This window comes from Taurulus bubalis (assembly GCF_910589615.1).
Source record: "Taurulus bubalis genome assembly, chromosome: 5".
Lineage (NCBI taxonomy): Eukaryota > Metazoa > Chordata > Actinopteri > Perciformes > Cottidae > Taurulus > Taurulus bubalis.
Window position 1 is genome coordinate 26,364,837 of NC_136593.1, and position 144,179 is coordinate 26,509,015.

Consider the following 144,179-nt stretch of genomic DNA (forward strand, 5'->3'; position numbering starts at 1 on the left):
ATAGCAACAAACACATCATGTGAATAGTTGGGCAGAGCCACTGGAGAGGAGATATTAACTTATATTAACTGAACTGTGGTCACATATGAATTTGACAATGACATTTAGGATAGAAGGTAAATGTTTCATTGAAAAGTATTGTCTGTCCAGTGGAATTCAGGTCTCTCCAAGTATGGTTATTCTTGTGTTTTCCATCAACTTGGAGGATTACATGGTCTTTTATGTTATAAGAAATTCCCCTATGACTCAGGCTCGTAGAAATCCTTTCAAAACACAATGGATTATCAAAAAAATGCATTATCTAGTTTGAAACAAGCTTGTTTTCTTAGTTCTTAAAAAGTTGGTGTGTGATGTCAAGGGTTTCCAGCCTCTTTCACATAAACAGGGTCTCGATCAAATGTGTCCTTTATTTGCAATAATAATTTGCAATGTGAGGTTGATAATGTCAAGAACATTTCAAGAGAGTTTTATTTTAATCATGGATAGTACATGAAACCATCCGAGTCTTTCAAAATAAATCCTCAAAAGGTTATTTGTATGTATTGTTAGGGTATGGACGTGTGATAAAGTACCACTCCTATGAACTATGAGATACTTGAGTGGCTCTGAAATTGTGTATCATGTTAAGATAAAATCATCAGCATGGAACATGATTTATTTCCTTATGAGAAACATTTGAATCAATAGTTTTGATTCAGTTGCAAGAATGTTTGTTATGCAGTTATCCAATACATTTCTCAAGGTCATGTTGTCAATTCAATCTTGACAGAAATGGATGTCAAAGGAAGTTTCATTGGTGGGTGTATTTTATTCATATCTCTAAGTGAATTAGACATTCTTAGAATTCAACTTAAAAAAAGCTGTATCTTTGCATATAAGCTGTTTTGAAACTTATTTAATTTGAATAGATGGTTCTGCTGAAAGATGTGGTGGCAGAGTTAACACTCAAAAGCAGGTGCATACTTGGCATCACACACACACACACACACACACACACACTAGCTGTGTGTTTATATGGAGTTTCAAGAAACCTTGGTTGCTCTGACAAAAAGCACTGGGTAAAATGAGGAATTCAAGACAATGCACTAAATGGCGTCCATCTCATCATCCGCCTCTTAACTACACGCACACGCAGCAGTCCGCGGCCGATCACTGACGAGGACTGATATAGTGAACGGAGACAGGGACAGAGGAGTCAAACAAAGGAGTGAAATATGAAGACAGGAGGAAACAGAGAACCAAAATAAGAAAGGAGGAAGCAGAGGGATGGAGCACAGGATGAAGCTGACAGATATTAAAACAGCCAAAACACACCGAGAGAGCTTTCCCTTCCTGAGAGCTAATATACAGAGATTAGTGGGGGGAGGGGGAGAGACAGACGCAGAGAGAACGCCTCTCTTAAGTCTCGGAAAAAAATCTTAAAATTGCACAAAAAAAGAAAAACTTCTTTAAACCCTAAACCTGCCTTATCAGCCAGCCTTCGTCTCTCTCTCTCTCTTTTAAATTTGAAAAATAATTTCTAATTCTGATATTAAAAACTTATTCTGCCTTTTAAAGTGGCATTCAACAGTGAAAACATATGATTTACTTACTGTTAAGAACATTTCAGGATGATACTGCTGCCATTAAAATATGCAAACATATAAATCATTGCACTGCTATTGCAGTAAAATCCCTCTTTAAGCTGCAGTGAAAATAAGGCCTCTTTCCCCCGGCCTGCAGCCAACAAATAAAGGTGTAATTGATGTGCATTGAGTCGCCAGTTAGAGGTTGTTTTATGTCTCGGCGGGACGGTCATGGCAGTGGAGTCTCACTGACGACTTTCGCCAGTTGTGTTAACCTGGCAGGGGACTCAAGGTACTTTTGAGACAAGCTGAAAATGTATCTTTTTTTTTACACTGTCTAGCTCACTGCACACACACACACACACACACACACACACACACACACACACACACACACACACACACACAAACACATACGCAACCCCAGCCTCCTCCAGTATGTGTGGGTGGGAGGAAGAAAGGTGGGGGAAACTAATATTTCTCTTGAGAGAGATTGATGTGATCTGTTCAGCACTTCATTGTTTGAAGACGATTTGAGCGAACAGCCTGTTCTCAACAGACCTGGCCGTCTGTGTGTGTGTATGTGTGTGTGAGTGTGTACGCTTGAGTGTCTGTGTGAGTCAACAGCAGACCATGAGCATTAAGGAAAGAAATTGCTCTATTATTTTAGCGACTGCAACAAATCAGTCGGTTCACCTTTGTCCCTCTCAATTGTTGGAGCGAACATGGACAAACTCAGCCAGCACACGCGGGACTGGCTGCTTGTTCGTGCACTGCATAAGCCCAGTCGAGTGAATAGACCCTTTCACATCCACAGATAAAGGGATGAAGGGTAATAAAATGTGTATACTTTATTCACTAATACACTTGAGCTGTCCTTTCATGCGATTCACCCGAGCCGCCTCCGAGGGAAACGGCAATATGCTGACGCTCACCATGTATTATCAGACTGACGGCATAAATACGACAGAAAACTTAACTCAGAGTGTTGCTTGAAATGTTTACCTAGAGTGCTGCCATTATATAATAACAGACTTCCTCTGTCTAATCAGAATCGGTCACTCACCCAAGCAATGGTTTGAGGACATCATCATAGAGCAGAGCATGTACATGATTACATTTGTCCTGACACTGCCTCTTTGACTCTGTTGCAATGTACTCTTTAACAGCAACAAACAAAAAACAAAACACACATTAGTAAAAAGCAGCGATGTCTAGAGGTCTGGTGCAATGATGTTGTAGTGAGTGTATACAAACAAGTGGTCTGAATTATGATGAATTATCGCATACATTATTACTGAAGCTCAGGGAGCAGAGCCTAGTGTTAATCACATTGCAATGTTTGGTACTGCAGGCAAATGCTTTTGCAATAAATATAGTGCAACAACAGCAACCGAAGATGAGCGGTCTGAAGAAGAAACAGAGCACATTTTTTAAAGCCAATGAGCAAAGTGTCGGTTGCAATCTTGTCATTTGCTCTGAATGGAATATTTGTAATAGCCACCAGAGAGCCAAGATCAGCTCATGAGTGTGAATAACAAGAGCAAAGCTAGACTGTGATGGACACTGCAACTATTGATCTGTAGACGTGAATCAGGAATGGGTTTAAATCGTTGAGCTTTCCCAGAGACTACAAGAGGAAATACACAGGAGAGGTTCCCATTCAGGGCCGACTGGCTCCGGTGGCAGGTTCAGCTTTTAATTTCTGACAGAAAACTCTCTGCCGTGTCATTCAGGTGGCACGATTCAAAAATGAAAGCAGCTTGATGAATAGGTGTCATGGCAGAGACAGAGAGGCCGAGCTGCATCCCTGTGGTGTATCTGCAAAGAGAGGTTGGGGGGTCATTGAGTCATATGTGCAAACTAGGACTCACTTCTGAGTCCCTTTCCTGCATTGCACTTTGAGAACAATGGAAACATTTTGAATTGATTCCCAGTAACACATTTTTCCATTTTGTCTCAAGAAAGCAGCTCGGATTTGACACGTGTTGAACATATATTGTCAAGAATAAATGCTTCTTAATGAGCAACTTTGTGTTATTACAGCATTGCCCCATCATCCTATGTTATTCTATAATACTGTGGGATATGCAGGATAGAAGCCCAGCTGTCTGCTTAGTTAGGAAACCATATTTAAAATCACATGACAAATTATTGAGTCTTATAAAATGGTCAGCTTACTTGCTGTATCATTCAACAGCTTTGGCAAATGCTTCAAACACATCACATCTGTTTTGCTTTGAATGAAGTTGGACGGTATTTGATTGAGACAGATGTTCAGCCAGAGTCAAACATGATTCTAGCTCTGCAATCAAGAGTGTTTAGATGTTCAGAGATAAGTGGAGATAAAGTGTAAGGCTGTGCTTATGCACGCTGCATAACCCATTAGTAGATTGCAACTGCATGACGTTGTGTGAGACACATTTTAAGATAGCACCTTTGCCTGTTGATTTTATGTGCTAGTCAAAGAGATATCTGAAATTATTTCAAATGGCATGATGTAAAAAATGCAAGGAGATAATACAAAATTCTAACAACTTAGACGACCCTCTCCCCAGAAACAAACATCCCCAGGATACAAATGAGCACTACTTTGCATCAAGGATGTATTTAGTTTGTTGTTTCTTTTGTTTTCCACCTTTTATTTCTTCTCTTCGTATATAAAAAAAAGGATGTCTTTATCTTTGTCTCTTATTTGATCACTTCTCATTGTGGAGTGATCACAGTGGCACAGCAGTGAAATCTGGGATTCTTGGGTCTCATGGCACAACAACCGCAGGATGGGACAACAACAACAACGATGTATTCATTAATAACAAAGAATACAAAAGAGCATTGTGGTTTTTACAAATCAGTAATGAAGACATGTGAACTGAATAAAGAGTTGTCATCAAGCTGGTATGCAACAAAAAAAGGAGCTTGCAAGTCAAAGCTGCTGATATAGCAGAAATATGGCAAATAAGTTTGTGTGTGAATGTGTTTGAGACCAATCAGCCATAACAACAGGCCTGGCTGAATAGACATGAGTGTGTACTGTTGTGTGTCATTGTAAGGTGGTGTTGTCTGCTGTTGTATGCATTATTGTCTGATGTGTACAGTGCTGTGAAACGTCTCTTTGGGGACAGTAGAGTGTAAAGTCTAAGTGTTAAATGGTTTTTGAGTGATACTGTTTAAAGTACCTGGTGTCACTGTTTTGAAATATCAAATATGTCAAATGTCAAATATATGTATTATTCTGTCATTATATTTTCACTCTCTGCTTAAATACTTTAACATCCTCAGTCCAAATTGCAACAGAAATGTAATTTAACTGCACTAAATAGAACTGACGTGAGATGTGTTAGCCCTTTGAAAGGGTTTTAAAATGTGATGTGTCACTTTCCGTCAATGCCTTCATGAAAAGTGCTTATGATGCTTCATAATGCCTTATGAGCAGCCCGTCAGGAAAAGGGCTTGTACTTTGTTCTTTTCTCAGACGTGCCACGATAATGAGAAGCGTCAGATTCCATCAAGCAGAAGAGGACAGGTCCACATTACAGATGCATACATCACTGCTCTCATTTCAATGTAATAACACCTGTCGGGCCTGATGAGGGGGGAGCTGTGAGGGCTTAGTCTGAGAGCAACACACACAGACACACACACACACACACACGCGCACACACACACACACACACACACACACACACACACACACACACACACACACACACACACACACACACACACATGTTTAGTACACACACATACACAGACACAAATTAGTCAAATCAACAAAACATATGTAACAAGCGACAGGATCCACTGTAAAGCAAACCTACGTTTTTTTCCAAACTGCATGACAATAAAGACACACATTAGAACGAGAGAATGAGCGTCGTCCATCTCCATTATACTTGTGCATGTGCTGCGTACGGTTGCTCCGTCTGTAGAGACGTTGATATTATGTATGTGATGCCTCTTCTTTATCAGGAGGAAACTTACTCGCTAAAGTAATTGGTCCAATTTTATACTGTGACATCCAGTTTATTAGTTAGAGCAAGGCAAAAAAAATGCAGACTAATGTCAAAATAAATCCAGCCTTCACACTATAACCTTCAGTTTTTGTTTAAACTGATACCATTAGCTGTTGGTTCAACTTTCTGGTCATTTTGGAGCCTGTAGTTTGACTTGACTTTTATGTATTTGATGTGGACATCACAGTTATTAGAATTCATAGCATACATCTATACACACAAAAATAGATGCACTGTTAAGTGTATATAGTGAAATGCTAATTTCCATCACCTGTCCACAGGAGGCTTTTTTTTGTTTTTATAGAATTAAATGTGATACAATAGAACAGATACATACATAGATACATAAACAAAGTAAAAGTGTGTGTTACAGGGGTGTTACATGTGTGAACAATGTTGTTTTTCTCTTCACCATAATTTAAGACGTAAAGGTTATTTTAAATGGCAGCTTTCATTAAACAAGAGCACAAAGCGCTTCACAGGAATACAAAATATTTAAAAAATATATATTACCATAAAACAGTAAAAGAGGCACAGGAATTAATCAGTACTTAAAATGTAAAAGACCGAAAAGTAAAAACAATATCGGCCCTTCAGGTATATATCAATTGCATCCATCAAATAATGACTTACACACTCTGATCAGTATGGATCACATGGGACAAATCAGCTTATAAAGCCTACAACAGGATTACTTTAAGCTCACTGTTGAAATATACAGCCAGCTTAATGACAAGCAAGAAAGAAGAGATGCTCAGAAGAAACAGCGGCCGTTTCTGTGACTCAACAAACAATACATGCAGAAGTATTCACAGGCCTGCAGGCTCCGCCTCCGTCTGTGTGCCAATGTCACGGCAAACAATATGCTACATAATATGACCTCAGGTGTTTCCTACGGAGTTAAATACGTATTCAAAGCCACGAAGAGGCATTTAAAAAGCAGACAGGCAGAGGCGGCGTCTTTCCTTTGATTCACGTTACTTGACGTCGTCCTGTCTTTCATTGAGATGAAGTATCGATAATGTCCCAATGCATATTTAACGTGTTTTGACACTGGAACATAAGTTAATGTTTCCGATTGTTTTACAGTAAGGACATTTTTAACGTATACTGTTTGTTTAAGGCCACTTCACAGTTCCCCTCAGTTTCTTTTCCCGGGACTATATCTCTTCCAACATTGTCACAACAGTGATCGCGTTTGACGGTTTGTTACTTCACTACTTTCAAGAAAGTCTAGAAAGTTGCAGTATTATGTCTGACATTTGGACATTGGCCTGACATTTATCAACCATGACCAACCAGAGGTGCGCTGTTTCACTCCTTGAGGAAGCTATGAGTGCGTTCGTTGATACTCACTCCAAGTGCCGGAGGGCACTCTGGCACAAACTGAACCGTTCAGAAATTCGGAACGCTGTTGAAATGTCCGGTTCGGTTATTCATTGTGCCGCATTCTCAATGCTGCAGAGGCCTAATCACAGTGAATGTGTGAGAGTTAATTGTTTGCCATAGTACTTAATAAAACGTCTAGCTAAGGGAAATAGTAACTGTTTTCACGGAGTAAAGCCACGGAGATAAGCCACGCCCCCTTTTTGCTGCGAAAAAGCGAATTAACCACATAAAGTTGAGCGACTACAGTCAGGCGAAAAAGTGTTGCGAAAATTCGCAACCTTTTTGGTGTGAACGCGGCATAATGTTAGCAAAAGACTACGTTTTCAAACTTATATTCAGAGGCATATTGTTAATTGTTAATCATTGTCATCCTCACTGGTGACATAGCTCTTGCAAGATGTGCTTTTTTGCACCATAACTTGGAAAAGTGTATGATGGATATGATACGATGTTTCAATCATTTTAACATAACGTACCGGTTGGTTGATTTATATAAAAAGAGAACGCTCTGTTTCTTCTAACAACAGTTCTCTCATTTAATGTAGAGCATCAGATTGGATTTACGAACGCAGATAAGGCCATTGGGTGCCCAAAGGAAATCATCAGTCTATAATTTTTTATTTTACCATTGGCAATAAATTGACTTTGGGGGTGAAACAAGACAATAGACATAATGTATGTCATTTAGCCACTTGTTAGCAACCACCTTTCTTAAGACATGTAAAAACTTCAAAATTCACAAGTGGGTTATTTACTGATGTATTTTATGTTGAACATGTTGAAATCTCTTACGCTTGTGTTAACCATGGACCTAACCTATTTCACGCACCAAACCAAAAATCCATTCAGAAAACACATTGACTTCCAGATGAGAGAACCTGGAAGTGCAAACATTCCAGGTTTAGGACTCGTTCCTGCAGCACTATATTGGGGTTAGATTGTGTAAATTAGAAAGGATGACCAATGGACCCTGGCCCTTTCTCCTCAATGCTCCAATCACAGCAGAGCGAGCATGTGGACAACCTCACTCCACTTTCTTGGTACATAGGCCAGGCATGAATGTTTCATTGGGTGGAGGCCTGCATGACTTGAGAGAGATAGTCATTCAAATCATTCCTATGTTGCCATAATCCCAGGGTTCTTGATATAGTTTTTTTCCATGTTTATTTTAAAGTTCACTCCTTGTATGACATGTTTGGTTTGACTTCCAGTTTCTGACAATTACATTCTAAAAAAAATTCTGTGCTGTTTAGGCCAGCATAGGAGGCTTAGCAGGCCCTGACGGCCCGCCGCTGGTTTCACCTGTCCCCCATGAGTCCTGAACTCCTTGCGCCACCTGCTCACCTGTTCTTACTTCCCGTGTTAGTTAGTCACCATTTATACCACCTCAGTTCCTTTGTTCTTTGTGAGTTTGTCGCCACATGTTTTTTACCTGCTATTTGGACCGTTGGCTTGTGCCTAATTATTATTAATCAAAAATATATGTATTTATTTTGTAAAGTTATTATTTGGGTCTTTCCTGTCTGTGCTGCTCTCTAGAATGTGACCAGTGTACAAAATACACGGTGGCAATCGAACACTCGCCTCTCTCTCGCTAACCGAACACACATGCACATGCTGAAACATACAGACCTCGGCTCAGCTTTCTGTAGACGGCGTTTTGTTTTCCGAGAAGGGGAGAGGCAATGTCCTGCTTTGACCCAGTTCCTCATGAAAGTCACTGGTGTGATTTGTCCAAAGGGGGTCCGTTTAGGTCCACAAGAAGAGGTGAAGACAGGCTCGCTTCGTGCAACTTGGCCGGCTGTGTGATTGACAGCAGAAAATGGTCTCTCGTACTCACTATTCATATTTGTGAATACATGTTTGCCAGTTTGAATAATGAAAACTGCTGGACATTGGTACGGTTTAAAATACATTTTAGTGACAATTGCAAGTGACAAATAATTGTCTTGTGATTTTAGAGACTCCCGAAATTGCGCAATTGAGGCTCTGAGGGAGTCTCAAATGTCAATCAAAGGGCCTCAGACCCCCAGTATTTCATACACTGAGTGTGTCAGTATGAACCGACAAAGACATGTACCCAGCAGCGTATGGCACGCAGATAGGTGAGCAAAAAGACATGTATGAGAAACTATACCTGACTGGCAGAAGGATTTTCTTCACACCCCATAATCTCATCCTGCTGCCCAATCTCTCTCACAGCCTGCGTCCGTCCCAACATGGTATTCTCCCATCGGCTAGCCTCCCCCAGAATTAAGTGTGGGTCGAGAAGAAGTTTTTTTGTATAATCAGACAATCTTGGTCAAAATTGGAGGACCCACTACTCGGAGACGTCAAAGCTAAAATATGTCCAAACCGTTAACATCAAAACATCGGACAAAAACGCTAGTTTAAGATGGGACACATCAATTGCATATCAAAACGTAACACAACAGACAGATTCACATTGTGAAATAGGCAAATAAATAGCAGGCCAGTCAGCAACACATATCCAATGAGTGATACTTTGGTTAGCCCTTCAACGTATTGTCTGGAAATGATGTCTCTTTTTTCTCACAAACAAGGAAATGTGGTGAAAAAAGAACTGCCAACAAGTTAATGGCGAGTCTAATAATGTGCATACATTTCCACTGGCAGCAGCTGTCACTGCCGTGTGTTTAAAACATCATCAAAGTCAAAATCGATGGCACAAACTCCTACAAAGTGTAACTTCATTATGAAGAGATTGGATCTTGCTGTGATGAGTTGAATAGAATAAAACACAGTTGGCTTGCTAATGGACTTCGTACTGCGGCACGTTGGTTCATATCACTCACTCGCTGCTTGCTGCTGTCACAGGTTTTAAGCTTTTAACCAGGCTTTAGATAGCGGGAAATGCCTTTTTTTGTTTTAAAAAGCCTTCAAAAACATCAGAATCCAGTAAAATGTGTGCAGTACTCTGTAGTTATACATGCACGCTCACACCTTACACACACACACGCGTTCACAGACACACACTCTCATGTACACAGCAGAAGCAGTAGAACAAGGCATTACCATAAATTCATTAGAGTGGTTGGGCAGTATTTATAAACATGTAGAGATGTTGTTTACAATGTCTGACTGGATGGATTACACTTCTACACAGACAAGTAAAGGAAACGCTCCCAATATACACACTGTTTACACTGAGAGAGGAGAGAGAGAAAGGAGTTTGAGTACGTTGCTCCACAAGGTCCCTGAGTGGCATGTTTTACAGAGCGAAATAAACATCTAATAAAATAAACACCACTCGGCTGAGTTCTTCCTCCACGTTCTGGGACAGCACTAAGAGACATCCGTGTGCATCTGCCAACATTACATGTATGCATGCGTGTCCACAGGTGTGAGAGGAGAGGATGCTTTTTCCTGCAGATACAAGCCTGATACCAATGCATGACGCGAAACACACATGCTCCAGAAATGTCGTCCAGTAGAAATGATGAAACTGAAAAGGAGTTTTTGTTGCCTCTGAATCTACGGCAGCAGAAAAAAAATAATGTTTATTGTCAGATTTGTTAAAGGGGATTGCAATACATATCCCTGTGGATATGGATGTACTTTTGGATCAATCCTGTCTGAAACCAAATTAAAAGGGTAACACGCGGGGGATTGAGCGATTGTAATATATAAAACTGTAAATCATAGCTTGTTTGATGAAAAAAAGCCCAAAACTTCTGGATTTGGATGTATTGAACACCATAAGTAATACAATACAAGTGAAATATATGGTTTGGTATATAAAATAATTTAAATGTCATAGATGGTTGCAAATGTGCCCCACATTTTGGAGACTCTCTGTAACTTTGTTCTGCTTCACTTTATCAAAGTCAACCTTTGCAGAGAGAATGTTCACATATTGAGCTATGATTTGGGTTAGAGTTGGACCTTACAGCTGCATCATTTCAAAGAAATAATCATCCGGAAAGTGCTTTTTTTTCTAGGCGGACCTGAAACCTTTAAATTGTTTTCTGTGTTTCATCTTCATTTACTCTTAACCAGTAACATATAGACATATTTACACATCTGAACAAAATCTCACATGTGTACCTTTTATGACAACACCCACATTATTAAAATAGCCCTCGTGGTTGCAGAGATACACCCTTTTTAGTTTGGGTATGCAATTTTCGAGGAAAGGGCCTAAAAATAGGTTGGTGTTTATTGTTGGATCAAAGATCATTACCGGTCTCATATCTGCACCTTGATGAAGCATAAAGACTGGAAACAGGGGGAAACAGCAACTACCTGGAAACTCCGCTGGTTGGCTCACAACCTCACGGTGCAACAGACTCCAAGAGGTTACTGTTCAGCCCACAGAACCACAATGTACCATTTCAAATGTTAACGCGCTTTAGACGTAACAGTCGGCCGATTTGTTTTTTTTTGAGGCATGCGAGTGGTATTGATACTGACAAGAAAGTGAACATGCACATTTCCTCATTTAGAGGTCAGCTTTCCTTATCAACTGCTTTATTTATTCACCCAGAATTATTTGTAATGATTATTAGAAGGCTTACATATTTTCATATCTTATATATGCCGACCGATAAATCCATTCAAGGCTACATCACTATGCAACTTCTTCTATGGCTGGTATTTCCCATATAAGCCCCAGTGTTTTGCCAAACACAACCGTTTTATTTGAATTACTGGTGGCCCTGGCCTTGACACAGGGTTTAATAAACCATATGAGTGCAAAGGGAGGCAGAAATGATCTGCAGAAAAAAAGTGATAAGACTGTTGATGGAGCAAAAAAGACAAAGAGATTTGGAGATTTGGAGATGAGGGGATGAATTTATTGCTCTGCGGAGAAGCGTATATAGAGGAGATGTGAGGAGGAGGAAGAAGGGGGGAAGGATGGAGGAGAGGGAAATCAGACAGGTTGGACTTTGAGAGCACACACAGACGCACTCTGTTTAATGTCTCGCTGACATTTCTGCTCTCCATCTCCTCCCCACCGACCCGCTCTCGCTGGAGACGAATGGCCAGAGAGGAAAAGCCAGGGGAGAGAGAGCGGAGGAAGAACACAGATGAGAATCTGGGAGGAGACGCAACACTCTGCCTGTACTTCACTCAAGGTCACAAGCCCCAGACAAAGTCAAGGGTCAGGGTTCATGGGAGGGCCATCCAATCAGGGGCTGAGCCAGACTGGGAGGGATCAGGTTTCCCTGCCAAGGAGAGTCTTCCCTGACGGTCCTGCTCTGCCCAGTGCAACTTGCTCAACTGTCTTTTTGGCTTCTGTGTCTTCCTCACTGACCATCTTTTTCACAATGCTCTCTCACATCCTGTCCTTCGATTTCTATGGACAGAGCTTATTTTTGTGTAAATCCTTGTATATGTCTTGCCCTTGTTATGAAGCTGTGGGTGCATCACAAAGTGAGGAAACTGAGCAGTGCTGTTGGAGTCTGCAGGGCAGTTTAGAGGCTACCTAATAGTTCACTCCCTGAGTCCTTGAGTAAATTCCTTCTGGATTCCGTCACTCCATTAACTTGTGCAGTCGGGGCTACACACACGTGTGTGCGTGTGTGTGTGTGTGTGTGTGTGTGTGTGTGTGTGCATCATTGAGGCTTTCGTTCACTGTCACTGCTCTGTGTCTGGTGCTCATTTCATTGCTCTAAACCAAACCATCTGTGTGTTCAACGGCAGGAATGTTCTTCACACACACACACACACACACACACACACACACACACACACACACACACACACACACACACACACACACACACACACACACACACACACACACATACACACACACACACACACACACACACAAACAGACACTGCTGCCTCTACACCTCCCATCCATTGACCCAGCCCTAAATGGCGGTGTCCATATCAACAGATGAAAGATGTTAGCTACCAGCTTTCCATGCTGACCCTCATAGTTATACATTAGCCCAGTCAGCTACTTAGCTGTGCAGTAGGTAGAAATCTGGTGTTCAACTGGGACCCACATCAAACATCCACTATGAGACAGCAACAGACAGCAATCATTATCTCATTGCCCCTTTATTGGTGATAGTGCATTCACTGTACTGCTGTTAAGACAGTCCCAAAGCAGCCAGACTAGGCCAGTTGGCTGGAGCCGTACAGTGCAGTGAGCTGCAGGACAACAGGCAGCAGTGTGTAGACTCCTGGCCAGGGTTGAGAACACTTCACTAACCTGATCAGCACCAAGACAAATAGAGGGGTGATTGCTTCCCCGTGGCCCATCTGGCTTCTCTTAAAGCGGCGGGAGGGGAGAAACAGGGGTGGGCGTATGTGTGTGTGTGCGTGTGTGTGTGTGTGTGTGTGTGTGTGTGTGTGTGTGTGTGTGTGTGTGTGTGTGTGTGTGTGTGTGCGCTTTTAAAGGCTGCCACTTTACATAGTTCAAACACACCACTGACTTGCCGACCAATTACAGCCAATCGGTGCTGTCGGCCCGACTGCTTTCGCCCGTCAATAAAAACATTTGGGTTGGGACTCGCTCAGGCCTCTCTGGGCCGCGGCCCGGCCCAAACAAAACGGCTAACTCAGAGTTTTGACATGACAAAACGGAAGCGGCAGAATTCCTGCGTCGGGAAATAAAGATTTCTGTGATTTAACAACGGAAACCGAGGGGTGAGTTTAGTTCTGGCGGAGGTGAAGAGGGAAATGGGCTGACCACGTAGGTGTGAGTGGGTCTGTATGGTCACAGGTGGGAATGGTTTCCATACAGTAGGTGTTTGGCTCCCTTATGTCCTCTGAGCTATTTTAAGTGTTGGGCCCTTAAGTGATAACCCGCAGCAGCCACCTCAAACTTAAAACGGAACCACTCAGGACCACCGCTCAGGACCACCGCTAAGGGCAGACTGACAATGAACTGATGAACCGAAATGCTTTAAGCTCATGGCCGACTAGTTGAAAGTTGGAGCTGCTCCGTAATTGACTGCTGCCCACACCCCCCACCTGCTGGCCACCAAAAGAACAACAGCCACATACAGTTACCATCTCAAACAGTTCAAGACCATTAGCTAAAACATATGGTTATACTAATATCAGTCGCCATTTGTATCCTCTCAGCCATGCTGCTCGCTTCTCCCCCTCTCTGCTTTCTGTCTCCTTCTTTCTGTTTCTTTTTCTTTAAGCCAATAGTAAACAGGGATGCTGCAAGCTGAGAGCTGTCCAAACAGCAGGACAATACAACTGCTTGTCACCAAGGATACACACTTTTGTTACTGCCAACTCACACTAAAGCATCTGGCTCGTATGATGAACATGTGTGTGGGGTACACTCGCACATACACACCCAGGTTTATATATGGAAATGAATGGATTCATACCCTATATAAGAGAGAGGCAGACCTTCACACTCTTACCACCTGCAAATTACATTACAGCACTTAAAGAGTTAACATTGTGTTCTTTTAGTTCAGTGTGTGTGTGTGTGTGTGTGTGTGTGTGTGTGTGTGTGTGTGTGTGTGTGTGTGTGTGTGTGTGTGTGTGTGTGTGTGCGAGTGAGTTTTCGTATGCACACACGTGTGCATAGGCTGAGGAATGCCCTTCCCAGTTAGGGGGCAGGGGCCCAGGCAAGGGGCTTTAGAGAGGGGCCCAGTGTGTGTGTGTGTGTGTGTGTGTGTGTGTGTGTGTGTGTGTGTGTGTGTGTGTGTGTGTGTGTGTGTGTGTATGTGTGTACGTGCGTGCAAGTGTGTGTGAGCCAGTGGGAGCTTAGCAAGGGGCCCTGTGTTTTGTTCTGTTCCACATCAATGGGACGTCAAGCCGGGTTTGGGCCTGACAGCACCCGGATTAAAGGTTTTCTACCAGACTCTCTCTACCCCTCCCCCGACACACACACACACACACACACACACACACACACACTTACAAACACACAAACACACACACACACACAATGGGCTGAAAGAACACAGCCTTAACTCTTGGAGTACTAAATTGTAATTTGCAGGTGGCTACAGGCAGTAGGACAGGCCCTCCCAATAATGAGAAAAGGGGTTAAGAAAAGCATGTGTCTGCGAGTGTGCACCCCACAACAAATGAGCACATCTAAATCTTAGACATCGCTACACTCATAAAAAACACAGCAACGTTTTGTTTAAACTGCTGTGATTAATCTCCCAGCTGACTTCTTTCTGCTCCAGAAGCTGCTCATTCATACATAATTTGATTTAGGATGCACAAAGAATACGTCTTGAATAAGTCTCATTAATAAAACAAACACTTGGGAATAAAATAAAATAAACAGGGTCGAAAGAAAGATACCAGCATTACATGTGTGTATGTTTAAATATTCATTGTTCATGCAGGAGCTGATGTCGTTCGGGCTGACAGGTGACGCTTTCACAGAACGCCGTATTAGTTAACAGATGTACAAACTGTGCAGGGCTGGAGATAAGGCAGGCAGACTTTAGAGTTTAGCAATATAGAGGAAATGTCTAAGAATGATACATTTAAGAAATATAAAAGCACATAAAGTCTAACACAAGGACAAATAACAAAACCAACACCATCAAAAGAAAAGGAAAGAGAGGCCAAACACTCAATGTGTGTGTGTGCGGTGTGTGTGCGGTGTGTGTGTGTGTGTGTGTGTGTGTGTGTGTGTGTGTGTGTGTGTGTGTGTGTATGAGTGAGTCTGATCATTGACTGTCGTCAGTGACATGACATCATGCATATTCCTTTAAGATGTACTAATGCAAAGACATGATCAGAAGATCACATACCCGCATACACAGTCGCATACAGCACCCTTAAATCTCACACACATACACGATTACTTACAAATAAAAATGTTCAGTCTCTTCGTGTCTACGGAGTTCCTAGAGCTGACACAAGTGATGATGCTTCAGCAGGAGCTATTCAGAGCTTTGGTAATGAAATATGAAACTTCTTCTCCTAAGCATAGCTAATATCAGTTCTATTAAATTACCATTGGTTTGTATTTTAAAATACACTGACCTGAAAGACAGGTTCATAGTTCCACAATTTGTCAGATTTTACAGTTGATATTACAAGTGTAAAGCTCCTGTTTAATTCTCATTGCACCAAGAAAAATAAAAGCTAAATCAATGGAATTCTGATTCAGTTTTCATGGTTAAATAAGGTTAAATGAAAGGTTAAAATATAGCAGATGTTCTCTTTCATCATGTTAACGTGCTTACATTTGTAAAAAAACAAGACACTTTCTGCTTTGATACAGAGCCGGTGGCTGTGTTTGCTTCATACAAAGATGGCACTTGAAGCAACTTCCTAAGCTCTGCTATGGGCAGTGAGATGGAGGGAAGAAAATAGAAGAATAGTCAAGCCTATCAGTACTCAGGCTAAGAAGCTGCAGCTTTTGCTTTTTTTTTCCCAGGTGGCTTTGCAGATCCAGCAGTTCATGCCTCAACCGGACATTCAGCTGACAATAAACACGTTTGATGCTGCTGCTGTTGGGCTATAAAGTTCCCACTAAACCCCCATGGTATGGGCGTTGGGGAACACATCCATGCCGACCGGCTCTGATCCCCCATGACTTAATTAGCGCTCTCTGATTCTCCACATTAGTTTACTATATGGGAACAACTTTTATCCTTAACTGTAATCAGCTTGCCCAGAAGAATAGAACACAATAAAAAGCCTGTTTGAAGTTTTTCTTTGTGTTATCTCGAGCACTTCAACAAAAGCCCAGTGCAGTTTGCCTCAGAGTATATTTCTGGGCCAGTAGGCAGCCCAGTTGTTGAAAACCTGCACTGATGCGTATGGCACCTGCAGATCTGTTTCCCCAGACTATGCATGGAAAAGCAATTGTTTTTATTATCCCTTAATAATAAAGCTAATGTTCTTAAGATCTTGGGCTCATTAGCTCCTAGAGGATATGTTGTTTTTTTGTGGTTAAGCGATCATATTACATTTTAGATAGATTTAGTAGAATTATTTAAGAATGCGTGCAGTGTGGCCAGCAGTCTCATGAAAGTTTCCTCACTTGATTAAAGGGATTATTCCCAAAGTGAATAAATTCATCCATTTATTACCATTTGCCCTCGTCACCCACTGAAAAAAGGTTTTTGTGATGAATTCTTGAGGTGTCATTAATATGCATAATCAGGCAAAGTTGGACATTAGCCTAGCCTTTTAGGTCTATTATCAGGAGATGACCACGACAGACTGCAGAGTCTTTTATGAACCTCCTTATATTTCTTATAAGATATTCTGTTCCCTCTGATGATCAAGGTGACCGCTAATTTGATGGCAATCCACTTCATCTGTCCGAGCAAGTATAATAATGACATCTACTTGGAGTATTTAAATGCAAAATTATTTATGTAAAAAGCAAAGTAGTTCAATCTTCTTGAAATGACTAGTCTCTTTATAAGATTAGCTGGAATGAGATGTTTTTTTTTTTGTGCTGAAGGAAATATTTTAATAAGAAATGTACAGACCACACAACTGGTCTTCATCAATATCCATATTTTATTGATGTTACATTTTAGTCCCTAATAAGAAATAAATGTGTCCTTTAGGGCTGTTATTATAGAGAAAGAATAGTCACGTGGAAATTATAAATATACATTTCTTTCAGGGTAAATTAGCTGTCTTTATTCGGGTATGTTTCTTTGACACTGAGGTTGTATCTGCTGCTGCTCTCTCCAGACCGTCTCTCTGTCGTCTCCATTAATGGTACAGCTGCACCATCTAGTGTCAACGGCAAGGTGATGTTGGCTGTGCACTGTCCCTGACCTCAAAGAAAGAATTAAGAAAACAAAGTAAGTAACATTGTTCAAGGTAAACCAGCTGTTTTCATCATGCAATACAATAACCACACCAGAACATTTCTGAATTTGCTTAATGACACTTAAAAGTGCAATCCCTTGTACAAATTTAGACAAAAAATGCATTCATGTCTTTGTTAACACCAGACAACAACTAAACAAAATATCGGCTATTAATGTTTTCTGTTATAATATATAACCTATATAATAGGTTTACTTGATTGTATAATGTTGTAAAAACTGCAGGAAAACAGACACACATTTTCAATTGTGATCAACTGGAAGACATGCAAAAGGATTTTAAAAATGTTTTATCTATGAAGAAAATATGCATTCTCACATAAATGTGTAATTTATTTATATGAGAATTGTAATATTGCTCATTAAATGCTATTATATTTCATTCTGACTTTCGGTTGTTGAAGCGTCAGCAGTGCTTATTTAATCAACATCACTCATAACTTGACTGAAGTATCATAACTAATAAATCAAGTAGATTTTAAAGGTTTATTTTCGAAATCAACATTTGACAGCAGCTGCATTTTTGCTATACGTCATAGCTAAATCATTTCATAATTCTATTTGATATAATCTCATCATTCTTTTACATGCTTATTTTTGCCTGAGGGACAGCTATGGTTTCCTGTAGTTTACTTGTGTTTAGTTCTATATTCATCAGCATTAGTTTTATTAATGGCATGTCCTTCCTAAACTCTTGAGCATCTTGAGCAGGACCAAGATGGTTGGACTTGTGTAACTATGACAACCAGAGTTTCACTGTGCCCTGGATTACAAGCATCCTTACAGATCCCCATAGTGACGGGAACCTGTACAAACTAAATGTGTGGCATTTAAAACCAGCTGTGTTTACAAGGTTCTCCTTTGATTAATGGATCATACATTTACCCAAATATATTTAACAAGTGTTAATTAAAAAACAAAATAATGAGGAACAGAAGTGTCGATGTAATGTAATGAGAAGGAAGAACAGCAGTTTCTCAATATACTCGTGTTTTAAATATAATACATAGATCGATGTATTAATAATATCATTACACCTCTTGTCCAACAGAGTGCGCCAGAGTGTTGTCTATGAGACTTTCCACCAAAGCATCAGAGGGGTTTACTGTAGGTCTGAGTTTGAAATTAACCAGTTTCTCCAGTTACTGTAGTTTAAGTTTACTAGATAATTTCCCTTATTTTTGCCATGATTCTCAGGACTGTGTTCATGTTCATTGTTTGCCGTCTTCCTCACTCTCCTGTTAGTTGTGTTTCACCTGCAGGTCAAATCACATCTTTAGCTTTCCAACTTCAATCTGAGGGGGGGGTCTAATCAGCCAGTATTGAAAACACCTGTGACAGATGTGCAGAGCCTTGAAGAATGTTTGAATGAAACTAAAGTCATTTAAATGTTTGTCTTTACTTGTGACTTTCATTTGGTTGAAACGGATCCATTTCACATCATCTTGGTCATTTTGTTGTAACTCAGTCTCCCCAGAAGTGAAGGGTTTATTATTTGCAAGGACCGGACAAAATTGGTTATTTTCCCTTTGTGGAAAGATCTTGAATTATGTTCATTTAATCAAGTTTTAGTTTTTTTTTTCATCAAGCAATATGCTCTCTTTGTTTTACTTATTCCTGAGGCACTGACTCCTTGAGTGTTTTAGAGGCTTTTTTTCTCAACAGAAAAAGCCCAGGTGCAATAAATAACATTAATTGAATTCCATGCTGGCTCAATGCCATGGCTAACAAGGACATTTAAATGAAACAGGGCTGTCATTAGCATTATTGGTTGCACCTGGGCTTCCTGACAAGTCACAACTCAGCCGGGGGAAAAAGGTCAATTTCCATGTTTGCTTAAGAAGATAATGAGTCCATTCTGCCATTTTAAAGAATAATGCTGCGTAGAAACCTGCATCTTATACTCATTCTGTGTCTACTCACCTGGCAGCTGCTTGTGTAAAACAGTTGCACACCTGCCAGCTTGTAGCTGCTATACGTCCCACACACCTGTCTGCCATTTACACACAGCAGCTGCTCCATACCTGTCCGCCTGGTTTCCGGCTCAGCTTAAAGCTGATCTGCGTGACTACCAGCGTAATTCATTAAAGCCATTGTTTTAATCATGGAAAATGCAATCAGGCAATACTCAGCCTTAAAAAAACAGAACAGGTGAAGAAAACAGGTTCACCCTGTGATTCATACTGTGAAATAACAGTCATTCACATCCTTCTGGCTGAAGACACGAGTCTAAAGGATCTTATTATCACAGGCTGCATCATGTCTATGCATTGCAAGCAGCAGTTTGTGTGTTTGTGATCTGATAGAGCGTGATGCGTCAGACTTGTATTAGCATGTTGCTCATTCGGCCTGATTAACCAGCTTGGCTGTCACTGGGGCCGTGAGGTGGCACTTTGGATTCAAGAAGGCAACCATGCTCTGAGTGCCATGCTCACCTTTTAATTCAGCAACACCCTGCTACACTCTATTCAATGTCTTGCAAACATATCTTTTGTGTTTCTCCTCTGGGTTCCAGGAATCTGGTTCCTTTTTTAGAGGGAACCCATGTTGAAGAAGAGTGTGACTTGAAGTGAAAGATCACAGTTTTCCTGGCTCTGACCTTTGGATCTCTTTAGGGAAGCGTTGAGGAAGTTATTGAGTTGCACTGAAAACAGAGGGGCTTTATAGCTCATGAGTTGGTGTCAGATAAAACACAAACATAAAGCTGATGTTGTCGGTAGGTTGTTTGTAAGTGGAGCAGATGCTACAATTACTTGTGAAAACAGGGCAAACCACAACTATTTGTTTTAAGATTTGTCTCGCCATCACTAGCTAAATTGCCCTGTACATGTCCCAACAGCAGCAGAGCATTCTTGAATAGCAGGCATGCAAAAACAAATTACCAGACTTCAGTTGGATCCTTCTGGGGAAAAACAGGACTAGATTTTGTTGGGGCACATGAACCTCATAACGCACAGAACAAGAAATCTGAAGAAAAAAAAAAACAGATCTTTTTTCCCTCCCCCCTCACGCCTGACTAAATGTTTTTATGGTTGAAGAATTTGTATTTCTTGGACTAATGAATTCAATATACCCACAGCTATTCTGCCCTTACATTATCAACCTCTTTACAGAACAAAAGCATCGTATAAGATGTGTATAAATGCAGGAGAGCTCGATGAATATTATAAATGTGCATAAAAGTGCATGACTGAAAATAACCCAAGCCATCATAATGAGACTTGTCTTATCTCATTCAATCTAAGGATGGTGGGTGACCTGTTTGTAACTCGTGGCTAGAAATAAAACCAACTTGACTTTGATAAATTAATTCAGACTTTTAGTAAGTTAGAAAGAACTCAGGGTCATGTGTCAAGTTCAATATATTACTTCACAACAGAAGGTTTTTCTCTTAATGACAACAGGCTCTTTTGTGTATCAGTGTAATAATGATGACCTAAAACAATGACAAGGTATTTAAGATATTTTGAAAAAAAACGAAGTTTATTAATTTAACAAGCATACAAAACAACAATTCATTTTTTTTCAAACTACCGTACCAATGCAGTTTCAGTGCAATTCCAAAATATACATTTTTTTCCAGCAGGACATGTTAATCAAAGTTATTCACGTCAGAAACAGCCACTTAAATATATATATATATATTTTTTATTATCATGACAATTGTCCTAGCCAGAGGAAGCTCGCAAGTACCTTCTTGAGGTAAAACTGTACACATCCAAAACAAAGCACTACATCACAAATGAAATATTAAATACCTGAACAAAAACATAAGTACTGCAGCACAATACAAACCAATGCATTTGTAAACAAAGCTTGTAAACAAAAAAGGAAGTATGTGGTTATAGGTATTTGGTTTGTGGATTTAATAAATACCTAGCTAATAAACTGTCCTAACGGTTTACCATATTAACAGTATTCGGTGTGCAAGTGCAGCAGACGGTCAGTTATAACTTAAAGGTGAAGGACGTGAAATATTTCCTATGTCTGAATGCTATAGCATCGATAAACAGAGGCCAATTCAAGTCAACAAAGGTTCATTGTCAGCAATCACAGCATCAGTAAGACCAATAGAAAACCGAGGGTTTGTGAGTTTCGTGATCAGCTCCACTGACTTAAAATTGTGAAACGCTATTCAATAAGCTGGCCTCAAATTACGCAACTATCTTTTTTAGAAGGGTAGCCCGTCTGCAAGTATAATATCAATCAATATTTGATAAGTTTCATGATTCTTTGGAGTAGTCTTCTTTTCAGCTGCTACAATTACGCTGCTACATGAAACTGAACAGCAACACAAACAGAGCATGGACACGGGCATCCATTTAGAACTTGTGTTTTCATAATTTTGCTTAATGAGCCACATCAAAAGTTAATCAGTTTTGCAGTGCACCGTTGTTAGCTCCCATTCTAGCTTTCCTATATCATCATCATCGGTATTAAACTGGCAACGCATTACTTGAGATGAGCTCTTAACAAAAACTAAAAACTTTAAAATTCTGTTTCTCCAAGCCTTTGTGGAAGCACACCCTGTGCATAAATTAGTATCAGATACTGCTACAGTCATATTCATATGGGTGTCAAGCACATACTGCTGCTGTCAAGTGTGTAACACTGGATTAGCATATAAAAACATATCTCTGGTAGAACGTCAGATCGTAAGGTAACCTAAATCAAATATGTCCTTCAAAAGCAAAGAGTATGTATGTATGTATGTATGTATGTCTCATTGTGCTATTTCTCTAATAGATGGGATTTTTAAAAAGCACTCCAACTTTCAGTCCAGCCCTATCCCCTATAAATGATGTTCCCATACAACACAACAGAATTTGACAAACATTTTGATGAAACATACTTTGCTGTGGATTACGTTTGCCAAATACATCTCAAATAAGAATAAGTACTTTTGTTGCCTAAACATAACAAAAGTACTTTTATTTTTGCTTTGTTTAAATTTCATATTCTTTTTAATTCAAACCATGAGGTTTTTTGCTTAACCTAACCCAGTAGTTTTGTGGCCTAAAACCTTTGTTTTTGTTAACCACAGGTCAAAACTGCAACTGGAAGAAGCTAGGTTTCCCTCAAAATGTAATTAAGAGGGCAGTTTAGCTGCATGGGTACATACATGTGTACGAGACTGTGTTGTTCAGTCAGCACTCAGCCACACAGAGAAAAATATAAGCTTTGAAGACATAACTCTTAGGGAGATTTTGCTTATTACAGCATATTCAGTGTACAGAACATAATTGCCATTACAAATAAAAGGTAGGCAAATTGTGGTTATCTTATCAGAAAATTGGACTGAACGTAAACAGCGTGAAAAAGCACAGCATCCGTTGAGAAGTTCCATTGACTTCTCATGCCACACCAACTTTTCATGAGGTCGATCAAAACATAAGCTCAATGAAGACCACATGATGAGACGTAGAACACACTAGATTTAGTGGTTTGGTTGTTTGTTATTTTCCGCCTACGTCAGCCACGTTTCTTTGTGACCCATGCAATTTAATAAGAAAAGAATAATAGTAAAGAATGTGTGTGACAGTGTGCATCTGTGCTTTTAACAGTAGAAAGTGATGAAGAAAGGCATGGTCACAGGTTCAAGTGTAATTCAACACAAAATTACACGGAGCCAACAACTTTGGAGCATGCTGTGTTTCTGGCCACACCCCAATCAGTGATGATCCAGCAGGTGTTCTCCATCAGCTGTCAAGGGCAAAACACCTGCTGTGACATCACTGATTGGAGTGTGGCCAGATGTGCGCCATGGTTTCAATTTTCAACCCATATAGAGCAGCACAGCAGAACTTTTCTGCCCCATTTGATTCCGTATTAAATCCTTTGAAGAGTCTCTTTTCGCTCTTATCTCAAGCATGGTTTGTACACTCTTCTTACTCCACCTTTAAATGGTAGCTTTCCAGTTATCTCACATTGTCCCCTTCCCACGCCTACCTAATACACTCCTCCTCTGATGGGCTTTCCGATTCTTCATTCTCACTGTCATCCAGTTCAGGAAGATCTCCCCACAGGAGCAGATTCAGACCTGTATACACATTGGAGGGTGACCGCTTATGAAACATTCAACAGAGCAAAACGGCAAAGAATTCCAATGTTATCCAGAGGGGCTCCGCCTGACCTGTCGCATCCAGTCTGTTGAGAGTAGAGACCGCCTCGCTGTTGAACATCCAGAAATGGCCATTGTTACAGGAGAGCAGGCAGGGTTTACAAGGGGCCACAACATGATAGCCCACAACATTACCACTGGGAGAGGGCGATAGATAAAGAAGAAACTTGTGTCAGCATTTTTCTGGTGGCACTTTTCAAAAGTGCAAATCGCGGCTATCTATTATCTAACAGATGTTTGTTTGCCCTGTGTACAACAACAACAAAGGCCTGGGAAAACAAAAGAGGTTCCATAAAGCCTCACTGTGGCACCAAACTCTTCTTTAGATGTAGAATGGCTGAAAGTCATTTTTATTAAACAATTAGTCTGCAGTTGTTTCACAGAAAATGTATAGACAACTATTTTCATAATTCATTCTTTAAGACACTTTTAAAGTAGACACATTAACAATTATCTGGTTTCAGCTTCTTAAATATGACAATTTGCTGCATTTCTCAGTTATATATATATATATATATATATATATATATATATATATATATATATATATATATATATATATATCATGGGCAATGTAATATCTTTGGATTTTATCTTATATTTCAATGGACATTTTACACTATTCCTGAATAATCAATTGGTCTATTAAACATCAATGAAAACAATCAGTAGCTGCAGCTCTACAGGTGCATACTATGAAAAGCTACATGAGGAAGACCTAGTTACTTGATCACTGTTTGAGTAGTCTTTACGACCACTCAAAGCACTTTAACTCTGCTCCTCCAAAAGCAAAGCCTGCAGGCTGTGGAAGACTTTACATACCACTTGAGACATGCGATGTCTCTCAGTTTGCATTTGCAGCTTTCAGTCGAGTAGCAGCTGGCCACAAAGTCAACAGTTCTTGGGGGATGGTGCGTGTAATGAGAAACAAACATAGGAATAAAAGAGTTAAAACCCACATTAATTTCACATTTTCATGTTAGTCACAGCATATGTGTGTTTGTGTGTCCCTATTCCCACCAAATGACCAGTTAGAAGTCAGCTAGCTGCGGGTTGTTTGAGGTACATGTCACACTGGCAACAACAGACATAAACAAAGGCTCGCAGCATTGCTAAGTACTTACCTATTGGGAGGTATATCAGTCGAAAACAGCTCAACCTCGGTGTCTGCAAGAAGAACCGCTTTCATGCCCCTCGTGCAGAGCAGACTGTCACAAAATATGCAATTCACCTGAGTCACACACTTGTTTTTGAAATTAGCGTTCGATGTAGACATTGTTGTCCTGCTAAAATGGACGTGCTCTCTGGCTCTTTCTGCTCCCAGACAGCAAATACAACAGAACAACAAGGCTCGTGGACTGATGTTACTTACTATCCGTTCAATTCCGGATAATAAAACCTCAAATTGCTCTTAACTTCGCAAGCGTTAACGCTAACGATTAATGTCCTTGTGCAAACGTTAGCCTTTCCTAACGACACAACGGAAGGCTAACGTCAGCTTATAGGAAAAACACACGAGCTGTATCTATTTCCACGAAAGGATTTATATAGAGAATAAACGTGTTAGCCGTATTGTTGATAGATACGCGATATCGGCGAATAGCTAGCCTGTTTTACGCGACTGGCTCAGCATCCATTCGGATGTGGTTAACAGCTAACTAAACCGCTGTCAGCTTTGTTTACAACTTCCTGGTATTTAACACTACTTCCTGAAAATATCTTTAAAAGACTCTATGCTTGACTCTGATTGGATACTCTCCATTGTAAGCAACGCCATTGGCCACCTTCATTACAAAGTCGGAATTTAATTGGCTAGAAATTATCGTTGAAAAGCCCACGTTCAAAAACCCTGGAGGTCGATTGGCTGGCTTGCGTGTCATTCAAATTTGGTTTGACCAATCATCACGTAAGGCGGTGCCGTGATTCAGTTGGTGCATGGGGAGGTGGGCTGTCTGCTAAATAGACAGCAACTGAAATATTACGTTAGGTATTGTTGTTGCGGATTTAAAAGCAACGCAAATGCTTGTCCATCATGTCAAACAACATCACCAGTGGGCACAGATAGAGTAGCCGGAGTTAGAGAATTGCTTGGCTTAGGTTTGAGCCAATTTGGGACTAAACGTAGCTCGCTATGTTCCTAGAAAACTTTAGGATAATGATAATGATACGGTTTCGTTGAGCAAATACTATGCTATGTAGTCACATGCATTCACCATAAATACACGTCAGACACATCTCCTATCCTATCAAAGGTCGTAACGTTATTGAAAGCATATATGAAGTGGCAATTAAATTGCTCATTTTGCCCATCCCCTGCATGCTCAAATTGCAACTGATCGGCCATAGCAATATTGCCTTATAACTATTCAGTTATTTGGTTGAAACAAGACGCACACATGGGACTTCTTCCATGCAGTTGGGGGGCTTGTCTGCAACAAATGAAACCAAAATAAATGCTCTCCATGTGTGCATCCCTGCCTGTCCTGCGCACTGGGTCAGCCTCCCCTCCATGTCCACTCGGGGTTTCCTCCTCTTCCTCACTTCAGGAGGGCCGTTGAGTTCAGACAGGCGGGAGAGAACCGAACCCGCTCAGAGAACATCTATATATCTACGGGAAAACTTTTGGAAGTGCCTACAGACATGCTATCGCTGTTGATTTCTTACAAAAGGCAATTAATCTCCTTCCCACTTGAAGTTGTTTGCACATAACCGGTTTGCAGGAGGCGGTGCGGCGGATGGGAGCGCAGCGCAGCAGCAGCGCCAAACTCACAATGCAGCCGGAGTGAAGGAGGCAGGAGACACACCGAGGAGCTGCGACCTCTCATCTGGGCTCCTTTTCCTTCATATACACCGATCCAGCGTGGCAGCCACCAAGTCTACGGACGAGGTTTTTTTTTTTTTTTTTTTTTTAAAGCTCGATTGTGACCAAACTGACTCCTCTGCGAGGGCAAGCGGTTTGATCTCCAAAACTCAGCCATGACGTCTCCGGCGAAATTCCGAAAGGACAAGGAGATAGTGGCCGAATATGAAACTCAAGTTAAAGGTACAACTTTTTAAAAAGCTTCTCATGTGTTAAGATGCAGCACAAAGGGACGCGATGTGCCGTTAAATCTGTGCTTTTCGGACTAAATAGCGGCTTTCCCCTCGTTTGGCTGACTGCATGGGTTCTGTCTCCCCGCCTCTCCTCTCGGGCGTACAGGCTTTCCTTTGCATTTGATCATCACCATTTACAAAGGTTGATTGTCAATATGCAGACGTTGAAGATCCAATAATATCAATATGTGCAACCAGAACCAGAACATCATGACCAGCGTGTCTTACGGCGTGTCGCCTCTAACGCAGCGCACATTTGGCCAACAAAGACGAAAAAAAAAAAAAAAAAACCTCGCGCAGAAATCCGTGTTTTTGTCCAGATGTGGACAAATATATGGTATCTCAAGAAAAGCGTATGTGAAGGTGGTGTGTGTGTGTGTGCGTATGCATGTGTGTGTGTGGAGTGTAGACGACCCAGAAGGTTGGGGTTTCGACATGGAACAAGGCAGGGCGTTTTCTCTCCCTCGCTGTCTCCTGCGTGTCTATGCTGCAAGTGTGTGTATGTAATGTGTGTGTGTGTGTGTGTGTGTGTGTGTGTGTGTGTGTGTGTGTGTGTGTGTGTGTGTGTGTGTGTGTGTGTGTGTGTGTGTGTGTGTGTGTGTGTGTGTGTGTGTGTGTGTGTGTGTGTGTGTGCATGGCTTTAAAGCAGATTGCAGTTAAATGATCCATTTGTGCTACGGCTTGTCCTTTTAATCGCAGTGCATTGGGCGACAGCCCCTGCCCACGATGCTGGACATGGGAAACCAGATTGTGGTTAGAAAGGGGCGGTCAGAGGTTTACTGTTTACTGGTGTGTGTGTGTGTGTGTGTGTGTGTGTGTGTGTGTGTGTGTGTGTGTGTGTGTGTGGATGGATGTTTCTGTCTGCCTGGCGCACTGTATTCAGCTGGACAACGTCAGTCAGAGCTCCAGTGATTTCATATCAGATCTAGTTTAGGTTAGTGGGTAAAGGCTGGGGAGGAGAAGGACAGGAAAGGGGGGTGGGATGTGAAAGAGAGAGAGGACAGGATATTGCTCTCCTCTTGGACGGCATGTTTCCACTGCACACACTTCTTATGTCCTCTTTTTTTAAAGAACCCTCATCCCAGCTTTGCCTCCAGCGTCATCACCTGGTTCGTATTCTCTCTTTGAGCTGCAGCCACCTGCAACTTTGCAGGATGGAGCAACAAGTTAGTGAAAGGCAGTCGGGTTGTGGAGCAGGAAGCTCATTGTGTTATCTCAACACCAAATCTGGGCAGGAGTTTGCTTTGCTCACGTATCTAACAGGTAGTCCTGTCAGTTAAATGCATGGAGGGATGAATCCAGGTAACTGGACTCAGCTCATTGTTTACCACCTCCCTTAGTTTACCTGTCTATCTGCAGACTCCTTTAACTGTCACCACATTGACATTAGCGCTGTTGTCTCAATGTCCCAGTAGACGGCTGTCCATGCTTGTGTAAAGCCTCTCTTGTGAGGGCCGTCTGCTGTGTTTGTCAGCCTGTGGACTTAATGTCTGTCCATCGACCCTCTGCATCGATTCCTCCCGTCAGTTACTTCACAGCTCCCGAGCCAACAACTTGCGTTGAGCGATCTCCCTCTGTCCTCACGTTTTTCCACACACCGTCTTCCTTATCTGGAACGAAGAGATGAAAGGATGAACCTGTGCATCCTCATTACCGTTTGGTGTGTGTGGGTTTTTCCATCTGCGTCTCCATGTGCTGTGCCATTCCCAGCAGTCTGTGTGGGAGACAGACAGTCTGTCATCACCCTGCACGCTGCTGTTAGATATTCTCTAATGGACGGTATCAAGCAGCAAAACACAAAGCACCTAAACACATCACTTCTGTCTCCCTGCCTTTACAAACACGCGTCCATCTTATTTATGCTTTTTCTTTAATAAGTCATGGTTTTGCAGTTGTCAGCTAGCCGGAGTATCCAACCTGTATGGCCAGTTATCAGGCAACATGAATAGTGTCTTCACTCTGCAGCATCATGGGGAATACATGTAAATCCTCCCGTGGCTTACATTCCTACATCTCTACTGCAGGAGAGGAAGATGCATGATGCACATTCTAACACACACACACCTAGGTCTCGACAAAATAACTTAAGCACTTTATGAATGCATTGGTCCTGATTTATTTTCAAGACCCTCCCCTGCCTATTTAAGGCGGTTATGTTTTTGGTTTGTTTGTCAGCAGGGATACGGAAATAAATAGTCCTGATGTTCATGAACCTTGGTGGAAGGAGAACCCATTAATGTTTTATGCCAGGTATCCAAATTATTCTTCACTTTTGTTAACATTGCGAGACAGGGCATGGCCTCGATGTAGGTATGCGCTAAAGTAGCTATGAGGATGACGCTGTCATCTCACATCACCCACACACACACACACACACACACACACACACACACACACACACACACACGCACACACACGTGTGTATCAATGCTTAAATAGCACCATCCTTTTCTCAGCCTGTGTTATTTCACAAAGGCAGAGTGCTGATGCGCTAATATGGGATTCTGGCTGATGCAAGGAATGTTCCTACTTCTCAGGATGAGGGTGTGAGAGAGACACACACAGAAAAAAAGAGCAAATGAAAGGGGGGACGAAAAAGGGAAAGATAGCAAGAGAAAGTGAGAAACATTTAAAGAGCGATAGGAATGTTCTACACAGATGTACATGGTTATACAACGCGACTAAATGGAGTTAAGAAATGATAGCACCTTCCATTTATGTGGAATTTAATCAAGAAAGCTACTTTAGCTTTTAGAAAGACTCCTCATTTCTCTGCGGTTTGTCACTATTTCAGGCTTCATCACACTCATCCAGCCAATGAGCATTGACCAGCTATCACCGCCAACCATCGCATACCAGTCAGCAAGCTCACCAGGACGTTTAAGTGGAAAGCTTTAATTCAGGGAATGTGAAACATTGTGGAGGAAAATTAGGGAGTGCTGAGTCTTTAAAACATTTGACAGATGTTTCATTTTTCAAGTACATTTTGGCTCAGCGCTTCAGCATCTGTCAGAGTTTCACACATCTTGGAAGCACATAATTACCACTGATGAAACATATTGACTTGGGTGGGTTTTAATTTGTTATAAATACAGAGAGATATGTATGGCCAATTATCTCATGAAGTGCTGAAAACGTGTTATTGGTCTTCCTTAGACTAAATACTCACACGCACAGAGGACACATAGTATCTCCATACAGATGTAGACTGATCATTTTCAAGAGAAATAAACTAATTCAAGCCCTGCTGCAGATATAACGTTGAGCCGCCCCCCTGAGGAGGGATGAGTGTCAGTGGCCATAAACTGAAAGTGTGTGTGTGTGTGTGTGTGTGTGTGTGTGTGTGTGTGTGTGTGTGTGTCTGCCTACATGTACATTACTAAGCTGCCTGTTTACAAGGCAGCCAGAGACATATGATTTAAGATAAATGGCTGCTTTCACTAGCATGCAATAGGAAAAGCGGTGACACAGCAGGAGGTGTGCGTGTGTGTGGGACAGGCTGAATATTTCTGTGTGTGTTGTGGTTGATTGATGTACATCTGATCATGAGGGTCAGGGGAACTGCAGAGGGGTTCTCCAACATAAATTGCAGGGAGGTTCTGTTTCTCATTTCTTAACTATGAAGTATAGGGAGAGGCAGAAGGAACGGAGAAGTGACCAAACAGAGGGAAGCTCGATTGTTGTTGTAACATCGACGCTTTTGCTGCAGTTGCTTTCACCTCAGCAAACATCACACATCGGTGGAAGGGTGTGAGAAGACATATTTAAGCCAATCAATTAGTGGTTATTTTAGGGTTTTGAGTGTATGTTATTCTTAATAACCTCTATCCCATTAGGGCTGGACTGTATTGAGTAATGCAGTGGGACACCACAAATCAATATCACGACTCTCAACGCTTGTGGGATTGATATGTGTGTGTGTGTGTGTGTGTGTGTGTGTGTGTGTGTGTGTGTGTGTGTGTGTGTGTGTGTGTGTGTGTGTGTCTGAGTTTGGGGAACAAAGGGAAGGGGGGGGAATACAAAATGCTAACAGTGCTTAAAATAATCAGCCAGGAAGGATGTTTATGTGTAACTTAGGTTCAGGAGTCAGGCTCAAACACACACACAGTGTGTGAAGCTTCCTGTTTGGGCCCACGGCCGTGTCCGGCAAAGGAATCAACTGCCTTTCACACAAAACACACACTCACACACAGATTTAATGCTACGGTGCTCGGTGTGTGTGATGATTTTTAGCTCTGCAATCAGCACGAGCTCTAGGCCACAATAGAGAGGAACTGAGAAATAAAAGTTGCTGCTTTTTTAAAGAGGGAAAATCCTCTATTTCCTTTTGAGACAAACTAGAACAATGTGTTCCATACCGGGTGTCCCACCGTTGTGTGTGTGTGTGTGTGTGTGTACACCATAGCTCTTACCTTGTGCTGTGTCAGCACCAGACCTGATATAGCTGAAAACACTCATTGATTTTCTGTTCCCTTCAGCCCGTCTGCTCCCTCATTCTTTAGTATTCAATATGACAATTTACTACATGGCTGCTGCGGCACCTGTGAGAAAACACACAGCGGTGAATTGACCAACACCGCAAGTGCTGAGTAGGCCGCCTTCAGTGCGCGCGCACACACACACACACACACACAAACAGAGCGCTGCTTACAAGCCAGTGAGTGTTTGATCGAGATGTCTAACTAATCCCGGCCTATACTCCTACATTCTGGGTTTAGGCGATAGCTGAGAGATAGAAGAGGAACGTCTGCTATCACCGTGAAATGCAGTTGAACCTGTACAGGTGTGCTACAACACCAGGTGTATCAGATCTAAGATGTCAGTTCCAGAGAGATGAAGGGATAGACTGAGAAGGCTGGAGAATTAATGAACAATACGCAGCCGGTGAAGCTAAGAGGCTAAGGTCAGAGTTCAGCTGCTGTTCATTGGTGCCAGATGTTCTAGGTGCTCTGATTGCGCAACAGGTCTGACCTGGTTGGCTAATGTTGACGCTCTGGCTCGCACCCCTTTACTAGGTCTTCAGCGTGTTATGTATTAATGCAAAAAACACACACACACACACACACACACACACACACACACACACACACACACACACATCCATCCAGCCTGGCAGTTTTTTTGTTTAGTTTTTTTGCATAACGTCAACTGTGGTGTTTCACTCAGACAGTTGGTTTTCCAAGTGGAGCAGCGGTGTTCCTACTTGCCCATGTAGGTATGTATTAGGACAGTTAATGTAGATGAAAACTGTTGTTGTGTTTGTTATATGTTTTGATATAGTGCTTTAAAAAAAAAATCTATTGAGAAGCCTTTCTATTTTTAAAATAACCAGATCTCTGGATTATTTAATGCATTGATCACTGTGGTCTGAATCCATGTACTTCATTACAATGTTGAACTCTTTTAAATTCAGTACATATATTATTAAAGGATTACTTGTCTTTCCAAGGTTACCACTTAAGTTGTTGATTGTTTTCTCAATTAAGTGATTATTTGGCCTTCAAAGAAAGAAAGATTCCCAGAACTCTAGTTGACAATTACAATCAAATATTTAAACGTTTTAAAAGCTGGAACCAGCAAAGTTTGTCCAGTTGTCAAACTTTGCTGTCAAGTTGAACAAATCCTTTATCAAAAGTTCTGCCAATTAATTGTTCTAATTGTTTCAGTGATAAGTATATATGGTCACATTTCCCAATGTGTGTGTGACCTGAACCTATCGTTGATATAGGGGCCTTGACCCCTGTTAGGGTGCCTCATTCAAATTACACACACACACACACACACACACACACACACACACACACACACAGAGAGAGCGCAACAGAGAGCAACAGCAGAGCAACCAGTGAGAGGGTGTAAAAATGTAAAATCCAGAGCAGTGCTCTGGCCTACCCCCTCTCTCACTCACACACACACACACACACACACACACACACACATACACACATACACACACACACACACACACACACACACACACACACTGGCCGTCAATCCCAAACTCCCTCTCCCTCTTTTTCAATCTTTTTCTTTCTCTCAGCCGACATCCAGTGAACAATCAAACCATTGTGGAAAGAACTGCTGGTCTTCAACTCAAACTCTCTGGTTTTCTCACTCCTCCTTTCTCCCCCTCTCCTTTTCTGTCTCACTCTTTTCCTCTCCCATGATGTTTGTCAGTTGTGATGAAAGGTGACACATATTTTCGACACGCCTCCCATGGCAGCTTAAACCAATAATCATCACTTTATGATTTCAGCATATGGGACACACACACTCACACATTGTGTGTGTGTGTGTGTGCAGCCTTTACACCGGACACTGACTCACAACCAGCTGAGAGAGAGAGAGAGAGGACGTGTGTCTGTGTTGGTGAGAACATGTTAAAGAACAGAGGGATTTATATAAAGCCGAGCTCACTCATATCCTCTGTAAAACAGTCAATAGGAGAACAGACATCAGCTGTAAATAAGTAGGAGGGAAAGAGAGAAAACACAACGGTGAGGTTGGATAATGCTCCCGGGGGACGGCAGAGGAAACAGGTTGTGTTTGAACAGCCCTCATATGTGGTCAGAGAGCAGGAGAAGGAAAAGCAAGGAGTCTGACCAAGGAGGAGGAAAGGGGACAGAGAGAGGAAAAGGTGGTGGGGGGAATCTGGGAAATGTGCAACTGGAAGAGCTTTTCTGAGAAGTGTAAAGAACGAAGCAAAGTCCTTCTACGACTTCTTACCACTGTATGATGCATCTGCTCACTTCTATATGAGTAAAGTATGCACTTCCATTTCCCACCTCTTTCTCTATCTCTCTTTCCCCTCCATCAGCAGCTTCTCTCTGCATGTAGGCAGAGTTGGTTGCTAAGGTTACGGAATTGCCCCCATTTTTCTGGGTTTGTGAGGAGCAGAGGGAAAACGAGAGCAAATAATGTAGATTTGTGTCCCCCGTCGGGTCTGGCTAATCAGGTTGCTACGCACACACACACTTCCATTCCATTTTGAACCATGGTCTTTTTTTGTTTTTCTCTTTTAGCCGCCTTGCTTTTGCTCTCCTGCCTCTTTTATTCCTTCTTTTCATCGCTTTCTTTTTTCCCATGGTGTCACTGCTGTTTCCTCGTGTGTGTGTGTGTGTGTGTGTGTGTGTGTGTGTGTGTGTGTGTGTGTGGGGGATTCGGATTAGTTGTTTCTTGAAAATAATTTGTCACTGATGTTTTAAGCTTGATATTTATGAAAGCCTGAGGTCGCATTTTAAGCTTGCATCGACATCAAACACTGTAAGTGCCAAGAGGATGGGTGGTATGCGCTGCAATCAAAGAGAGAATTTCAGTTGTGTGTGTGTGTGTGTGTGTGTGTGTGTGTGTGTGTGTGTGTGTGTGTGTGTTGGAACTGGGCAATCACTGCATGCTGGCACTCACCATTCGGGTTCACACCTCTGCTAATGCCGTTTTAATGAAGCCATTCATCACTTCTTCTCAGCTGAATCTGCATCACTTGCACACAAGCCGCCTCTTGCTAGCTCTACTCTTTTCTCCTGAATGTGAGTGAGGACACCGTGTTCTTCCCCCTGGTTGCCATGTGGATGAACCAGTTCTATTTTAGTTGTTCCCAGCATCAACGCTGCTCTGGTTGAGATTCCCCCTATTTTCACCCAGTGTTTGTTACCGCACATACGCAGGCTTTACAGATGGAGAGGCTTGTTTAACATGCTAAGTCCTAGCTTTCCTTACAACCTACTTTGAATGTGGGAGTACTGTAGTTTTCTTTCCCACAGTCATCTCTCTCTCTCACTCACACACACACACACACACACACACACACATGGGAGGAGGAAGCTGGGTGGCTGAATAGGAGCATCATCTGCTCTGATCTTAAACAGTGTGTTTCGGCCCTTCATTCCCTGCTTCAGGCCCCCTCACTTCTCACTCAAACCAGATGCACTGCCTCCACACACCTCACTTAAACAGGCTGTGCGGTCGGTGTTTGGGTGTGTGTGCTGCTAACATGTGACCTTAGCTGGAGGTCACATCGAGGTCACTGTTAACCAGTTATGTAGCAGCAGGAAGGAGATGTAGAGATCAGACTTCCTCCTGCCGCCTTCCCTTTTCACTCATCCATGTGGGACAACTTGTGATGGGAGAGCCCCGCTGTGTGCAAACAAGGAAACGGTTCTGCATGTGATCAGACTCACGCAGTTTGAAAACAGGAAAGGCTAAATGTCACACATGCCACCTGACACAGTGACATGAGTTAGACCTGCATATGTGGTCGACCTGAACAGGGTTTCGACCGCCTCTGCAGTTGAACATGAGGTCCTCTATCGCTTAAGAATCTGAGAGCGATGCTCATTTAATCTCAAATTTGACGCGTTCTCATAACAGAGCAAGAGGCGCAGAGCTTGTGTGGAAGTTTGTGGACAGAACTGAAATAAAAACGCATCTCTATTTAAATATACCGTATGTAATTGGTTGTGTAAGGAACCGCATTTACAGATATGAGTTAGTGCGAGTGGTGACAACTAGAAGTGGAATAGAGACAGGTTTCATATGAATGTGGTCAGACAAGAGTTGAAGGCAGGTTCACAGGTGGTGCATCATGTGCACACTCATCTGTGGCCTGGTGTGGATGGACCCACCCTGAACATGTGGTGTACCTGCTGCAGACGTGGTGCTTGATATAGGCACACGTGCACATACCTCAGGCCCGATGTGCATCTCACTAGTCTTCATGCTCCTGGTGGCAGACTCTTTCTCTCGTTCCGCCTCTCGCTGAGCGTGGCCAGGGGGCAACAGTGTGTGTGAGAAACATGCTGATATGTGCTGTTCACTCATGCATGTTTAAGCGTGTCCTGAGGCGTTAGAATATGTTCTGTCGAAAGTCTCTAAACCTGTCATGTACAAGCCCAACAGAGAGAGAGAGAGAGTTTGGATCTTTGTTGTGCGCCTGCATGATATGTTTTACCCGCCCATCAGTTGAGCTTGGGTGGCTCTCTTGGATGGACTTTTATTGGAAAAAGTTATTGTCCTTTTCAAAGAAACACTGAAAGACATATGGAGAGATTCTGTGTTGTACATGTTGTATTTTAATGTATGGACATGTACAATTTGTTCAAAATGATATGGAGAAAATCAAATATCCCATTGTGTTTGACTAAATACCTCAATATCACGACTGCAGCGATATTATAGAGTTAACCATTGGTGCTTATACACAATGATATTTGTTTTTGATAGATAATCATCAGTAATGTAGATGTAATGACGAAAGGTACATAGTTGAACAGCTAAAACAGTCTGGTGTGTTCAGACATCACTTTACGGTAGAGCAGCCTTGAAAACCAGGGAAAGACAACACACATATTGCAATATCTCAAATCTGAGATCTCTTATCGAGATATCAATATAATATCAATGTATTGCCCAGCCCTACTAAAATGTTCACACACGCACAATGCAGCATATTGAGTTCATTGGGTGTATAGGAATAAACTTAGTTCTAGTGCAACATGCATTGTTAAGGCTTTATGCAGTTCTGTAATGTTCCAACAGCTGAAGCAGTGACACTGTCATACATTGTTATTTTCATCAAAGGAGCATCAGTAGGTACGCTGTGAAACTCCAGCGCCTACCAGGCCCTTTAGTGTTGCTCTTCTCAGGGAATCTTTGGTCAGTGGCCCTCACCCTGTGCGCTGGGGCCACAGCAGTGTAAAGACCATGTGCTGGCCTGCGCTGTGGGATACCCCTCTCAGATTTCTGCCATAGCCTCTTCCCTCTGCTGCCCCTCCCCCTTCACATTCCGACTCAGTCCATGTGCTTCAAACAGAGTGGAAATGGGAACATCTCTCCACACACACACACACACACACACACACACACACACACACACACACACACACACACACACACACACACACACACACACACACACACACACACACACACACACACTCATTCCTGCTGTGCAGTGGTCCATGTAGAACCGGGGTTGGTGTGGAGTTGATGGGTGCGCTCCATACAGAGTATACACAATGTGCTTCACACTTTGTTAGGAAGTAGACCTTTGCCTAGACATGTGCTGAGCTGAAAGTTGGGGAAGACCAAGTGTTCTTTCTCAAGCGGGGATGAGTATCGTAATGATGAAGAGGTTGAGAAAGAAGACAAGACGGAGAAATGGTAAAGACAGAGTGAGGGATACCCTTGAGCACAAAGAACCTTCCCATCAATCACTTCATCACATTCGTGGCATAGCCGCTTGACACAAGCATGTCCCGGTGCCCCCCATCACTCCTCTTTTTTGTCTTACACATGTTGCCTCTCCCACTCCCTTTCTCTCTGTAATTTCTTTCTGTCTGAGGGCAGCGCTGCATGTTAAAGGTTGCCGTCTATGACATGTATGCAGACATACACACACACACACACACACACACACACACAGGCATTCTCTGTGTGTAAAGGTTGCAGTGGGAGGCAGCGGGCTAAGTGTGAGTGGGGCTCTTGTCATGTGCTGATGGTATTCCCACAGAGGAATGTGGAGGGGAGAGATTCCCAGTCTAGAGTGGTGGATTCCCGCTGCTGGATCTGAGCGTGCATTAAAAAAGCCTTTAGGAAGCATTTTGGTCCCATTTGATTCAGTTGGATTTTAAGTTTTAAAAAACTTCACCGATGTCAAAATCAAACCGGATGAATTTTCACCACCAATGCAGTAGTTGGCAAGAACTACGTGCAATGATGTCTGACACTGTAAACTCCTGATCATAGGTAGTCTTTAACATTACGTGCAATGTGCTGGCTTTAGTCTCTCAATGTGCACACGTTGTTTGTGTGTTGGTGTGCAACTATAACATCTTGTGCCAGGGTGATCACATACTAATGCTGATCCACTCTGCAGCTTCTCTTCTTCTTTTGGTGCTGGTGTTTGAGCAGAAGAAATGTAACTGTATTACAAGATAAGACAAACAAATGATTTTCTCTTTGCAGGACGTTTGACTCTTTGGGGGGTTTGAGCAACATGGCGTTGCTTTCCAGCAACTCTTTGGGGAGATTGTGTACTTTAAAAGATTGTTAAAAGAAATGGGCGTGCTAAAAAAAAAATCCACGGGATTCCAGAAAAACAACCTGCAGTGATGTTTTTGGCAGACATGTCCTCTATTTTATCTCCAACACAACACGTTGACACGTAATGCCCATTGTTTCCAGCGTCTCTGTTACCGATAATGGCCAGGAAGGGCTTACAGTATGTGTGAGTCAGGTCCCTGGCTGTGTCCCTCTCCATTGTGTCCGCTCTTACCGGGGATGACAATGATGCCCACTGTCCTCGGAGTGAAATCCATTGCTGTCGTAAGCGTTACGTTCTACATGCTCCATATGCACACGGCACAGCCGGCCTCGGCACAGCTTCAACGGCGTCGAAGCCATTTTGAATTCATGAATTATTTTGTTGTCTTGGTTCAACGCGGAGAATGTGTCTGATTTCTACCAGGGAGAGGAAGGGAAGGTCTGGGATTTTCCTTTTTATTTTTTTTTTCTGGAGGAGGAGTGGGGGGAGAGAGAGAGAGAACAGCAGGACTCTGATAGATCAAACAGGCTTCCTCTGCGGATAAGAATGAGAGCCAGCCAGGGAGGGAGGAAAACACAGGCAGGGAAGGGATAAAGGAAAGCAAGATGAGAGCTCTTTGTAGACCGTCAAACTAGAGAGAATAGCTGAAGGATAACCCGGCCCTAATTACTTGTGTTGGTCTCGTGGTGATCTGTCCGTGTGAGTCCACTGGGTCAGGTTTAGAACAGGTGTGGACCACATGTCTCTTCCCCATGTCTCCTGGGACCTTTGACCTCCAGTCTGCTCCCCTGCCAGCCACAGACCCTCAGTCCTGCCTTCCGGAGGGACGATCGCTCGTACACATACTGGGTGCATATTTATGATGCAGAGATTACATCGTGTGGGAAAGTGCTCGCCCTTCAAAAACTGAGGCAGCATCAATAATTCAGCAGCACATTGCTGAACACAATGCTACAGACAGCATCCTCCCTCTAGATTCCTCTGGTCTTTATCTGCCTCCTGTTGGACTGTTTAATGCCCCCATTTTGTTTCTCTTACCCCCTCCCATCTGCTCACTCCTGCCCACTTTGTCTCTCCTCGGTTTCTGTCATGTTTGGACAACTGCAACTGAGAACCTTTCAAACCTCTCACTGTTCCTTGCCTCGTGACATTAGTGTCTATTTTTTTTGCCCTCCTGTGTTACTTTCTGTCTCACTCTTTTGTTTTTAAATTGAATGTATGTGTTTTACATATCAGGGATTTCATTCTTGTGCGTCCACTCCCTCTGTCCGATTCTTTTTACATCTCGCCAAGGCGGTTTGGAGGGTCCGTAAAGGAGGCCGTGGAGGGGAGCGAGGAGGAAAGGGTGTGGCCGCCCACACTGCAGCGCTTCATTGTGTTGAGGCCGACCCGTCCCCTCTCTGACACGCGCATATCACAGCACACGTGAAATAGGACACACACACACACTGTGTGGAGTCGTCGGCCCTGTGTGTTCGCTCTCCTCTCACTGGATGGGCGTATTCTCTTGGTATCAGGGCTGTCCATTTCTGAGTCCAGATAGCTTTGTTTTCCATCATTTGTCTGAAGCTCCAGGCTCCCATGGTGTCAAAGGGCAGGAAGACTGACGGAGCCTCGTACAGTAGGACCACAGGGCCTATCGTAGGGATGTCAGGAGGAGGGCGCTACACTTTGAATCTAAGAGTCTGATACTTCCAGGAGTTTGTCCCATCATTGACCTTCCTCCTCGTGAGGAAAACAGCCCAGAGAGCAGAGATCTGTGGACTCTCTCCAGTGACTCTCCATTCATATCTTACTCATGCTCATTCCAACGGACGCTTGCTTGCTGTCGTCAAGAGGAGTGAAGACAGACTCTGAGTTAACGACATCCACTTAATCATTTAGACTGTTCAAACGGACAACAGCACAAGAGTCTGCGTGGGTGTGAGCACGTTGTAGCAGTTACAGATGAGAGACTGAAAGGAAAAACACTGCTCAGCCAGTTGTACTTCTTTTTTTAGGTAGGACTTTACAGTTAATAATTAATAATCACAGCAACAATTGTCATGTGTCTCTATGTGTAAATGGCAGAATTGGCACGATACCACACAGTATAATAAGTGGACTGCAGAAGGTGTTGCCTGGATGACGTTGGTGCTGATCTTCAACAAAGTTTGATCCAGGATCATCAACTATTGCTGAGCTTGCATTAGTTTGATGGAGCCCCGCGCCGCGATGCTCCCCACTGCACCAACATGGTGGGGAGGCTGACGGTCTGTCCTCAGCTCACCGTGCTGGTCATCACACTGTGGCGATTACGACCCACGAGGCGGTGATATCTGAGCTGTCGGGACAATCATGTGGGTGGAATACAACCATGCTGACTATGTAGGCAGTTTTGTGTGAGAAAGCAACACAGTGTGTGTGTGTGTGTGTGTGTGTGTGTGTGTGTGTGTGTGTGTGTGTTTGAAGCGCACAAAGGCTGTGTTCATGGTGTCGGCGTCCTCAGGCTGACCTCAGGTGAGCGTTCCTCACCCTGCAGTGGCATACAAACAGGTTCACTGATATCCTCTCAGTCTGAAATCTGAGAGGATTTCTGGGATGATTTTGATCAGTTATGCTTTCCAACTTTACTGCTTGTTTTTACCCGACCAGTACTGGGAAGATTAGCTTAAGGCTCACTTGAGTTTTCTGCACTGCGGAATAATGCAGTGTGTAATCCTGTGGTTTATGAAGAGTTTTAATTGGGCAGTGAGCTTAAATGACCGTGATTCGCCCTGCGGCAGGGAGATCGATTCAGTCTGATCCACCCCAACTACGGCACTCTTGTGAGAGTTCACAAAAAACTCTCACAAAAAAACTACTGTACACCAAATCACACACCGGCCTCCCTGGCATTCATACATCTTGGCCAAAACAAAAGATTGTATTAAAGCAGCGAACATTCCTGTTTTTGTACTATTCACCTGTTTTCTTTGTATTCCTGGCCTCAGGCTGTTACAGACCCCCAAGGTTAAGAGAAGTGTGAAGACTGTAACGGTCTCTGGCGGTCAGGTCTTTTTGTAAGTTCTCAGCGGAGGACTAATCTTTGTCTGATACAGTCTCGTAAAGTTTAATAGTGTTTCTGTGCTGCAGCTCATGCTGTTAAAGGAAATAGAAAACACTGTCATGCTCTAATTCTAAACCCTCGGCCAGCTGCTGCTTCAGAATCATTTTGTGTCTTTGGATGCTGGAAACAAAGCCGGTTCGCTTTGAAACAACTGCTTTATGATCACAGCTTTAACTAAGGTATACATTTCATGCAGGAACGCATAATTTAATTTTAAAAGAACACATACGCAAGTTTGTCCAACTAGCATGCAGACAGTGATTAGTATAATCTGTTTCACTTTCATATTAAGCCCGCTGAAATGAAAGCTCTTTCTTGTGCATTTTACTATAAGCTCATTTTCCTCGAAGCCCCACATGTTCATTAAAGGATAATCTCTCACAAAAAGTGTCTGAATAGAAAGTGGTCTTTAACCTTGTGGCAGTGTGACCTGAGTCCTCATGCAGACCTTTTTTACACCAAGCATCCATGTTGATCTCATTAGCACCTGATGGCCGATGATCTCCCCGTGTCTCAAGCTGCAGCAGGAGATCAGTGTGTGTGTGTGTGTGTGTGTGTGTGTGTGTGTGTGTGTGTGTGTGTGTGTGTACTTACTGTATATTAGTGACTGTTCCACACGTACAGGCTACAACACTTCAAGTTATTACTTTGATCCGAGGATTACTGTGATCACATTCTGAGTGGCTAAATGTGGTCTTAAACAGCTTAAAGCTTAGTTTATACTCCCTGTATTTGGAACTTGGCGTTGCACACGATCACGTGACCATCACAAATAGTGCTCCGATAAAAACACTATTTATATGTCTAGAGATTATTACAATTACCAATTCGCTTTTAAATGCATGCATCTCCTTATGCCGTCAAATGTGAACAATAAACAAATCGAATGAGTTGAACTTCCTCAGTTGAACTATTCATTTGTTTTTGTTCTAGTTTATGAATTCCAGAAATTGTGAGGCATTATTCCTAAGATTTATTTTCACCCTGGTGAGTCACTTTTAGTTTCTGAGCAGTAGAAATTGATAATAGATAAGAAACTGACCCTGATCTCAGCATGGGTCACGACGAGCCTTTTACATAGAGTCTTGGTGTAAAAGCCACTACACAAAATAAAATAAGTAAAGCAAGAAACAAATGGTATATATATATATATATATATATATATATATATATATATATATATATATATATATATATATATGCTTACTGGTCTACCTCAAGAGAGCAGGGTGGTTTTGTTACTATGAGAGACACTACATGTAAAACAGCTAAAGACCGAACAATGCTGCAGAGAAAGCTAGAGTCCCTTGTGCTGCTTTTGTGGTGTTGAACACAATTGTGCTGCGGTGGTTTGTTGAGCTGAGGTGTTGCGTTGTCCTGCTTCCTGGGAGCTTCTCTATGCAGATCGTCTCTCTCTCTCTCTCTCTCTCTCTCTCTCTCTCTCTCTCTCTCTCTCTCTCTCTCTCTCTCTCTACCCGCCCATGTCTCTGCAGCACTCAGACAGATGCCCGGATGGCTATGTGAGCAGGTGGGAATGCAAGTGATGAAGAATTTAACTTGCTGGGCTGAAGTGATCTTCACTGTGGGGGGAAAAAAAAGTTTCTTTTAGGCCGCCGTTTCTCAGTGCTAGTTTATACCGCAATGCTCCATTCTCCACGGGGTGAGGCGTAGGTAGGGTGTGGCTCTGGTCGTCCCTCATGCAGCGTAAGTGTTCGTTGCGTATCCAGGTTTTGGTATCTGCAAAGGGCTCTTGTGACAGACTGCCGCCTGCTTGAAATTGTGGCCATATTTCATTGGCCGGCCTTTTACTGCCGGCAAACCCCCGACTCTCTGAGCGGTAGCCTCTGCAGGAGTCATTACACAGCGAGGCCAGTTCTGCCTCATACATGAACACCACACATTAGCAGGCGTGAGAATGAGTTATCCCTCCGGAGCGCCGCGTTGGAGAGAGCGGGTAAAAGGATGCAGAAAAAGGGAGGGTGTGTGATTTTTTTTTTTTTTTTTTTAGTTGCTGCATAGGCTGATCCTGATTCAGCTTTTTCTGCCTTCAGGGATGAAGGGTTGAGAGCCAAACACTCTCTGACTCACACACTGTATCCTGATCCTCATCTGCAGCTTTTACCTCCATATAACCGGAGCTTTCATTGTACAATATTATCAGTCGTTAGCACATGCATAGATCTGTACGCTCGGCAGAGTTTTATTTAAGTGCATTTAGTGTTACGGTTTCTGGCTGCAACCAATAATTAGTTTCCCTATCTGTTAATCTCACAATGGTTTAGTGAATGAATTCATAGTATATATTGTTTGTGAAACAGTAAATGCAGTGATAAGGGATAGAGAGAAGAAGCACAGCCTCACATTTGTTTGACATTTTCCTTCACAAAGAATTATTAAAATTGTTGTTACTTTTCTTTCCGATTAACTAACGGATTTTTAACAAAATGTTCAGCAGTTGCGCATTTCTGCTACAATTATCCCATATCTCCTACAAGGCAATCGTGGCAGCAGTTGTTGATACACGAGACGTATAGGATGGATAGGATATCTACTTTATTCATCCCCAAGGGGAAATTTGATAAAGTTGTGAGAAGATCAAAGAGGAGGAAATTATCCTATATTAAAGTGGGCCACATCTGCATGTGGCTGGCGCTCCTCCCGCTGCATCACCTCGGCCCCGTGAAGCCTCTCCCCGTCCCTCCCGGCTCTGTCTAGGGAAGCAGCTTGTAGCTGGAAACAGCGATGGCGTGACCTCAAGGTGGATGTGGCGATTGTATCTTGCGCTATCAACTGCTGTTCTTGGTCTCATCCTTTGTCTGATGCAACAAATTCCCCCGCTCTTTTTCCCCCCAGTCCCGCTGCCTTCCACTGGCACTTGGATAAGGATCGGCAGCCATCAGCAAATACAGCCTTTAACTCGCCCTCAACGCTCACTTCATTCTCTATCTCCATCTCGAACATTTTTTCCCCTGCGGACATTTTCGGCATGCCACTGAAGTCTCTTGGAATGCAGTGATAAGAGTTTGCTGCATACACACCAGTCACATACACATGTTTAGTACCATGCATCTTTTCCCCGTGTGTGTGTGTGTGTGTGTGTACACAGTTTGCTATGTGACCGAGGTTGTCATGCACAGCTATTAGATGACAGAGGGAGGCCATTACACACTGTGTTAGGCTTCAAAGCGCTGATGCTTCCCTCATGGGGCCTTTAGATGCACACAAAGCCGTCAAGGTCCCCATGAGTCATTGGGGCTGACCAGAGTAAGTCTGACAGGAGTGAAAGAAGGGATGAAAGAATGATTGATGATTGTTTAATCTAGAAATAGGGAGTCATTACAAACTTATTCACTGGAATTAGGACAAGTATTAACCTGCTAATAAAGCTTCATGAACCTTTTTCCCACCTGGAGATGTGTCTGCACATGAAAGAAGTCCCACGCCCATCACTCGCTGTTTGAAGGTAGTCCCGTGTCTTGGAGGATTCTTGTAATGCTGGATGCTGAAAGGGGGCGCTGTCCAAGATGGTGGAGGTTGATTTAATTTACAACACGCACTGTCAGACAGACAAAAAACACACACACACACACACACACACACACACACGCACACACTCAGTGGGCTCCCTCCCATGCTTGTGTTGTGGATTAGTCAAATCCCCAGACTGGCTGCTAAACTGATTAAGGGGGGTGTTCTGCATTGGTCATTTGGAAAAACTGAAAACACAGACGCAGACACACACACACACACACACACACACACACACACACACACACACACACACACACACACACACACACACACACACACTCACACTCACATTGTGGGACGGCTCAGTTTAATATTGTCTCTCCTGCTGATCCAGGATGGTATAATATATCTGTGCGTTTTTGTCTCTACCTATCCATTCCTCCTCAGACAGATGGCGTAGGTCACTATACAGTCATGGTTGTCATGTCTATGGTGAAGTGTGTGTGTGTGTGTGTGTGTGCGGTGTGTGTGGTGTGTGTGTGTGTGTGTGTGCGGTGTGTGTGTGTCAGCAAGAGAGCGAGAGAAATGGAGAGGAGGAGACAGAGATGAAGGCTGTTGGAACAGACTGAGGCCCAGATGGCTGTGTCCGGCAGAGACAGGAAATAGAGGTGACACCAGGTGGATAGTACCCTTGAGGATGACACACACACACACACACACACACACACACACACACACACACACACACAGCCTCAAGGCCTGTCACACATCATGTGAACTTAGTAATTGTTACTAACCTCGTTAAGTCCTGGAACAATTTGTCAACAATTTCAGTAATCGATTAATTGTCAAGTCATTTTGCTGTTTTGCTCCATCTTTGAGAAACAGTGAATTTGCAGACACAACAAGCGACTTTGTTTTTTTTGTAGAAAACCATTGTGACCTTTTTCTGAAGCCCAAGGTGTGATGTAATTGCCTGCTTTGTCCAACCAATGGCTCAAAATCCTAAAGATTTCCAGTTTCCTATCACATGATATAAATAAAAGCAGCAATTAAGAAGCTGGAAACCGTAATGTTTAGCTTTTCAAAATACTTAAATGGCTAACCGTTAATCAAAATGAACTAAGAATCTATTAGCCTCAACACAGTAGACAGATTCATTATGAAAATAGTTATTGTTTGCAACCCCAGTCTCATTTAAATGTCATCTATCCTCAGTCTTTGTGAGACGTTCCCCCTCCCCCAACACACACACACTCTGTCATCGCCTTTCCCAGACTGGGTTAGTAGAGCAGGCAGGGGCTGTAAATGGGTGAGGAGCTAGTTAACTTTTGATAAGCAGCCTTCTTCATTATGCATAGAGACCCCGGCCCCCAGTCTCCAACGGTGCAACCCCTCTGTGCCACAGAAGAGGAACGGAGCATGAGATGGTTGGAAAGGGCTGCTGGTGTCTGGAGGGTTAAGTGTTGCGACGTAGAATATCCTTCTGGAAAGATTGATCATATGTGAGTGGATTCAGGTAGCAGGATTAGTTAAAAGTACTTAAGTCTGCGGTGAAATTGATTGATTCTCTCGTTGTAGGTGTTTTTTCACCAGTTGGTTGACACGGGAGAATGATTCCGGTAGCTTTGCGACCTCTGACCCCTAACCTGTGCACCCAGCTCACAGAGTGCAAGGAACTCTGACAAGGACACACACACACACACACACACACACACACACACACACACACACACACACACACACACACCTTCCTCCAGCTGGGGGATGAAGCATCCCGCTAGCTAGTAAAGGGTTAACGACTTCCTGATCTGAAGAAGTGCAGAGGAATGTACCCCGCTGAGTTCTACCCCCGCAATAACTCCCTCCCTGTCACCTCCTTTACTCTTTTCTCCCTAAAGGGTGCAACATGGGTAATGTTGATTTCCACACATCAAGTCCACTCTCCTATCCATCATAGCAGAGTCTCCATGAAGTCACTGGGCCGACCAAGAAATATTTCAGCACAAACCCCCCATAACACTACATTGTTTTTACAGAGTTTTTTATTTATTTGCGGCTTTAACAGACGACCCATTACGTGAGATTTGGTGTGTAGACCGATGTGTTACCCAGTTTGGATATAGCCCGGCCAGCTCTTTCCTCTTTACAGTTTCATATAACTGCAAGAGCAATTGTGAGGAGGCCTGTTCTGTATTCTTGAAACTTTGCTCATTCATTATTAAAAAGACGTTTACAAATGCCGATGGAAATATTTCCCAAAAGCACAGATTTGGACCTTTTAATACCAGTGAGCCCTACTTTCAAAATCCATTTCCTGTGTCATCAGTGGCGCATGCCGAGCTGAGCCGCCTTTTAGTTTATGAGTCGACTAATCGGTCCTCTTGGTCTCCGGCTGCTTCCACGCTACGTTTCCATTATTAAAAACGCATTGCTTTCACTACCTAAGTGTCAGAAACCCACAAATGGTTTGAAAATGCCTACAGACGTTTGAAAACTCGGGGATTAAGTCGTAGTGTGGATGGGAAACCGTGGAACTTTTTGAAAACGATGATTTCGACACCAGCATCCGCTACCTGATTGGGTCTTAGCAGTCACGACATGTGACCTGGTTGGTCACGTTGGTTATCGATTGACGACCAGGTTAATTTCACTTAATAACAGATGACAGGTGTTGATGACCTTGTTGTATATACTATAGCAGCTGTTCAGTTAAATGTAGCACTTTATAATTCTGCATAAACATGTGGAGGAAGCAGCTGTTAGCGGAGTGATTAGCGAGCGGCGTGTCCAGCGGCGTTATCAGCCCAACGACGTGGACGCTTTGAGGAGAGCGATAGACACAAAATGGATCATGGTCGGTTTTTCCTTTTCTTATCGATGTATATTTTCTTCTGCGCAACTATTGTGAAGTCCACAAAGAAATCGTAAAGGAACAAAAGCATAAGTGCTATCCAGTACGAAATGGAATTCAGCCACCAGCAGGGCTACGAGTGTTAGAATGAGTGATGGACATGTGTTGGCCAAATACATTTTTCCATAATCTAGTAAAAGTTTTATTTGTAAGTTTTCATTTTAAAGTACAGTTGAGAGAGATGGAGCAGAACCTGCAGCCTGGTAACTAGGTTTGGAAAATAAAACTTTCTCTAAATAGAAATTTCTCTGTTTGAGTATATAGAGGAAGATTGAGGAAATGGTATCATGTACGACCTTTTATTAGTAGTGTACAATAATACACTTTTCAGTAACTAAGCAACCAATCTACTGCCTGTGCGCACCAGCATTCCCAGTGTACGTAAATAGTTGTGATATTTGTTTTCAGGCGCGTTATTATGGACAAAAATCATTTCAAAAACGTTGCTGGAACGTGTGGACGTAGATCATGGATTCGACTAAGATTTCTTTAGTCGCTTAATAGTTTTTAATGTTTTTTTTCATGCTGAATGACTTATTTCCAAGAAGTATATGAGCACATCTTTGATAAACACACGATTTAAAGTGATGCTTTTGTGTGATTCTTTGTGCAGAAACGTAGTTTTACAGATCTGTCAATCGACTAATCGATTACCCGACAAAATCATATGCGTGCGTGTTAGTCGACTAATAATGTGTTTGGTCAAGGACAGCCCTGATGCAGGGAGTTTGTTATTGTGGGTGTGTGAAAACTAAAAGCTGGGATGTGAGAGGCTTGCTTTCTTTGTCCGGCTGAAAGCATCTTTCCGCACTTTGTTCTCCATTATAAAGTTGAGCCAGGAGTGAAACTTACCCCATTAACTTTAACATCCTGAAATCTCCTGCTCATGGCAGCTCTTACAGCCTGCTGTCCTCACAGAGCAGCTCTCACAGCCTCCTGTCCTCACAGAGCAGCTCTCACAACCTCCTGTCCTCACAGAGCAGCTCTTACAGCCTGCTGTCCACACAGAGCAGCTCTTACAGCCTCCTGTCCTCACAGAGCAGCTCTTACAGCCTCCTGTCCTCACAGAGCAGCTCTTACAGCCTGCTGTCCACACAGAGCAGCTCTTACAGCCTCCTGTACTCTGCTCTGGGCCGGTCTCTCTCCTCACAGAGCAGGTCTGGTGGTTTGGCTTCAGCAGGGTTTTCCATGTCTCAAAGTCACTAAACTCGTTAACTTACCCCCTTAAGACGACGCTGCTTTTCCTAAAGGTTTCAAGCTCTGGGTGAGAGGAAATGCCTGCATGAGATTTAGTGTGTGAGTCCGTGTGTGTGTGTTTGTTTTCAGAAGAAAGTCCAGACCCAAGGAAAAGACATTGGCTGGAATCTTTCCATTCCTGCAATAGTTTTCCCTCCAACACTTACTGTACTGTAATTCTATCTTTTCCTCTACTCCCCACCTCACTTACTCGTGTGCGTGTGTGTGCATATGTGTGTGTGTGCATATGTGTGTGTGTGTGTGTGTGTGTGTGTGTGTGTGTGTGTGTGTGTGTGTGTGTGTGTGTGTGTGTGTGTGTGTGTGTGTGTGTGGTGCAGCAGTATTAGACAGGCATGTCTGGAACTAATAGATTCCACCCTTCTGAAGAATCATATTAGGAAATACAACCTGCAACCTGCGGCTTTATACTACCTTTTCAATCAACTGCCTTAAAATTATGTCCCATAGCCCTGCCACACACACACACACACACACACACACACACGCACGCACACACACACACACACACACACACACACACACGCACGCACACACCCTTCAACCTGCGAACCCCTGGCCCAGTTTCTCTACTTCTGTCTCTCTTCCTGCCTGGTTTCAGGTTCGGAGGTTTATATTGGTGAACTCCACAGCTGCCTGTTTTTCTTCAGGCCCTTTCATTTGAAGAAACAGACACACACCTCAGTCCAACCCCCATTCTCTCTCACACACACACACACACACACGCTTCCTGTAGTTGTTTTAGTATGACCCTACCTCCCGTGTGCTCCCTCCTGCCAGTGAACTGGTCGGACTGACTTCCCTTTTCTCTGTCCTCTCTTCCTGTGTGTACCGGGATGAATGGAGATATTATTCACAGTGACGCAGTGACACCTCCCACCCTTTACTCACCCTTTTACACTGCTTTCTGTTCTTTCTCCTTTTCTTTTTGCTTCTTTCATTCTTCTGAGTACAATAGTATGAGCTCACAGTGGTACGACTCCAAACCATTACCTCCCCCCCCCACCTCCCCTACCTCTCACCCCCTCCTCCTCTGCTCCGCTCTGTACTGCAGTATCGGCCCCTGAAGCAACAAAGACCAGGCCTTACTGCCTAAACACCGTGTGCACACATGCTCACTCGCGCTCACACACACACACACACACACACACACACACACACACACACACACACACACACAAAAGCACACACAGGACAGGTGATATTCTACCTTGCAAAAAGCTACATCACCTGGTTTGTTGTCTTGGCTTTCCTAGAACTAGTTAGTGGTTGAGTGTGTTCTTGTGTTTAATGTTTACCCGGCGCAGGTTGTGGGCAGAGAGGTTTGTGTTTTAAAGGATTATCCCGGTTTATACAACTTAAGTTTCATTTCCCTGGATTTGAACTCTTGTTTCTGTCGATCATGACAACACCGGACTCTCCAAAGTAATTGCTGAGATCTGGGAACAGACAATGTTTTTGCAACCAGGTATATTCATTCAGTCATAGTGGGGCGGCGCACTGAATGACACTGGAATGGCTTTAGTGCTCATCAGAAACTGAATAGAAACTTGAATAAATGCATCCTAATCTCTATTTAGTAAAAGGTCAAAAACTGCAAAAATAAAATGTGGGTCGTAAATAACAAGAATTTTCCTTTTGAACGGACCTGTCATCTGTGTCTGTTCTTTTTGTTCCACTGTTGTCTGTGCCCTCCTGCTCCAGCCAGTTCAAGCCTCGTCCTGAACATTCACATCTGCTTGTTTAACAGTTGCCATGTGTATGTGGACGTCTTTGCATCTGTGTATGTGTGTCTCTCTGAACCAGTCCAGTAATAGAGCAGGACAGATCTGGGGCGGGGCTTCCAGGAGCAGGCCGGAGAGCTGCCGTCAAAACGGTTCAGAGTGACATCTTGGACTCAAAGTGTCACATCGCTGTCAGTGTGTGTGTTTTGTTAGCCCAAGGTGTTTTCTGGTGTAATAAGTGCTAGCAGCAGTTTGTGTGGCTCCTGTATCTAGGGCAGCTCTGCACAGCATCCAGGGTTCAGGTTCCAGCCATCACTTCTGTCAGGTTCCCAACTAAACAGCCTAAAGCTGATGGCATGTTTGCTGCAACAGCTAACTTCAGCTATGAAAGGTGACGTTGGAGGGAAAACATGTCTTTCAGTCTCCACATTGTGCTTGCCAAAGAAGGATATGTGACTGGTTGGGTTGCCTTTTGGCAGCATCTTTATTTCCTTTTCAATGTTTTGTCCTCTTTTTTGGAAGTAAACATCACACATTTGTATGCAGCAGCGTGTCTGCCCACTGCACAATGTACAGGGGCATTGACCACGGTGGTGATGTCATTCTAGTATGGCTACCCTCTGTCTCCATCCATCATCTCATTCTATTTTCATCTTCCCCATTCTGGGTCAGAATAAGCAAACTAGTCAATAATGCATGATGAGGAGGGGCAGCTCTGGGTGAAACGGTTTGAGAGAGATTTCATGCTCGCGTTGTTTCTACACAGAAGGCCAGACATATGGAGGGTAATCAATCATGCCCGTAATCACACGATGCCACACCCTCACCTCTAACCAACAGGTGGCTCCTAGACTGGGTTGTAATAAAATAAGGAAAACAAACACGGATCTTTAACAAAGAAAAGGCCATTAGAATAAACAGTGTTCCATATGACATATGTCTGGGGTTGATAAATTATACCTAAGTAAATGTACATAACTACTGTGTATATACAGCTTTACGCCAGTAGCGTTGCACTAAACTATTCTCAAACGTTTGTCATTCCCCTCATTCGGAGGAGGAAAGAATTCCCTCCTAACATCAAGAATCAAGATCAAAAGCGTTCCTTTCACCGTTATCCACTTCAAACCACGTTTTATTGACTTTACTGTTTCTAAATCTCGTCTTGATTTGTTGGATCTCATACTGTCAGCTGCCAGCGTTGTCAGACATAAAATGCACACTGTCCCCTCGTCCTCTCCCACTGCATTCACTGTGAATCCAAGAGCGTCGTAATATTTTCTATTCTTCACCGTCAGCTGAGCATGTTGTCTCGTTTGTCAAATATCTGTCCGTTGTGTAAACCTACTCACGCACTATCCATCTGGATGAGCACCACTGCTTTTTTTATTCAGGGAGGAGGAGGAGGAGGGAATACAAAAAGAGAAAGGAGAGCATCAGTAAAGTAGAATCCCAGATCCTGATTACAAGACCTGCTCTCATCGGCCTGGAAAATGTGACCGGGTTGTCTGGAGGGGGTGGAGGCGTCACATTCCAGTTCACATCCGACTTCTTACTGGCTCGGGATGATGGCCATTACAGAGGGATGAGGCGGAAAGAAAGACCCGCATCCATCTTTCCTCTTTGCTTTACCAAGCTCACCGTGTTCAGTTCAGTTTAGTAGCCAGTAACAACACAGTATCGTGTGGGGAGCTCAGGGTTGGCTTTGGTTGAGTCACACAGCCATATATTTTATAAATGGAGCGTGTTGCCAGAACCACTTTTCATCCTAATGTGACAGTGACCTGCCTGTTAAATTGATTTTACCCCCATTAAACCTGCTCTCTAAACATCAAGACCCCTCAAGATGCAACCCTGGCTGATTACCTGATGCTTTCTTACACTCCTTATCGATAGGAGCGCTTGTTTTTCGATTTTATTTTTATCTGTCTGTGCATGTGGCGTGTGTTGTTGCGTTGGGTCGGTTGATTACAAGGCCAACATCTCAAGGTTTTGTGTCGCAGCCTTGGGAGGCGGGACACTGACTCACTCCCCATCCTTGACAGCGCTGCGCAATGAGGAAATTACACACACACACACACACACACACACAGACACACACACACACACAGACACACAGACAAACCACAAGACAATAACATGTGTTGTCAAAGCAGATATTCGCACCAGGTCATTAGCACAGGCGCAGACTGTGCGTGTGCATTTATTTGTTCCATATGTGAGTGTTTGCGCCGTAGTGTCATAATGCCACAAAACTCCTCTGTTCTGGCTTTTTTAATCCGTAAAGAATTACTGTGAGCGGACACAGCCGCCGGCTAGTGGCATAATGTTTTGCTCTGTGTTTATGAGAGCGAGGGAGGGAGAAGTGGGGAGACGGACACATTTAGATATCCCACTTCTCTTTGTGGTAAACAGAAACTGCTCTCTCAGCTGTTAAACACAAAGGCAACACCGACAGTCGCTGTCATCCGGACGGCTGGCTGACTGTCTGCCTGTGATTGTGGGGGTTTGAATGAATTAGTGCGTATTATCAGAGTCCACGGTGCACTGAGGCCAGGATGGAAGCCAAAACCGTCCGCTTTTTCTACAGCCAGCGGTGTAAAGGTAGGACAGCTGTGGTAAACTAGTCATGATACAACGGCTCAGGCTGGCGCCGTGAGAAGTGTGTGTTGTTTCTTAACTCTTTAAAAGGATGCATGTGCAGCCTACTCGGCACTGGCAGGCAGCTATGAGAGCATAGCATTAATCCGTCAGCTGTCAGCACTGATCCAGCGTATCCCCATCGTAGTGTGTGCGTCCTCCGGTGTCTACGTGTGTGCATGTGTTGCTGCAGCCGCTCTGTATGTCCCAGTCTGTAACTACAGTGGGCAGGACTCTCCAGAAGACCTTTTTGGTAGCCAGTGATTGAATATGGTTACTGAGTGTGTCTGCACTGAGTGCACTATTAATTTGAGGCGAGACAGGAGAGCAGCAGGGAGGAGAGAGAGGGAGAGGGGAAACTGAAAAGTGATAAACTGGAATAAATGACTGCCTCTGGAGATCTCTGTGTGTGGAAGAGGAAAAGCTGATCACGCCAGTAGGAGCAAGCTCAAATCGTGGCACCGGCACCTCGTATAGGCACTTCCTGTGGCATCTCTAGTTGCCCACACACGAATGCACAGATGCGTATAAATATGATGATGTACAGACATGCACAGAAGTCTATGGTTTGCAGACTGGTGGGAGGGAAGGATTTCAGCTCCGACTCCAGGCTGCTGTGTCATGGCCCTGCCAGGTGTTTCACTAGAGCTCGGCTTCATCCACATCAGCTGTCACAAGGAAACTGCCTCAGACTTCTACATCTTACTCATTGTTATGGCATGTGTTATAATGATTTAATGATAGCACTGCACTGTCAACAGTAAGGTACACATCCTACTCCCCAGCTGTATGGATAATTGCATGTGGTTCACATTGTGTTGGCTGTTCCTTTGTGGCCTCAATGTGTTGATTAACCAGGGTTGTGGTTTTCCATAATAGTAAACAACGACATTAAACTCATCTCTGTCTCTCTCTCGCCCCGACAGAGATCCGTGCCCAGCTGGTGGAGCAGCTCAAGTGTCTGGATCAGCAGTGTGAGCTCAGGGTGCAGCTGCTGCAGGACCTGCAGGACTTCTTCAGGAAGAAGGCAGAGATCGAGGTGGACTACAGCCGCAACCTTGAGAAGCTGGCAGAGCGGTTCCTCACCAAGACCCGCAGCACCAAGGACCATCTACTCAAGTATGGGACACTCGCCCACACATCACACATGGCACGACCACACTGGGCTGCAGATTGTTATGATGTTGCTTATGAATTTATTAGTTTATTTGACGTGCCTTAGACCAGTGTTTTCCAAGCTTTTTTGAGCCGCGCCACATTGTTTACAATAAAAAAATCGACAGCTTCCCTTTTGAAGATTTCATGTACGATTTAAAAAGATTAGGGTAAATAATCATTTAGCATTTAACAAGGATTAGTAGCTTCCTTCTTGAAAAAAGAGAAGTAGTAAAAAATAGAGTGACCAAGAGGAATGGGGAGGGAAGCTGGACAATACTGACTTTCATCACTCACCGCTTCCCAGTTTGATATAATACAACTCCAACTGATTTATAGATTGAACATTTCATTAGGATGCTCACTTTTTTATTGCCGTGTGTGTGTGTGTGTGTGTGTGTGTGTGTGTGTGTGTGTGTGCGTGTGTGTGCGTGTGTCTGTACATTTTTGCCAAAAACAGCCAGGTGGTGATTTTGTGCTCTGACTATTTTGCAGTGTCCTGCTGTGTGTGAACCTTGCCCAAACGAGGATTCTCTTGTCTCTCTCTCTCCCTCTCACTCCCTCATGTACTCACACTGGAGCTCATCCTCTTTCGCAGCGTGATGTGTTCTTGTCTAATTTTTATCTGGTGGTTTTTGGCGGAAGAGAGCTGCCTTTTCTCCCCTGTGGGGAAGGATTCACTGAACTGCTAGCTAATCATAAACCACAGCTTTACCCCTGATAAATCGAGGCAGAGAGGATGCTTTCCTTTGAGCTTATTATGCCTCCTTGCATCCTCACTCCTCCGTGTTTTAGCGTGCGACTTGGAAATTAGCTGAGATTTGCCATCAGTGAGGATGTTCTAAAACAGGGGTGCCCAATACGTCGATTGCGATCTACCAGTCAATCGCGGAGGTAGTGCGGGTAGATCGCATGCCATTTAAAAAATAATAATAATTAAAAAAACTTTAGCGATAAAACCCAGCTCCCAGTGTGCAAATTAATGTCAATCACGACGGACGCTGCGCCCGCAATGGTTGGCCGCTTGAATGGATGTATTGCCAAGTACAGGGAGATGTTTTCCCCGACTTCCTTAATTACCACTGCATAATACACCAACAAGCATTATGCGCTACAACGCTAAACATGAAAGAGATCACGGATGTGGCAACAACGATCGTCTAATCGAGCGAGAGCTCTTCAAAGACGGATGTTCTGTGCGCATCTGGAGAAGGACTGCAGCCACTCTGACCTCCTGCTGCACACTGATGTGAGACGGCTTATAGAGCTCTGTCCGGAGATACAGGAGTTTCTCCATGTTGTTAAACATGCAGAATACAACCAACTAAGAGTATGTCAATATGCTCACGTTTCTGAATTACAATTTAAAACGTGTGTCAATTGTGTGTTCCCCTGAAGGAGGGAGCAGCAAGACGTGGGACTGTAATGAGTCATTTTGATTTACTTTTAAACCCTTGCGCTTTAATCGGGTAGGATGGACAATTTTTTTAAACTTTTGGACTTTGAATGGCACTTGCAGCCCAGTTATTCTTTAGTTATTTTGCACTTTCAGAGGCTTGATTGCTATGTTGAGTTACCTTTAAGGCTTTATTTCTACTTTTTCTTTACTTTTAAAGCATATTTGCACTTTAATTTGTATTACTATTTAATTTATTTGTTATGATGATGTTCTGATGTTCAGATCTTGTTACTCAAATACATTTAAAGTTCAAATTCCAACATTTTGAGTTACTATTCTTAATTTGCTATGGGAAATAGTCATTAGATTAGTCGATTAATCGAAAAAATAGTCGATAGATTAGTCGTTTATGAAAATAATCGTTCGTTGCAGCCCTAGAGTCAGCCTTTTCCCACATGAAAAAGATTAAGTCCAAACACCGTTCCACCATGACTGATGACCATTTGGTCTGCCTGACGCTGACTACCAGCAGCTACTGTCCCGACTATGCAACCCTGCTGGTTCCATGCAGTGAAGTCATCAGAGCAAAATGTAATGACCAAAAATGTACAAAATTGTATTGTGTCATAAGGGTTCATGCAGTTATGCAAGGTACGCCAATATTGTAAATATAAAGTATACTCTGTATATCTATACATTAATAATGCTTTATATAGATACAAGCATTATTAATGTAGGTAGATCTTTTTGACTTGGTCATTTTAAAAGTAGCTCGTGAGCCAAAAAAGTGTGGGCACACCTGTTCTAAAGTGTAACACAGGGCTGTGCGGTTTACCGGTTTCATAGCGGTGCATAGCCGTAACGTCATGGTTCTAATTTTAGTCATGGTTAAAACTTTATAACAACAATTAATAACCCACAACTAACGCTCTTTAAGAGGGTAAAGCACCATGACACAACAGTTTGTGACACATAGACAATTTGTAACACTAATAATTGTACATTTATCAAATTACACCGCCAAACTGCATGCTGGGTACAGCTCGCCCACCATCACAACCAGAAGAAACTCCATGGCAGGAAGAGACAGACTCTTCCCGTCTGTCTCTTCCTGTTTTTTTCCCCACCTACATTCCCCTGGGTCCTAAGTCCCTCCTGTTTAGCTTCCTAACACTCTATGTACCAACATACAAACAGCTCCTCACCACAGCAACAGCTGTTCAGTTGGCCGGCGGTCCTTTTCGGCGTCAATGAATGAATGTGTTTACTCGGAAAAAAAATACTGTGATATACCGTGAAACTGCCAGAATCTTACAAAATACCGTGATGTGAATTGTTGGCCTTACCACCCAGCCCTAGCGAACACAAAATATAGATACAAAAGTATCAAAACCTTTTTGAGTAAAGTGACTGATCTCCACTGTTGATCTTAAGGGGCTGTGGGGCTCTGTGATCATCATCATGTGTCATTAATACATCATTACTGCAACACTGCGTTGTTTAGCTAACGTCCCACAGGGACACGAGTAGCTGCACCAAGTGTGTCATGATCCGTAGGACAGCTGTGCGTTATCAGTGATCTCTTACTGGGTTAAACGGATGAAGATGAGCCCTTCAGTAGATGCCATTCCTCATCCTGCCATGCATTTCTCTGTTGCATCTTCAAGAGCCAAGGTGCAAGGAACAGATGTGAGCCATTAAACAAGGAGACTCATTAGTTAAATGAAAAGCACTCATTATGTTAGGGCCAACTTTTTGTTTTTCAGATTAAGTCACAAAAGCAATTCTTGTATGGCACAACTCCTTATTTGGGTCGAAAACACAATGTTTTACTCTTTGTCATAAGGACATGGTAATATATATGTTTAGCAATCTAATTACTAAGATCATAGCTCAGCTCTACTTTTGATGTGATATCATCCACCAATGAACAAAATCAGAAATCAATAATTTTGCAGCTGCAATATCTACTATTTTATGACCACACTACACGTTTTGCTGCAACATTTGTTTTTACTGCCATTTATAAAAATACATTGCTTAGAGAGTTGGTTAATTTTTCTAAGGGAACAATCAGGAGAATCATTTTTACTTTTGACATTTATAGTTTTATTGGATTAAAGCAGTGTATTTTGGTCGCTCTCTGTAGAGGAAACACAAGCTGACTTTGTTCTGCTTGTCTTTCTCTGGCTTCCTGTTAACCATGACCTCCTCCACAGCCACCTTCCTCTTTTTTCCCCCTGCTCTGTTCTCGTTCTTCTTTTCTCATGCATCTTGCAATTTTCCAGAAACTTTCATGACTGCTGGGGGCAAACCCACATCCATGCTCTCTCTCTCTCTCTCACGCAGGCACAGACTAAAAGAGATCGATAGGGCCTCTAAACGAAACCCAATTCCAACCAAGAGGACATACACACTCATTTACAACACACACACCCTCCAGCTCGGATCAATACTGAGACAGTTGCAGTGTGTCTGTGTGTGTGTGTGTGTGTGTGTGTGTGTGTGTTGCATATTGGGGGAGGGAGGAGAGCAGAGGAGACGGGAGGGCAAAGGACAGAGAATAAAATATGTTGTTGAGCGGGTCAGCGACCGCCGCTGCCTCAGCATGTCTGTTCAGGTCATATTCTGTCAAGATGTCATAAGGCAATACAAAATACATTTCACTAACTGACTAAGTGATCACACTTTACTTTTCATCTATCTTTCTACTCTTCTCACACCACTGTCTTTTTGCTTTTCTCTTCATCCAACATCTGTGTATTTAACAGTCTCCCTGCATCTGCTGCTGCTCAGTCCGGGTGCCACGCTGGAATCCCAGCTATTTTCCGTGTGTGTGTGTGTGTGTGTGCGCGTGTGTGTGCGTGCTCTCTGGCGGATTCTCTGTACAGTGACCGTTGATGGTGCTCCAAGCAATGTAGGGTCTGAGGGTTGTTGTGTTGATCCCGTGGAGACCCCTGGTATTCCTGCTATTTGGCAGACTGTGAACAGCAGTGGTGGAGGGTTGCACAGTTTAGTGTGTGTGTGTGTGTGTGTGTGTGTGTGTGTGTGTGTGTCCTGAGGCTGACAGGTCACATGGAGAAGCCCTCACAAGTTGCACACTGATTCAAAGCGTATCCTTATGCTAAATATTAGACCAGCTTCACTGTTAATACGTTGCAGACTCTCACACTAGCCATGGCTGCAGCAACATTATTTCAACGTGGGTTTTGTGTTCTGATTCTAAAGATCACATGGACTGTAAATCTGAGTTTTCAAAAGCATTTCCTTCAGCATAGTATATAAGAATACAACATGTTGGTTGTCCACAGTCATGAATACCCCAAGAATGTCTCACAAAATATCCCATCTTGATCCACACACTGCTAATAAATGAACTCTAATAAAATTCTCCTTCCATTTTTTTTATTATTAAAATATCGTGCCAAGAATTGGAACCAAGATTAAATTAGAACCATAATCCGTAAAGGAAATCATCATTAGAATCGGGCTCGATTAAAATCTCACTGAAACCCAATCAATAGTAAATGTCGTAATATTACAGCTGTACTATGACGTTTATGAGCAAACTACTAAAAGAAATGCCACAATAGAATGCAACGTTGAATGTTCATACAGTACACTAAAACACAGTCCCTTCAAAAGACAAACATTTAAAACAAAGTTGTTGATTTAATAGTACATTGTGCCAGTATTTTGTGCAGCTAGACCTGTTTCTTCATGCATCCTTGTGTCAATAACATCTTAAAGGTCTTCTGCATCCTGTCACGTCCACAGAGCAGTTGGATCTGAGGTTCAGTCGCAGCATTTAACTGTTAAACTGCAGCAGTTGTACAAAACAGCCGTCAGCGGTGCCCTGTTTAATGCTAAGCCTTTTGATCCTGAATGTAAATGACCATTTAGCATTTTCCCTGCAATGCGAGTCACTGGCAGCACCTGACCTGAGGACTGGCTCTGTTCCCAGGGTGCACCATGTGACCTTTGGAGGACCAATGACATTTCAGTGTTTACCTAGTGATCGCTGAGAGTCACAGAGAGTTAGGTGATATTTCAACCCCATGCTGCAGTGCGATTACCATGGCGATCCCTGGTGGGCTGAGGGGCAACATGTCACATGGAGGCGGAGAGGCCGGTTGGTTGAGTAAATAATAGAAGAAGAACTTTTGGTGGAGAACAAGTTGGAGCAGAGAGTAATGCAAACACACGTGTGTGCACATTGCTCGAGTTTAGCAGACAACACAGTATTAGGGTGTATAATACTTTTATTGTTCATAAACTCAGTTAGTCATCTTACCAGTGACAGTGAGTACCAGCGTATCACATCACTGTCTATGACTCATCTCATCAGGCCCTACTTCCCACACACACATACACACGCGCAAACACACACACACATGCGCACACACACACGCGCACCTCCCACTACCCCCACTCGATACCCCTCGGTCAAAGACTTTCTCTGTCTGTCTGACCTTGTGGATGCTTAGGTCACTGCTCTACTTTCCCTCACCCGTGTGTGTTAGTGTGTGTGTGTGTGTGTGTGTGTGTGTGTGTGTGTGTGTGTGATGTAAATGCCTTGCAGCTCTTGGCTGTTTCTATCCAGTTAAAGCTGCTCTTAACGGCACAAAGACCTTCCTTCATCCACTTACACTCACTCATAATCCATTTTACCCAGCAGATCATCCGTGGATCATCCATAACACGTACTGTACACACACACACACACACACACACACACACACACACACACACACACACACACACACACACACACACACACACACACACTTTCTCTCTCTCTCTCTAAAAGGGGTTGTGTTTTCGTGTAAGCAGGACATTGGCAGCCTCACAGTTGTGTAATGGCTTAATGGGCACTTGAAGCAAAGACAATGAAACAGAATTGAGGTATTAGACTCTTTGTGAAAGCATTACAGTATTTTAAGTCTTTCTCCTTCTCTCTCTCTCTCTCTCTCTCTCTCTCTCTCTCTCTCTCTCTCTCTCTCTCTCTCTCTCGTTCGCTCGCTCTCGTCTTCCTTTCTGCGACAGCTGTGCTTTTGGGGGAGTCTTGCCTCTTCCTGCTGGGTTTTGTACCCTGGCTGAATCCCCTGTTTGGGCTGGCTAGCTCTGTGTGTGTGTGTGTGTGTGTGTGTGTGTGTGTGTGTGTGTGTGTGTGTGTGTGTGTGTGTGTGTGTGTGTGTGTGTGTGTGTGTGTGTGTGTGTGTGTGTGTGTGTGTGTGTGTGTGTGTGTGTGCGCCTGTGTGTCTATCGGCAGAATAAAAGGAGAAATTAAAAGATGAAAGAGACTTAATGCTAGTGATTTATCCCAAAAGGTGCTTGGAGGTCCTTGAGTCCATGTAACGCCTCCCTGTTTCTCTGTGTGTAGGAAGGAGCACAGCATTCTGTCCCCCGTAAACTGCTGGAACCTGCTGCTGCTTCAGGTGAAGAGGGAGAGCCGCGACCATGCCACCCTGTCCGACCTCTACCTCAACAACATCATCCCCCGATTCGCACAGATCAGCGAGGACTCAGGACGCCTCTTCAAGAAGGTAACACACACTCAGACACAGTAGGACTCTCTCGCCCAATAAGCTGAGTCTATGTCACGTTCTGCCCTTGTCCCTCCGTCACTGAAGAGCACCCGCTTCCTGTCTTGACTGATTTATAGACTGACGGCAAGTCAGCTGAACCTCAGGCCCGGAGACTTTACGTTGTCTGTGTTTCATACAGCCTTGCTAGTCTGAGAGAAGAGAGACGAGGCAGGGTGATGGTGATGGTGAGAAAGAAGAAATGACGAAGAGTGAATATTAATAAATATTGAATAAGCAAGCTATAGCGTCAGATTGAGCATGTCATCCACAGCAGGCCTTTCAGGCCGCAGCTCATTGACTGCAGTTCACTTTTACTGCCGGATGCTGGAATGTTAACATTACAACCAAACCGCTCAGAGGGTCAGTGCATCACATTGAGATACGAGCAGGAATTCAGTGTGTTTATGTGATCTGTATACCTCTAATCTAATCTTGAAGAAATCGGCAATTGATCGTCGAGTGATTTCATTCTGGATGAGCGAGTATAGCCTCGAACGGGGTTTAGGTTAAATATAATGTGTTATGTTTAAGGTAAGGATTAAAGTGAGAAGCATAGGGAGGAAAGCCCTCACAAGTATAGTAAGATAAATGCATGTGGGAGGCAAAGTGAAGCCGTCTGTGCCTGGAATGTCATGGTCGAGGCTGCTGATTTTAAAACCCGATAGGTTTCTTTGAACTACACTTACACTCTGATCGCACACACAAACCTCCACCTTCATCTGATACACCAGTACAATAAACACACTTCCTCCCTTTTTTTCTTCTTCTTAGTCTTGGGTCAAGTCATGGGCATTGATTTCTATTTTTAATACGCCGCTTGTTCTTTGGCACGAGGCTTGCTGCCATCATGTCTGGGTCACAAACTGTCTGTGCACATACACACAAAGAAAACTCTGATGGCTAATTAAGTGGATCATTAGTTTGTTTAAAATACAACTCATTGAGATGAATATCACAACTCATGTTAGAGCAGTCATCACATTCATCTCTGCCGGTGTGGAAAGCAGTGATACTGTTAGCACAGCGGGAGTGTTTATGAGATCTTGTCACCGAAAGAGAGGAGGCACTAATTAGTCAAACTGTAATAATTAGTCCACACTCTCAACCTGGACCACGGACACCAGGGGACAATGAAGCGTGGTAGATTATTGTTGTCTTTTCTGCAGAGCCAGACAGACGACCAAAAGCGAGACAAGAAGTCCAAAGGTCAAGAGTCACAGTTGATAGATGGGAGGGCTCAGCCATGGGTGATTGCCTTTTTGATTGGCTGTAGTATGGCTTGTTTTCACCTAATATGAGCTTCCCACAGCACTTTAGAGAGTGAGGGCGGAACCACCTCAAGTATAGGAGGAGCTGTGAAAGCAGTTGCGTGTTTTTGTACATGTGTGTGAAAGTCTTCTTGTGGGTTGCTGTGTAGTCATAAGTCACTAGTGGCAGTTATGTCTGCAGAATGAAAGTTCCTGTATTACTCCCTGTCCTCCCTCTGTCTCTTTTTTTGTTATCTTGCCCTCTGTCTTTGGCTCCATCGTCCTCTTGCCCTTTCTGTCTTTTCCTCCCTGCCAGCATGTAAAGATCAGTATCTATCTTCAACCTGAAAGTCCACATTCATTCACTTCCACAGTCCATTACTGCCTTGCTCATTCATCTGGACTTGCGACTCCTCCGCTGCCATTAGCCAGATAATCTAGTCTTGATTGATGATGGGGCAGTTGGTTGACCACATGACTGCGGGTCTGGATGTCATTAGTTGGTATAGATGACCAGGTAGTTGGACAGACGGTAGAAGCTGCCAGTAATGACGCTGAGCTACATTCATCCGTCTTTTTCTCTCTGTCCCTTTTTAGAGCAAAGAGGTCGGCGTACAGCTGCAAGAGGACCTGATGAAAGTTCTTAATGAGCTTTACACGGTAAGAGAAACCACTGACACTGCGCTCACAGAATGTGGTTCCATTATTATGCGTTTAGATCTTGTATATCTCATGATGCTCAATGGAGAAAGCAGTATTTTCCTCACTGGTGTTTTAGGGTTTGCCCAAAAAAGTGCTTTAAAAAATGCTTTATTAAACATATTTGAAAACCAAAATGTGTTACTACAAGGAGCGGTTGCAAGTGTACGTTATTTTATAAACTCATAGATCTAACATAAGGTGATAACACAAAGCCTATATACCAGGGGTGTCAAACTCATTTTAGTTAAGGGGCCACATGCTGCCCTTTTTGATCTCAAGTGGGCCCACAGCACAATAATGCATACATAATGACAATATTTCTCTACGTTTAAATCATTGGTGAAGCTTTTTGGATTATAAACTCTATTTTAAGGTATTTCTTCAATAAACTAGAAACATAAAGACAAAAAATGCAGACATCAGCCCACTGTTTACCTGCCTGGGCTCGCCTGTGCAGATTCCCTCGCAGTTGGGCAATATGTTTAGTAATGTCAATGCTCCAATCGAGTCCCAACTCAGGTAAAAAAAAAACGGGCTGTATGTTTGACACCCCTGCTACATACAATACAGACAACTTGGCTACAATCAGCATTTAGTTAGTTTTCAGATTACCAAAAGGTACAGGGACGTCATCCAAAACAGATGTCGTGTCAGTCATTTAGCAGGATGTTTAGTCACTAGCTGGTTGGCTCTGAGGAAAGCTATTGTTCAGTCTGTCCACCACTTTGGTCCAGATGGAAATATCTAAAAAAATAATGATTGAATGGCCATGAAATGTTGTACAAACATTCATGATCCCCAGAGGATGAAGCCCAAGGACTTTGGTGATTCCTTGACCTTTCCTGTAGCGCCACCAGCAGCTGGACATTTATGGTTTTGAGTGAAATTCCTGAGATTGATTGCTATGAAACACATTCATGGTCTTCTCAAGATGAATTGTAATAACACTGGTTGGTGATCCATTAGGTTTTCAGTTAGCACCATCAATCATCAGGTCAGAATCTTAATCTGTTTTTGGTTTATTATCAAATGTTTGCCAAGCTAACGCTAGCCTCAGCTGTGCTGTTTGTTTAGGGCTAATTAGCAAATGTTTGCATGCTAACATGCTAAACTAAATCCTTTCAATTAAACATTGTATTGGCTAAACATCGAGCTTGACAGAGCCAATAGCCTGTAGACTTGTTGATAGACTTTTATTATGGAGAATGAGCATACTGTGTGATAACGCTACTGTGAACATCCTCACAACAACATCATCACTATCAGTAGTTTGTCTTCTCACGCTGCCACGGGGCTCATAGTGTCTGCTTATAAATGTCCATGGTGTTGCCAAGAGGACAGAGGCAATAAGAGTATGCACGCGTGTGGGCAACGTTTCCTCATGCAGCTCATCTCTGAGCAGCAAGCAACGGTTTGGCTGCTCAGCACGGCTCATAAAAACAGGTCTTATGCTGTAATTATAGTATATAATAAGAGACAGAAATAGATCTGGTTTGAGTGACGCGCGCATGCATACTCATAGACAGACTAGTGCGTCGGTCGGCAGTGTTGTGGACGGGTTAGAGCAGTGTAATGATGGCTCTGGTGGCGGTCACTGGAATAAGGCTGACCCTGCACACACACACTCGTTTCATGTGTTTGACTTTTCATGTCGAGCTCACGCCACCATGTCCGAGTGCAGTAGTGTTGAAGAGTAGAGGAAGCTGGTTGTGTGACTCAATCTGCTCTCATTATGCTGACTGGCATAATCCTGCTATTGATCCAAAGACGGAAGTAAGAGACACACCGGGTAAAGCAGACGTGTGTTTCCCTTGTTCCCAGGTGATGAAGACGTACCATATGTACAACACTGACAGCATCAACGCCGAGTCCAAGCTGAAGGAAGCGGAGAAGCAGGAGGAGAAGCAGATGGGCCGCTCCAGCCGACAAGAGGACCGGCAGACGCCGCGCTCCCCCGACACCTTGGCCAGCATCAAGAGCGACGACAAGCCCATCCGACGCTCCAGCGTCAAAAAAATCGAGAAGATGAAGGAGAAGGTGAGCGGGGCTGGACCTGCTGGGGGAGGGGAAGTAGTGGGCAGCGAGCAGAGAAGGGGAAGCTGTTTCAGATTGCTCCACCTGTTGTCACGCAGACTTACGACGTGTGTCTCATGAATGATTTATGAGTGCACGACTGGCTTATTGCTAACCTTGTCTACTACAGCTGGGGCTGTCACAGCAACATGGTTCACCACTTCTTATTATCCATAATCAATACTGAGGCGTTTCACTCTAACACCAATTCCTTCCCCCTTTCAATCTGTTTTATCCTTTTATCTCTCTCTCTCTCTCTCTCTCTCTCTCTCTCTCTCTCTTTCATATATCAGAGACAAGCGAAGTACACAGAGAACAAGCTGAAGGCAATCAAGGCCAGGAATGAGTACCTGCTAGCTCTTGAGGCCACCAACAGCTGTGTCTTCAAATATTACATCCACGACCTCTCTGACATCATTGACGTGAGTATAAACACACCATGTTACTCTGTGAGAGGAGCTAACACGGTGTGTGTGTGAGTGAGTGAGTGAGTGAGTGAGTGAGTGAGTGAGTGAGTGAGTGAGTGAGCCCCTGTGCTCAAGCAGGTGGCAGCCTCTCGGTCAGTCTCTTCACATTAGCTTCAGTGCTCCTAATGACTGCAGTAGACCGGTCGCCCTCCCTGCATGTTTTTTCTCCCCCTTTGTCTCTTTGTTTCCCAACACTCCTCACATCACAGTGGCTTTGTCCACTGACATGATTTCTATCTGTCCACTAGATTTTTCTTTCACCAACAGTGTTTGCATGCCATGCTGTGTGTTCATGTACTTCTTTTTTGTGTGCACATGCATGTACAGTGCTGTGACCTGGGCTACCATGCTAGCCTGCACCGCGCCCTGAGGACCTACCTATCTGCAGAGCAGAACGTAGAGACGTCCAAACACTCCGGCCTGGAGACGCTGGACGGCGCCTCGGAGAGTCTGGAGGCCAACGGGGACAAACAGAAACTGATGGAGACCTACAATAACGTCTTCTGTCCCCCGGCTCGCTTTGACTTCCAGTCTCACATGGGCGACACGGTACAGATCCAGTGCTGATTATTATTATTATTATTATTATTACTAGGCATGTTTTCCTTCAGTAATAAATACCTCCTATTGAAGCTTAAGTCTGCACACTGGAGTGGTTGTTTTTGTGATGGTGTTGTATCAAACCGTTAACTGTCTCGCGGTCCGCTGTGTTCTGTGCGTGTAGATGGGAGTGGTGTGTGCACAGCAGCCGCTGGAAAGCGAGATGCTCCAGAGGTGTCAGCAGCTGCAGTCCCGCCTCTCCACACTCAAGATTGAGAATGAAGAGGTCAGCCATCTAGTGCTTCCTCTAGAAATATGAATTCATCTTTCACCCCTTGCCTTGTGTGTTAATCCCAGCTTCCTTCCTGCCCACCAGGTGAAGAAAACCATGGAGGCCACGCTGGCCACCATCCAGGACATGGTGACGGTGGAGGACTACGATGTCTCCGAGTGCTTTCACCACAGCAACAGCATGGAGTCGGTCAAGTCCACTTTCAGTGAATCCTATCTCAGTAAGCCCAGTCTGGCCAAACGACGGGCCAATCAGCAGGAGACGGAGCAGTTCTACTTCACGGTCAGCACCGGTTATGCTCATCAATGATTCGTCAGGAGCGTTAGTGCAGTTATTCTTGAGCATAATCTGCACACATTGTGTGACCCAAGTGTTTCTTACTGTGTGTTGTAGAAGCTGAAGGAGTTTCTGGAAGGCAGGAACCTGATCACCAAGCTGGAGGCCAAGCATGACCTCATCGACAAGACCATGGGAGAGAGTGAGTGTGACCGTCATACTGTCCTTCATGCCTTTTAGACATTGACCTTAGGTCCCAGCTGTGTGTGTGAGTTTGTGTACTACTAGTAGCCCCGCCCCCAGTAAGAGGGAGATGGATTCAGGGAAGGCCTAGTGCCTCAAGGCAGATCAGAAACATGATTGGTTTTATGGGCCACATCAGGCCACATGCAGGGAAGCAGAGCAGGTTTAATTCATTGAATAAGCACAATATATATTGTAATTAGTTGATGTAATTATTTGATATTTGAACGTGTGTGTGTGTGTGTGTGTGAGAGTGAGTGGAGGGCTTGACCATATGTTGATGCAGCTGTGTGTTTAAGTGTGTGTGTCTGTGTGGGGTTCCTTAGGGCCAAATGTGTCTACAATTCCACAACCTTGCAGAAAAACCTGTGTGTGTGTGTGTGTGTGTGTGTGTGTGTGTGTGTGTGTGTGTGTGTGTGTGTGTGTGTGTGTGTGTGTGTGTGTGTGTGTGTGTGTGCAGCTGAAGTGGGAAGTTTGTTTCCCTGTTTCTGTCCATCTGAAGCGGTTTCCTCATGTGTCCTGCTTTGCTTTTGCTATAACTGTCTATCTCTCTCTCCCCTCCCCCTCTTCCTGTTTCTCTCTCCTTTAGGTCAGAAGACTGACTGTTGCCTTGCCAGGTAGGTGGGGTGAAGGAAGGAAATATGCACACACACACACACACACGCACACACACACACACACACACACACACACACACACACACACACACACACACACACACATATACCATAGCAGTGTTTAGGCATGATTTCTTGGCAGCCAGGGCTATTATTTTCCCCGTCGCTGTTTATAGATATTTTCAACACATGTGCATATGTGTCTGTGTATACAAATAGAGCGTTACCAGAGTTGTGAGTATAAATAGACTTTCTCTGGAGACATAATGACAGAGTGCCTTTTCTCTCTCTTCCTCTGTGTAGTGGACGGAGAAACTCGGCGGTACGGAAGCAGGTAATTAATCTGTCATAAGTGTGCGTCTGTGTCGAGCCACATGTTCTCTCACAGTATCCCCAGTAGGGTGTAGGGCACCTATGTATTTACCACATAACCCAAGATTAATATAATCTAATACACACATATTTACATTTGTATCTATCCAGACAGTCTGCTAGTGCACTGCCATGCAATCTGAAAGCAGACAGAAGCAACTGCTCCATTGAAAAGTCTCATGTTTGTGGCTCCCCCTTGTGGTTAGCTTGTGTTTTGCCCACCAGCTCTTACTTGCAAAAAATCTATTGTTTATTTTAAATGATAGTTGGGTTTTAAACATTAAAATCCCAATGGGATTCACCTAACAATGGGCACATAAATCAGCCGAAATGGCTTCTATAGCCTTACCTCCCAGAGATTTCTGGACACCCCAAACAAACAAAGGGAAAAGGGAAAAGCGCCGTCTCCTAGCAACAGCTGAGTACCCAGCCCACCCTCTGCCGGCACACATCAATGTGTGCGCCGATGCGTGTGCGTGTGCAGACTTGTGTGCGGAAATCCTCCTGACAAGATGCCTTTTATTTCCACACCGGTCTCCTGTCTTGTGTTCCTCTATCGGGAGTAATTCCTCTTCCCCTGTTTCAGGAGTCCGGGGAGGCCATTCCACTCATGGTCGAGAGCTGCATCCGCTTCATCAGTCGCCATGGTGAGTGGAATTCTCTGGTGAAGTGATAGGTTTAGCGTCAGCTTTTTCCCGTGGACCGATTGGTTGCATTGCACAGCCAAGTGTGATTGGTTCTGGATCAAATGAATCTGGGAAATGTTACCAGAACGTCTCAGCTTGAAACTATGAAAATGCAAACTCTACTATGAAAATATGGAAAAAGGTAGTATATTTGAACACCAGTGTGTGTGTTTATGTCTGTGTAGGTCTGCAGCAAGAGGGCATCTTCAGAGTGTCAGGCTCTCAGGTTGAAGTCAATGACATCAAGAATGCCTTTGAGCGAGGTAAGGGTGTCATCCAGCAGAAACCTGAGCATTTTGGATAAACTGTGTTTGTCCAGAGCTTTAATATCTCTTCTCTACCACTCCCTCTTCTCTCTGTCTTCTTCTCCATATGTAGGTGAGGACCCGCTGGCAGGGGACCAGAATGACCACGACATGGACTCCATTGCTGGCGTCCTGAAGCTCTACTTTAGAGGTCTAGACCACGCCCTCTTCCCAAAGGAAGTCTTCCATGACCTCATATCTTGTGTCTGTAAGTCTCCCGTCGTTTTGTATGTTTGTGTGAGTTTGTATTTATGTGCTTGATTGTGTGAGTAATCTCCTCTGTGTCGTGTTATTTTCCAGCCATGGAAAGCCTTCAGGAGCGGGCTGTGCACATTAAGAAAATCCTACGATCTCTGCCGAACAAAACCCTCATCATCATGAGATACCTGTTCAGCTTCCTCAACCAGTGAGTAGCAGGACACACACAAGCCAAGAAACTAAAGCAAACCACGGGGAAATAAACAATTTCTTCTTCTTTTTCTTTTGTCAATAAAAAGATAAAAGGTAGTTTTTGGAATATAAAGCTAGTAGTTCTGACTCTAATGTAAGTTATGTCTTGTTAAAAAAACAAAGACTAATTCACAGTTACAAAGGCATTACTGTAATTACAGTAAAACCGGTTTGACAATCATCACCTTTTATATTTGATTTTTGGTATATCTTCAGGCGGTCTACAGTTCAAAAGAGGCCAAATGTTTGGTTGTTGTTGCAGTTTCTGAAACGCTGGATGAAGCCCACAGACAGATGCAAGTAACAGGGGTTTCCATCTCCATAAATAGCAAGAAACTTCACTTGAATTAAGAGTATAAAGTGAAGACAATCAAATGCACTACAAAAACCAGCTCACGCTTATGTTTCAATTAATGCAGTTTATCACAAATCCATTATGATGTAAACTTTTCAAAACTGGTGTGTCTGGAAGCACTATACCTTTCTTTGACAGTACAGTGATGTATTATTTGACATGAAGACAAAACAAAACCTGAAACTTGTACTACAGAATAAATAGAGCCAGATAAGTCTGAACCGCTAACATCTCCCATACACGCATAGTTTCTTAAACACCAGATCGAGGTTAAAAGGCCTTTGTTTTGCCTTCTCTCTTCAAATCTAAACATCCTATAACCTTTTATAGGAAGTCAAGTACAGACTCTAATGAAAGTGCAAAGAACATCTCTGCCTCTTCATTCCTCAACCAACTCCTTGAATGATTCATTTTTCCACTTAAGGTTTATTTGTGTAGCCCAATATCACATACAGTTTCTCAATGGGGTCACAAACCCAGCCTCTTTAAAAAGACGAGGACAGACGCCACCACAAAGCTCTGGCCTATGAGGGAGAAGCTTCAGTAGAGGCCATTAAGATATAGTGAGTTGTTGCAAGGGAAGCTATAGGAGGGCTTATAAGTAGTTATGCAGGATTAATAAATTATTATCTTATCTTAGTTCACACCCAATGTAATCTTGCGAAGCAATTATCTGCATGTCTACTTTGTTTAGTGCTGTATTGGTTGAATACTGTCATGCTATTGCCCAATACACATTGAAGATCGATCTTAGACGTACACAGGTACAGACACACATTCCACGCTGACCCTAAACCTGACCGAGCCTTTCAGGGAAGGGAGGTAGCAAAAGGAAGTGAAAGAGAAAAGGGATGTGGGGGACCTGCAATGTAAGACTCCTGGCTAAACCAAGTGGAGACAGAAGGGCTTCTTCTTCTTTTCAGTCAGCTCTTCTTACACACTGAAACACACACACATCACCAGAGCCTCACCACAGTGAACAGATGAGGTGATGTCGTGATGCTTGGGTAGTGTTTACTGTTGGACCTTGTGCAGTCCGACACACACAGATCTGCATTCACAGCTTGTTCACAAGAAGGGGGAGATGAAGGCTATAATATAAATGACATGTCGTGGTTGTTTGTGTGTGTAGTCATCTTTGTTTTTACTATATGTTTAAAAAATAAGGATGATGTAATGGTCTCTAACAGACACTGCTTCCCCTTCCACACAGCTTGTCCCAGTACAGCGAGGACAACATGATGGACCCGTACAACCTGGCCATCTGTTTCGGTCCCACCCTGATGTCAGTCCCCGAGGGCAACGACCAGGTCTCATGCCAGGCCCACGTCAATGAGCTCATTAAAACTATCATCATCCACCATGACACCATCTTCCCCGGGCTGCAGGACATGCAGGGCCCCATCTACATGATCCCTGGAGCGGGAGATGACTTCTGGTGAGGGCGGTTTGAGCAGGAACGTGGACTGTTAAGGCTAGTAGGGCAGAATGAGTTGTCTTGTCCAATTGTTATCTAACTAGAGGGGCTCAGAGATGAGGAGGAGGCCAGAAAAAGGGGCTAGTGGTTGATTTAGGGGCTGCCGTGGAGCGATCGGGGCCTCAGCTTGTATGGGCCACGTGGATCAGTTTACCCTCCACCACACAGCAGATTAAAGTACCGCCTGACCACATCAGCCTGGGAGAGCACAGCATGCACACACTCACTCACCCCAATGCACACAAGGGTGCATTTTCCTGTAATGACTCTGCACCAGTTATTATGATCACTGCCAGTCGGTGCAGTTGTTTAGACGGTAAGTTACGCTGGAGGAGCAGCTCAGCCTCTTCTGTAGAAAGTGTAGACGGTAAAATAGTATCACACTGGCACCACTGGGCTTTGTTGCACCATAGCTACTGTAGCATGTAGGTCACGTGATTGATACTGTACCTCTTCTGGGAAATCGGGAAGTTTTAGCTAATTGGAGGAGTCTAAATTCAACAAGTAAAATGGACATATGTGGCTATTCATTTGTGGCAGAGCCAGGGTTTGGTTTGTCTACCCTGGGTTATTGTAGAGACATGGCGGACTCTGTGAAGAGGACCCACTCCCTATGTGATATAAGTGGCTCATTCTAAGGTGAAAACACAATGGTACTTAGTCTCGGGTAATTATACACAAATAACAACACAGTTATAAAATGATATTCCCCTAAATCCTACACACTGTTCCTTAAGAGATTAGTTAATACATTGTTAATCAAGCATTCATAATTTCTCCATCAGAATTACTGTTGCAGTGGATAGTTCTCAATATAAATAATGCTGTGGACCATCTTGTGATGCGATCATATCAGCCACAGCACCAAATTGGGCCCGGGCATAAAATGAGGAAGCTCCTTCATTACTCCCGGTCCATCTTCAAACTTGGCCTATATTATAATCTCAAGTACACGTCTGTAAAGTTTCGCAACTGCATCTTGAATGGCACAATATCTGTTCACAGACCAACAGAATATACCTGGCAAAGTACTCAACACTGCTTCTGTGGTAGTGAAAACACATTTCATTATGTATATTGATAACTGTAAATCCCCGGCAGGGTAGAAAATGTTTGGAAGTTGAATAATGAAAGAAAACGTGGGACTTTTCTTTTGGTTACCAAAGATTGAAGCAGATTTCAAGGAGTGTACAAGGTTGTATCATTTAGATCCAGAGGAGGAGGAGTATGAGGTCAGGCTGTGAGTCATCAGCACATGTCAGTCTGAGACTTTCTCCTTTGTGTCCTCTAACCTCATGTGCTCTCTGTTTCCACTTCAGTGAGCCCCCCGTTGTGGAAGAGCCTGCGCCCAACACCGTCTCTGTCTCCCACAACAGCGAAGATGGTGCATAACACACACACACACACACGCACACACACACAAATACATACAATACATATACTGCACTCAATGAAGCCAGTTTCTACTCGCCACACGTTTATGAAATCTCATCCTGCTTTTCTCACAGTTGCTATGGCTCTAATCATTTAATCCAGCCCACATCCTTCTCCCAGTAACATGTTTATGATGCTGCTTGGTTGCTGTTCAGCAGTTTTAACATGTGTGCAGTCACCAAACACAGCAGCACTAACCTGCTATGCACTAACTGGCCTTCCCCTTTTCTTCCACCTCTCTTTTCTCTCGCTCATTTGTTGCTGCCTCCTGCTTCCCTGTCCACTTCCTGTGTCTGTCCACCATCCTCTAAATCTCAGGCTCCTTGGCTGTTTCAGAGTCTGACCCATTTGAAGCCATAGCTCGGTTCGACTACTCCGGCCGGACTAGTCGGGAGCTGTCGTTCAAGAAAGGCGCATCTCTGCTTCTGTACCAGCGAGCTTCTGACGACTGGTGGGAGGGAAGACATAACGGAGTGGACGGACTGGTGGCTCACCAGTACATTGTGATCCAAGACACGTAAGATGTGTTCCAGTTGCTAGTCTTGATCACATATCTGTATAAGGAACAGATTAACTTTGGTCACGATGATATTTTCCTCAGTGCCTCTGTTGCAGAGTTTTACGAAATGTGAAATGTTTCCGTCTACAGAACACATCAAGAGAAATGACACTTGTTCTGTAATCTGGCCAAAAGTAAACACAGAAAGTAGTCCACTGGAAATCCCCATATCTGAGGAAGTTGATCTGCTCTGATACGTAGCAAACCGCATAGCACATCAACTTCCTGGTCCCATGCTGAGTGGTTTGTTGACATAAACGTGTGATGGCTCTTGACACTTCTCAGGATTCAGAAGGGAATACTTTGTGTGACTGCATGAAAATAAACAAAGACAAGTGAGTGTGAGGCATTTTAGTCAGAGTCCACGTTTACCAAAACTCAGGGGTGGTGAGTAGAAGGTTATCGAGATTAGTAGTCCCACTAAACAAGAATATGAGTATGATAACAGTATGACAAATACTGGATTTTTCCTTAAAGTTGCTCTTGCTTATTTTGGGTGAAAAAAGTTTATTAGGATTAGTTATATTTTATTTAGTACAACAGCTTTCATCACTACTTTGTTAAATCATTCTACTGTGGCCTGTTTGGTTATGAGTCCAGAGTCACCGTCAATGAGAAGCAAAGTGGCACTAAGTAGGTTTTGTGTTTCAGAAGTAACGTATCGGAGAGAGAGGCCGCTCCCTCTCTGCTACCTTGCTGCAAGCGGGAGGCACAGCCATGATTAATAAACTAGCGCTATCGTTTCAGGTTTGACGGGGGCAGGGGAAGTCCAAAGCCCGACGTGGGCCTGCTGGAGGAGAGAGTGTCCACTAGAGGGAGCGCCGCCTCTCCTACTGGAGCGCATGTGGCTGACATCTACCTGGCCAACCTGAACAAGTGTGTCTCAGACTATTTACAGTATCCCATAGATTTGCATTTGCTGCTTCAGTTGATATGACATAATTATGTGGAAATCAATTTGGGCCAAAAAGTGTAAAAAAAGTGCCTAAAGTTGCTTGTAAATAATAGAAAGTTAAACTGAAATATTGGTCTCATTCAGGTTGAGGAAACGTCCGGAGTCCGGGAGCATCCGAAGAGCGTTCCGTAGCTCTGAGAGCGACAGTACGAGTCCAGGAGCCAACGGAGGAGGAGGCGGAGGCGGAGGGGGGGGAGGTGGAGGAGGAGGGGGAGGGGTGAGAACCGCTTCTCTTCCCGTTGGTGGGGCTCTGGTGAAAGAAACTGGAGATAAACGACCCGTCAGCGCTCACAGCATCCTCAACTCAGTCACCCGCCACTCCTCTCTCAAGACCAAGGTACAGTGACATCTTATCTTCAACAAATAAATAGACTATTTTGCTTAATTCCAGAAAGCCTTTAATTGAGTGCATTATGAATGTTTAGGTGGAGAGTCCACAGCTGCGCAAGACGACTACAGCAGGGCGCTCCAAGAGCTTCAGCAACCACAGACCACTAGACCCGGAGATCATCGCCCAAGTGGAGCACAGCTCACAGGTACAACTCTCTTTGAAATCCCTTGCTTCCCCATCTGCAGTGCTTTGGGTATTTTTAAGAACACGTTAATATTTGCCTTTCTGTCTCCCTCTCCGTGTTGCAGGACATTGAGGCTGCGATGACCTCTGCCCTGAGCGAGCTCAGTAAGCTGGAAAGACAGAGCGCCTCGAAGCACACACACGCCCCCGACGTGGTTCTGGACACACTGGAGCAGCTGAAGGGTCTGGGTGGTGGAGGTGGAGGAGGAGGAGGAGGAGGAGGGGGAGGAGCCTCGGAGCCCTCTAGTCCACTCCACTCCCGTCTGTTACGGGACAGTGAGGGGGGCTCCTCCCACGCCCACCCGCTTCAGCGCAGCGCCTCCTCCGCCAGCGACGTGCCCTCCTCCTTCCGCCCGGTGAAGAGTCAGCCGCGGAGCCCCCTGCCCTCTGCCACGTCCCCGTCTCTCTCCTCTTCCTTCCTCTCCTCATCTGTACCTTCCTTTAGAGAGCTGCGCCCCCCGGCGACAAGGCCCAAACCGGTGGTGTTCCCAAAGAGCGGCAGTGGCAGCCCAGCCATGGGCTCCCCGACCTCTACTGTGCCCCCGACACCTCCTCCTCCACTTACAGGCCACACACACTCTCTCCCTCACACCCCTCCTCCTCCTCCTCCGCCCCAGTCTACTGACAAATCCTGCCCGGCTTAGGACTTCTCAATCTGACCCGCGATACTGATTCTTGCAAACTCTTTGATTCTTACAGGTCTTCTACCAGGTGCAGAAAGCACTTCCTTTGTTTCACACAAGACCTAACCCACTACTCATGTGTAGCATTCACTTCTTGTTGGCCAGGCCAGTTCTTAAGATGCCATGTTCCCTTTTTAGAGTGTCAAGTGTTTTTCTTCCCTCTCCTGGCAGCTCTGCTTACTGCAGCTTCAACTATCAGAGGGCGTAGATAAGCGAACACCCATCAAAGACGCTTCTTTATCTTTTGCCCCTGCAGAGACCCCAGGCATCACTGGATTTTTTTCCATTATTTTTTACAAGGGAACAGGACTCAGGATGGACACCTACAGAGCTCACACACGAGTTTGTAATGTTTGAAATTGTGTTTGAGTGGGCGTGCAGGAGTGTTACTTGCCTTTACACAAAGATCTAAGTGAGGAACAAAAAGCACTGTTTGATTTTGTATAGTAGACATGACCGTTTTTTTTTCTTCTTCTTTTTTAATGACCCATGTTTAACGGACTGGAAGGGAGTGTTTGATTCCTGAGAATAGACTGTGAAATGCTAAGCTCCCACTGCGTAGAAATTAAACACACTGACTTGCTGCTTCAAAAGTTGAAGACTGGAGATAAAGGTGGACTTTTCGGATGATGAAAAGAAAGAAAACTGGGCCAAATATCAGTGTAAGTCATGTGATCAAGAGCTTTATTTGATCTCTTCCTCCAGTGTTTGATATCTTGGTGATTTATTTTTTATTTTTTAAGACTGTTCATTACTAGTACCACAACCGGGGCATAACAGGAGCAGTGTTCTCCAAAGCCTAACATGGCCAACAGTGATTATAATACACATATAGCAATACAGATAATGAACGCTGATAGTTTGAGGCATTTTGCTGCTTCCCTCCTGTAGCTCTACTATGTGTGTAGGGGACCACTGAAACCCAGCATTTTTATTGCAATGTTGGACTGTACACACACACACACGCATTCTCTCAATGTGTGTGTGTTGATGTTTTGTGGCAGCTAAACGCCTTTCAGGTTTTCCTCGCATGCTGGGGCCATGGACAGCGGCCATTATGGCGAGCTGGCTGATTGCATCAGTTTCTATATATGCAGCACCAGATACGGGACAACTTCATACAAAGTTACGGCTTGCTCCTTTTAAAAAATGTACTTCACACTTAACAGTAAAAAGGGTTGTATTATTCTAATGGTGTGTATGTATGATTTAATAATCATGGTGTTAACTGGAAGCATGGAGCCGAGGATCCACTTAAGTGTGTTTTTTTTAAATAGAAGCAACCAACCACCTCATCCAATGCGTTCTTAAGCAAAGATTGCTTTTGTTGTTACTTTTTGTTCCCAGTTGTTAATTAATGCTCCGAATCTGTAATGGTAAAATGTTGAAGTGTGTAGCTGTCTGGGTGTGTGCATGTGTGTGCGCCTGTGGGAGCATGCGTGGATGTAGAGTATGTATGCACCCTGCCCCCACCCCTTGCAATGCCCAACCCCCATAAAGGGATGCCACCCAGCAGCAACTGTCTGGAAGACCCACAGGAGCACCAGCGGCCTTAGTGCTGAATAAATATGCACTGTGTGTACATGTGATCAGAGACAGGAGGAGAAAACCCATATCCAAGGGCTTTACTTTTTTTTGTATATAACATTTTTGCGAAAATTTACTTTTGCAAAATTTGATTTGATGATAAATTAAGTAATATGTGAATAATTTTGCAAACACTGACTTCAAAAGTGGACACATGCCATTCAGGGTAAACTGAATAATACCTTTTTTTTGTTGTATTTCACCTTCTTGAAACAGTATTGAACTAATTTTACTGAGGCGTCCTCATATTCCCCTCTATCACGCCTCTCCTCCCTGAAATACAGCATATAGTGCATTCCTGTATGCTCTCTGCCAGGTAATGAATTATACTTGTAAAGGTTTATTTTTTATCTCTGTATACTGTTTGTGTATTACCTGGTGTATTTGTGTTGCTCTTACCTCGTCATGACAACTGGAGGGACTGTGACTGCGTATGTGTGTGTGTGTGTGTGTGTGTGGTTATATGGTTAAATGAACTTCCCTTACCCCCCCCCCCCCCACACACACACACACACACTGACGTATACAGACATGCATGTGGTTGGTTGGTGTGTTTTGTCCCGGCTTTGCCGTCAAAGGGGAGCTGGGACCGTCTTCGATCTCAAATCAATCATTGTACACTTGAACAACTTGGCTTGCGTGTGGACTAACTGTGTGGGGATGATTTGTCAGCATTGAATATTGTTAAATATGCATTTTGTGTCCATTTGAAAATGGCAGAACAAAAAAAAAACAGACTGTAATGTCAAATCTATTTATAGTTGTCTCTGTATTACTGGAGAATCCTGTGTTCAGATGTACTTTGTATATACAATGTTGTACATTACAGAGGTACACTCTTTTTTGGTACAATATTGTACAGTAATAGCAATAGTAGTTTAATCAAATAGGCCTTATATAATTATGTGTAGTTCTTGTAGTATATCTGTTTTTTAATAAACATTGCTTGCTATATAGATTTTGTAATTCTTTGATGTTTGTTGCAATAAAAAATTGTCCATGAAATAATTGATGATAGCACATATGGAGCATGATGTTGGACACCAAGGATATATAGCAAGAAGAAACAAGTACAGCACAATATAAGAGGTTTTGATGGCATATTGGAAACTTGACAAGAAAGGCCTCAGACCAAACTGAGTATACAGGGTTCTTCAGGAGTTCAGTATTGCACTTGCATAAAGTTGTGAGACTCAGAAGAGACGGGCCTAACAGAGAGTAGTCACAGCTGAAGTAGCAGATGCAGAGATACTCTGACGTTTAGCCCCTAGTAAGGGTCAAGCTCCAAAAAGCCCTCAATCCTACATTTCCCATGATGCCATTCAGTATCTTTCAGTAGCTTGTAAATGCTCACTCCTTTAGTACTGCACGCCTCAAGTTTTTGTTCATAAGTTTGTTAAAAATGTTTACACTAAGAAATTAAAAACATAACTGATGACCTCACTGGTTTTTTTCCTTCAAACTTTGCTCCCACCACGGCCAAAGAAGACTTTGTACTCACAGGCAGAGTAGAACCTATGAGTAGTGCTCATCATGGAGAGTGATGTTCTGTTACAAGTTCCCTTGTAACAGAACACACCTGCAAAGCACTTCAGGCAACAACACAGATGAACAAGTCGACACACACTGTGTCTCAATGTCAGTATTAGGATTCTAAATATATATGGAATAAACTAATTGGGAAAAAGAGAGCACTGGTATTAGATCTTAGATTAGACATCTTGAGGCGGGGGTATGCATTTGACTGATATTAATTATATTGCATGGATAAAATGTAGAGGGACAGACTGCTGTGATCAAGAAACACATCCTGGAGACATTACTGGGACAACAGAGAGGAGATGATGTGTGATGTCAGCAGGAGAGCTGTCACCCTGTCCTCTTTATATGTCAAAACAAAGCTTCTCCCTGTGGATGAACCCCAAAATGTCATTTCTGGGCCTGATGCTCTCAAATGTATCTTTGGTAAACAATTGTTTATTTGCTGATTGTCCTTCCAAATACACGAGAATCGTGGGGTGGAAGTTCTTCTGTAGTTTCCCTTCAACAGATGGAGGGTCTGTTTGGAGGCCCTCAGGGGCCCCGCATGCTGCTCTAGTTCCTCAGTCGCTCCTTTTCCGGGCACTCATATTCCAGACTCCCCAGGAAGCCTCGGAGTAGTGTGATGTAGGAGTGTGTGGCGAGCCATCTTGCTCAGTGTACTCTCGTATAGAGTACACTGAGTCCCAGACAGACGGAAGTTGAAGAAGAGAATGAAACTGCCAAGTTTGCAACTCTCTGTATTTCCGCCACTATTTACGAAGAGCGAATGCGCCTCGCGTGAAGCCGACACTTCCGAAATCACTAAACGCAATCCTGCCAGCGGCTGCCTTTGCTGCCATTCGGGGATTATTTGGATCCGTGACACAATAAACTGTTTGTGTATCCTCACCGGGCGGCAGATTCTCCCTGAACCTCACCTGTTCAGAAAGAAAGCAGCCACGTTCCTCACCACGGAAGAAGTTTCACGCGTAAGCGTATTTTGTTTAGAGACGAGTGTGATTTAACGTAAAGACTGGCGTTTATTTGTACGCCGTATTTAATGGACTAGTAGAGGCTGGAAGCCAGGAAGCGAATTCACCGATTCAACTTGAACGTTACGGCAGCAGGTAAGCTAACGTTAGTGACTCAGTGAAACGAAGCTGTTAAAGAGCTCAATGTACGTGTCGTTAACGTGCAGCGAACGAGCTGGCTGTCGGTTAAAGTGGATACAATGTCCGCCAGAGCGCAATATAAGTTTATGTAATATATGTAAGTTAGCGAGTTTACTTTGTAACGTGAGGTCAACTGTTAACATCTCTATTACGGAGGCCATTGGCGTGTTTATGATAACTTTTACGTGTATGTCATATCGCACTGTAACGTATGTATTGTTACACCATGGCTCTCAAGTTTTTAAGACAGGTAAGAGTGACATATCCTCCCCCCCCCCTCCCCCCTCCCCATGCCCACAGACCAGCCCCCCTCCCACCCATATTATTATTATTAGCTTAATTTTCATTGGTTGCTGGATTACATTTCACCCAGATACAACAGATACGTTTCTTTGGTTGGCTATTCGTGTAGCCCATTTCTTTTTTTTGATTGGCTGATGAGTCCAGGGGATTCGGGGGAGACGTGCTTGATTCCTCCATGGTGAGGGCAGCGAGACCAGGTCATGTTTGCGCGCTGCGGCACATTAAATAGCCTAGAGTTTTTTTTCAGCGTGAGAAATACGATGTGTGGCGGGAGGGCGTGACTTAAGACCGAAATGCGTGACAGTCACGCTCAATGCGTGACACTTGAGAGCCCTGGTTACACTAACGTTACCCCCATTAGCTAAAGTGATGTGGCTACTGTGTTCTTGGTAACTTTAAATCTCCCTAAGCACATAGACAGAGAGGGGATTTCTCTCTACTCAGTCTCTGCAAATATTTAGCTAATTATCAGTCAATGAACTGTTCTCTCCGTCTCCTCCTCCAGCATGACGGGGATGACGGCCAGCACAACAAACTACCTGTGGTCTCTACAAGACGTCCTCGGCCAAGGGGCCACTGCCAGTGTCTACAAGGCCCGCAATAAGGTCTGTAGCAGGGTTATTACGGTCATGGCAAACCTGGAAGAGTCATGGAATTTTAAAAATGATTATTTCCAGGCCTGGAAAAGTCCTTGAAAAAAATAAAATCTCCAAAGTTTTGTAAAAGTCATGGAAATGTGTTTATTTTCATTTGCCTTCATTTACGCTGAGTTTGAAATAATTCATATGCTTTTGAAAGAAAGACGCTCAAAATATAAGCAGGCATACATACAGGCATCTATATAAATGTGTATTCTTTTAATCAAACTATTGTCTCTCAGTCATTAAGGTATACTGTATGCTTTGGACATTGTTAATTTAAATATTACATTGTCTCACTTTTTCATACACCAAGATTTGACAAAATGTTTGGTCATGGAAATTTGGTTTAAAGTCATGGAAAAGTCATGGAAATCCATCCATCCATTTTCAACCGTTGAGTCGCGTCACGGTGGCAGCAGGTTCAGCAGGCCGACCCAGGCTTCTCTCTCACCTGCAACACTTTCCAGCTCATTCTGTGGGACCCCGAGGCGTTCCAAGGCCAGCCGGGAGATATAATCCCTCCAGCGTGTCCTCGGTCTTCCCCGGGGTCTCCTACCAGTTCAGCAGCCTGGAAAACCTCTAATGGGAGGCGTCCAGGAGGCATCCTGACTAGATGCCCGAACCACCTCAGCTAACTCCTTTCGACACGAAGGAGCAGCGACTCGACTCCAAGCTCCCTCCTGATGTCCGAGCTCCTTACCCTATCTCTAAGGCTGAGCCCGGCCACCCTACGGAGGAAGCTCATTTCGGCCGCTTGTATCCGAGACCTCGTTCTTTCGGTCACGACCCAGAATTTGTGACCATAGGTGAGGGTTGGAACGTAGACCGACCAGTAAATGGAGAGCTTTGCCTTCCGGCTCAGCTCCTCTTCAACAAGACGGACCGGTACAGCGCCTGTTTTACAGCAGCAGCTTTCCCTTCCTGAGCCGCTGGATGGTTTGCCAGAAAATGTGTATGAACTCTGTGTAGCCGTGGATGCTTTTGTTTTAATCATCGGAACACATCATACCTGGTTTTCTACAGGGCACCTCAGTCACATCACTGGTTCCTTTATCATCTCAGATGGTTCAGCCGACTCTTTGGCTGAAAAGAGACAGAGAATGGGAGATTATAAAAGGATGTGATCGCAGTACTGATGTAGGCGGTTTTTGACATTCATACATGGCGTTCTGATGTGTAATGCTGAAGTACATTTGTGTGTGTGTGTGTGTGTGTGTGTGTGTGTGTGTGTGTGTGTGTGTGTGTGTGTGTGTGTGTGTGCAGAGGTCGGGTGAGCTGGTAGCTGTCAAGGTATTCAACACAGTGAGCTACAACCGCCCCCATGAGGTCCAGATGAGAGAGTTTGAGATGCTGAGGAAACTCAACCACAGCAACATTGTGAGGCTGCATGCCGTGGAAGAGGTAAGGCTACAACGAGATACGAGATGAGGACGGGAGACAAAAAACTATGACAAAGGAAAACACTGAGATAATTATCACTGTGTAAAACAGGGCATGTTCTGTGGAACATATACAAATATCAATTACACAGGTCACGTAATAATATTAGTCCTGTTCAAATTAGTATCTTTTGATTTGTATCTATCATAGAATTCTTGAAGCAGTGAGTTTTCCCTCATATATTTCTATAGTGTTTACAAGGATTTGCAGCTCACCTCCTAATACCCCTCTCTCTCTCTAGCTGCCCTCCAAACAGAAGGTGCTGGTGATGGAGTATTGTTCAGGAGGAAGTCTGCTCAGCCTGCTCGAGGAGTCGAAGAATGCCTTTGGCTTGCCTGAAACAGAATTCCTTACAGTTTTGCAGTGTGTTGGTGGGTATATATCTTGGTAATTCCCAATAATTGCATACACCTAAACTGAAGTAATCCTCCCTTCACTACCTTCAGTGCAGGGGATGAACCACCTGCGAGAAAATGGAGTGGTACACCGGGACATTAAGCCAGGCAACATCATGCGGCAGGTTGGGGAGGACGGCAAGTCTGTTTATAAGCTGACTGATTTTGGAGCAGCAAGAGAGCTGGAAGATGATGAGAAGTTTATGTCTATCTACGGAACCGAAGAGTATCTGGTAAGCTAACAGTCCCAGAAATAAACTAATATGCTTGTATCTGGCAATCTGCAGTCAAAGACACCTCTTTAGATGAGTTTGGTGACTTTGAGAAAGTGGATGATGGCTCGCTGTCGCTTAGGCTGCAGTCCTTTCTGTTTACAAGGAATTTGAGTAGTACTCAAAAGGGTGTTTTACAAAAATAATCGGCATGCGTGAAAATCTTTGTAGGCAGAAATTGGCGGGCCGTTATGTGTCAGATCAAGAAATCCAGGAATATTTTTTGTTAACCTTTCACCGTTTCTGAGATTGGAGTGGGACACGGAAAAAAATACTGAGGTCGTGATCCTCTTAGTATGAGAAGATCTTTGACGTCGCGAGTCTTGGCCAATCAGCGTTAAGATGTCTACAGCGGCTTCATTTAGTAGTAGCAAAACAATATTCAGTATAGTATAGCAGTATTGCATATTGTAAGTATTAAGTCTACAAAATATATATACACACACACACACTACCGTTCAAAAGTTTGGGGTCACTTAGAAATTTCCTTATTTTTCAGAGAAAAGCACTGTTTTTTTCAATGAAGATAACATTAAATTAATCAGAAATACACTATACATTGTTAATGTGGTAAATGACTATTCTAGGTGGAAACGTCTGGTTTTTAATGAAATATCTACATAGGTGTATAGAGGCCATTTCCAGCAACTATCACTCCGTGTTCTAATGGTACATTGTGTTTGTCATCGCATAGAAGACTAATGGATGATTAGAAAACCCTTGTGCAATTATGTTAGCACAACTTAAAACAGTTATGCTGGAGAGAGAAGCTTTAGAACTGGCCTTCCTATGCATAGCATCACATGTGTGGGTTCCATTATACTCTCAAAATGGCCAGAAAAAGAGAACTTTCATGTGAAACTCGCCAGTCTGTTCTTGTTCTTAGAGATGAAGGCTATTCCATGTGAGAAATTGCTGAACATTTGTCTGGGTGACCCCAAACTTTTGAACGGTTGTGTGTGTGTGTGTGTGTGTGTGTGTGTGTGTGTGTGTGTGTGTGTATATATATATATATATATATATATATATATTGCATAAATAATACTTAGTAAGAATGCCATAATCATTTTTGACTCATGGCTGAAGTTAAGTTTCTCCAGCTCAGATATTACCCCTAGAGGGGTAATATCCTTCTCACCTTTTTCACCCCTGACCCGTTTTCATGCCTGTACTACAAGACGCAGGTCGGAGAACATAACTCAGAGGAAACATTGATGCAGATGACATTTTCATAAACCTCTGTTATGTCTCAGCAGTTCAGCTCCACAGGGGGGAGACAGATCTCCACAACACGAGTGCTCTTATGTTACATTGTTCATTCTGTACACATGACATCTTCTGCACTCTGTCCATCCGGGGAGAGGGATCCTCCTCTGTTCCTCTCCCGAAGGTTTCTTCCTTCTTTTTTTTTCCTGCGAAAGTTTTTTTTCAGTTTTTTGGGGGAGTTTTTCCTGATCCGATGTGAGGTCCCGGGACAGGGATGTCCTATGTGTACAGATTGTAAAGCCCTATGAGGCAAATTTGGAATTTGTGATTATGGGTTGTACAAAATAAACTGAATTGAATTATTCAGTTCAATGTGGCTTCATTGGCATTAAAGTAAAGAAATAAACTGTTGCTAAAGCATGAAAATAAAAAACAATAATATGAATATCCACACAACATTAACATTATGTTTGTTATATGATATTTTATATACAGTACCACAATAACATTATCATATTATCTTGACTAATCTTCCAATTTAATTTGTATTGCCCAATATTACAACATTCAAACGACTTCATCCCAGGACCGTCGCATAGGATAGGGAAAAATACCCCCCAAGAAAACTTCAGTGAGTACAACCAAGGAGGGATCCCTCTCACAGGATGAGCAGAAGTGCAATAGATGTCATGTGTACAGAATGAACAACCTTTTACAACATAGTCAATCCATAGGACAGAAATGAGGATGATAATGAGAGTAGTAATAGCAGCAGCACTACTAATAGCAAAAGTATTACTAATAATAATACATGCAACAGTAAATATATTAGAATGATAATGGCATCAAAGCAGTAACAGTGATTTGAATGTGAATGAGCCTGTTCCATTCAGAACAGAAAAGCTATTTACTGCCTCAGTGGAGGGAGACATTGCTGAGAGAGTGCATTCATAGTGCATAAAATACTATTGCATCCATAAAAAGTATACTCAATGTGCCCTATTGATGAACAATTATAAGATTATTGCACATTTGGATAACCTTTCGGTTCAGTTTTCCTCCAGGGAAAGCTCCCAAGGCTTGGTAGCAGAAACGCCATTGCATACTGATACGTAGAAGCAATTTAGTATTCTGAAGACTGGGTGGCCCTCTGGTGGACAAACAGGGTGTGAGACTATTCATAACTGCAACTGAACTTTTCACTGTTACGTTTCTGCCTCATGCTAAGTTCAACACAATGATCCTTAAAGAAAGGGACTGGAGAGAGAATACATGTTACGACAAAAACACTGCTTTCACTTGACACAAGATTAAGATTGAAGTTTAGATGATAATCTACTATCAAAGTATGAAGGTACGATGACTGTATATCCACCTTTGCAAACTGTAAACTTTGTTTGTGTTTGTGTGTGTGTGTGTGTGTTCAGCACCCAGACATGTATGAACGTGCTGTGCTACGTAAGCCTCATCAGAAGTCCTATGGAGTGAGTGTAGACCTGTGGAGTATTGGGGTGACATTTTACCACGCTGCCACTGGGAGTCTTCCCTTCGCACCGTATGGAGGACCCCGCAGGAACAAGCCCACCATGTGAGTCCATACATTAGGAGTGAGAGAGTACATCACAGACCACACATTTCTGATAGAAACAAGGGGGAGTCTCAAGTGACTTGTCGTGAGCTCCATCTTCTCCAGCCACATTCCATATTGGGAAGCATACCACCATGTCTCCGTGCCAATAAAGACCCTATCCAGCCATTTTAACTTTGCCAAATGCTTAGATTCCCTTAGAGAAAGATGTGTTTCTGCATGCTGTTTCTTCAAGAATATATTAGTATCTGGCAGAGCATGAACATGTATCCATGATTATAAACCTGACTTGTGTGTTTTGTTGTGTAGGTACAAAATAACTACAGAGAAGCCTCTGGGGTCAATAGCTGGAATACAGCGGATGGAGGGCGGGCCTATAGAGTGGAGATACCACCTACCTCACAGCTGCCAACTCTCACAGTATGTCACCTGATAAAGAGCATCAAGTAAACATCTCAGTGAATTGTTATTGTGAACAAGTGATTCTGACTTTGTACTTGATTGTCTCCATCTGTAGGGGTCTGACGGGTCAACTGGTTCCAATACTAGCGGGTATACTGGAGGCTGACCAGGAGAGGTGTTGGGGTTTTGACCAGTTCTTCACAGCCACTACAGATATACTGCAGCGGCAGCCAGTTCACCTCTTCTCTCTGCAACAGGCCATGGCGCATTGCATCTACATACACCACTACAACACGTTAGTCTGCACAGTCGTATCGTCACACATCACTCTGATCAAACACAAATAAAGCAGTCTATAGTTCTACAGACTGAAATAAAAAGCATTTTTTTGCCAATCGTAAGACTAGATTTCTAGTGACAGGTGTATTATACTTCAGCTCATGTGACCTCATCAGTCACATGAGCTGATTCATTAATGTTTATAGTGTTGATTCAAGAATACATTTTATATGGAAAAGGTACAATTTCTACAACTCAATTTGTGTTGTAAACTGGATTATGTCTAATTGTTTATGCAGCCATGTGAAGGCTTAAATAGACGTTGATAATATTGGTGTTATTATCACAGGCCTGATAAAATGTAGAGGAAATAAGATGGACTTAAATGCAACCTTATTGATTCATCTTAGTCAAACAAACTATAGGCTACCATTGGATAGTACAACACGTTTAGTAGACTTTTTTTATATGCAGCATTTCACATTGTGATGTAACTGATCTGCTGATCTCCTCTCTGTCCTAAGCCCCTCCCACCAGACAAGTGTTTCAGAAATCATCTCAATTGTGATTGTGATCCCGACCTTTTGAAGCCCCTTGAGACGACATGCTGTGAATCGAGGCTCTAGTGAACTACGATACCAGCGAAGCGTTTCAGAGATTGAGAGGAACTATTGGCAGTAGTTTAGCCTTCTGCTAACCATCACAGTCACTTCACTGGACCCTTGCAGGCTCTTTGCAACAGTTTCTCTCCATTTCTGAATTGCTTCGTCGATAATATCAGACTCTCTTTCTGACCGGTCCGTCTTCCTTGTTTGGGTTGCTTTGCAGTGTAGAATATTGTTGCCAATGCTGGAACAGCAACTGTAGGATTTCCCGCCTTTGAATATGCCTTTAACCATCTAAGAGACGTGCATTTGCATTTATAGAACAACCAAATTCTCCCATGACAAGCTTGATTTTCTAAATCCCGGAAACACAGCCAAGAGGAGGTATAGTCTATTATTCTCTCAGACCACTTTAATTACAATATGCTGAAGGATTATTATGGAATTCTTGCTCAATACTGCCAAAAATGCCTTCCCCAACTTTAAAACTACATCTGCACTGGGCATTATGGATGACCCAGTTAATTTATGCAGAATGGCAATCATAGCAGTGACCAAAAGCTCTGTACCTGATCTTAAAATGTAGTCAGGGTGCAGAATCAGACCTGAAATGATCCTCCTTTCTCGCCCCTCAGAGTGTCTGTGTTCTTCGAGGAGGTGGCGTCTCAGACTGGTTTAGCAGTCCAGCTGCAACATCTGCTTTACCTGGGTCACGAACTCCCTCTGGAGGGCAACATGAAGGTGGTCAACCTCCCGCGGACTTCACATGACCGGCCCTTCATTCTGCTCGGCGACGGGCCTGAAGCAAACACCAGCCTACCCTTCAGAGAGCGTAAGACAATCAAAGACCTACACCTTCCATGTGTTTCTGTGAAGTTCAAAGCTTTTCCTCGTCTTCATTCTTTGCTATTCCCCGAGGATGATATGAAAGAGTTTTGATAAGCGGTGTAATCCAGCGTCACATTTTCTCAGACAACACATCAACATATTTGTGAATCTGCTGTTTTAAAGCCAATTTCGTTTAGTAATATTTATGTGAATCCTGGATAAAGGTTAATTATATAGAAAAGATGATTGTGCGTCATGAATGTTGGTTAAAAAGAAAAGTATTCACATTTGTGTGCATACAATTATTAATGCCCAGACTCATACCTGCAGCACTGTTTCCATAAGTCATGTATTTCTGAGTTGTGTGTTTTTGTCTCCTTTGTAGCCGAGACTCCAGTGATCCCATCACGGTTTGATGTTATGGCGGACTACAACTTCTCCAAGGTACTGCTGCGCTGCTGAATTTCTCTATACAGCCATACTAAATGTTATGGTCATGTCATTCTTTATTTTAATTGCATGTATTATAAGCATCCCACTCCATTATTTATTTTCTCCATTCATCCCCTCTTGTCTGTAGGTTATGGTGGGAGTGGTCCACCAGTATCTGAGGATAGTCCAGTTGCTGCACACAGACAGAGAGCTACTGCTGCAAGGATACTACAGCTACATGTGAGACACGCTAAAATAAAAGGAGTATTTGTTTGACTGCACTTAAAGATGCAGCCTCTAGCTCATGTACTAATAACTAGGTCATATCCTTATCAAACTCGTCTCCTGTCCATTCTTCCTCCTCTCTCACACTTGTTCCTCAGGATGAGGCTGCGTAGGGAGTCTGAAGAAGCAATCCACAGTATCACGATGATCACCATTAGACTGCAGTCTTGCCTCAGCGTGGAACACAGGACTCACCCACTGTGAGTTCTTTGAAACACTTTCTGAGCTAAACGAATGGAGCTGTAGTTGCTTTTTCAAGTTACATTTCCTCCCCCTGAGTGTGATATCGGATTGGATTGCTGACTGTATGAGCTTAACTGCCATTAACGATTGTTGTAGATTCTGAAAGATTCTAAAGACATTTTTGATAAATGTAGCCCAAACACATCTTTTCATGTTGTTATAATTCAATCCACAACCTTCTATCCCCCCCCCCCCCCCCCCCCTCTCTCTTTTTCTCCCATATCTGTTGTATCTTTCTTTTACTTAGGGGCCATTATGATTCAGAAAACCAAGGTTCAACTGATAGTAGGCAAAAGCTGCATCAGGTGAGTGGCATGGGGAAGAAGCGTCACAGCTTGACTAATTTTCTTCTGCAATTTAATGCCATCATTCCTTCATCAATGAGTTTATAGTAGAGAGTTGCCGATCACAATGAAAACCAAACCAAACTTGTGGAATGTGAAATGTTAAAGCGTATACAAATTTGTCCCTTACTCAGTCTGTGGCTGCTGTCTCTACAGGTACGTGAGTACTTGCCTATATACGCTGCAGGGATCCAAGAGTTTCAGAGCCGACTGGACCATCTGCAGATAGAACAGGCCAAGCTAGCAGAGATGCTGGCCAATGACAAGAGGTGCTCCAGGTGTACAGGGAAACAAAGATTCAGGTCGGCCTCCTGCGTTTGTATTTGTTGAACTCTTGACGCTTTGCCTTCCACAGCTGTCAGAAGATGGAGATGATGCTGCAAAAAATAACGGCAATTCATCAGCATTATCGTAAAGACAGACAAACTGGCAGTATGTCTTTTTTATTTTTACTACACTGTATTTACTGTAATTACTTTTTTCTTCATAAATGGTAAAATTGACAATACCTGTTTTCTTATTTTCACCACAGCATTGGCATATAACGATGAGCAAATCCACAAATTTGAGAAGTGAGTGTTCACAGAGCTGCTTCCTGCTCAGACATCCTGTAACGTATGTTATTCTGAGCTCTCCTGTAATCTGCTTGGCCCTCTTCCGTCCCAGAATCCACCTGTCGTCCCACATTAAGCGAGTGAAAGCTCTGCTTAGAGAGGACTGCGTGCAGAGATACAAAGAGCTTTTGGCCTCAACAAGGACGTGGAGCAGGTCAGTGCAGGCTCTCAAATTGCATTTTAATTCCTACTGAAAGTACACAGCAGATTCACTTACACTGAGTTATCCCAAACCCTTTGACTATTTCCAAAAAGATAACTGTTGGTTTTGTTTGGCAGCAATTCACTATAGATATTCAGTGCAAAACAGGTTAATTGCAGCCATACTAAGTAATTATTTTGCCAAATAAAGTTCTGCACAGATAGAACTTTATTTGCATTGATCTAACAAAGTGATTGCACATGTTATTTGTTTTTGTCTGATGGAGTCATTTGGTTCACTTGAAAGGGATTTCAATTTTTTATAATTTTTTATGGGCCACTAGCTACCTCGTGGGCCACTAGCTACCTCGTGGGCCACTAGCTACCTCGTGGGCCACTAGCTACCTCGTGGGCCACTAGCTACCTCGTGGGCCACTAGCTACCTCCCTGCTCCCCTTCCATCTGGAAGGAGATACAGGACAATTAAAACACGCACAAACAGACTACAAAACAGCTTTTACCCACAGGCTGTCAAATGTATAGAACCCCCCCCCCCCCCCCAAAAAAAGCTGAGGACAATAGCACTAGCACTAACTGCTGAACAATATTCAATGGCACATGCACTTTATGATGATCCACTTATTTATCTGTCTACTTGAGATGTGAATGTGTCTATGGTTCTTTTCAATGTTTGTCTTTACTGTAAGAGCTGCTAAACTGTTTTTTGTTGTTTTCGTGACAATGACAATAAAGTATTCTATTCTATTCGAAAGTATTCTATTCTATGCTCTGACCTCAGGGTTCTATGCTCTGACCTCAGGGTTCTATGCTCTGACCTCAGGGTTCTATGCTCTGACCTCAGGGTTCTATGCTCTGACCTTAGGGTTCTATGCTCTGACCTCAGGGTTCTATGCTCTGACCTCAAGGTTCTATGCTCTGACCTCAGGGTTCTATGCTCTGACCTCAGGGTTCTATTCCAAAACAGACCGTTTCAGACAGACGGTGAATGCAGAAAAATTCAGGCAGACATTTGGGCAAAATAATGTTCTTTTACACTAAAGTATTTAAAGATATTCAAAACCCCAATATACAAGCATGGACATGTGCATGATATGTCTATAAATATGATAAACTCTGCGCAATTGCTGAATTATGAATGAATTGATTAAGAAATTATCCAGATTATCTATCAACAAATCCTTTGCTAATTTATGATGGACGATAGCAGATTTCAGTTTTTAAATTTTGAGATAATAAGTTTTAGAATCCAGAAGGCCATTGGCACATTGCAGAGACGGCAGCGTGGACTTCCTGACGTGTCTCTTCTGTATTGCAGTGTTTTACTGGAGATGCAGACCAGACTGCAGGACTTCAGCTCTTTCTCCACAGGCTTGTTGGCAGACCTGGAGATGAGTGAGCAGCACCAACATAAGGTCAACATCTCACTTTCTCTGTATCGAAGATCTCTGCAGCTCAGACCAAATATTGTAACATATCAGTATGCACAAAGACATGTATTCTTGCATTGATAAAGAAAGTTATGTGATATTTTAGTGATGTCTCTTTCATGTAGCGTCTCAGTGATGTGATGATGTAACATCTCATCTGTCCTCCTCAGGCTCTGGACAGAATCCTTTTCACTCTGCAGTCCAAGCGACCGGGACAACAGCCTGAAATTACCCCGAGGGACAAGGACCAGATGGTCGCTAGGTGTGTCTTATGTGTGTGTGTGTGTGTTTATTTGTATGTATATGTGTGTGTGTGTGTGTGTGTAAGATGGAGACGGTCGTCCAGTTGCCCTGATGACATATCTTCCTTTGTTCTAGGATGCACCATCTGAAAGAGGAAATGGAGATTTTGGTGAGGGAACTACAGTGTAACAACAGCATTATTGAGAGGTTAGTTGAGTGACCAACTTCATGTCTCTCTCAAAACTCACAACCCCGTATGCAGAAAGGGACAAAGTATAATGTCATTTGTTTTTGTTTTGTCATTTAGTCTGGGAACAGTGAGCCCTGCAGCAGCTCTGGAGCCCAACTTGGCCAGACCTTCTACACTGTGACAAAAGTGCTGCATCTTTGCATCTTAACTCAAAAACACACACACTCTCTAGTTTAATTGCCACTCAGGAACGGCTATGGACAATCTACTGGCTTTGAAGGACCGAGTGAAGCCCTGTGCTGTAACAAGAGGATGCAGCCGAAGACTATCAATATTTTGTGAATCTCAATTTAGAGATAAGATGCCCACAATGGAGAAGGAGACGCCACTGATGGATTTGTGTGTGTGTGTGTGTGTGTGTGTGTGTGTGTGTGTGTGTGTGTGTGTGTGTGTGTGTGTGTGTGGCGACTGAATACAGCAGTTCAATACAAACATCATTAATGCCTTTTAGTGTTAATGTATTTCTAATAGGCTGCCACAGGATAAAGCAAAAAGTTAGCTGCTAGAGTATTTTTCTTTAGGGCTGTTTATTTTTTGTCCCGCAGAAGAAGAAGCGCACTGCAAACTCTGGAGAACCATTGAATTATTAATTTAAACATACACAGAGAGAGAAATCTGTCTGTGTATGTCTTCCTCTTGTGTCTGTGTTTGTGTTTGTTGAAGGCTTGAGACGCCTGCTGTGTTTTTCTTAATGGTTGATCATTCAAATGGTTTCATGTGACTTTACTTAAAGATCATAGTAAATTCAGAGTGATAGATTACATCATTGATTGTTAGCCTTACCAATCACACAGGACTGTCATTTTAGAGTGACCTTTGTATCTTCCTGCTGATGTTTTAACTTGAAGGATTTGTTATTTCTTTGTATTTGATCATTCATGGGTTTCATTGTAAACGAGAAAAAACAAAGTTACGTACTCTAGGCACTCACCACAGTGTGTCCTTTTGAACAGAAGTACACAGTCCTGATAGTACAGCAAATGAACAGTAAGAAAAAGATTAGCCAGTGTGGCTCATGCGGTAGGGGAATCCCAGGATTTGTTATTTGTTTATAAAGGGGTCACAGGGGATGCACACGGTGAGAGAAAATAAAATAAATATGCTTTTACTACACTTTTTACTATAAACCTTTTTTGCCAGCCTTTTGATCTCATTGATTTTTGTCTCGATAAATGATATATCCATTGAAATGCAAGTTGAAAAGTGAAAGTAAAAAATATTTCAAGTCCCCCTCTAATATGTTTTAGTCTCAATTTACCTCATGTTCTGAAAAGTCAATGAGATCAAGAATGTCTTTGACAACAGTAGATTATCATATTCAGTCTGTAGTAGTAATAATAATAATTCTCTTTTGCGAGCAACACCCCGTAACTAATTATGCATGTGTGTGTTTTTAAACTTAATAAAAAATATATATATATTAAAAAACGAGTTTTATTTATTTTATAAACGTATGACATTTGAACAAAAAATGTCATACGTTTAAAATAAATAAAGTAATTAAAAATAAAATAGAAAACACACGCGCATAATTAGTCACAGGGGGTGTTGTGTGTAAAGGTGCATTATTATTTCTACTGTAGTCAAATTACTTTAACATTAAATGTGTTGTAGGAAGATGAAAGGTCACAGAAGAAAACAACACAAGTGAGCTGTTGTGACACTGCAAAGCTCAGAGAACGAAATTGAAAGTTCTTTTCTCCTCTGAGGAGGAGTGGCGTCCTCGGGGGCTTTCTCGGTTTAGTGAGGGGAACAAGCACAGCTGCCTCTGTGGTTTCATGCAGCTCATGTGACATACCGGCAAAGTGGAACATTTGATAACTTTCCTGTTCCTAGTCTACACCAACAAGTGTCACATTGTGTTTGCGTCACTGTTCTACGTCATGGCAATACTCTATAGGTTCTGTAGGCCCAGAACCGTGGTGTGCTGTCGGTCCTGTTTCATACCTGTTGTGTAGTTTTAGTGGGACAACTCTTCTGCCAGAGTCCTCTTAACACCGACAAAAAAGTAATAGATACTCTACAAACAATCATATTACACATTTTAGGACTTTCCTATGTCAGAATCAGGTATATGTCAGAGACGATTCTCTTTAATATGTTTGCCATACCACATTGAAAACATTGCCATACATGCTACATAGGAAACTTAAATCCTCATTATTATGATTATGATTATCATGTTCCCCATGTCATACTTCATAATCCAGTCTCTGGTAACTCTCCACAGCTTCTTCGTTTGAGATTGTGGTGTGTGTTCATGCCAGTCTGCTCTCTGTAGTCTGTCTTTAGTGTAAGTGGATTCAGAGGATAATTACTGGGGCTACATTTAGAGACTAAAGGCTGGGTAGCTATACTGATAGACGGCTAACAACGGACACTGAGTCATCAGAAAGTTACGTGTTAAGTGTTAACAAGCGGTTTTTAGTGGTTAATAATTCGTCTAGTAATGGCAAATTAAGAGTCAGGCATTAGTGCGCGCTCCTGTCGCTTTAAACGCCGGGAGCGCGCTCCGTTTAAAGACGACAGGTCCCCCGCGTCACTACTACACGCTTGTCGCGGGCGTGAGTTGAGTTTACATTCAGAGCACGGAGTAAAAACGCGCACTGGTACACACTTCAAGCCGCCAAACACACACACACACACGCGCGCACTACACGGGAGCAGGATAATGGCGTCTGTGAGTGTGGTGGGTCAGCACCCGGGTCCGCACCGACTGGACTCGGAACCGCTGCTCTTCAAACGGGCCGGAGGCAGAAAGAAAATCTCCCTGCCGAGGAAGTCGTCCTGGGAGAAGATGACGTTCAAGAGAAGCTCGGGCAGCGGCGGGGAATGCGGGTCGTCCGCGACTGGAGGGCAATCGGTAGCTCATCCATTGTCTCCGGCAGCAGCCAGAGAAACGACAGCCATCAGAGGGGTGATGCCCGGTGAAGGATGCGGAGCTCCCGCTGCGCCACGTAGTCTGCACCGGGACCGAGAGGACTGCGACAGGCGCAACGCAGCCGGGACTGGAGACAGTCAACCCAGGCACGTGCCCAGTGACTGTGACTCAAACCCTAACACGGGTAGCCGGAGAGGGACTTCGCTCATGGGGTCCAGCATTAATGTCATGCCAAGCGGAGCGGTTACGAATGGACACAAAGGAGCACCCCGGCACCGAGGCGCGCCGCGCGGGAGACGGGACACCTGGAGCGGAGGCAGCGGGCGGCACAGCGTCTCCTCCTCCTCCGCGCCCGCGCCGCTGGAGCGGCTCACACAGGGCAGGACTGGAGTGGTCAAGCTGGCCCGCAGCGAGCCTCCCCGTCGGGAGGCCTGGTCCATCTTCCCCCGGGGGCTGGACCCTCGGGTGAGGACGGAGACGGGTGAAGGACACCGGTTCGAGTCCAAGCCCTGCACGCGCGACTGGTGCGACGCCTGCAGCCGCCAGATCACTGCGCAAGTACTCAAGTGTCAAAGTAAGTAGAGAGGTTCAAATCTGTCTTTAGAGGGGGTTTTGTGGGAATAAGGGATATTAGTTGTCACTGTTTCATATTTGAAATCCAAAACATGCACTTTATTGCCTTCCTTCAGTCGCAATGTTGGTTGTATGTATTCCTTATTAGATCATACAGATGGTCTTTGTAGGTGACTTACTTGCCTGTATCTTGTTTCTGGTACAATATTATTATTAGGATTATTATTTTATGAAGGGCACAATGGGTTGCTGTGTGCGGGTACACATGAAGAATACTCAGAAAAGTGCATGTGCCTTTGTGCCTGAGCCAGTATGACAGGGGAGGACATTTGTATGTATTGCTCCACAGACAAACCCCTTTAAGACCATTATCTTGTCCTTCCAGCTTTGCAGTCTGGCCTCAAAGAGTGATGAAAAGATAATATAGTTAACAGCGTTACTTTGGTGTATGAACTCATGTTTTACATTGTCTGGGATGTGAGAACAGATGTAATAGTGACACTGGAAGCAGCCGTTTAAAACCTTGTATATTCACTCTGCCTGATATCTCTGGAGTCACATGACTGTATTAATGGCTCTGATGACATCACTCCCACCTGCACAGCTCTGGGAGGCAGACAGTTTGGGCCAAGCCAATTTGACCTGGCAGATATGTGTTTAATCTGGCTTGAGAGTGCACACACACACACACACACACACACACACACACACACACACACACACACACACACACACACACACACACACACACATATACACATACACACACACACCCCCCTTTGGTGGGATTTCTTCTGTGTGGTGACTTTACTGACATACATACACACATACTGTACTGTGTGTATGTGTGTGAAAGTGCTGCTGACTTAGCATGGTGTCAGCAGCACTCTGTCACAGGCTGCGGCTGCAGAACAGAGTGAGATAAAGAAATTGATGAAAGGGTCGAGAGAAGGGACGGAAGAAAGGGACGGCTGAAACAGGAACAGAGCCGAGGGGTCAAGGAACAAGAAAGGGAAAGAAGGAGAAATAGTTGTACTCAGGGTTGACAAATAATAGAAAGAGTCAGAGGAGAGGTGGAGGGAGGGAGGGTGATAGGAATGAGGAGAGACGGAGAGCTAGAACAAGAGCGATTGGGTTTGTCCAGCACTGCAGGGCTGTCTGATTTAGTGTGCTATCAGCAAGAGCTCAGTGGAGCGAGAGCACTACATACCCAGAGAAACACACACAGAGTTCCTTTACAAGCCAAAGAACTTTGTGTCTCCACTGGTCTCTTTGTGGATCAGGCTAATTAGCTCTAGTTTTCCGCTGCCAGCCGCATGCCCTCGAGATCAAACGGTCTTTTCGTCTCTCTTTTCTTGGAAAACATCAGAGGTGAGTGCGGTGTACAGTCATGGGGGGTCACATGACATTTTTGACAAGCGACACAATTTTAGGCATTTCAGGGTATTTTTGTGGGGAGAGACGCAACCAAAACTGCCAAAATAGAAACGACACGCACACACACACATGCACGCATGCTCCTCTTTCAACTACACCCAGCAAATGACAGGGGGTGAGAGACGGAGGCCTTGCAGCCATAAACAAACATCATTCTGTCTCTTTGTCTCGTTGTATGCCTCGCTCACTCTGCATGTCTTTAATCTATCCTCCTCCCTGTGTCTGCTTTGGCTTTGTTGCATATAAAGGGCATAGAAACAGCACGTTCTCCCTTGAGACAGTCGGGTGCTTGCAGGGAGTTGTGACGGGGCCTTGCCCTGCTGAGGAATCTGTCAAACCAGCTGGAGCTCCCGGTCTCTCGCTTGTTGCTCGATCCTCCTACAGCTGGCTTTCGTCTGTGTTTGTGCTCTTTAGAAAAACTCTTATTGTCTCTCATGAAAGTTAGATGGAGTTTGATTTGTTTCATGCATTCTAGAAAGCAACACCCCCTCACTATATATGCATAATACACTATAAATGAGAGCCATATGTGGCATCAGGCCATAATGGGGTATAACATAATGAAGCATATGACCAACATGCCTGATAAGTGACAGTCTAGACCAGTGGTTGGTTCTCAAATGGGGGTATGTGTATCCCTGGGGTTACGTGAAGGCACTCCAGGGGGTACGTAAAAAATAATAATTAACATACAATTAAAAAATCCTTTGCAAATTATTATTTAATACATATTCAATACAATATAAATCAGAAACTGAATTATATATATTCTATATTAAATCAGAGACTGACAGCACAGCTGTGTTAGATCTTTTTTTCAACCCAAAATGCTTTTCTGGTTAGGAGTTACTTGGCTGAAAAACATATTTGATGGTACATCACTGAGAAAAGGTTGAGAACCACTGGTGTAGACATCTATGTGTCGGCTATATTGACGCTAATCTGGCCTATTAACGGAACTCTGTCCACACACACTCTTCTCTTATGTTCTTCTATTAAACACTTTTTATTTGAACAAGGAAATCACCATATAATACACATAATTGTTGTATATAAAGCTGTAAAGCTGTAAAGAAAAGTCCAATGTGTAACAGTTATGTAAATCTGTACAGTAGATTCGGGTTGTATCCCGTTAGTGTTTCTCAGTGTTCTTGTGATTTGAATTGTTATCTCTCCATGTTGTGACGTTGATCAGGGCAGACAGGAAGGAGGCAGGGAGCGAGGGAGCGAGGGAGCGAGGGAGGGGCAGTCTCCTTAATCCCAGCTCGTGGTGTCTCCTGCCTGGGATTATGTCTCAGGGATGGAGAGGTTGGGATTACAGGCTGGTAGACAGAGTCAGACGTCAGATTAGTCTTTAATTAAAGCTTTCAGGCCACGATGCTCTTGTGGCACCAGAGTGCTGACACACTGGTTTGGTCCTCTCCTCTCCAGCCTTGTCCAGCCATAAGACTTACACCTCTTACTGGATATGCAATTTCAAGTGTTTATGAATGTATTCATCATAAAACCCCACTGGAATGGTTTGTAAATGTTTTTTAGTGATAATCATTATGAATACAGCAATGTTTTAGTGTGTTGTCAAGTTATTAAGCAAGTTATGAACGCTTATGAGGAGTTACAAATGCATAATAAACACCTTAAAATGTCCTTATGTTATCTTACAACTATATTAGTGTGTTTGAAACCATTGCTACCTAAAAGGGTAATCAAGAGATCCAACAAATCCTCATAGTTGACTCGAGTATCTTGAATCAGTAAAACTTTGACATTTTGCTTGATGAATGATTTAAACGATTAACAGAAAAGTAGTTGTCAATTGATTTTCTGTCGAATTATCAAGTGTTAAAGACTATAATAACTAGGTACTCCAGAGGTTTGTGCTTTGGTTTGTTAATGGTTCTGCATGTTACCCTATGTATCTCTGCTCCTTGTGTCAGAGCAATGCACAAAGAGGTGAATGCACCAGAGTTCAGAGCTCCTCCAAACACAATTTCACAACTCGAAAAAGCATTTATGAACTATTTTCACTTTAATATTTGCAAGCAGAGTGGAGATCCCTGTTGTTAGTGAGCAGATGTGGGGTCGTTTACTGGTCACTGTAGAAGAGGGATGGAATACTCACTTTTACATTTGGCTGCCAGGAAGCCCCACATGAACACACGCCCAAACACACACACACACACCCACACACACATTTGCCGCAGACCTTCAGTGTAAACCTCTCCATGTATTCTTTATGCCCCATGGCACTCCTCTCTCAAGAGGATGTGCCTTTTCTTTAAACCCCATCTCCTCCTTATTTCCCCTCTTCCCTCAGCCTATACAATACAGACCTTGTCTTAGGAACCCTTGCAGTCGTTTTCACATTGGTCTTCTCAAAGAAATTCACAGTTGAAGAAGGAAACATAAGAAGAAGGTTGTGCTAAATGGCTCATAACCTTCTTGTGCCGACATACCGCTGCTGCCGCCCTGCTAAACATGGAAGGAATATAGTTTCAGCCAGAACATTCCTTCAGACCTCATATGTCTTAAATTGAAGACAAACAGAATCTGAATACAAAACTGCATTGAATGTTGAAGAAAGCTATTGAGCACATGTTGATCAGATTACTACATCACACTTCTATTGCACTGCATCTTTCTTCTGCATCTTTCTTCAGCATCAACATCATTCGCCCGGTCCCTCTTAACAATATTTCACCCTGTAAAAAAAGGAAGACGTCACAAGATAGGCAATGCAGATACGGGTTTTGCTTTTGCAGAAAGACCTGCGTGGTGTTTTTGCTTTGCACCATTGCTGCTCAGCTGTATGTATGGCAGCGCAGTGGGGATTTTCAAGCGGGCTATATTTAGGTCGCCCTTGGTGAATAGTGATCGGAGGACTGCAGAGGAAGAGGTGGTGAGGGCAGAACGGACAGGACAAAGATATCTTAAAGCACATGTTTGATGACAGCGATTTAAGGATCTTGGACTTCATAAAGACGTCGTTCTCTGTTCTGCGGTGAAAACAATTGTGACATCGGAGCATAACCTTCTTCTGCCATTGCGTGCGATTATGTCATATGCTTGTGAGGGGAACTGGGGAGCACATCCTGCTCCTCCAAATTCTTCAATTTCCAAAGTAGGGCAGAAGATCTCTCAGTAGCTCTCTTTCTCTCTTTTTCATCCTTTCACTGTGCATATTAATAACCGACGGACTGCGCATCACCTCAACCCACATACAAACACCCATACACACTCACTTGAGGTGATGCACATCCTTCTCGCTGACTAGATGTGCTAAAGTCATGGGGTTCGACAGGACGGCTGACTCGACTCCCCTCAACCCCTGCCGTCGGGTTTCACACTGAGGAGACAGAAAAGGGGGAGAAGAGCGTCGGTAACTTCCTCTGCAGTGGTCTGTGACGTTTCTGCTCTTTTGTATGGAGATGCCATCCTCTCCTCGACTACTGAATGAACTGTGTACAGTCAACCACCGAGGGAGCGGAAAGGAGAACGGCTCCTGTTGCATGAAAGAGAGGAGAGAGGGGAATAGAGGATTGTGAGCGGGTCTCTGTCTCTTTAAGCTGGCTGTTTGTTACTGCAGAGTGTGTGGGTGCTGCAGTGGAGACAGAGAGAGAGGGAGAGAGAAAGAGGGGAGAGAGGATGAGAGAGCATTGATAACAGAGACACTAGAGAGGAACAAGTAGTCCAGCCGAGATTCAGGGCATATGTCCGCACGCTGAGGTGTGAGGGAGACCGAGCGAGGGAGGAGATAAAAGTGTTGGGCAAGTAGAGAGGTGAGAGCGTTAGGGAGTGTGTGAGGAGTGCAGGTGGAGGGGTGGCAGAGCGAGTGGAGAGGGGGCTGTTCATTCGGAGTGTGGCACCGGTGGCAGAGTGGCTGCGCTGGGATGGCAGAGGGGGGAACTGGGGGGGCTGGCGCTGGGGCAGTCCTCAGAGGGACAGGGGCGGCGTGGGGCGGGACGGGAGGACCAGCGAGGGCTACGCACACAGGACGGTGCCCGCCGGCTGGTGCCACCATGCTCCCCCAATGGCACAGATAGCACCGCTCGTCCCGGGCCAGGAGGACGCGGAGGGGGAGTCCGGGGAGGGGCTCGGTTCAGGGGGAGCTGAAGGCGTCGGGGTGGGCGGAGCGCTACTCGGCCAGGTGTCGCTGCATCTGGATGAGGTCAGGGGTGATTCGGAAGCGGAGGCCGGCAGCGCCTGCTTCGGACAAGTGTCCCGACGCCTGGGGAGGCTGCTGAAGAGGCTGCCCAAGTCTCGCTCCTGGAGCGACAGCCTGCGCATCCTCCGACGATCATCCTCTAACGGCTCTCTGCTCACCACCTCAGGTATGGAGTGGAGACTGGAATGTGAACAAGTGGTACCAACTGTGAATTGGGACTTAAAGTTGTGCATGGAATCTAAATCAGTTTGCAGGTGATAGGGGTCAGTAGGGAAAGATGATGAGTAGACAAGTTGAGCCGGGTTGGCCTGAAAGTCCGGCTGCGGGCCAAAATATTTGGGTATTGTGTACATCGGTTTGTCTATCTGTGAACCACAATGCCCTCAAGCCCTGTTACTCTTTGTCTATACCCTCTCTATCGGCTGATCCATCTCCTTTGTGTGAGGTGAGTGTTGTGTGCTAACAGCGAGGACACAGGCAGTAAACGGCGGAACAGTCCGGTAAACAGGTCAGATGAAAGCCGCTGGATCGACAGTTTATTCTTGCCTCCAGACACACAAACACAGAAAACCGACACAATTCCAATCTGTCGAGAAAATTGGATTAACATATTGACTTTCATATTGTAGCAGGAATTTGAGATAAGGTGGAGCCGGCTGGAGGTTTGCAAGGCATCGATTTGTCCCATGTTTTCTACAAATACAGGGCTGGCTAATGCAGTTTTTTTGGGGGGTGATGAATACAAAATGTAACATTAGCACAAAGTGTGGCTGGGGTACAAAGTAGCAGAGAGCAAAATGGCTGCAGTGCTTCAGACTTATTGATTCATTCACAGCAAGAGACTGACAGCTGAATTAAAACAAGATGTTGTCTCAGACAGAGAAACAGGAAGAGGGGGAGGGGAGCGAGAGAGAAGGACAGTTATATGTGCCCCTCTGTGTATGCCTGATAATACTCTGACCAAACATGACTCAGGGAGCTGCTCACCATCCACCTGAGTGATGTCATGCTGCAGCCTCAGAAGCTTCAGAAAGCAGCATCAGCAGGGTGAGCTACAGCAGATAGCGGGGATGTTTAGCTCGTGTTCTCTGGAAGGAAACCTAGTTCATCGTCCACTGGCCCAAACCACAGTCACATTCAGTTCCTCTTTGATTGCTTCTTCTGTCTATTATTCTTCTTCTTCTCAGAATCGTGAATGCTGATGCATGAATGTGAATGAGTTTATAGGTCCATTCTTAAAACCTGTTAAAAACCATAGACCCCCTAAATGTCTTCTTCATTTACTCATAGCCAGTAATATATATAGACTGATATTTACACATCTGAACAAAATCATTTATAACACTAAAATGATTCAAATAGCCTTAGTGGTTCCAGAGATATACCTTTTTTAGTTTGAGTATGCAATTTTTGAGAAAATAGATTGGTTTTAGTATTCTTAACACACTCATCAGCTGCTGAACTATCTCTATATGAACTGAGAACATTCCTCCTGCTGATGAAGGTCATACGATGCTCCTGAAAGCTCTGGTAGAAATCCATTAACGGCCTTTGAGTGAAGACGGTTTGTCAAATCAATGTATTCACTATTTGCAGAGCCCTCTAATGGTTTTGCCAAAACAAACCAACTTGTTTTTATCGAGCATCAAATTGATCCTGTAAAGCTTCATCATTGGAGTGTTTAACTGGGATTACAACGTCAAATCACCAACACACAAAAGCCACAGAAATATACTCATGAAGAAAAACTCACCTTAAAGCATCGGGCTGCTGCTCACTGGACAGAATTAGCCTTGGAAAAACACTCTGGTGTTTGCTGGTGTTTGTTTAGTGGATTCGGGGAGCATCTGTAGCTTAACAGATGGATGAATTGAGGGAGGGGAAGCTAGAGATAAAGAACTTCAGTATCAAATATGAAATGATTGTTTGTGCACATATAGACACAGATGTCGAAGGGAACTGGGGCAGATTTTATTTAGGTTACAGGAGAGATTTGTTTGCTCATGTCTGGTGGGTCAGCATATGGAGTTTGCATCTTGGAAGCTCAGTGAAGTCGAGTGTTTGAGTGCCAACACGAGAGAGCAGAAGCATGATGATGTGATTCATGATGACGGACAGTAGAATGAGTAGCATGGTGTGTAGTGTGTGAGCAGCGCAGTGGGAGAACATGAATAGCTGCTCCAAATGAGCTGTGATGGGATCAGACTGTCTAAAGCCCCCAAAGCTGCTCTTAATTCCTTCATAAGACCTGCAGAGCTCCCTTTTGGTTCATTAGTGACCGTGTTGATACCCTCGCTTATTTGTTAGAGCTAACCCACCGCTATTAATCCCCTCCGAACGCAGACAAGGAGCAAATACAATATGTCCCAGTGTCTCTATCTGGTGCCGCACAGACATCCTCCATGATCCGAGAAACACTGCTAATCTGTGTCTCTAGCCTCCTCAACTGTCTCCCAGAAGAAAACAACCCCCACATCCCCTATCCTCTATAAAAAAGTACGGAGACAAACAAGAAAATACTGAGATTTTAGGAGATGGAAAAGAGAAGCATGAGCATGGAGATTTTCCCCTCAGCAGCCTCCACCACCTGACTGTCCTCGTTTTAGAACAGGATTGTCATTTAACGCGCTGCAGCCTAAGCTCCTCCTCATCTGTCTCCCCTCGCAGTTATCGACCCACTTTGCAGCAGTGGAAGTTAACCCAGCCACCACATATAGATCTTTACACACTGTACATCTACGCTCCCTCGTCTCTTTCCACTGCGCTGATGGAGTTTCCTGGCGCTCTCTCTTCCTCATCTCCATCAATCTGCATCATCGTCCAGCTCTATCTGCGAGGCAGGGCCGTTTTAAAAGCAGCCAGACTGGAATGATGGCATGAGAGACAAAGAGGGAGTCTGTGCCATGCGTCTCAGTCTTCCATGGCGATACACAACACCACAGACCTTCCCCGTGTTGAAACGACACACACAGCCTCTCGACGCCATGGCCCTGTGCAGGATGAACAGATGCTGATGAGTGTTTATGGCTCAACATCATTACAGTCATCTCTTGGTGTCCGGTATCCACATGCAGGCCTGCGTGTGTGTTTGTGTGTGTGTGTGCGCGTTCATGTGTGTTTACTGTCATCACCATTTCTAAATTGGAGCGTCTTCACAAAGACAGCAGGAAGACATCGAAGCTACAAAACACATGATTCCTATGATAAACCCTCATAGTTCTGCAGTTTACCAGACAACATATATTTTAAGGCCAATTTAATAAAATGGTCTATCCACACTGACAGCTAGATTGCCTCGTCTTTAGATCATAACTTTAAAAGAGTCTGTTGAAAAAGGCTCTTGAAGAGTACATGAAGGCTCTTTTCCCTTTCAGTAGAGACTTCAGTCGAGAATCAAAGCAAACACAGAAAATAAAAGGTAGTTTCCAGCGATAAACACTGAAGTCAGATGTGTCTGTGCATGCGCTGAATCCAGTGACTCTTCTCGAAAAACCTGTTTTTCCCCAGAAGTGAACCTGAACACATCTTCTCCTAAAAATCCAGCAAAGGGGAATCTGCCTCGCTCTCTTTGGTTAAAGCCACTTCCCCATTTGATAGTCTCTGTAACTGGGTACTTCCCACAGAAGAGATACAAGGGAAACCCCTGTAAGTCCCAACATGGAGTCCAGCAAGAGTTTTGTCTCAGGCCTTGAAACGACTGTTTCTTACTCTCTTACTTTCTCCTTCATTATTCTCCCTCCCAATTCTCTGTGATGGTCTCTGTCAGCATAACCTTCAGAGCCTTCTGGGTCACTGGATCGCTGCTGCTTCACAGCCTCAGGAGCACTCACATATGCACGGCACAGCATCTCAAAGACACACACACACACACACACACACACGCACACACACACGCACACACACACGCATACAAGCAACAGTGTGAATCACTTGAGTATCACATTTAGTCCAGCACCTTGTACCTTTACTGTAAAACAGAGGAGGCGGACTCTGTGTTTATATCGATGATGCTTGGTGCTCAGTAGAGAGAGTTGTTTTTCTGCCGCTGTTTACATTCCTCCTTATGCAAAAAAAGAAAGAAAAAAAAGCACAACAGGAATGCACTACAGTTTTAGTTTTGTCATGGGTTTGTTTTGTGTGAAAATGGTCTACGAATGCATTTTCCTTACAATTTAATTGAAGTCCAAACCCTGGTTTGTTTCAATTAAATTCAATTCAATTAAATTCAGTTTATTTTATATAGCCCAACATCCCAAATACAAGTTTGCCTCGGAGGGCTTTACAATCTGTACACATGACATCCCTGTCCCGGGACCTCACATCGGACCAGGAAAAACTCCCCCAATAGAGATAGTAAAAACCCTTTCACGACGAAAAAAGGGGAAGAAACCTGAGGGAGAGCAACAGAGGAGGATCCCTCTCCCCGGATGGACAGAAGCAATAGATGTCATGTGGCCAGAATGAATAACGTAACAGAGTTACAGCACATTCAATGAATGTGAGAGAAATTATTCATATAATGAGTAGTAGACATGGTCCATGATCCAGATAGCCACGATCCATTAAGCAGAAGGAGGTAGAGAGGAGGGGCATCAGCAGGGCCATGGCAGCTGGCAGGACTGGTTCCAGGCCGGTTCAGGTGTGAATCAAGACGACAACACGTTGTCACAAAGATGTCAATGAAAATACACAATGCTAGTGGTCACAAAATCATCACCACAATATTTCGTTTATTTCTGTCATTTTAGAGTCAAGCTGTATTTTGTCCAAAATACTGAAATGCTTTGTTCCTGTGTAAAAATGCAGTGCGTATATATGAATATGTGTGTGTGGGAAACAGAGACGGTATGTTTTATCAGTGTGGGAATGATCTGGAGCCGAGGTGAACCGTGACTTGCTGACGTGGTGCATCTTACTGTAGGTGTGGAACAGGAAAGAATCTGAGCGTTCCTCCCATTTTACCATTTTCCTCTCAGTTCTCTCAGCTATAATTCTCGTCTCCTAGGTTAATTATCAGGAGAAAAAGACCAAGGGCAGGGTTCTCTCTACGTAACAACCTACACTGATTTTTAAAAGTTGATTGCATTGTTTCTAGCATTATGTGTTCACAATGTGTTTACGTGAATAACACTAAATGTAAACACAACTTTGTTTGTTTCCAAAATAATGAAAACCTATACCACTGCCTCTTAATGGCACTATTTAAGGGTTTTTTGTAGTTTGATTGGATGAATAGGAACTCTTTCCCACAGCTGATAGAGACAGCTTCATATTTACTCTACAAACAAAACCAATCTCCTCATCTAACTCTCTGTAAGATATTAAGAAACACATTTCCCAAAGTATTGACTGTTTCTTTTAGGTGTGGTTGAATAATAAAGTCACATGCTGTAATCCAGAGAGAGGGTGGATGGAGTAAATGAAGGATGCAGGACAGGAAAGGAGTTTCTCTCTTCCTTTCCCTGTGTGTTTCCTTTCTTTCTCTCTTTCTGCAATGACCTCTAAACTGTCATGAGCAGAGGATCCCTTATCTGAACTCTCCTCTCTCCTCAACACATCCCTCCTGTCAGCGGCACTGCAGCCCTCCCTCTCTCTCTCTCTCTCTCTCTCTCTCTCTCTCTCTCTCTCTCTGCGCACACACATACTTACGTCTATCTTCCTCTGTTATGCACTGACCTCTAAACTGTTACAAGACAAGTATCCTCTATCTGAACCCTCCTCTGTGTTGGACATATCCCCCCTGTCTCAGTAAGCCCTGCCTCCCTTTACTCTCTTCTCCTTGGTCCCTGCTTCAATAATCAGATCTCTACTATTGCAATGCAAGAAAGTGAAAGTCATCAGTAATTAATCTAAGGTTCACACAGCAAAAGACTTTACACACGTGTACTGATGACCTCTCTTTTTAAAATGGTCATCAAGAAGGTCGTTGCTATGGTTACAGTGCAGATGCTGAGTGTGAGAGACAGGATACAGACAGAGCCACTAATATCAGCAGACAGAAAGACAACCAGGCTGAGTTCAGCGTGTTCATGCAGCACTGACTGCAGCAACAACGAGCTTTACCAGAACACAAGGTGTTGCTTTGAAGATATTGACTTCTCAACAGAACATTGGAATAGTTTAATATATTGTATTGAATCTGGCTGATAGTCTACTGTACAGTGTTTTATTTGAAAAGCGTTTCTGCTTGAGAACCACTAAAAGGATCTGACTCAGATCCCCCAAACTGCCGTCCTCTCTCTGCTCCTGCGGTTTAAACGTCTCTCTTTTCTTTAGCATGGATTTTCTCGCCAACAGAGGAGAAGTTAGATGTGAGGCAATGCATCTCAGGGGAAAAGCCTCCGGCCACAATAAAGTCGTACGAGACATAAACAAGCAGAGGCTGCCATGTGTGGGACCAACAAAAAATGAAAGAACCGTGGACTATTTTGGGAATCTTTTGGGGAAGCACCTAAATCTGTTCCTTTCTTGCCGCCCAGTAAGATGGGACTTGCTGCCACACTGGGACAGTTTGTTGGCTTTGAACATGTAAAAGGAGCCGGTCCATCCATTGTTACAATGCAGTATGTCTACTTCATGTCTACAGTATGTCCATCAGTGTGTAATGTGTATACGTGTGTGATATTTCAACAGGTTATTGCTAGGGTAAGTTTACATGTTATAATATCAAATAGATATGTGTATCTTGTAGAGATGTGTATTGCCTTTCCAGGTATGTGTTTTTGGTACTCTTGTGGCAGTCTGCTACCTAGTAGGTGTGTGTTCTGGCATTAGCCACTAGATGGCGCACACTCTCTATCAAAGGGAGTATTTATATGACTGTACCTGTTTGATTAAAGCTTCATTTTAAACTCACACGCTTGACTAATCAGCAATACACTCTCTGACATGAAATGGAGGTTTATAATTGACAGTGTTTTGACTGTTTCATCCGCTGCTTCTCAGCGATTGGTTCTGTCCTGTGTGCTCTTGTTTCTGATTGGTTTGTTTTTGTGTTCATCAGACTGTAGCTACACCTGTCACCTGGAGTGTGAGAGCCAGGTCCAGCTGGACTGCAACCGGAAGGACAGAGAGCCTGAAGAAACTCCGTCTCCCAGAAGACGCTGCTCCTCTGCCGCCCCTCAGCACAAGGTATTTCGCATTTTTGATATTTTGTGTGATATTTTGTATTTATTTTTTGTGTCTCATATGTAAGTTGCTTGCTACTGTGACTCAGGGATAAATAAAGTATACATCTATCTATCTATCTATCTATCTATCTATCTATCTATCTATCTATCTATCTATCTATTTAAATACGAAAAATAAAATACACCCAGTAGAACCCAGATTAAGAAGAGGATTCGGAGAACTGTTTGTGGCATTTTTAAGGGCATTACAGAAGAGCAAACACATTCATCTAAAATTGAGTGAGTTCAACTTTGTGTGTGTGTGTGTGTGGTGCAGAGGTGTACATGAGTCCCAGTTGGGTAATGGCAGGGTTCATTCTGCAGCATCGCTCCAAACCTACACTCTTACATAATCACCCTCCTCTTTCACAACATGCTGTGGCTCCTCCTCCACCTCAGTTGTCTATACTTGTGAATTCATATATGCGCTCATCTTCTTTTTTGTGGTCACAGAATGTTCCCGGACAGAATAAGCTAAATCACGTAAACCTCTGTCGTGTCTCCCTATCTCCTTGACCTGCTCTGTTGCTCTCATGGCCTCCATCCTTCATCCTCCTCCTCCTCCTCCTCCTCCTCCTCCTCCTCCTCGTCCTCCTCCTCCTCCCCTCCTCCTCTTGGAGTCTCTATTTTCATCTCCCCTATCCTACATTATCATGTAGTATGTTGTAAGTAGTACAGGCATTTTATTCAATCAGTGAATGTGGACCCTGATGTCCATCACTGAGTGCAAACTAATAAGTTGAATCACTGTTCTCTGTAGGAACTTCTATTATGGCATATCTGTGTGAGCTCAACCTATTCTCAGAGGATATGTGTGCTAGTGGAATACATTTAGTCATCCACGATTTCAAACGTTAAACTCAAAATCTATTCATACACATACTGTACAAGCCACAAGATAAAGTAGTTATGTATAATAATAATAATGTTAAATGCATCCTCGAAATGTTGCTTCTCCCACTCTTAGTGTGAGAACATGTGAATGTGCATGCTGCTCTTGGCATCCCAGCCTCATTCACCCACACATTGTGGTCCAAACACACACACACACACACACACACACACACACACACACACACACACACACACACACACATCGAGAGCTGGATTACCCCACAGGCCTGCAGCAGCACCGTTGCAGCGCTGCCTCGTGGGCAGATAACGCAAAAGTAGACCCCTGGTAGAGTGCCAGGTCCTTCTTTTCCAGGGAGCGTGAACAAATGCACACAATTATTCTCCGATGAAACACATTGAGGGGAAAGGCGAGAAATGGAGCGAACGAAGAGGGCGATAGGTTGAGTAGTATATTTGACCTAATGTCTTTTACCTTTTAATATTCCACATGTACTGCAACAAAATGATGGCACATCATTTTTTGTCGAGTCATTTTTAGCTCATCCACTGCTGCATCTTCTTTCTGAGTGTAATGACTGTGTAGTTAAAGATAATGACTTGAAAGTCAGTTAAGTGAGCGTTGATGATGACTATCCTGGAGGTATCTGAACTTTCTCTCCACACTACAGTTGTGTTAGTACACGAGTACTGCAGACAAGAGGCAATATGACAGTTTACTTCCTGCAGTCCTCTTTCTCCCCTTTTGCTCTGTTTTATAGCTGTGTGTGTGTGTGTGTGTGTATTTCCCCTCTGTTACAGGCCCATATTGTGTGTGCATCAGCAGAAATTGATCCCCTTTCACCCTTTAAGCACATACATACAGCACACTGGCCAGGCTTTATTGACTTGAAGGAAGCCAGCAGGAGTGTTGTTCATGTATGTATGCGTGTGTGTGTTTGTGTTTGTGTGTGTGTGTTGCATCCCACCCCCAGCACGCTGCCTCCTCCCTTAGTGATTACACTGATGGGAGTGAGGAGCAGAGCCGCGGGTGATCAGTCTTCGGCCGACTCAAACCTGACAGCTGATGAAAGGGTGACACTCTGTCCCTGCATGCCGCAGCCCTCCACTACCGTATAGGTTTACCTATCATCACGTCTGAGTCGATTTTAAAATCATACTGCACATACAGAAACAGCACGTGCGGACAGATGATCGTATGCCGCATCAACCTCAGCAGTGATGGGGGCTTTAGCTGCTTTGTGACGAGGCGGGTCCCTGCCAGAGTCAGAGGGCAGATTGCAGGGTCAGCATTAGGTGAGAGGTCACCGTAATCTCTATCCTGAAGGCAATCATTCATTATTTTTGTAACCTCCCTTTAAGCATCGTGAGCTGCCCCCTTTACCAACAAAGGTGACAAGCAGCTGTGGAGGTGATGCTGTTCTTCTGGACTGTATCTGTGTCCCCTGATTGGTTTGGATGTCAAAACAATAGCACGTATACATGGCATGGTCCAACACAAAACCCACATGTTTATAGTGGTTGCCATGGCTTCTAATAAACCCTAGCACCCTGCTGCAGAATCTCACGAGAAAAGCAGCCATCTTCCCCAGCCTCTCTGCTGCCTCCTGTCACGCATGTAGCACAGGAGCCGTGAGGCTTCATATCTCTCACTCATAAGCATTTCTCTTTCTACTTAACCATGCCTCTCTCTCTCTCTCTCTCTGAAAGAGGAAGTGGCCACGCTCTGCAGGGTGCAGTCGCTTGCAGGAAGAGAGAGAGAGAGAGAGAGAGAGAGAGAGAGAGAGAGAGAGTGGAGGGAGAAGGGGGAGGGTGCTGATAACACACTCGACCACAGATGGTTGAGAAGGGCTGCAAGAGAGTGAGTGAGCAAAGTGGGCGCAGAGACAGAGAGAGAGAGAGAGAGAGAGAGAGAGAGAGAGAGGCAGGCAGAGTGGGAGGCGTCCGTCTCTCTTGTAGTATTGACAAAGCCACGGCGAGAAGAGGAGAGAGGAGGGACTACGGGTCTGTGAACGTCTTGTTGCTGCAGCCGAGAGATCTTCTGCTGCTGTTTACTCTGGACGGATGGATGCTCACAGAAATAAATGCCGGGACTTGAATTGAAGCGTTCATTGTCTCTTCGCAGTGGGTCGTCACAGAGACACAGGGAAGCAGGAAGTGGTATTGCATGCATGCTTGTATGAGTGTTGGTGTTGTGGGTGTAACAGGGGGGGGCTCTCAGGTGAGCAGAGTTCACTTGAAACCAACCTGTAAGCTGATGCCATGATACCAGTGTGTGCATGTGTGTGTGAGAGGGTCACATACTGTGTATGAGTGTGTACATGTGACCAGGTGCATATACTGGATGGTGTGTTTGTGACACCGCCGTCAGAGCAGAGCACACACACACACGCGTCAGGAGGAAGTGACGAGCCTGTCCTCGACTCTCCGATTTCCTGGTCCCCTCTCCGGTGGCACGCAGAGCGCCGAATCTGAGCCGAGTTCACCTGTCTCGCCGTCACAGGTGTGACTTCAACTTTTCTGGATGCCTCAGCAGAGGAGCGCTGACTTTTTCTGGATGAGAGAAGGACAGTTCGAAGCGCGTGGACTCTGATCACATCAGTTTTTTTTCAAGATAGCCCATCACTTCCTCAACCTGTCAACGTGGTGCGCCGGCGCTCGGAGCCGCCTCTGGACCTCTCCATGACCGTCAACACGGTGCTGACCCCCTCCATGACCAGCAGTAACAGCATGAGCAGCGGCTACTGCAGCCTGGATGACGAGAGCGAGGACTTCACTTTCTTCACGGCCAAGACCTCGTTCTTCCGCCAGCCCAAGAAGCCAGCTAAGGTACAGAATCAGGGCTACGCTCCCTCTGATAGGTGAAACCGTACGAGTCAGGGAAACACTCAGATGGGTCTGATGGTGGGTGTTTCCGTTGGGCTGGGAACCAAACTGCCATTTATATCAAAAACACGCTCCCGGAAAGCAGAAGTATGGGGAGGAAGTGGTGGTGTTTGTGCATTCTTGAGTGGGCCTCTAGGTGCGTGAGAGTGGAGGATGGGGTTCCTGTCACACATCTGTTGTGTCACATCGATCGGTCTTGTTCATCAACCTCGATGCCTTTTGGCAGCTCATTAATCATGTCGGTGGCTTGCATAGATTTAGCATAATTGTCTGAAAACTTGTGTTTTTTTTTAACAGCTATCGACAGAGATGATGTGCTTGCTGCGTTTCAGCAGATAAACCGAGTTAATGATGGTAACCTAGCGATTCCATAGAGGCCTCTTCTCTTCAGTGCGTGGGAGAGGTTTCCGTAGAAACAAAGCTGATACTTCTGCACTGTGTGTGTGCGTGTGTGTGTGTCGAGCAACTACTTGACTGTAGCAAACCATTTTCCTAGTTACCATAGCAACTCTGGGTTTTGTTGGCACCCACTTCCTGAGATTTGGTGGTGGTCTACTGTACGTTGTATTACTTCACACAGTATTGCTCTTACTGCTGTGTTAGGTGCTGCTTGTTTGTTGTTGGGGCTTTTCCCAAGATGCAAAGGTAGCTGAAGGATTTTCTATGGAAAAAGTCAAATGTGTCTCTAGTTGCACAAAAAGCCTGGAGATGAAATTCTTGATACTACACAGACATTTGCATTGATGTAAAACGCCCTCAGCCCTCGTTCGGCTGTGCTGTCCTGGCGGTGCCTTCGGTGTCTGACTTGGAGAAGATATAATCTCTGAATAATTGACCAGCTGTGTTGTCAGCGTGTGGAATTAAGGGTTGCTGCTGTGCTAAGGCAGAAGTATTGGGGCTTGTCTGGGCTCCCGGTGCAGAAGCTGAATGATGCTAATTTTATTTTTATCTATAAAACATAGGAGGGAACGGTTCTTGAATTGGTCCTCTGGTAGAGCTCTAAAAGCTGCCATAAAGTGAACGTGCCCTTTGTTATTCCTGTATTTGAATATGAAAAAGAGATAATGCAAAGATCTGTGCGGCATCCTGTGAATAGAGACATTATCATATATGTTGTGTATGAATATTTCTAAATGTGTCACTGCATTAAGTCATCGTACATGCATGTGTGCATGTTGTGCACAGACACACGGGGAGATCCTTTCATCCATCAAAACAGTGGAAGGGGAGTTCAGATCTTCTTTTCTTCATGAATTATTTCCAGAGCTGAGCCTTTTGCTCCAGATTAGCCAGCCATCTTTTATGTGTGTGTGTGTGTGTGTGTGTGTGTGTGTGTGTGTGTGTGTGTGTGTGTGTGTGTGTGTGTGTGTGTGTGTGTGTGTGTGAGCAATTAGTAGGAAACAAAGTGTGTGGAGGTGGACTTAATACAGTACGTATTATAACAAATGTATGTATTAAGTATAGCTTTGAAGTAATAGTAAGTATGAGTATTTCTTTTAGAACTACACCAACACACAACTATATTTCTACATTTCAGATGAAAATGTTTGATGTTTTTGCTCCATTGCATTAGATGTTAGTTATGTCACAGATAAAGACTTTATACAAAACACAATATACTGTAAACTTTAAAATGCCATTTAGATATGATGCATAGCTTTACATTACAAAGCAATACACTGTAGACTAGCAGCACTGGGATCACCAGCTTGCATGTGTTCTCCATGGAGCTTCGCCTCCTCGACACTTGCGCCGCGCTAACGCGTGTGCATGTTCATGAGTTATCGTTGAAATCTGTCAATATTTGAGTATTGTTAGTTTAGTTCTGACAGCGCCGGCATGTCCTAAATCTTGGCCAGTTGTAATGGATGCTAGGCTCTAGTGTTACCTGAAGATCAGGATGTCAATCGCACACACAGGTTTGAATGACAGTCAAGAGTGAGTTCAAGTTAACAAAAAGGTTGTCAGATTTGGCACATGGCTTCATACGGACTACTTTGCAGCCACATTTCAAGCAGTTATATGACCTCTCTTGTCTTATCTCATTAGAGTGAGAGCATCAACACTTACGCCGCCAGCCTGAGGTGTGCGTGTGTGTCTGTGTGTGTGTGCGTGTGTGTCTGTGTGTGTGTGTGCGTGTGTGTGTGTGTGTGACCCTTATGTAACAGTCTATCTTACACACTAAAGCTGCTTTACATCTCTCTGAATCCTCCATCATTGAACTGGATTACCTGGCCTGGACCTGTCCCCTGTAATATTGATATTATCAGACGGTAACCAATCATTCTGTGAGAACACTTATTGCTCGAGGCGAACAACTTCTGGGTAAAATTGACCTTCAGTTGTCGTATCCTTTCAGTAAAAAGAACGTATTTGATCACTTGTGTCATCAGGTGCACTGTTTGTCCAGACGCTCCATGCCTATCACTGTTTATGTTTATGAGTAATAATTAAGAACTGATAAAAGTGCTAAATGCTGAAAATCCTGATCGTCTGGCATGTGAGTTAAGACCAATTTAAATATAAAATCAAAAAAATAAGTATCACTCATTATTTCTCTGGAACCAAAATGTATGTGTTATATTTTTAATTGTTTTGTTTGTGTGTTTTATTCAGTCAATCATTACAATACAATACACAATTATATATAATATACAAAACAGAAAGATTGAAAATGTATAGGTAGAAGCAAAAAATGCTTATATTCCTATCCTAAATTATTATTATCAATTAAATCAGATAATTAATTTGAAATAAAGAAAAAATAAATAAATATAAATATATATATATATATATATATACATATATATACACACATACATCTTCCATATACATACATTTCATTCACACTTGTAACCCTCAAAAATTGTTTTATAAATAATCCTTTTGAAAACCCAAAATGAGTTGACAGTTCTTACATCCATGTTAGCGTTGTTCCATAACTGAACTCCTACAATCGAAATACATCTTCTTTTAATCCCCTTTTTAGCTTTTTGTACAATAAACTTTACAAACATCTCTCAAATCATATTTACACTCATGTATTGAAAACAACCTTTGTACAAAGTCTGGCAGTGACTTTGCTTTAGCTCTGTACATTGTCTGCATTATTTTATAATATACCAAAATCATTCAATTTCATAACATGTGATCTGTAAAACAAAGGATTTGTGTGCTCATAGTATCCAGCATTATTGATGATTCATAATCAAGTTGAACAAGGTGCTAGTACTTCACAATCTAGGTGGTTTCCTATAATCACAGTTCAGGCTGCTTGAGTCTTTTCAGAAGTCACATCTCTCTCGTTCCTTGGCTCCTTCGTGACCCGGTCCAAGCAGGGCACTGTCCCAGGACTTGTGGAACTCTCAAGGGCGGAAACGGCTCTATTGCCTTGCTCTATTGTCTCCTGACCACTGAGACTGGTATGCAGAAAGGGAGGGCAGGGCTCAGCCTCTGATACATTTAGAAACTTGCATACAAACGCAGGAATTCCTGCGAGGTTCTTTTCACTTTGTTGCCTTAGACTGGGAGGAATTTTGCATCCAGGTCATCCCCGTCCATATCGCTAAGATTATTTCTTAAGCCTGGGGTTCGCCATGTTCAAAGACAAGAGTCTTTGGAGATCTAGAACATGGGATGTAAACTCAAATTCATTTTTGCATCCGAATTAAGAGGGATTTCAATCGTTAAATTTGTGACATGCCGTGACCATAATAGCAGCTGCTTTTACTGCTGTTTCATTGGAACATGGAAAATTACTGTGATAGAAGGACCATAATTGCAGGAGGAGTGGAGGATGAAAAGTGTTGAAGAGATAAGAGCAGCAACACAAATAATGAACAATGTGGTAGACACAAATCAAAAGTCCCCCTGTTCTAGCTGTTCCTATTCTCACACACACACACACACACACACACACACACACACACACACACACACACACACACACACACACAGTTTAGTCCTGCCTTGTTGTCTATCTCCAATTGCCAGCCTTGACATTTTAAATGCTATAATGTGACCACCCCTTTTTGATGCACTAGTCTGTGTGTGTGTGTGTGTGTGTGTGTGTGTGTGTGTGTGTGTGTGTGTGTGTGTGTGTGTGTGTGTGTGTGTGTGTGTGCGCACAGCAACACACTCATGCACTTGCACACTGCATCTGTGTTGAATGAAACAGTGACTTCATCACACAACCTGAGGACTCCCATACAGAAATGATTCCTGCCCTGCATTCTCTTTATCTCTTCATCTCTCTTTCTCTCTCTCTCTCTCTCTCTCTCTCTCTCTCTCTCTGCCCCAGAAAATGCAAACGAACAAGAGAAGGGAAAAAATGCCATTGTGAGATAGCGAGGATGCATCCCGCTGTACTATAAATAACCCAGTCAAACTCTGTGTTGCTAAGGCTGGCTCAGCAGCCGCTCTTTCATCATTCCTCACCCCTTACTCGCCTCCTTCACTGCCTCCCCCTCCACCCTCCTTTCCCTCACTATCTCTCTTTCTCCCTCCCAGTCACAGAGGGAAATGAGTAAGAGAAGGAAGCAGCGCTGTCAATATTCTCGCGCTGTGATGCTGAATGACTGATTTGCTTCATTGACAACATTTCCTGTCCCCGCGTTGAGCAGTGGAGTTGTGTAACCACGTTGAGGAGGAAGAGACAGGAAAGTCTGTAAGAAACCGTCACAGTGTTGTCACAAGTAGGGCATCTGGAATGCCTGTAAGCTAGTTAGTATATATAAAAAAAATAAAAAAACGGTTTGCAGGGTGGAGGGTTTCTCTTGATTTTGGTGTATTCAGGTATCTATTCATGAACTTGAGTAAAGCGCCATCTACTGGTTAAAAGAAAAATGAAAATACTACCAGATATTTGAACGCTTCTCTCATTGCCTTTCAGCCGAAAGAAGCAAAGGAGGAAGATGAGCGAGGAACAAGGGACCTGTCAGAGGAAGAGGTGTGGACAAGGATAGAAGAGTATAACGCTCAAGTCTCTGCAAATGGCATGAAACTGGTGAGTTTTGAGCAATTGTTGTAGCTGATGAATGTACTGTGTAATATAATGTCAAACTAAAAATGCAACTATATTTTTTACAACTTCCTTGCTTTCATTTGATGAATAGAAACCGGAAATTGAGCTGGGAAATAATAATAATAAATCATGTTAAATGCATATACTAAAGTCAGAACAATAGTTAACCCAAGTAGTTAAAGAGTGAAGGAGATACGAGCACTGAGGTATTGATTTGAATTGTTTTCCCTACTAAATGATGTGCAGTGAAGTCACCATTAAAGATGCATTGTTTCATCAAAATAAAGTAAATTCTATAGACATTTAAATTTTTTAGTTGTGGCTTAGAAATCAACCTAGAGGTGAAAAAACACTGAGTCCATGTCGTTGTGACTTTAAAGGAATAGTTTGACGTTGGCTGAGAAGATTGATACCACAGCTGTGTCTCGTGCAGATTAGCTTAGCTTAGCATATAGACTGGAAATAGCATTAGGCTTTGTCCAAAGACAACACAATCATCTTACCAGCACCTCTAAAGCTTACCATATATATTGCTTCTTTAATTTGTTACCTTTGTACAGAGCCAAGCTAACATATTCCCCCTGTTTTCAGTCTTTATGCTAAGCTAGCTAACGGTTGCTGGCAGTAGCTTCATATTTACCATACAGGTGTCAACTCGGTATCAACCCTCTCATCTAACTCTCGGCCAGAAAGCAAATAAGTGTATTTCTCAAAATGTTAAACTTCAAAGAACCACATATAATTCTTCTTTCCAACTCCCTCTTTTCCTCTGTGCGCTCAAGGCTTCAGACGGATGCTACACAGGCTTCATTAAGGTCCACCTGAGGCTCAGTCGACCAGTCACAGTCCCCTCTGTGGAGGCGGCGGCATCAGGGGAGGCGTCCAGGCAGACGGCCGGCTGTACTCCGGCACCATCAGAGGACCAGGCAGGGACGGACTGTGGACAGAGCGAAAAGAGGACATCCTTCTACCTACCAAGTGACTGCGTGAAGCAGCTCCACATCAGCTCTCTGACCACCACTAGAGAGGTCATCCAGGGCTTGCTGAAGAAGTTCATGGTGTTGGACAATCCCCGCAAGTTTGCTCTGTACAGGCAGACACACCGGGACGGACAGGGTGAGGAAAAGATGTCTAGTTACTAGATCATCTGCAGAAGGCATGTGAAATACACAGCATTGAAGGATCTTTGTGCTTTCCCCCTTCCAGATCTGTTCCAGAAGCTTCCTCTATGTGAGCGTCCTCTCCTTCTGAGGTTGATAGCCGGGCCTGACGCAGATCAGCTCACTTTTGTCCTGAAGGAAAATGAGACTGGAGAGGTGGAGGTTAGAATACACAAATATTTATACACACTTAAACACTTTATGTATCTGTTGTATTCCATGTTTCTCATATTTGTATTCTTTATTTGTAATGAAAGTGACATTATACAGGATTCTGAGGCCAATTCATTTTTGTTAGACAATCATAGAAGGCTAAATATTTCTGTGGTATAATAATATATTTTTTCCATTCTCTGACAGTGGCATGCGTTCTCTGTCCCTGAGTTACAAAACTTCCTGGTAATCCTGGGGAAAGAGGAGGCGGAGCGTATCCGGACAGTGGCGCAAAAATACTCTGTGTACCGACAGAAACTACAACAGGCCCTTCAACAACATGACCCCTGACCCCTTCACCTGTTACCGTGCGACCTTAACCCAGGGCGAGACTGACTCTCTGAATGCCGACCCCTTCAAGACCCGTGATCTATTCAGAGACTGGAGCCGGAGCTGAGCTCGTCTCCACCTCCACACATATAAACACCCAAACATACATCCACACTCAGATGCATACCCTTTCTCAGGACGCATACAAGCCCCCCACTCACACACACTCCACACATCCACTCCCCGAGGAGAGAATAAGGGGTTGAAAGCGACGTGTAAGGCTACAGGGTGTGTGGTCTGATAGCTGATTGGGCGAGCAGTATTGCCAAGGACACACACAGAAAGATCACAGCAACACACGATCTGAAACCACAACTCGAGAGCTCATTTGGGACTGATATGAATCATTAGTGTTTTTAAAGATTCCCTTTTCTTCTGCTACTTCTGCTGCTGCTACTGCAAGTGTTACTTATGCATGAGTCTCTCTCAGCTCAGCCCCCTGCACACATAGAGCTAGAAGTCAAACAGAAGGCACGGTTTCTTTTGGATGGAAGGACAATCATACTGAGTGTTCTTTTTAATTACTTTTTTCTTGGAATTGATGTTTAGAGTTATCACCTGATGTATTATATCGTAACTGGAATATAAGACATGTGGATTTGAGAGGGAGGTGTTTTTTCTCAGGGAGCATGCATTGAGCAAAGAGAAAACCTAAAGGAGGCAAGAAACTGAATACAACACCCTATTTCAGACAACTTTTTCCCATATCTTTGTTGCGATCATATTATTTTCCTACTTTAACGCCATGTGAAAAGACACGGTCAGGTGCTTCGCTGACAGACCCAGTTACCAATCCCCTCACCACACACAAACCTAAACTCTTCTCAGATGATAACTGTGATTTGATTTTATCTCCCTAAATCCCCATACGACCAACTTTGCAGATTTTACACTTTATTCTAAAAGTGATTTTACACTTATATGGGTTGCATTTGAATGTGAGGATTTCTTTTACACCAAAGTTGAGAGGGACAGATTTATTGAAAGGATTTCAAAGGGATAAGAGACATTTAGAAGTTGACCTAATTAAAGGTGGTGTATGTAACAAATAAATAGATCAGCTTCTGTTTTTGCACATATAGATGCAGGTCACTGAATAGCCCACATACCTGTGGGAGGGCATGCATTTCTGCTTCTCTTTTCTTTTGATCTCCCCGTGTTACACTCCAAAAAAAGAAACAAAGTATATACAATTCATGATAATGGCTATGATGTACCAATGACGTGTTTGCAATGCATATGTATTATGTAGACACTGGAAAAAGAGTGACAAGGTTGAACTTTGTTGTTATTACAATGATTATTAATATTCTTTTGGTATCATTCCTACTGGTGTGTGTGTGTGTGTGTGTGTGTGTGTGTGTGTGTGTGTGTGTGTGTGTGTGTGTGTGTGTGTGCACCCATCTAGGGTAAGGAGATTAATGTGAATTGTGTTTTATAAGGAGTGTCTGCGTGTTATCAGCGCTCCCTCATTGGGCCTCACTTATCAAGTATTAAAACATATATTGAGTGCACATGTAATATAACACATCACAACTGCAAATTAAGTTGTTTTGGAAAATATATCTGACATGCATAAAATGAATGCATTGAACCAAATCATTTACTGTAACCTTTTCCCACACATTATTCATCTTTTATGTAATACAATAGAAATACTGATAAATGAGGCCCGTTGTCCATCAGCACATGCTTCTCTGTTGATTCTTTTTTAACGCCACCACCCAAAGCCCAAGCTGTTCCTGCTGGCAGTGCCTTTTGTTTCATGTGCCCCTGTTGATCTATGTCTGGTGTGTTTCAGCACACAGGTGCCTGAGTGTATGTGTGGGTGCTTTTGCATGTGTGCAAATCTGTGTTTCTTGGGTGGTGTTGCATATGTCTTTTTTCTTTCTTTCCGCTACCCTTAATACATTTGTCTTTCCAACTAACCCTCTGTATGGGTCGGTGTGTGTGTGTGTGTGTGTGTGTGTGTGTGTGTGTGTGTGTGTGTGTGTGTGTGTGTGTGTGTGTGTGTGTGTGCGTGTGTGTGTGATTGTGGTGCGTGTTATTTATTTCATGGTCCACCTCATTCCTATGATATTATCTCAAAGATGATGAGACTTAATGCTTTATTCTGCAATTTATTTTGTTTAATTTGAAGAAGTGTGTGTGTATAAATATAGCAGTAGAACTGTACAGAATATCACGATGAAATAAAAAGGTCATCCCTTTCTTGAAATGTTCTCATACCCTTGTGTGTTTGGCTTCACTGGAGAACATACAGCAGTATAAAACATTACTCCTCTGCATATTATGTCTGTTTTCACAATGTTTGTGCATGTGGATTAGATGTATTTATTATTATATATCTTGATAGAGACACAAAATACATAATTAAGTTATTCAAGGATTTGAGTAGAATATATTGTCCAGACATGCCCGAAATAGAAAGCTTTTTATTTCCTGTTTTCTTCACCAGAAGCCAGCTTGTATTACTTTCAACCTACCAACAGGTGGCAGTATCTTATCTAAACTGCAGGTACGATCTGATCATGCAAAATGTAAGATGTGGAGTGTCTTTGCATGCAGATCCACTTTTGTGTGGGATTTTTTCCCCCATATGTTGTGATATGCGAAATATGATAATTTTTTTTTTTTTTTTGCAGTGGCAGTTTTACACAATGCTTTATTTTATATTGCATGTTTTCAAAGGGCATTCAAAATGAGGTGTTAGACTAATAAACCCCCACAGGTGTCAGTGTCTGTCACAGGCGCTGAGACCAAATACAGCCAGAACCCACAACCCCCACAAGGACCTATAGGTAGCTTTGCACCTGGTCCACTCTCCTGCTGTGCTTGTAAATTCACTGGCTGTGATTAAAGCGGCTGTTCGTCCACATACTCACACCTTGAACCCTTTTGAGAAGAAAGTGCAAGAAGTAAATCAATTTATAGGCATTGGCACCCTACTCTCTCTATACACCACCATCTAAGAATAATCAGCACGACCAAGCTGCCCTTAAGGACTGCCTGGAGGGCCACCTAAAACTGTGTCAGTATGCTTATTTATGGCAGCAAATATAGACAGACCCCTCTTCTCACCTCTGAGAAAGAGCTAAGATTAGCATGACCCTTTGCCAAGCATGTATCACTGTCTGCATTTAGACTGTTCCCCTTCTCATGCCTGCCTGGTCTCACTCCGTCTGTCCTCTGCCCTGCCCCTAACTATATCTATCCCTGTATAGATCTCCATACCTTATCCAGTTTCAGTCCACGTTTTAGCTTTCCTGAGTGGGCCTGTGGAGAGGTCCTGTTTGGTCTATAAAAAGTCAAATTTAAATAAAATGAAATGTGAAAAATGGCCATCACAGGCCTCAAACGGCCAAGCTGACTTCTTACAATAGCTGGTTTTGTCTGACTGACACTTTAACAAAAATAACTAAGAAAACCACTAACTATTTCCAAGAAGTCAGAACCTCTATTGTTTAAAAATGACTTACTTTTCTGTTGATCAACTAATGCAATTAGTTTAGTTAGTCAATTTACTTTGTATAGCCACAAATCAAAAATTTGCCTCAGGGCTTTACAATCTGTAGACAGCCTCTGTCCCGGGACCTTCACTTCAGTGCAGGACCCCCCCGACACCATAAAACCCATTAATGGGGAGAAAAAAGTAAATCAATTTTAATTGATACATAGAGTGATTGTTTCAACTCTACTTTCCCCTTAGGTCTCAAACATGCATCTGTAAAATAATTAGCACATGCACAAACATTTGGTACCGCTTTGTAACAGATGTAGTTGAAACAAATGGCTTTAATCGTGTTAATGCATTTGACTAATGCTTTACAGAACAGTGGGCCTTAATTAGAGCAACCATTATAAATAATTGGTCTTTTTATTTAGTTGATTCATAAGGAAGACGCAATGCATTGTATGACCTCTGACCTTTTGAAAAAGTGATGCAGAGCTTGGACTTAAACTAATCAATTAACACGGTTATTACACTTACACCTGTAGTCTTGGACTATTGTTATTTTTACTCGAATAATTACTCGAATTATACTGTATTAATGATCTATACTCCCATCGGCTGCGGTGCAGAGCTCCAGGTGGACGCTGCGGGGCGCCCTCCTGCTTGCCGTCTGGCAGCTCGCTAAGCACCGCCCCGCTAAGCACCGCCCCGCTCCCTCCCTCCGCTCGCCTGCTGACTCCGAGCTCACTGAAGACGCCCTTAGCAACAACACACAGACGCGTCGAATAAGATACTTCTACCTCAGAGAAGACGGATTAAACACCGCCGCCTTATTGCACCGAGTGCAGGTGAAGGTTTCCTGCGACGGCAATGCTCCAGTTGTTTCTGTATTCACCATGGGGCTTGAGTACAGCTAGAGAGCTAGCCTGTTTTGGCTAGCCCTCCCCGAAGACGAGCGAAGCGGCCCCAAGCTGTCCCGAAGAAGGACACCATCGTGGGGGTTCACCGAGCGCTGCAGCCTGCTAACCGCAAAGACAGCTACCCGGGAATAAGCACGGGAATGGTGCTCTGCATCGACTCACTGTACCGACAGAGAAAGGCGAGGGGCACACGGGTCAGAGCAGCGAGCTGTGACGGTCGGACTCACACGGCTTTACACGGACGGACGAATGTGTTTGTGACCGAGGGAGCTAGCTGGCGAGCTAACTGAAGGAAACGACCCCCACCGCCGTTTTCGGGCTTTTTCTTCTTCTTCAAACTGCAGCCACGGCTAATGTTATCCGGGGCGAGAAGAGCAGCGCACTGAATACACAGCTGTGTTTAATAAGACGAGGACAAACTACTGTCTCGCTAAACCCAATAAGTTAGTTTCTCCAATAGAAAGCCCAACTTGGACTTATTAGCAAACACGCCCGACAGTGAAGTCACACATGCTGTTAGAGAAGTTTGGCTACGTGACTCTCGATTGAATCTTTTGTTTTCCACTTTTGTTTTTTTTCTTCGGAATTTTTTTCTTCTTCGCTTCGGATGCTGGCATCACATATTCAATGCAGTCATGATGATAATAAGCAGAAAACCAGAGGGCCCAATAGCAACAGGTAACGTTAACCTCCACAGGGTGTTGCGGTGTCTGTTTGTGCCCTTTGTTTCCTAAATGTTGTCGACGTGTTGCTCTTGTTCAAAACGGTCGCTGCCAGCACCCAAAGCAACTCTAGTTGTCATTTATAGAAATACCGTGTGCCTATAATGGCCTTCAGTTACTTTTTTTCCTGCCTTGGCTCGTGGTTTAAGTTAAATGTCACGTCGTGTCAGTCCTTGGACCGATGGAGTTGCCGTAGTTGTTTCACGGGGCGCGGGTTGTATCCATGTTTTCTTTTGCTTTGCAACTCTAGCTATATCGATCACAATACTTCTGTCTGAGAATGTTTTGGAAGACAATCCAGGAAGCGCCGCTTGTTTTTGTTTTTTATTTATCGCTCGTGAGCATTTATTGTCTTATCAACGTTTTATAAGCCTCGACAGTTATGCCGGCTACTATTAACTTGTGCACGGCCGTTATTGTATATGTTTATGGGCACTGACATCATCTAACCGCTATGTGTTGTGTTAGCAGTTGTAACCTTAGCCATTTTAAAATGTGTGGTAAAGAAAAGCACAACTGCCAAGAATTCTGCAAAAAGGAAAAAGGTCTGAAGAGGTCAAAACACCAGCAGCAGTTGTAGTAAATGTCGCTGGAGTTGTGACCTCTTCAGGCTATTTTAGAAAAGAAGAAAACTCTGTGACATTGCTCCCAGGCCTCTGTCAGCTGGTGCACATCAGGCATATTTTCTGCAAAGAGACATTTTGTCCAAGATACCAGGAAGAGGAGGATCCAAAGCTGTGACTTTACCCCACCACACTCACGTTTTATGACACATGATCTACTGTATGCCTGTTCGCTTGAACCTTGTTCTCTAGCCTTTGCTGTGCAGAAAGGGATTTTCACAGTGCCCAACACCAGCTGCATGTTTAGTTACATAGAAGTTAAGGCTCTGTCTCCCACTTAAAAAGTTGCTTCTGATGTTTTACAGACAGCGTTGAGCCCCGCTGAGCAATACATAAGAGTTTGCAGAGGGCTAATGAGGCCTGTGCTTGATATTGTGTGTGGAGCCCTAATGGCTCTGTTTGCTGGGTTGTGCAGGTCTAATGCATCTGTATCCAGGCAGCAGGTCTAATCTGTCCTGGAGCTAGTCTGTTGACGAGCTAACGCGAGGGACATGGGCTTTGACGCACCTGCACGTGGTTACGACTCTCAAGGGCTAGTCGGAGAGAATGCCAAACCTACCACAGTTTGTTTTTTTGCTAATGAGTTAACGCAACACAATATCATTGTAAATGTCTTATGCTAACAGGTGGCTCAGCGTTATTTCAAGCCATCTCAGTTCAAACTTCTATTGCAGTGGCAACTTGTGGGCTAGATGACTGTTGAGACGAACAGCTGGCTGATGGAGGGTTGTCATTTGAGTAACCTGCTTCTTCCTAGAGTCCCAAATGCTCCCCTCGTCCATCTCGTCGGAGTCCTCTCACATTAAGTGTCTGGCATGATGCCACATAGGTGAGCTCACGCACACAGCACTATTGAACAACGCATCCTTCCATAAGGGCTCAATTTCGGAGCACACCTGGTGTGTGCGCTACATGACTCGGCCTGAATGGACAGATGGGTGGACGGAAAGATGCTGTCGTCACACCGGCATCTGTTACCCCATTAGGCCAATAATACCACTTGCAGCGCTAGCAATCTGGGACCCTAAGCTCTCTCTAAGCTGGTCAGGTCGGATCTCTGGCCTTGGATACAATGTATTGGACACAATAGATACAATGGATGTATCTCCTAATAATGGCCTTTTCACAGTAAATGTGGGATCGGATGTTGTGGCAGACAATTGGCATTCCCACTGGGTTACAGAGGCCAGGTTTGTGGGATCTAATCTTCTGAGGTTAGCTCTTGGGATTTGTTGGGCGCACCATGTTTTAGTCTCACGGTAGTCATTGGAACTGGTAGGTTGATTGATGAAATAGTCAATGGGATTTTGCCTGGTGTGAACTAACACAGGATTGTCTGCCTCTGTGGAGATTAGATTGCATTCTGTAGACGTTGCCTCTGAACGTCACCCTCAGCCTTTATCCCCGAGTGCGTCTGTGTCGGCGATTTTTGATGATTCCACATTATCACACTGATTTGTTTGTTTATTTCTGTTCCTTCAGCACGTCATGGTGATGGCCTGTATGACTCATACATGAGGACAGACCACATCCTTAAAGACGAAGCGGATACAAACACTCCGTCTGCGCTGCCCCCTATGCCCAAACATACAGTAAGTATACACATACGCACAAAGACGACACGCCCTATGTCCCGGGCTCTGTCTCCAGACATCCTGTTCCTCAGAGAGATATTCCCCACTCAGCCATGTTCCTGTTCATCACATTTACACTCCTCCTCCTTCCCTCTCTTGTCTTATCTTTTATCTCCAACCTGTTTATTCAGTCAAGTGTTTATATCCTTCAATGAGAGTAACATGTGAGTAATATTGATTGACTGCCTGAGGGAATACAGGGCTGTGTGTTACAGGGGGAAATTCTCCATGACTGTGTCAGATTAGCTGAAGGGAAGTAGCCATTTTGTGTTTCCAGCTAACGTAAATGTTGATATCCAACAGCAATAACCAACCGTATGAACATTTGTAGTTTAAATGTGCAAAAATGTGAAGTTCACAGGATGCAAATTTACCAAAACACAATATATTGACATACTGTAATATGTCTGCTCAGCCGAATGCCTCAACAGAAAAACAAATCACAACGTTTGATCTGCAACATTTGGACAAAATAAGCATATTTAGAACATTACTGTTATCAACTTGTGATTTTAACATGTTATACATTTATGTATTAATCAAGACTTTAAAAATATCAGATTTGGGTACCTTTCCACTATGCTTGCTGCTCTGAAAAGCCCCATTTGGCAGAAAATGCACATGCAGACAATAATACTCCATCGCCTCACACACCAGCAGAAGAGAAAAGGGTTGGTTTAATATATTGTTAAGATTTATTGGGCTTGAAAATGTGACCCCACAAACAAAATGAACCAATCAACATGCTCCCCCCTTCCTCCCCTGCTTCTATCTCGTGTAATCCTCCTATCGGTGTTGTCGGCACAGAGGTTAGGCCTAGTTTCTTTTCTAGCCGTGTCCTCCTTCCTTTGTATTCTCTGTCACGCTCACAGAGGTGTTTCCGACAGTGGCTCGCCCGAGCTCGGCTTGTTCTACACCGAGTGCTCAGAGTTGCCTCGTGCTCTATTAAAGTAATAAACCGAATGTCATCCCGGTTTTGTCAGAGGAAGGGACAAACTAATAAAATAAATTGTAGCAGCACTTAGCTCCGGGTTTATGAGACGTCAGTTTTGTTACCCAACTTGCTCTGCGTGTCTGAGTGTGCGCTCGAGAGAAGAAGAAAAGCATACTTAGGTGTTTCTCTGACAGCAAAGAGATTAGCTCTTCTCCATCTGTTGCGCCATGCAGATTTGCACACAGAGGACTCTCCACCCTCAGTATTACTTGATGCTAAAGAAGATTCACGCTCTTAACTGCGTTTTTTTTCTGTCACTGGTTAAAAAAACTGGTAAAACATTTTTTTTTCTAATTGTGCCCCCTCCCCGGTCAATCAATAATCCATCACAGTTGGTGCTCTATATGTAGAAAGCTTTGATTTTTAAGGCCAACGTTTGAGTCTAGGTGAAGGGGCTCAATCGATGACATTCACTTTGTTTGTAGTACAGCTTTGTGGCAACAGCTGCATGGGATCCTGGGTCAGCAGTAGGGCTGTTGTAATATATTAAGACTATATGGTTACATGTATGGAAGCTCATTCTGAATTCCAGCTCTATTTTAGTGCTCAAACATACAACACAAGCACACTCTCCGAGCTCAGTCCTCTCAACTTGAATATGTCAACACCTACTTTTAAAGTATGTTTCCTTGTTGTGTTGTCTTCATCAGCTGACATAGTTTCAGTCATAGATCTGCTCAGCTGCGAGCTCCACGGGGCAGTATAGCAATCTAATGGGATAAAAGAAAACATTAGGTTCAAAATCTCCTGTCCCGCAGATGGGTGAAACCACACTGCTTTTAAAATAAGCAGTGTTCATGTGAAATAGAGAGAGCGCTAGACAAACCCAGTGAATATGTCTCTCTGCGTGTCTGTATATTGGAAGACCCTGCTGAGTTTGTCAGTGTGTCTTATTAACAGCCACACTGCTTCTACAGTTTAAGAGTATAATCAGACTTTAATGACTGTCATTTCCCTTGAACTCCATAATTTTGTGGAGGGATCTTTCCGCTGGTAAGAGAGGGCGAGACGCACAGTGCGGAGGAATGAATTCCTGGGGTTGCTGAAACAAGGTGGTTTACTGGCAGGCAAGAGTAGTGCTATAGCTTTTTTGAAACTCCTCTAACCTTTCAGCTCGTACCAAGCAAAGGTGCAAACTGTCTAAATGTATTCACATTACTCAATTGGAGTTTAATTGCTTTTGTTTTGTGCACTGTTCCAGTCATTCTGAACCCCAATCAAAATGTTCAAATCCTTTTTATAAGAAGCTAAAAGCAAGTTGCAATGCTGAGCAAAATATTTCCTGTACCTTTTACCTAATTGCTAACAGCTAGCCAACCAACAAATAGGCAGGCATGTGGGTCATATTTGGATTAGTTTTTTTCAGGGGTGGAACTTTTCTTTTGAATTTCCTGCCAGATTGGATCTAAATCCAGTTGTGCTGGTTCACCTGCTGCATCTCTGCTCATGGCTCATTGTCTGCTACTCTGAGTTAGCTGTTGATATTTCACCCTGAATCAAGCATAACCTGAGCTGATCTACTAACTAGCACATTCTAGTTTAGTTTTTCTGTTGTCAGTCTTCTTTGCTTGCAAAACAAGCCTCAAAGACTCACTAACTCAATTTTGATATTGTTATTAATTAAATATTGAAATGCATGACTTTAGTATCTTCAGTTGCCTCTCAGTTAAGAGCTTGCCGGCCACAAGTAGCCCCTGTTGTGTCCAGTCTGTAGTCAAAAACAGAGCGGCACCACCCTTCTGAATACATTCAACACAAATAACTACATGTCTCCTACACAATGAAGTACAAAACATGTACACTCTGTTCATATACTGAATAAGCTACAGTGGTGGGTTTACCAAAGGGATTTTTTTTGTCCATTGTCTCTCTTCTTGCTCTAATAGGTTGTCAGTAACAAGACTGTAATGCGGGATCAGGTAACTGTGCGAGGTGGCCAGCTGAAGGTCAAGTACATGTACGAAGACTCCACCAATAACCGAAAGATCAACGCCATCACCACAGCAGCCACTCAGAACAGTGGAACCACAGGTCAGACGCCCAGTAAACCTCCTCCGGTCTCCAGCCTGTCCAAAGAGCACAGTGTCGACAGGTGAGAAAGATACAAACATAAAGACACCCAAATGACTTAAACACATCTTTCAAAGTATGTTATTTAAAAGCAGGAGGGACAGTTGTTCAACACCATGTTTCTGTCATCCTTGCAGCACTGAATCCAGTAAGGGCTCCGGTGAGTCCTCCGGGCCAAATGGAGTTGGCAATGGAGGGAACAGTGGGAAGTTGTGTGGCCCTCTCACTCCTGATCAGGCGCTGAGACTGTACCGATCTCAGCTGACCACCCTGGAGCAGACGGAGATCCACTCCTACACAGACATCTTCTTCGTGGGACCCAATGCCAAGAAGAGGCCTGCAGTCGCTGGAGGCAACAATAACTGTGGCTACGATGATGAGCAGGGTGGATACATTCACGTCGCCCATGACCACCTGGCTTACCGCTACGAGTTCCTCAAGGTCAGACACGTATTCTGTGATATTGTGAAGTATTTGTGGGCTTTCACAATCACGGTTGAGTGTCCGTCAAATGAATAACGTTGTCTCCCTCTGATGTTTAGCTAACACAGTATTTGTCTTCCTCTCTTGCCCCCTTTAGATCATCGGTAAAGGTAGCTTTGGCCAGGTGGCTAAGGTATACGATCACAAACTGCAGCAGCACCTGGCTCTGAAAATGGTGCGCAACGAGAAGCGTTTCCACCGGCAGGCGCAGGAGGAGATCCGCATCCTGGAGCATCTGCGCAAGCAGGATCGAAACGGCACAATGAATGTTGTGCACATGCTTGAAAACTTCACCTTCCGCAACCACATCTGCATGACCTTTGAGCTGCTGAGCATGAACTTGTATGAGCTTATCAAGCGCAACAAGTTCCAGGGCTTCAGCCTGCCACTGGTCAGGAAGTTTGCACACTCCATCTTGCAGTGCCTGGAGGCCCTGAGCAAGCACAGAATCATCCACTGTGATCTCAAGCCCGAGAACATCCTGCTCAAACAGCAGGGGCGCAGCGGTATCAAGGTAAGACCCCCGGCACATCCATGGGTGGCCAGTGAAGACCAATAACAGGATTTCTACATTGATTCTTTCCTCTCTTGTCTCTGCCAGGTGATTGACTTTGGCTCCAGCTGTTTCGAACACCAGCGGGTGTACACCTACATCCAGTCTCGTTTCTATCGCGCCCCAGAGGTGATCCTCGGCTCCCGTTACGGCCTTCCTATCGACATGTGGAGCTTTGGCTGCATTTTGGCCGAGCTGCTGACCGGCTACCCCATGTTCCCCGGCGAGGACGAGGGCGACCAGCTGGCCTGCGTCATGGAGCTGCTGGGCATGCCTCCGCAGAAGGTCCTGGAGCAGGCAAAAAGGGCAAAGAACTTCATCAACTCCAAGGGCCACCCTCGCTACTGCGGCGCCAACACCTTGCCCACGGGGGCCACTGTGCTCACGGGGTCTCGCTCTCGCCGAGGCAAGATGAGAGGCCCCCCGGGTAGCAAGGAGTGGAGCGCCGCGCTCAAGGGCTGTGAGGACCCCACCTTTACTGACTTCATAAAGAAGTGTTTGGACTGGGACCCCTCGTCTCGTCTCACACCAATCCAGGCCCTCAGACACCCGTGGCTGTATCGGCGCCTACCCAAACCTCTACCTGGGACCGAGAAGAGCCAAGGGGCCACCGTGAAAAGGCTCCCCGAGCACCACAGCACCTCCTTCCCCTCGATCCAGGCCAAAGGAGGGCCTGGCTTAGGCGCCACAGCTGTCAACAACAAACTTAGGAGCAACATGATGGGAGACTCAGGGGAGGCCCTACCTCTTCGCACAGTCCTACCCAAACTGGTCTCTTAGAGAGAGAGAGAGAGCCCGGTGATCTCCTCTCTTCCTCCTCTCTACTCCTCAGGAGGAGTCAGAGTACAGGACAAAGTGGAGACTAGGTTTTAAACTCGTTTGGTTGTTCTTTTATTTGTTTTCTACTGAGAGGTGTCGACACCCCAGTTCCTGGTTTTAATATTAGCTGAACAGAGAGAAGAGACAATAAAAGAAACACAGTTTTTATAAAGAGGATTTCCTTGAGCGGCTGTGAAATGTCTGTATGAAGCCATTGATGAGGTTTGATTTAGACAATGCTTTTAAAAAAAACTTTCTGTATGAGTGGACAGCTTTGTCACTGAGCAAACTTTTTTTAACCTGCGTGTGTTCTCACATTAAGTGGTGTGTTTTGGTAAAACACACTCAAGCACACCTGCACTGTTCTTGCCTCACTTCACACTCTTTCTTAACACTCAGAGGACGCCTCCCTTTCAAGGCAAGTGTTTATTTGAGTGACACTTGAAAAGGGCTACAAAGATTTCTCTTATCACATTACAGATGGCAAGTAAAGATTGGTTCAGCCAATGTGATTGAAATAGAAAACCAGAATCATGCGTAGTGTTTGGGCCCCGCACACACACACTGAAACAGTATATATATATATATATATATATATATATATATATATATATATATATATAACATGAATGCCTTCACACAGGTAATGAGGGATTGGCATTATGTAGTGAAGAATTAGGAAAACATTTTTTAGCAATAAGTCTTCACTTCTTTGTCTTTTCTAGTTACGCTCTTTTTCTACCTTTTCTGATCCTCGGTGCTTGCATGTCAGCTCTATGTGATGTTAGTATGTAATGTGCTTTAGCTTCATGGTGCTCTGTGGGAGGCAGATTGAGAGGCCAACCTATTTACAGCCCCTTCCTCCTCTGGGTGAGGAGACGGTAGCTCAGCCACACGGGGTGATGCACAAACTGAGCCTTCCGTGTAAGTCTGGTTCACGTAAGCAGAGAGAGAGAGAGAGAGAGAGAGGGAAGGAAGGAAGGAGGGAGGGAGGGAGGGAGAACTGCAGGTCCTTGCACACACACTCGCCTTCAGGGTGAAAAGTTGGCTGTGGAAAGTTAAACGTTTATCAATGTCACCTGCCCATCCCCCTAATTGACTGCTGTTATTGTTAGCAGTGGTGCATTAATCCGACTGGAACAATAGTGCAAGGTGAGATAGATCATGGAATAAAAAGAAGAGTGGTATGTTTAATATGAGCCAAGATGGGTGTTTTTATTTCAGGGGAGTTGACAGGCCGATAAGGTCAGTTATTATGGTACTGAACGGAGAAGCGTTTCTCAGGGAGACATACTTGATACATCCCTTAATCTTATGTACGATATTCCACTTACAGTCCCGACTTCGGATGAGCATGCATGTAGTTCTGTCCATTGAGAGCAAGAGAGTGCGTCTGAAGGGGGTCTGCATGCTCCACAATCTGACCCAGATTCTCTCTCCTCCCCCCACCATCTCTTTCTCTTGTCGTCTCTCACGCTTCTCTCATGTAGGGCAGGGAACCTCTTTAACTCACACATATATATATATTAGTGAATTATGGTGCTGTCCAACACACACACACACACACACACACACGTCAGGTGCACGTTGTATGGACCACACCGCTCAAAGAGTTCCTTCTCTCGTCCCTTTTTATCCGAAGTGAATCTGTCAGGGATTTCTACTCTGTCTCAATTTTCTTTTTCTTTTTTTTATAGAAGTGATTTCTATTTGCTATTCAGTCCAGAATATCGGAGGATGTAAAAGGCAAAAGCTGAAAAAGAGAAAGCAGTAAACTGTCATGTTGTACCTAGTGGTGTGCGTTAGTAGGAGGGTGTTTGGTGTTCCAGCATGAAATCACAACCTGTTATCAGACTGAGTGACTATGAGAAGAGAAACTGTACAGTAACCAAATGAAGTTGTGATAGTTTCTTTTTCTAAAGAAAATAAAAATGATTATTAACTTACATGTGCTGCACTGGGGTGATTTCTAGTTTTAGAAACACGTGTTTTTTCACGTGCTGTCCACAGAGAGTCGGATAAGATTCGCCCATGCTTTCTAAAATATGATTTTAAGCTCTGTTAACCGGGGAGATTTGCAGAGATAGCGAGACAATAGATCAAGAGAGAAGTTCCTCGTATGTCACCGACCCAGACGCTCCTGTAACCAGCGGTGTCAGTGACGTGTTTGCCATGTTCCACCTGTGTTATGAAACAAAAGTGTCTCCAGACGGCCCCTGGTTCCGTCGGTACAGAGAATCACTATAAAGTGAGTTGGATTTCAGTCTGATTAGGTTACAGATTCAGTGAACACTGGGACATTGATGAGTCAGTGGCCTGTGACACAACTCAGAGGCCGCGTGCGATCCTCACAGTAGCTTGTTATTCTGCTCACAGAGAACACGGCCTCAACTGAACAAAGTTACATAGATGTGAAGGTGTCTCAGTCGTGCTATATCTGGCCGCGCTGAGTCAAAGTCTGCACAGCGAAACACAAGTAACTGTCACACAGCTGCAGCAAATAATATTAATGGTGGGTGCAGTTTTGTAGCTAATTAGCACGTGTTGATTATAATTGGTATTATTAATATACCGCTGCAGTTACACGTGACACAGGTCTGTTAATTTGTAATATGGACCTCCCCGTCAACAATTGGGCTTAATGTAGGTAATATTGAGAGAGCTGGACAATTCTGACATTATTATTTTCAAATAGTTACATTTAGGAGAGACTCTGCAATCAAATCAGTCTACAGTCCTGCCTCTACACTATCTATATTTATCTTTTATATTATTATGTTAATATCTATCTGAGGCTTTGCACCTCTTCATCACGAGCCTCAGCTTGGCTCCGGCTTCTCATACCACACTATCACCTGTACGGGTTACAGAACAGAGGCACCGAAATACTCCTGCGAAGAAAAGAGTGGGAGGAGATGGTTGAGGACTTGGGTGAATTAATGACGGTAGCCTGATCTCCTGTAATGTCGATGATTCATGGGTTGTTTACACCTGTGGGTTGGTGCCCCGAGGGAAGAAGAAGTCAGGTACGCGCGGAGGAGGAACCGGTTGAGCAACATCGCCGCCTGAAGAAGACACCAGTGAGGTGGTTTGAGTGGGTGAGCGGCCATGTATGGCAACAGCAGCTCATCTTGAGAGGATGAAGGACGTGTGCCGGTGAAATGACGTGGGTATCGTTATTTCTCATCAGTCTGGGCGTGACTCACACTTTCCATCAACAACAAAGTGTCTGTGTTTAATTAAATGATTATGAGATCAGGTAGATTAGAACAAACAAGCAGACGAGTACACAGTAGAGAGGAGATCTCCTCTATTGGTGAGTTTAATAGTCTTAATTCTTTCCTTCCTCCCTCAATTATATATATTTATATATATGATAACTATGTTACAGTAAGTTTAAGAAAACAAATCTAAATGACTCTCCCTGTCTTTTTCTCTTCTCTTTCTATTAATGTAAAAGCAGATTAGATGAATCCCATTAGACATTAATCCTGTCACCTTCTGGCCATATGGTCTGACGCTCATGTGGCCCTACATCCCCTTGGCACACTGACTTCTATTCTCTGAACTACACACGTTAGATGGTGTTTCTCCTCGTCTGTGTAAGGAGTCTAAGCCTGCAGGCCATATGGAGCCACAGCAGGATGTGTTGGTGACGGTTCTGATTACCATGGGATGTTCAGCAATCTGGACCTGCTTGTTGCTCCATGTTTGTCTCAAACTTTCCTGTATGTTCAATGGGACCCAAAACAAACAAAAAAAGCTTTAATCTTGAAGTTTCAGAACATAAATGTGTATGAATGTTGCTCACATTGCTTTGAATGTGTTAAGGTGTATTGTGCTTCTACCATTAAGGCTTCAAATGTGTTAAACATGCTAACTTGAACTTTGTACTTGTATTTGTTCGTCCTGTAAATGTTCTGTGACGGCAGTCCTACTCAACCTGTATTTAGGGATGTGACAGAAACATGAAGGATTGCCCTGAAGCCTCGCAGTTCTTTTATGATGTGTTTGTTCGCATATTTGCATGCTATAAAATATTCTTCATGTGGTTTGTTTGAAGTCACTGTGAGCTTTGTCGAGATCCAGCAGAGGAACTGGTAATGTCTGGACCTGAACTTTAACCAGAACAGCGACTTAGCATTTACACAAGCCTTTTTTTGCTTGATATTGGAACGCACACACACACAAAACTATAAACACACACAGTCCTGGGTCACAGAGTGCAGACACACTCCAGAGCTATGTGAGTCGCCTGGCTTGGGTCCACTGGGACAGCTGGGGTACGAACCAGGCGATGGAAGCAGCAGGAGAATTCATATTAAACCCCCCGCCGTTGCACCAACACTCACAGAAAGAGACACAACACATGTCCCCACACTGCAGCCTACTGTTCCTTACTTCATATACGCACAATGACACACTCACAGCTGAGCGCACACTAGTCACACACACAAATGCACAGCTGAGCACATGTCTACACAGGCTGAACAGATGCAGATTGCTGTGAGAGGTGGGGTTGTGCTCCAGGAACATTTGCCCACCCGACCCACCAATCTACATTCCACACAGACTGCAGAGTACGAGCTGTGCAGTTTTGCATGCTGTGTTTCATGTGTTTTTTTTTTACCTTTAACTTCATCTTACTGGTTGAAACCTTAGCTGCCCCTCTGTTACAGTTACTTCCTGCATATGCGCCCCCATATTTAGGTTATCAGTTTTCTTGTCTTGTTTACATGACCCGGATGGGTCACCGTCGGGCCTGGAATAGAAGATGACTCATCCCCTGTCTACTGAGATGAGTCTGACTGTGTCTGTTTCGCTATATGTGTGTTTGTGTGCTTAAGTTTGCGTGTGTTTTTATGGTGGTGTCTTTCCAGTTCTCTTATAGCCTCGAGCTAGCAGGTGTGCATAGCAACACTCTGGGAAGAAGCTCCAAGGGCACATCATCGTTTTGCAATATCTGCAAACACACCTACTCAAAATCTCTGTGGAGGTTATTTTCCACAGTCTGCTCTTCTTTTGTATAAAATGAGTAGGCGGATTAATATATTTATCATACCACAAGCAGTTCACAGTTATTCCTGTGATTGATTGCTTCGTAATAACAACCCATGGCTATAACCGCATTTTGTCACATTTATATCCTACTATACTTATAAAAAAACAATCCTTTTAATGTATTTCTGGGCCATAAAGAAACAAACAGACATCTGATGCATCTCTTTTTACCTCTTCATACTGTCTTTTCTCGATATATTTCTTCTATCAACTGCAAAGGCACATTTATTTGTACAGCAAATGTCAAAACCATTGCAACTCAAAGGGCTTTTCAGACATACGAATTCAATAAAACAAGATCGGAAAGAAACCCCCCAAAATGGCACACACATACATCAGATTTTACAAGAGAAAAATGAAAAGAAAAGTGTATAAAACCAATTAAATATGTGACTAAGAATTAAGATGTGCAAGTCATTAATGAAGAGTCATGATTTTGTATTGAATAATTGTAAGAATCTATCTTGGGCTGTCTGTGTTGTGTTTCTTTGCTCGTAACTCAGCCTCTGTGATGAAAGGAGCTGGAGATTAAGACATAAGTATGTCCTTATATGTACCCATTACCACCGGAAGCCATAAACGGCTGCTTCACCAAGCAGTGCCCAACTACTGCCCTTCATAAAACACAGTTCACTCTATGATGCCATCTTCTCTTTTCTCTACACACACACACACAAACACACACACACACACACACACACACGTCCACTCCCACACTACCAAGAGACGTCCTGGTGAGCAGGGTGACCCAAGGCTGTCCACTTTAAACATATCCGTGTGATGCGGCAGTGGCTTTGGCACCGTGATGCTGCAGGTGGTTATGTTGTAAACGTGTAGCTCTCCCTAACAAATAGACTGCAGGTTATCGGTGGTGAAGCTGTTGGCTCCTTCTGTCTGGTTAGAGACCTACAGGACACTGTTGACACAACCTTTCTGTTGCTGGGTAAATGGGACATTTATGGTTAGCTTCCGGTTTCACGGAGAAGACGGGAGGACAACCTTTAGCAGGACATGTTAGGAGTTTGGGAGACAGTCATCTAGGGGTGTGAACCTTGGCCCATTGTTGCTAAGATACCTTTAGTTGAGTACCCTTTAAAAACCCTGTAAATGTATTTTTTTTTACCCGTAATGTTGTAGTCCTGTAATTTGTTTGTTTGTATCTCTCTGCATATGTGAATATAACCGAGTTGCTTCAATGATGTACTGAGTGTTATATTGAAAATCCGAATGAAAAAAAAAGATATACCTTTAGTTTTATCTCTCCTTCAGGACTCAGGTTGATACTGATATTCATTTTCAAACCAGGGAAATTGCATTTGTAAAGCTAAATGGGAAAATAACATGCAAATGTCTGGTGCTTACCTGTCTCTATAGTATAGTATAGTGTTCTTTGAGGTCATAATAATGGTGTGAATGGTATTAAATGTATAGACAAATTCAATATATGCCGGTTTTATTCAGAAAGAGCGAAGAATTCTGTGAAACCATTTTGTGCAACCGTAGGGCAACGACGACAACAATTTAGTGTGCTCCAGTAAGGTCATCCGTACTTTGATGTTGTCGTAAGATCCAGGACTTCTCCAGCAGTGGGTACGTGGTAAATCAATTTAATGCTGATTACAGTTAATGTAATTTGAAGATAACACACTGAGTTATTTTGTCACAAGGGACGAACGCTCCATTGAAATGTTTCCTGAAGATAATAAACAGTACGTTATATGGCAATGTTTGCAGGGCAGGCCTAGACACCAGTAGTGGGGCACAGCAAATATCTATATTTATGTTTATTTGTGTGTGTGTGTGTGTGTGTGTGTGTGTGTGTGTGTGTGTGTGTGTGTGTGTGTGTGTGTGTGGTGGGGGGCATTGGCCTCATTCTCTCCCTTGTCCTCGTTTTCTCTCATCCATCCCTCTCTCTCTCCTTTGTAGCAGCTGCTGGGTGAATTGTTGTCCTAAGAGCTTTTTCCATGGCAGTATGGAGAGCCAGTTTCCGCCTGCTTCTGACAGGATACTCGTTGACCTGCTGAGGAGAGGCGAGGACGATTTCCTTTGGTAGACAAGTCACACTTGTCATGGAGGAGTCTCCTCTTCCTTCATCTGTCCATCGGTCTTTCTGTCTGGCAATCGCACACCGACACATACTCCGAGGGAGACTGAGGAAATGTTTGAACACAGCCCATCAAGCTGGGCATCAATAATTCAGTCATTCTGCACTGTGTTAATGTTTATGTTTCACTGGTGGCTGAACACAGAAACTCTGTGCTATATTAAGATCAGAAGCTGCGGTGTTGAGAGGGAAACGGCCTGCTTTGTAAAACATCAAAGACTTATTGAGAACGTTACAAGCAGAAACATTTGCATGCAGCAGGGCCTTTGGTCGTATTTCAACCCAGGTCTGCTTAGGACTCCAGGGCCTCCAGTGGTATAGTAGTAGTTTGATAACTTGCTTTCTGACAGCCAGTTAGATGAGAAGATTGACACCATTCTCATATGTGTCCATTCAATACAAGGCTTCAGCCAGCCAATTAGCTTAAAGCACAAACACTGAAAACAAAGGGAAACAGCTAGCCGGGCTCTGGCAACAGTAACACAGCTACCAGCATCTCCAAAGCTTACTAATTGACACTTTATAAATTGTTTGATTAATCCACAGAACAAAATGTAGCATAAAAACTGCTCATCCAACATGCAGTTCTGGCCCCAAACCCTGAAAACCACAACCAAAAAGTGAATACGCATATTTTCCCAAAATGTCGGCTTTTTGCTTTAACCATCATTCTACCAACATATTTAACAACAAGAATAAACTTCTGAAAGAAACAACCATCGTTGCAAAATGTTAACTTATTTCTTCTCAAAACATTATACGTTATGCAATTAAAAAAGAAGAAGATTATTATCATTACTTTAGGAAAGATAGACAGAGCACATGAGATCTGTGTCTGCTGCATCTGTGCCTGTCTCCTTCAAAATGACAGAGTGATACTTATAGTGATACTTTAAGTAGAGGACGCATGGAAACATTTTTATTTCTGGGGTCTCCTTGGACCCTAATATATTTGAATTTAAAATGATCATTTAAAAAGCACTAATTTAAACAGAAACCAAAAACGACGATATCAAGTCATTTGGAACAAATTGATTGACAAAGTCAGGAAACATTAGAATATAATGATGGCATAAAGCACCTGGTATGACACAAATGACCCCGGTTGATAGGATGAGGGTTAACACCCATTGCTGCCCCGCAGGTGCCCGGGAACCCGTGAACACACATCAGAAGGGCGTAACTTTGCTCACAGGGTTACATGGTGGTGCACACAGTCAAGGTTAGAGTCAAGATTTGGCTTAAACACACACACACACACACACACACACACACACACACACACACACACACACACACACACACACACACACACACACACACACACACACACACACAAATCCATGCAAAGCCTGCAGGATTGATCCCCATATTCTCTGATGTTAAGTCCCGGGTTCAAGAGTTCAGGGCTTAATGTTTCTAATCTAGTCAGTTGAGAAATGTACACTTCAAATGTGAATCAGGCGGTGCAGTAGTATGCATATAATGTATGGGCAGTATAGACTGAGGGTCCATAATGACGTCTATTTATGTCACTTGTGTGAAAATGGCACGGGTTCAGGTCTTACAGATAGACAGGTGTGTGTGTGTGTGTGTGTGTGTGTGTGTGTGTGTGTGTCTGTGTGTGTGTGTGTGTGTGTATGTGTGTGCGCTGCATATCCACGTGGACATTCTTCATATGTATGCCAAGAGTAGGACAGCTTGTTGGCATGAGGCGTGACGGGACATGATATTAGCTAAGGCGAATATATGATTGAGGAGTGAGCTCCAGGAATGGAAATCCACACCCGTGGGGCTGGTCTGTGGGTCATACAACCATACAAGGACATAGTAGAGGCAGAGGACCATCATGCCGGCCCTGCACATGCACACACATCTATGTGGGTGTGTGTGCATCTGTGGCAGTGAAGGGGAGGAGTGATTGGGTGGTAGTGCCAGCTGGGCAGCTTAAAAATAGTGCAGAGTGGAGCATTGCAACTGCACGGGACTCTAAGAACACACCCGCCCGTCCGATAGTAATGCACAGCGGATTTCTCTCAGCTTTGTGATGACTGACGAGACAAGAGAGGAGGATGATTAAACTGAGTTATCTCAAAGGGCCCTTTCTGAACTGTCTGTTTTTAATTATGCGACTGGTAGAAGCAAAGTGAGTGTGCTGTTCGTCAGGTAGGGCGGTTACAGGTGACACAAAGTAAGATGAGGAGTATGGACTCTGTGGTGAAGCAAGCCGAGCAGACATGTAGGGGCAGTGGGGACGGAGGAGTGTAGGAGGCGAAACGTGATGGGGATCAGACTGGCAGGATTAAAGAGCACTAGACTGACCTCTGCCAATTCAAAGAACAGAGGGAAAGGATGAAGAACTGAGGGGGAGGATGCAGGAACAGCTGCTCATTAACGAAGGAGCTGCACACTTCACACAATACATACACACTCATGCAGATACGTATATTAATGTAAAGACAACATACACATCTATACACTATGGGAGTGATTTGAATGAGAGGATAATCTCCTCCACAAAGTGGCTCTTTCACCTCATGTAATCTCAGTTTGGATTAAAATGGATTATTGGATTACAAGGGCCTCCCAATAGGAGGGAGACAGGCAGACAGATATAAATAAAGATGCAAACCTGAAGGTTGGAGAATATATAGGATGAATGCATTATATTTAAATGTTGGATATAACCAATACCTTTTATTTCATACCCCCCATTGTACAGCATGTATATTCATATATGTCTGTAGATTTTTCTAGTCACTTTATGACTTTATGGCTCCTGACATTTCCTCCATTTCTTCTTAATGTCTTGTACGGTACTCCTTGTATTTCCCTTTAAAGGAATAGTTTGACATTTAGTTAAACAAGAAACTGTATAACATTCTTATATCTGTATAATATATAATAAAGCTAGCAGCAGCTATCTTTTTTCTTTTTCTGGGTGTGTCCACAGCAGGGCTCAACATTAAGGATTTTCCACTTGCCACTTAAAAGTGGTAAAAAATAATGTAAGACTTCTCCGGCACTGAAGATTGGAGGAGCTAAGGAGTGAGCTGTCTTGCTTCTTTTTAATCTTTGTTCAGAGTTGCACATTACTGGAGAAAATATAGACAAAGGTTATGAGCGGAAGCCAAGCAAGCATTTCAAATAACCTGAAAAACAGGAATTGAGTGGCATTAGCGAATGGGAGAAACTCCATGATTCATTTGTGGAGGAGCAAGTAAAAATGTGAAACAAATCTTTCATGTTGAACCCGCACAGGCAACACAATCAAAGAGCATCTATAACGCTCACTAATTAAAAAGTAATAATCAAAAAACTTGTTTATCATGTTTATAATAAACAAGCTACTAAGCTACACTACAGGTAAACTACAGCAGGCTGTAGTCACAAAGTCAGTCTCAGAAAGAACGTGACATTAAGACTTCATTCTTGATTGAATTGGTCAGAACTGACGTTGGGACAGAGAGGAGCCCAGACGACCATGACAGGCTGAAGGTCAAGGACCAGCATTCTGCGTGGACTTGACTGGTCGAGTAGAGGACAGGCGTGTTGTCATTGAGACACTGTTGATCTAACAGACACAGGAAGTTAACTTGAACTGAATATATATTATGCATAAACCTCCCGTGTGACCTTTATAATCTGTCAAGGACAATCCGAGCAATTGATTTATTTACTCTAATTTTACATACACACGTGCTCGCTCATACACAACTAGATAACAAACTCATATTCACCAGTAGCTATTCACTGTATACATGTCCATGAAAGGCACCTTAAAACTCTTTGAATGGGGACCCTTTTATATCAGGTCACAGGGTACAAATCAAGAAACAAACATGGTATAAATTAAATAAAAATGAAATAAAAACATGTTAGGTATATAGTTAAACATAAGAATCAGGGCTACAATAATATATAATCCCCATATACAACCTCTAAACACAACTCAAACGATAAATAGGGTTAGGGTTAGGGTGAGGTCTTAAAGGGCTACACCCCATCATATTCCAGCCCATCATCGCGGCCCTCTGACTGGTTTAATGTGTTTGTGTCCAATGGCCTCAACAGGCACATTCAAGGGCCTGCATGAGGTTGTGAGCGTGACTTTGCATCTTCTCCCCAAGACTGGGTTAGTGTGAATCACGGAGAGAAAGCAGCGTGACATTGTTGTGTCTGTGAGGAAGTCTGTGTTTTGCCAAAGCACAGATAACTGCAGAGACACTGTGTGGGAGAACTGGAGCATTTTGCTGCCCCACGTCAGCAAAAATCCTGCATGTGTGCAAATGTGAGAAAGAAACAAGGGGAGAGAGCAACACGGGGATGGGGTGAGAATGATACGTGTGGGTGAGAGTGTACAGTCTCTGTGTGGTTGTTTGTTAGCGGGGGAGATGAAATTAGGGCATTCTTTACAGCTGAGTAGCGCAGAAGACTAGCTGGCAACAGAAGTAGGCTAAATAAACCTCCCCTATCATCAAGAGATCTCTTGTTTGCTGGGGGGCAAGAGGGGGAACAGGAATGTCCAGTGACTAAAACGTGAGCACAGAAGCTAACAAGTTGCATCAGTTACACTTTTCCCTCAATCTCTTTGTTTCTCTTTCAGTCACACTCTCCTCAGCAACCGGCGGTCAGCAAACAAGAACACTTCTGCTGGGACCTATATGTTGTTCAGGCTCTGTTCATAGATGAAAGGGGGATTCCAGTGGCGGTCACATGCTCCCTGCAGGGCTATAGAGGAGGCTGTCCAATTCATGGATGACAAGCCATACATGGTTCCCTTTGTGGGGATGCATGTGCAGACACGGCTTTGTTCAACTCTTCTGTTAAAGACAACCTGTACACATTGTGTGCCTTTTCATGTTTGGTTTCACATGTGCAGGTATTTATGTCTTTGTGTGTGTGTGTGTGTGTGTGTGTGAGAGAGAGAAAGAGAGAGAGAGAGAGAGAGAGATAAAGAAGTGATAAACAAATGAAGCTCTAGCGTAAGTTCAGTCAGGAAGACTTTACTCTTGTGCTTCAGCCCGTAGTTTATTTCTCATACTACATCTGCCACACACACACACACACACACACACACACACACACACACACACACACACACACACACACACACACACACGCTCACTCATTATTTCCTTGCTATCATTGTTTAGGGCTGTCAATCATGATATCAGCTGTTTAGATCAGCTTGTCTCCTCTATCCAATTGAACAATGAAACAATTGCATTGTCAGCCTATCATCATCTTTCTGCTGTCTCTATGAGATTGTCTCTACTACATGCGGATAGTATGTTCATGCTGCTGTTACGCGCCCCCCCCCCCCACCCCACTCCTCCCCCCCACCCACCCACACACACACACACACACACACACACACACCCCAATCTCCACCCAGTCTTCGCAGATCCATCAGCTTCATCAACTCATTATTCTATCAGCCTCATCAGCCACCACCACCAGTGGCTGGACTCCACGGGGGATTTATCTTGCTGCTGCTCCTCGATTACAAATCTTCCGGTGGAGTCAAAGACTCTGTCAAGATTTTATCATCACATATCATCTGTTAATAATAAACAATTATCTTTTCTTCATCTAACTTGTCTCTCCTGATTGAAACGTTTGTTCTTGTGTAATTAACTTGCAGGCAAAAGTGTTCCATGAGAATAATGAACCACTCTACTTAAATATATATGATCTATATGAATAAAATATAATCAGTAAGCTCCTGCAACACACACACACACACACACACACACACACACACACACACACACACACACACACACACACACACACGATCATCTCCCAAAGTCCGTGCATGGTCTACTTCCACTTCCAGAAGTCTGTGCTGCAGAGCTGAGATTGGAAATGACTTTGCACACTCTGTATTGTTCCACCGCAGGACTGGTGTATGTGTGTGAATAAGAAAAAGAGGGAGATTCCGAGAAAAAGAGAAGGGAGGATAGAGGGAGATGGATAGAGGAAGACAGAGCTTAGTCAGCCGCTGCCCTTTAGAGCTGTAGTCTCTGAGGAACCGCACATCCGTCTCCAACGCAACCAGAACAGGGAAACCAATCTCCCGTCCCCAAAGAGTTTTATCATGCTTCACCGAGGTGAACTAGGCTGGGAGCGAACCACGATGCATATAGACCAACAAGTAAACCGGCTGACAGACAGACAGACAAACTGACTGATAGGTAAAGTTTCTAGTTTCAAGCTTCTCCAGAGTCTCTATTACGTTAAGTTAAGACAGGCCATGTGTAAACAAATGCAT

At 43.6% G+C, this 144,179-nt stretch overlaps 5 protein-coding genes across 6 annotated transcripts; 4 read left to right on the forward strand and 1 right to left on the reverse strand.

Annotated features, from left to right (window-relative positions):
• Positions 1–23,504: 23,504 nt before the first annotated feature.
• Positions 23,505–25,067, reverse strand: LOC306736932 (protein FAM72A). Its single transcript, XM_079218622.1, has 4 exons — positions 24,988–25,067; positions 24,686–24,763; positions 23,876–24,000; positions 23,505–23,782 (listed from the first exon to the last, which is right to left on the reverse strand). The coding sequence occupies exons 1-4, from the start codon at positions 25,050–25,052 to the stop codon at positions 23,688–23,690; spliced, it is 363 nt and encodes a 120-aa protein (XP_079074748.1). The 5' UTR covers positions 25,053–25,067; the 3' UTR covers positions 23,505–23,687.
• Positions 25,068–26,839: 1,772 nt separating this feature from the next.
• Positions 26,840–75,498, forward strand: srgap2 (SLIT-ROBO Rho GTPase activating protein 2; the record flags this gene model as incomplete). 2 transcript variants are annotated; one of them, XM_079217711.1, is made up of 23 exons in its annotated part: positions 26,840–26,906; positions 54,015–54,207; positions 61,026–61,188; positions 63,075–63,137; positions 65,001–65,216; positions 65,546–65,674; positions 66,047–66,268; positions 66,444–66,545; positions 66,636–66,833; positions 66,945–67,029; positions 67,660–67,687; positions 67,991–68,021; positions 68,646–68,706; positions 68,931–69,008; positions 69,124–69,258; positions 69,351–69,456; positions 71,069–71,293; positions 72,652–72,716; positions 73,085–73,283; positions 74,073–74,201; positions 74,365–74,617; positions 74,706–74,816; positions 74,920–75,498. In XM_079217711.1, the coding sequence occupies 23 exons, from the start codon at positions 26,840–26,842 to the stop codon at positions 75,496–75,498; spliced, it is 3,438 nt and encodes a 1,145-aa protein (XP_079073837.1). The 2 variants fall into 2 exon arrangements, with proteins under 2 accessions (XP_079073837.1, XP_079073838.1); XM_079217712.1 differs by lacking the exons at positions 26,840–26,906; positions 54,015–54,207; positions 61,026–61,188 and having other exon boundaries at positions 63,096–63,137; positions 74,073–74,222.
• A 5,128-nt stretch (positions 75,499–80,626) lies between these two features.
• Positions 80,627–93,074, forward strand: ikbke (inhibitor of nuclear factor kappa B kinase subunit epsilon; the record flags this gene model as incomplete). Its single annotated transcript, XM_079218540.1, has 20 exons — positions 80,627–80,725; positions 82,025–82,162; positions 82,443–82,572; positions 82,648–82,829; positions 85,502–85,662; positions 85,972–86,082; positions 86,180–86,359; positions 87,584–87,780; positions 88,162–88,220; positions 88,357–88,448; positions 88,592–88,693; positions 88,984–89,041; positions 89,237–89,349; positions 89,436–89,512; positions 89,613–89,652; positions 89,747–89,848; positions 91,172–91,268; positions 91,454–91,545; positions 91,662–91,733; positions 91,834–93,074. The coding sequence occupies 20 exons, from the start codon at positions 80,627–80,629 to the stop codon at positions 91,895–91,897; spliced, it is 2,166 nt and encodes a 721-aa protein (XP_079074666.1). The 3' UTR covers positions 91,898–93,074.
• Positions 93,075–94,447: 1,373 nt separating this feature from the next.
• On the forward strand, positions 94,448–118,426 carry rassf5 (Ras association domain family member 5; the record flags this gene model as incomplete). The annotated part of the gene is made up of 6 exons (XM_079218812.1): positions 94,448–95,231; positions 107,836–107,963; positions 116,631–116,744; positions 117,545–117,878; positions 117,969–118,084; positions 118,283–118,426. 6 exons carry the CDS (start codon positions 94,448–94,450, stop codon positions 118,424–118,426), a joined length of 1,620 nt encoding a protein of 539 aa, XP_079074938.1.
• Positions 118,427–123,474: 5,048 nt separating this feature from the next.
• On the forward strand, positions 123,475–131,266 carry dyrk3 (dual specificity tyrosine phosphorylation regulated kinase 3; the record flags this gene model as incomplete). The annotated part of the gene is made up of 6 exons (XM_079218688.1): positions 123,475–123,517; positions 125,667–125,776; positions 128,699–128,904; positions 129,020–129,323; positions 129,463–129,879; positions 129,967–131,266. 6 exons carry the CDS (start codon positions 123,475–123,477, stop codon positions 130,696–130,698), a joined length of 1,812 nt encoding a protein of 603 aa, XP_079074814.1. The 3' UTR covers positions 130,699–131,266.
• Between the last annotated feature and the right edge of the window lie 12,913 nt (positions 131,267–144,179).

Bases quoted from the DNA above. Each gene is read 5' to 3' on its own strand.
- LOC306736932 (XM_079218622.1), bottom strand. From the start codon at position 25,052: ATGAAAGCGGTTCTTCTTGCAGACACCGAGGTTGAGCTGTTTTCGACT. The intron at 24,764-24,987 runs GTAAGTACTTAG...CCATCCCCCAAG, and splicing joins ACTGATATACCTCCCAATAG to AACTGTTGACTTTGTGGCCA. The intron at 24,001-24,685 runs GTATGTAAAGTC...GCCCTCTCCCAG, and splicing joins GACATCGCATGTCTCAAGTG to TGGTAATGTTGTGGGCTATC.